Here is a 123,370-nt window from a genome sequence, read left to right as displayed (position 1 = left end):
AAAGGTATTTTAATAAATGACCCTTTGTATTATTTAACTTTCACTCGCACCAATCCCCGTTAATATTATTATTCAGGGTATTTTCATAAAACACCTATCTCCGATCCATCTTTTATGACTTCCTACTCTGCCAGTCACTTTCTTCAAAGTGCAATCTTCATGAATTTGATGAGCCGTGGATTCGTTTCGGTTTGGTAATGTTTCCAGAAAAAAAGAGACTGACAGAATAGATTGTACAGAGAAATGTAATCCTAAAGGAGATGGTATGCATTCCCATTCCCGCAGCCGAAAGACTCATCTGTTTGATTAAAGTGGCTTTATTAGATGACGGTCAGTTGGTCAGAATAACAGTCCTTCGACCTCTGTCGTCTGGTAGGCTGGCAAGGAGTGTCCATGTGAAGCCCACTGGCCGTGCCTTGGGGCTGGGGGAGATCATGGGTTGGGCCGGCTGGGCTTTACACCTATGATAAGGGGTTAGGCTCAGGCGAATTCATCAGTCAGCGATATGGGGCCGCCCCACATCACATTCCAATCGTATGTATTGGGAGCATCTGTCGATGATGTCTCATCATCTCCAGCCCGTATTTATCACCGAAAGATATTCTTAATACACGATTGGGATGAACTGTAGAGAATTATAAGTACTCTCTTGTATGGTGCTGATGTGAGTTCAGGTCCAGATCCTGAGTATAAAATATAAGCCCAGGCCCGAGCCTATCCGGACTTAATTCCAAGCCTATGGCATCTCATTAGTCATTATAAAACATTTAATATACAATAAAATAAATTTGTATATGTATAGTATAACATAAGATATACATAATTTATTATATATCATTATATTATAAAAAGTAATAATATTATATTATGGACCAGGCCCGGAATGATCAATCTCATACAACTGTGTGAATTTTATCTTGTGCCATTTTATTTTGGAGGGACGCCAAGTCACCGACTGACCGCATCTAGCATCTAAGGCTGTTCATAACAAGACCCAAACTATTCAAATCGATTAACCCAGTCCGATTCAATTCAAGTTGGCCAGTTTTTTTTAGTACCAGTCGGTTTCGGGTTACAAAAAAATATAAACTGATGGTTCGGTTCGATTTCGGTTTTCATGTGTGAAAACCGAAACCGAACGGACTTAGATATATATTATATATAATATATTTCAGATATTACATATATATGATATATTTCAGTTTTACTATATATATATATATATAATATTTCAGTTTTACTATATATATTTTAGCTTTATTTCAGAAATATGCATATTATATATAAAATATCAGTTTTAATCTAGCAAATCGTTTTTAATTTTCAGGCATCCAGCCTTTGCTTTCTTAGACTTGAATCCTTTACCGCTTATACAAGAGTATCATTCACAAAACCGACCCAAACTGATTCAAACCGATCAGGTCGGTTTTACTTAGTACTGGATCGGTTTCGATTTCATTTCTAGGTAAACTGATCAGATTGGGTCAATTGAAAAAACGCCAATAAACCAACCCAACCCAACCCATGAATAGCCCTACTAGCATCCACCTTTGTGGATCATTTATCAAAAAAAAAAAAGCTTTGATTGTTTGGAATAGACAGACTGTTTGGTAGCTTTACACTCAGTTCCCTGATTGTTTATTTGCCTAAATACGATTTTACCAAAGAGCAATGGTAAATGGTAATGTGTCATGTGCAGGAATCTCCCAACTATCCATGTGCTTTACTAATATGATACCAACAAGATGCCATACCTAAAACACTTTAACCATTAAAACCTCATGTCAATCTAAAAGAAAGTATCCGTTGATTGGTTATCAATTTGTTAGTTAGGTACCGTACCATATCAGAACTATTTTCCAAAGATATTTATTTAGAGGCTAGGGTTTTTACATATTTTTTCTTAAATATAGGATTATTATCTAAAACTTCCTCTCACATTTTTAACAATCTCTTAAAACTTTTATCCTTTCCGTTTCATACCTTTGAAGAACCCACTCCATCAAGGTTGCAAATGATATTTGAATTCAAAATTGAATGTGATGCCGTAAGGTGACCCATATTTGATATGTGTTTATAATTGAATAGAGTAGCATTCATACATACATACATACAAATAGATATATCTGATCCAATTCACATATCTTTTATCAAGTCAACTCCATTAATCATAGCAAAATTGATTTGTATATTTTTTAATGACAAACTAGTTTACCTTATTAACTAATTTTCATATATGATAAAAAGCACCCTTGGTTTATTTTCCCCTATTTTATTACCTGATTTATGCTCACTTGTATCACAATTCACTAAAATTCTATTTAACTGAATGGATGGATCTATTTTTAGAATTTTTATTCAAATAATAGAAATGGAGTTGAGTAGAGGGACATCATTATGATCTTGCAAGAACTGTTGTTTTTTATTCAAATGAGAAATATCAGAGAAGGGGTCCGTAGAGGTATAAAAAAAGTGAGTAAAGTTAAAAGAATTGGAGAGGTGTTTCAGAAAATAACCCTTTTATTTATTTTTGTTTTAAAATAATATTTAAAATGCTAAATTCAATGAATCTCACTGTCGGTATTTCAGTGAGGCAGACAAGTTCTTGAAAATATAGAATTTAGGGCATGGACATGGACAATCAGAGTACGAACATAATATACCAATAAATGTGCCAGTGCCACACTCGACTCGATCAGGTTAAAAAAGGTGCCTTGCACGAAAGGGTCTTCTTTTTTCATGGGGCAACAAGACGAAGACGGTGGGGTAATCCATCTACTCAAGGCCCAAACCCATTCCCTCCAACCCACGTGAATACCGTTTATGTATAAAATTATTTTGGTTCTTTTTAGTGTTTTTTTTTTTTAAGAAAAACACCCGAGTGAACTATTGACTATTGTTATTTTTTTTTAAGTTTAATACCTAATAGTAAACATTTATTTGCTTAACCAAACAAGACAAATGAAAAACCAATAAATATGATTTTCCAAAATATTACCATAATGAGTTGATAAACAATCCGCTCCCGGTGAAAGATGTATGCTTATTAAACTTGCATTTATAAAGAGAAAAAACAGTAAGAGGAGGAAAATGCAAAGAAAGACGGCAGATACATGTAAAACTCATAGAAAGGAACAACCGAGTCCGACATTCAACGAGATCAATTTTATGGTTGAAGAAGAGAGGAATGGGACACGTGGTTATATTTCCAAACATACAAAAAAAAAAATTCAAATATTATATCCAGACTCGAGATGCTGCATTGATTGGTTGGTATGGATTATGGATTATATCCAGAATCGTGATTCGTTCTTTCACACTGACCTCACACCATATCTCACCGGTTTAGTAGGAAGTAGGAACATCTTCACATAAGGCTCTATTTGGAAGGAATACAAATACAAATGTATAGAGAGTAAAACTTTATATTTTATATGTATTTATATTGTATATATTTGTATTTATAGTCTTTTAAAATTGAGCCTAAATAATAATAAATGGGGAAATCTTTCAATCAGTATTCTGTATTTTAGTTTAAGTGACAATTTAGTCCCTCAATTTTAAAATGTAACATTCCAATACCCGAATTTTTGAGATGTAACATTCGGTACCTGCCGTTAATAGACCGCCAATCAATGCATAAAATGATATAATTACCCATCATTGTTATAAATGATTCCTCTCTTTTTTTTTAATTAAAAAAAAAGAGAGATGAGACCACATGAAGGAAAACCAAACGAACGCTTGAAGACTATAGAGAAAAGGTGTGGCAATGCGATGCAAAGCTTCACGTTTCAGGCTGCTCGATGAGACCACGTGAAGGGAAAGCAGACAAATGCTTGTTGGCGGTGAAGACTAAAGAGAAAAGGTGTGGCAATGCAATGCGAAGCTTCATGCTTCAAGCTACTCGATGAGACCACATGAAGGGAAACCAGATGAACGCTTGTTATCGGTGAAGACTAAAGAGAAAAGGTGTGGCAATGCAATGCGAAGCTTAGCTTCAGGCTGCTCGATGAAACCACGTGAAACCCAACAACAAGCCATGTTTTGGACAATCTCAATGGTTGTTACTTGAACCGGAGAAGATGAATGCGTGTTGCCAGCGCCAGAGAAGGTGAATTCCAATCTCAACGGTTGAGTTCGCAAAGCGACTAATCGATCGAGATGATCGCCTCTCCATCACCATCTTGTGTATGGAGCCACCATCTTCTTGCGGTATTGACCCTTATGTTGAATCGCTTGCTGCCTCCACCCCCTAGTATCTGTTTCACTGCTCTACCTCAGGTCGGCCCACCGTCGCGAAAGTTTATATAAGTTCGGAAGGGTTCACATCTCTCTTCATTGAAAGTCACAAACCACACGCTAAGCACGCTCTCACCCAACTTATGTCGTCCAGTTCTGGTGTTGGCACGGTTCGAGTCGCTGGGTTGGTGATCAATTTCTTCTGCACCTCCATGATCGATGTGGTCAATATGCTCGGGAGGCACCAATTGCTGTAGTCTTGAATACTTGAAGAAGGATCCTCCCCTGGCTTTCTTCCATATTTTCAGATGGATGAGCATATATCTTGTATCCTCACAAACTAGTTACATTCAAGAAAGTTACTGGAGTCTTCACTTGCCTTATAACCTCTTCTGCAATTATATTCTTTTTTGGGTAGTCAGTCTGTTATTGAAATATTGTTGAGGGGTTGAGTAGCTTCCTTACAATGCCCCCCAGAATTTCATTGACCTCCCTTGTTAAGTAAATTCATTTTACTAAGCAACTAAAACACAAGACAAAAAAAAATAACAAATTTGTTTTCATAAAGTAGTGAGCTAACCTGGAATTGATGAGGGCGGATTTGGCCCTCCAATGACATTGTGACACATGGCATCTCAGAATAGCTAGATGATACCTAGGCACCACCTAAGTGATGATTTGGAGTCCCAGATCGCGGCTCGTCTTTACCTCGACCTTACGTCCTGCCTTTACCGCAAACCCGATGACCTGCCTTCACCGTTTACCTAGTAACCTGCCTTTACGCCGACCTAGCGACCTTAACCACAACTTAGGTCGGCTTGCAACACCTCATCCAGGGTTAGCCTGTAGCACCTCGTCACTAGCCGAAGTGACCTCAACACGATGAGCGACATCCCTCGAGGGCTTGCCAACTTGACTGGGGACCAGGCAGTGACCTGCGAGATGTTCTCACTGATAAATTCGGCATGCATATCCGAGACGCTCCCAGGTTTCTCAGAAGTTGGCCCACGTATCGAATATTCCAGATGATGGTCAATGTGCATGGTGGTTACCTCCAAGGATCTCAAACCGGTTAGGCATGACCTCTCGGAAATCTTAGATGCGGTGCGTGAGGCCCAAACCAAACAATGCCTATATAAAGGCACCAACCCCAATGACACAAGAGAGAGGCGAGTAAACACATTCTAGCTCTCATACTTTATGATTTTTTAGCTCGCAATCAACTACGAGAGTACTAACTTAATCATCAGAGCAACCTCGCCGGGTTACCTACCTCAGGTCCTCTAAAATTGATTCCTTGCAGGTTTCTCTAAAGAGCTACCCAGCTCACCAATCAACCCAGCTCGACATCCTAGTCCTCATCAGCAAAAATCCTCCACTTTGGCCTCTAAGTCATCGACCACTTGGAAATAGTCCGAACAACAAGGTGCCGCCAAAAAACCCTTCATCAAAGACTGAACTAGTCTAATTGTCATAGGGGAGTTCTCCAGGTTCATCACAGATGTTTTTGCCCCCTTGTAATTGGTATTCGTTCTGAGTATTGATGCTATTCAAAAGTGCCTTTGAGTTCATAAAAAATGGAAATTAGAAATTAAAAACTTTAATTTCTAAAAGGTGAGATCTTAGCTTTCTAGAAGATAAGGACTTAGTTTTTTAGAGGTGAGAACTTAGCTTCTTGTAGCGTATCCCACGGATGGCGCCAATTGATGAAGGGTTTTTGGCAGCACCTAGTTGTTCGAACTACTTCCAGGTGGCCAATGACTCAGAGGCCGAAGTGGAGGATTTTTGCTAGATGAGAACTTAGATGCCGAGCTACGAGTAAATTGGGTGCCAAGCTGGGTTGATTGCTGAGCTAAGTAGCTCTTCAAAGAAGCCTGCAAGGAATCAACATTAAAGGACCCAGCGTTGGTGCTTACTCGCCTCTTTAGAGCTAGAATGTGCTTACTCTCCTCTCTCTTGTGTCATTGGGGTTGGTGCATTTATATAGGCATTGTTTGGTTTGGGCCTCACGCACCGCATCCGAGATTTCTGAGAGGTCATGCCTAATCGGTCTGAGATCCTCGGAGGTAACCGCCATGCACGTTGACCATCCTCTAGAACATTCGACATGTGGGCCAACTTCTAAGAAACCTGAGAGCGTCGGGATATGCATGTCGAATTTGTCGTGAGCACATCTCGTAAGTCACCGCCTGGTCCCCAGTCGGGTCGGCAAGCCCTCGAGGGATGTCGCTCCTTGCTTCGAGGTCACTTCTGCCGGTGACGATGTGCTACAGGCTAACCCTAGACGAGGTGCTGCAAGCTAACCTAAGTTGTGGTCGAGGTCGCTAGGTCGGTGTAAAGGCAGGTTGCCAGGTCAACGGTGAAGGCAGGTCGCTAGGTCTACGATAAAGGCAGGTCGCCAGGTCGGGGTAAAGACGAGTCACAATCTGGGACTCCAAATCATCACTTAGGTGGTATCTAGGTGTCATCTAGTTATTCTAAAATGTCATGTATGACAATATCATTGGAGGGCCAAATCCACCCTCGTTAGAAATGTGATGAATATTGAAAGAAAACTTGGGTCTTGTATGGATTTAGATGCCTATCAACCCATGATGCCCATGTCATCAGAGCTCTTCTTAAATCAACAGAGACATCCAGATGGAGCTAAACTTGGTTACCCTCCTAGTAGTAGTTCACCGTGTTAATTGAAGTTTTGTTATAGCGTTCGTTGATAATTGACTAGATTCTTCAAATAGAAAGAGGGTAAAATTTAATAAATGAACACTCAAATACAAAACAATAACAAAATTAGAATTTGCAGCAAAAAAACGAAATTAGAATAAATACTTAACGAGATATAACGGTGACGGCTAGTGCCAACATTGGAGAATGGAGACTTGGAGAACAAATCTAGCTATTGGAAGGTATTTGGGACAACGTCGCAGAAACAGTTGGAGTTGAGATGGAAAAGAGCTAGATTCGTTAAGAGGCGAAGCTCAGGTGGGAGATACCTAACAATGCCAGCGTAGTTGAGATTGATGCTAGAGACTCAAAGACTACAACGTCATGGAGATCGGAGAAGCTTTGGGAATTTTTCTCTCAGTATGGCGAGCTCGAAGACTACAACGTCGTCATTGATAAAGCTATTGGTAAATCGAAAGGGTTATGGTTAATCCCCTCTGTGCGCTCAGCAATGGAGATCAAAGATTCTCCTTCGTCGGTCTTCCTACCCAGGATTGAAGACAACCTTTTTTTTATTATTTGTTTAAAGAAAAAGAGTAAAATGATTAAAAAATTATAAATAAGGGTAATTTTGACATTTTTAATTATTTAATAGTGTCACATGATGGCGTTGACGGCATTATCGCCTTTCGAAAATTCAGATATTAGATTATCACATTTTAAAATTTGAGATCAAAATATCACTCGAGGCAAAGTAGAGAATACTAACCGAGAATAAACCACGTGGCCTTATTAGCTAAGCCATGTACTTTTAACAATTGAGCTGTGTACTATATGTCTGTCAATATACAGATGAATAGCCAACAGGCCAAGTTTGACCGGTTAGCCGAACGAGTGGCTACCACACTTACAGATAGACAATGACTGAGACATTACTCCTATCCCTCTGAGTGTGTGTTATTTTTCCTATGAACCAGTGTACATTTGTGACCTAATAACTAATTAATCCATCTTTTTCGTCAATTGGAGACGGAGAGGCTCCGAAGTTCTAAATGCGTGGGATTTGAGGCCACTGGAGTTGTGCCCAAAAGGCACGCAAATGGGCAGGAGATCTGAACTCAGGCAAAACAACCTGTCATATTGTTTTCTTTTAATAATTAAGCAGTCATAATATTCGTATTCATGGGATGAACGGAAATTAGGACCGAATCTCCTGCTGTAAGGCTTTGTGCAACTTACTAAAATAACCATTGAAAACTATCAAAATTCACCGGTTTGATACCCAATCTAAACCAATCCATGAACAAATTATATTGAAAACAACTTTTATGAAACTTAAAAACAATGACTTTTTAGCAAAATTAGAACATCAAACCAAAATTTATTATAAAATAGAATATAAGGGTCCATTTGGATTTCTGGAATAGGGGCCTGGAATCGGAATTGGAATGGTCCATTTTGATTTCAATGATAGGAATAGAATTTTGATTTTTATTCTTGGGGGAATGGCAATTCCAGGCCCCTCTAAGAAATAGGGTTCTCATTCCAAAGTTTGTCAAGAAGTAAAAAACTCATAATAAAACCGCCTCAAACCCTAATATCAATAAAATATTATTAAATTCATAATAAGATAATAATAATAATAATATATGAATAAATTAATAATAATAAACAAATATATTAATTATTAAATATAATAATAAAATATTAATACAATAAATTTAAAGTAATAATAAAATGATAATGTTTAATTAATAATGACAAGTACCAAGATATTAGTTATTATATATTCATAAAATATTAATAAAGTGATAATAAAAAATAAATAAACTAATGCAAAATTGAAAATTTTCAGTTGATTCCGATTTCAAATCCAAATGAAGCAAACAACAGCAATTGGAATTTGATTCCAATTTCCAATGGAACCAAATAGACATCAGGAATAGGTAATTTCGACTTCGATCCTATTTGCAAACCAAATAGACCCTATATTTTAAATTATATATAACCATCTATATTTAAATCAAATAAAATAAATTGGATAGGGGTGGACCAAGTTGTGCTCCAAACCATTATACACCTCTGTGTATCGACAAAGGTGTATCAATACTTCAATTAAACCATATGCTTTTTATTTTTTATAGTTTTTAAATTTCAATTATATATTATTTAATAAAAAAATGGGTTCCCAAAAACATTTAAAAATAAGTGCATCAAGGACCCGAAATATGATACAATACACTTAATACGGGGTGTATCATATCGATACTTTGAACCTTGGGTCAAGTTTGAATTTGGATAAACATATAGCATTTGCATTCACACTGATAGTGGGTAGAGTTGTAAATGTCATCCATTTATCCAAATTCAAATTTGATATGGATCAAGGGTATTTGATATGATTCAATATAAATGCATATTCTTAAGCTTTGGTATATGATGGTAATACTACTTGTCATGCATGTCTAAACCATAAAATGTGAAATCATAATATTTTATGGGTTCGACTATGATATAGAAAAGATACAATATCCGAAAAACAACTTACCAATAAATTGGAATCATAAATGTGGTACTAAATAAGGTGCTATTTATCAAAATTCATGGGTGGATTTTGATTGGTCAAAACTCTTTCCATACCATATCTTTCCCCATCATAGATTTTCCCAATATTTTAATAGTATGATATAATGTTAATGCATAGTGTCCTAGCATATTAATCATTAAATATAACCAATGAGTTAGAATATCTAAAAAAGTGTAGATGTGCTTTCATCTTTTTACCCTTTTATCTGTATTTGCATTAGGTGCATTCACTGTCTAATTTGGAGAAGATCTCAAACCAAATCAAACCATTTTAATATAGAAATCAAAACAGACCAAACCAGACCATTTCTAAGTCTATACCAGACCAAACAAGCAATTTTAGTCTGGTTATGCTCAATTTGGCAGTCTGGAAAGTATAATGAACACCCTTACTTACATACATACTTAAACTTACATTCTATCTATTAGTAAAATGGGTTTAAATGTTGTAATTTTGCAAAACAATCATTGGTCCATGTTTTTTATTTTCAACATATTTTATTCGTGATACTTTATGGAATTATGTTTATGTAATTTTTAGTTCATTTTATTAATAATATTTGGTATCTTTTATAATTTTAATTTAATTTACTAATGTTATTCAACAATCTAAATTCCATTTTAATCTGATAGAAGTTTGATGGATAAGATTTCAATTTGAATCTGAAAAAATAAATGAGTCAGATTTGGATTTGCCTAAAATCTGACTCAACTTGATTTGTTTGCTGCCATTAGGGGGTGGTTTGTTTGTTAGAGAACAGTTCATTGGAGTGTTTAGATCATCGCTTTTTAAATCGAACCAGACAACAAGCCATTCAGGGGTTCGGTTGCCGGGTTTAACAGTCTGACCATTCAAATTAATCAGATGGCCTGTTCTGATAAAAAAATAAAAATAATTAAAAATGGCCAAAAACCATTGGGCAGTTTGACTGTTCGGGTCAGCGGTTTTCTGACCAAAACAACAGTTTTGGCCAAAAGACGGTTTATAAGGTATAACAGAACCTTCATGTGACTAGTTATTGGTTTTTCTAGACCGAGTAAAACAGAGCCTGTCAGGTGACTAATTCCAGTCCAACCATCTGGTTTGATCTGGTTTTACAAACATTGATTTAAATTAGAAGTAGTGACACTTAGACTCTTGAACTTTCATTTGTGATAAAGGTCCCTAAACTTTCATATATTCCAGCATTTTTACCCCCCTCCATTAGCATTCTAATAGTTACTTTGAAAAAGATTCTAATGTAAGTGTTATATGCTTGTTACTTCTAAGTTCTAAATCTGTAAACTATTCTTTACTTTATTACCAAAAATAAGAAATAAAAAAACTATTCTTTCCTTAATTTGTGAAACCATTTTGCCTCTTCTCTTATATACATATATAATAAACCTTTCACTTGTGTTTCCTTCTTTCTTCTTTTTCTCCCTTAGAATGGGCAATAATGAGATAATATGATTCCATTTTCAAACATTGGCGTTAGTCCATAAAAAGATTAAAGAAAATTAACTTCTTCATCAATTAGGGTTAATGGAAAGGAAGCAAAGTATTGGTATTTGAAGGGCTTTGTCACAAATAAAAGTTGGGGGTGCTAAGTATCACTGCAAACTGTAAAACCGATGGGCTTACACCGATGATAACACTCAACAACAGTCATAAAATATATGGGCCTACACCCATTTACCATCTATCTCACTCTTAACCTTATATATATTTTGGGATTTCATTTATCTCCACCTAATAAATTTTAATTTCACATACAAAGAGTGGGGATATTAAGGGGTGGGCAAAAAAACTGAAAAAGCAAATCCACCAAAAAAAATTGATCGGAACTGAATTGAAAAATTGATTAATCGAATCTATCGGTTTGATTTCGGTTCAGTATTTTTAAAAAATTGATAGTAGCAGTTCAGTTTCGATTAGCTAATACAAAAAACTGATGATTAATCAAACCGACCAGAATACATATATTTCTATATATTTTATATATATATATTTATAATATATGATATATTATTTATTATTTAAAATATAATATTATATATATTTTTTTATAATAAATATTATCAAAATTTAAAAAATTGACGAAGTAAACCGATCAACCGATTAACCGATAGATTTCAATTCGGTTTCATTACCAGTTTTCAAAAGCCGATAATATCGATTCGGTTACAAAATGAGCCCCAACCGAACCGTGAGTACCCCAGGGATATTAGTGTTTAAGTGAGGGTGTTCGAAATTTTGAATTATTATATATGTGCGATAGAATTAAAATTTTGGGTTTGAGTGAAAACTTCCCTAAATTTTGTCAAAATATATGTTAATGAGTGACATATGTCCATCGGTTAATCCAAAATGGTGTTTACTCGTAATATATATAATTCACCTCAAACATAAAATTGCAATTGGCTGCATTGAATGTTGAACAGAAAAGAACTGAAAGTAAGCTTATTTAAAAACTGAAAAGGGCTAACGTTGAAGTAAGTGCGCCTGGCGTTTGGGTCAGAAACACGCGGCTGTTAATAAAGCATTATGTTTGACAGGCTCCACCAGACACCAGCGCCGGCTGGTTTTTCTTTCTTTCCCTTTTTTTTTTTTTTTTTTTTTTATTTATATGTTTGGTTTCAATTTCCATCGTCATCCCTTGTTTAGGGAAGGCAACACAAATGCCATGTGCAATGATATTTGATTGACGGCTCATTTTTAATTTAAGTTTAAGATAGGTAGGTCATGGCCTCATTGGTGGTAGGTGCATTGAAAATAATAGAACAAAGGTATTGATTTTTGTTACATCCTTGTCTTCGCCATGGCCCATGTGTGACGAGACGACGACGGTGGCGGACTGACTTAAAACAACCTTTAATTTGTGCAGTAGCACAATTGGGTTTGAACTTTGTTTCTAACATCTTTTTTTGCCTTACCTCATTGAAAATGAAATGATTATCTCCATTTTATTAAACACTGAATTCAAATCAAAGGCCAAACAAAATTCGGTGGTGTATAATGTATGTATTACTGAATCCTGATAGGCTGATGCCTCTTCCCTCCTCATTCATTCGCCTCTCTCTATACTATACTCTCTAGTTTCCCCTGCGCAACTTAAGTTAGGCTTAGCACGATTATACGATAAACATAAGCTTTAAGCTTATTGGAATCGAAAACTACAGGGAGACACGTGACGTGTAGTGCAATTTGAGGGTGGTGATACGGGTATAATAGACCGCTCCACCAGCGGACGACATGTGGAATGTTTGAATGGCATTCTCGCCATTTTGGCTTCAATCAAGGGCATAATCATTAATTTAATATAGCGGTATTAATTGTGAATATTACGATCTCGGTCGAGCTCTTCCCATGCATTAATGGCAGGGTAATGCTAAGCAATGGGGTGCACTCTACTAATTGCCACAATCACGGCCCCTGATACCTCTCTTACGTGTATTAATTCACTATATTTGCTCTTGCTCTTTGTGACATCAGCCTTCTCAAACCCTCAACTAATCTAATTATCGGAATCCTCACCCTTAAGACCATATTTCGGGAACCATGACGCCTTTAGATTTCTTACACGTAGAACCCTCGATCTAATCACTTTGAAAATTACCTCGCTGCCTTCGATGCTAGATTTAGCGGCAACAGGTGGACTGGAGTCTGGAGATCCTAAGATCACCGCTCATAGCTCCCAATATTTATCGGATAGGAATGCGCATGCGCCTCTGCTTACTGCAAATAATAAACAGCCAGCTACTCTATGGGTCGGTCACGGTCACTCTCACCCACTAGGCCACTACAACTGTATGTTTTGGGTTGGATGAAAAAGAAAAACTGCTGTGTCCTACTCCAGCGTCCAGCCCCAAACCCAATACACAACTTGTTTCTTTTTATCTTTTATCAGTTTATTAACGCAAACAAAAAAGCAGAGAATAATGCTTAGATAGCACACTTTTTTCTGAAACGAATAATGGGGGTGTTAATAGAAAAAAACGAACCTATTGTTCCCCTCCCCGGAAAACGGACTCGGTTTGCTCGGCGGCAACCACATAACATGGGCACGAGAATTATTATTCCGAATGAATTCCCAAGACCAAGAAACGACGCAATTGGGGGAGACTGGAGAGCGACGCAGACACCAGACAGAGAATGAGGGAATCTCATCTCATCTATCTCATGTGACTCCTTATGGACCTTGTCTCAGGCCCAGAGTCTCCACTCTTTCTCCAACCCCGGTACACTTGACACGTTTGTCCGTAACTGCCAAATGCTCGACATGTGGCATCGCCTACCACCTTGATCACACTCTCAACTGGCAATGTACAGAAACGTACAGCACTACAATGTACACTGTTTTTTTTTTTCCTAAAATAAACGCACAGCTTAAAATACATATATTTCTCTCCCAATAAATAAGAAAACATAAATAAATAACATGTGGATTTTTTTTTTAACCGAGAGATAACATGGATAGTGAGACCGGATTCAGTCCTAAAAAAAAACTTTTGTCCTCACATAGTCGTCGCAATGGACGTTTATTGAAAAAATGTTACGGCATTAGCACGCGTTGTTATTTATTGTGCATGAATCCATTGTTTGATTTTAATATTTATCAAATAAGAAAATGTTTGGATTTATTTATATACAATATTGAGAAAAACTTTAAATTCTTGTTTCCTATTGCTTCATTATTTGTTGAAATAAAATGCGTATATTTTATAGGTATTAATATAATGTGAAAAATAATTTTATAATGTTGTGAAACCTTTATTAAACTTTCAACCAAATAACAAAAGTAATAAATGTTTAAAGTATTATGTTGGGGTCATGGTTGAGCTGGCCATGAGAGTCATGTGGCCGTCCAATTATCGACCAGCCACGTTGGCATAGCTACACCACGTCGACTCAGCCCGGCCAAACTATGTTATTATCGTGGCCCCCTGTCTCATCCCTCCAGTCATGTCAGCCACACGCCCCATGGATAATCTCAATCGCGGATAAGGGGTGGAAAAACAACTCTGCCAAGGAGTAGGACTCTACCCCGGTAACCTCGGCGGAGAGCTCCATCCCGATCTCCTCGGAAGCCTAATCCAACTAGGAGACGAAACCCTAGCTATAAAAAGGTGCTCCATGCTCAAGGTAAGGGATTCATACCTCTACCACTCACATTGTAATCTTGCTCAGACCAGCAACCTCATTGCTCGATTCGACCATTCACCGCCCTCTCACTGACTTGAGCGTCGGAGTGTCTACCTGGGGACAGCTCCTCGGTCCTCTGACCTCTTCTCTTGATCATAGGTTACATAGCGCGACACCGTTCTTGTAAGCTCGACACCACCCAGTCAACAAGGATCATCTGGTTGCTCCCCTCAGTTCGTGCACCACCTCGGATTGAGCAGCATCATATTGGTGCCATCAATGAGAACGCACAAAAAGCCTTCTCGAAAAAATCCTTCGTCGCACAGCCTCAAAACCAATCAAGATGCCTGAAAATCAATCCGAACAATCAGCAAGTCGTTCCTCATCTCGGGAGCCCCGACATCATAGCTCCTCGCATCAGGAAGCCCCGTAGCCCTCCGTCGCAATGGACCCAACGCAATTCCGAGCTATGCAAGAGAAGGTCAACAAGATCTTTGAGTTCATGCAGGTATTGGGGTCTGTCGTGCCGCCCAACTGGGCCGTCCCTCCTCACACCCCGACGTGCATGAAGGACGATCCTCAAACCAAGGACCCCAAAGTACGTCGACCGGATGTGAGGGGAGCACGGTCCGAGCGAGAGAAGCAGGACACAACCCGAAGGCCTGCCTCTACCACCAGCTCCCGTGAGTAGGATCACCACAACCAGACACACCAATAAGCTCGGATCCCCACCAGAGAAAGGCTCAACAAGAGGATGCTACGCTTTGTGGTCTCCTTTGCTAAGTCAAGCTCAGTAAAGGACCACCCTACACGACCTAAGAAGGAGAAGGCCACCCACACTACGGCCTCGGACGACAGAAACGTCGAGATCAAAAAGCTCTAGCAATGTTTAAAAGAACTAGAATGCACTCAGACCCACAAGAGCGTGACGCCCACCATGGACCAGCCAGCACAGGCTGCTGCACATTCCGTCAAGGAGCCGCCCTTCGCCCAGGAAATCATGGGCGAGATGCCCCCCGCTAGATGGCGAGCTCCCCAGTTCGACAAATACGACGAGAACACCAACCCTTTCAACCATGTTGCGGCACTCAAAGCTCAGATGATGTTGCATGGCATGTCGAAAGGGCTGATGTGCAAAGCCCTTGTAGCCACCCAACAAGGTCCAACTTTGGTAGTACTCCTCTCTGCCGTCGCGCTCCATAACGTCATGGGACCAAATCAAGACCCAATTTTATGGTGCAGTTCACTGCTAGCCAGAAGCATTGGAACACTTCGAACAGCCTCATGCAAATCCAACAAAGGAAGGCGGAGACCCTCAAAGATTACTTGGCGAGGTACAACAAGGAAGCACTCCAAGTCAGGGACTTGAACCAATCAGTCATAGTTACAGCCATACAACACGAGCTACGCCCTTCCTCGTTCAACTTCTCCATCTCCAAAAATCCTCCTTAGATGCTAGCCGCGCTAATGAGCCACGCGCAAAAGTATATAAACGCTAAATAGGCTCAGGCGCAACTCAGAGACGAAGATGAGAAGCCAACCCAAGAAGAGCGGAGAATGAATGAAGATCGACAACCGCCACCCCGAGGCCCCTCAGTCGACATTATCCATGTCATATCAAGAGGAACCACCACCGGAAGGGAGAGCAGCTTGGGTCGAAAGAAATATGCTCACTTGTGTGAGATCGATGACTGGGGCCACAAGAAGAAGCGCAAGCCATCTATAACCTTCACCGATGAGGACCTCTGAGGGGTCCAGACACCACACGATGACGCCTTGACAATCAAGGTCGAGGTGGATAACTTTGAGGTGCGGCGGATCCAAGTCAACACAGGGAGCTCTGCTAACGTAATGTTTGAAGTTGCATTTGAAAAGCTCGGCATCGACAGAGAGCGGCTCACATCGGTCAACACTCCCTTGATGGGATTCTTAGAAGAGCCCCTCCTGCCCTCTCGGAGAATAACTATTCCCCTCTTGATTGGGGACAACGACGTCACTGCAATGGCCATGGTAGACTTCATCATGGTACGTTGCCCCTCTTCTTACAACGTGATCCTCGGTAGGCCAACCCAAAGCGCCCTGCAGGCCACAATCTCGACATACCACCTCGCCATGAAATTTTTGACTAAATACAACATAGGAGTGGCACACAAAGACCAGAGAACAGCGTGACACTGCTATCAGCTCTCTTGCCGAGGACCACGTCCAACCGCCAAGACACTAATGGTGGAGGCCTGTGACTTACAAGAGGAAGTAAAGGAAGAGCGCGACCAACCTATGGAAGACCTCATCCAGGTCCCCCTCTCCAAAGAAGATCCCGAAAAGACAGTCCAAGTCGGCTCCCTACTAGACGACCACCTCCGAGAAGAACTTGTGCAACTACTGAGAAACAACACCGATGTGTTCGCTTGGTCGGCAACGGACATGCTCAGGATCGACCCTGAAGTTATCACACATTGGCTGAATGTCGACCCACACTACCGACCTATGAAGCAAAAAAAGAGGAACTTCATCACAAAGTGGTGGCAAGTGATCGTCGACGAAGTACAGAAATTGCTCGACGCTGGCTTTGCTTGGGAAGTCAAGTACCCCAATTGGTTGGTCAATGTAGTAATGGTGAAGCAGGCCAATGGAAATTGGAGGATCTACATCGACTTCACTGACCTAAATAAGGCCTGACCCAAAGACAGCTTCCCCTGCCAAGAATCGACCAACTTGTCGACACAATGGCAGGGCATGATCTATTGAGCTTCATGGATGCCTTCTTAGGTTACAACCAAATCTAGATGCACCCGGATGACTAGGAGCAGACAGCTTTTATCAATGACCTCAGCTTGTACTGCTACATAGTAATGCCCTTCGGCCTCAAGAACGCTGGCGCCACTTATCAATGGCTGGTGAATGAGGTATTCAAAGAATAGTTTGGCCAGAATGTAGAGGTGTATGTCGACGATATGCTCGTGAAGAGCAAGAAATCCGAGCATCACTTGGACGACCTTCGCAAGGTCTTCAACACCCTCAGAAAATACAAGATGAAGCTAAACCCAACCAAGTGCGCTTTTGGGGTTGACTCTGGCAAGTTCTTGGGGTTCATGGTGACACAAAGAGGGATCGAAGTGAATCCGCAGAAGATAAAGGCCATCCTTGACATGCCATCTCCTTGGACCATAAAGAGGTGCAGTGACTCACCGGAAGAACAGCCACCCTTATAAGATTTATGTCCAAATTTGTGGATCGTTGTCTCCCTTTCTTCAAAGCCCTTAAAGCGGCCAAAAGATTTCTGCTGGATCGAAGAATGTGAACAGTCTTTCCAAGAGTTGAAGTAGTACCTGAGCTCGTCCATCATAACAAAGCCGAACCCAGGGGACAAGCTATTGCTCTACCTCTCGGCTGGGGATGAGGTCATCAACTCGGTACTGATTAAGGAAGAAGATTGGGTACAAAAGTCGATCTACTACACAGGCAAAGTCCTCAACGACACAGAGACCCGGTACTCCAACTTGGAGAAGTTAGCCTTAGCTCTCGTCAAGTGGAGCGTGGAACTATAGAGGCTAGAAGTATGTAGCCGCCTAGTCAAGTGGAGCATGGAACTAAGTGAGTTCGACATCAATTGCACGACAACACCCTATACCAGCCCAGTACCTCGGTGACCCCCTCGCTCAAGGGGAACCTCAATCCCGCCTCCAAGCTATGCCCGTACACACATATCTCGCTAGGTTGAGCATCAATGGCCATTTCGCCAGGCTGCGGACACCTCATTTGGAACTCCGTGGGGATGACGTACATAGCTCAGATCCAAGCCATATCCCCAGGCGTTAAGACGCAGGGCATGGTGCCAAACCGTCGACCTACCCGTAGGGGAAATTCCTTTTGTCCTAGAAGGGCCAACCTCAGCCTCCTTAACTTTGGCGGCGACAAAATCCCTCAGCTTCGGCTCATAGTTGGAGCCATGGGAAGAGCTAGAACCAGAACCACTACTAGAGGACCTAGAAGAGGAAGAGGATTGGTAGGATAAGGAAGACATACCAAGCCGAGAAATGGAAAACCGTCGAGCAATCGCACCACACTCCGCCAATCAATGCAAGCTACCTTCCTCAAAAATGGCACAAAGGGGAAAGGGGGACCCCCCTTTCTTTTATAGCCACTAGGAGCACGGATCAAGGAGAGATCAATGGTATAGATGAAGCACCTCTGATAACGCCTCAGAAGACCAATCGACGAGACCAATGACGCATGCGCAAAGCATCAGAAACCAAAGTGACGGCCCCGACATGCAATGATTATGACCATTAATTACGTCGGTTCGAACCTCAGTATCGGTCCAACCACCGATGAGAATCCTCGGTGGGTTGCCCAGGAATGCCAGCCCAACCAGTGTGCTCAACACCAACCAAAGTCGAGCCCCGACGCTAGACAAGGCTACACGGCCGCGTAACAGTCCGACTGAGCATTCCCCCTCCTCGACAGCAAAATTGGGGGAGGGGTTCGGGAACCAAAATTTTGGTTATTGTTTAAGTTCTGCAGCCGGCAATTAGAGGATTCCTCGACAACAACCAACACTGTGGGGACCGTGAAGGAACCAATCAATAGCCTGGAAGTTCCTCAGCCGAGCAACGAACCAAGAGAACCTCATCCCTTGATTTTGGAACTGGAGGAGTGGTGTTGGGGCCATGGCTGAGCTAGCCTTGAGAGACACGTGGCCACCCAGTCATTGCCCAGCCATGTCGGCATAGCTCGGCCACGTCGGCTCAGCCCAACCAAGATATGTTATTATCGTGGCCCCATCTCATCCCTCTAACCACGTCAGCCACACACCACACGAATAAGCTCAACCGCGGATACGGGGTGGGAAGACAACTCCATCGAGGAGTAGGACTCTACCCTAGTAACCTCGGCAAAGCGCTCCATCCCAATATCCTCGGAAGCCTAATTCGACCAGGAGACGAAATCCCAATTATAAAAAGGTGCTCCATGCTCAAGGTAAGGGATTCGGACCTCTAGCACTCACATTGTTATCTTGCTCGGACCAACAACCTCATTACTCGGACCAACAACCTCATTACTCGGCCTGACCATTCACTGCCCTCTCACTAACTTGAGCGTCAGAGTTTCTACCTTGGGACAGCTCCTCGGGCCTTTGACCTCTTCTCTTGATCACAAGTTACATAGCGTGGCGCCGTTTGTAAGTTCGGCACTGCCTAGTTAGAAATGATCATTTGGTTGCTCCCCTTAGTTCGTGCACCACCTTGAATTGACCAGCATCATATCATTTTCACATAATTGTTTAAAGCAATAAACACCCCATACAACCAAACACGTACAATATTTACAACCGTATAATTGCAATATCTACATACACTTTTTTAACAAAATTTGTGAAAACTAAATCATTGTTGGTCATAAGATCTTTAATCTTAAAGTATAAAAATTATCCACTCCTTTTTTCAATAAATCAAGAAAAAAGCAAATGAAACCTTGAATTTATATCTATAAAAAGTCACTACCATTTCATCTAAATATTGATTCCAACCAGAAATCTATAAGGGTCTATTAGAGCAATCTATAGGATTTTAGTATTATATCCCGAAACCTAATTGGTTCATAAATAATTTAAATAAATAAAAAATGGTAGTTTGAGGATTTAAAAAAATTTAAACAAGTGAACGAAAGTCTTTTTTTGAAATTAACTATCCAAAACTTTAATAGGGGGAGTATTTGTTGCAAAGTGAGTTTTTTGGTAATTAGAGAAAGCTTTTGTTATCACCACCAAAAGAGAATACAAGAGTAGAGGAGTCAATGTTTAACTTCTGCAAAGCACGCTTGGCCAAACAATCGGTTGAGGAATTACATACTCTACGAACATGATATAAAATTGAAAAATCTCTAATGAGGATACAAAAAGCTTAATGTCCTTCTAGATTATGGCTCCATTTGGTGCATCTTTTCGTGTGGTCCTTCAGTTGTTTACAAGCCGAGCAGACCGCACTATGGTTGTTTTTCGTTTGGTTCATAATAGATCTAGCCGCCAAAAGCTGATGTGTTGAAAAGATGTCCAAATAGAGCTTTCGGCATCTTTCTCACTTTATTCTTGCACGAAAAGAGACGGAAAGATGTGCGGAAAGATGTGCGGTAGTGATGCAGTACAAGATTCATACCAACTGAGTAAATATTTACAAAATTGGTTTTTGAAGACCTATCTTAGCACATATAGGGGGAAGATGGTGCAGTATAGGAGGATAGGAGGAGGCAAATAAGTTCTATGCAAGTTGGGACTACTCCAAGAAACATAAAAAGCTTAGATGACATTACTAATCCATTCGAGTAATCAATTACCGAGTTAGCGCCAACATGAAACTTCTATCTTATTTCGAATTTACCAAGTTAGCGGTAGCATAGAATTTCTATCTTAGTTTGAATTACCATTAGGTCATGATTTCTAAATTTTTGTTCAATTAGGGCTTTCTTTTTGAAGAGTTTTAGTGGGATTTTATTATGGAGTGTTTTCATAGATTATGAAACTTTTTTATAGGAGTCATAAGGGTGTAAGCATATATAAAGAGTAGCTAGAGAAAGGCTAAGACAATTTTTTGATATTGAATTTTCTTTTAATTATTCAATGAAAAATTATTCCTGATAATTCGACTTTTTTCTTTTTTTTGAAACTTTTCTCAATGTGGTTTGTTTCCGTATTGTGCTAGGTAGCCAAGCTAGTTTCCGGGCTGCTCAGATATTCATGCAAAAGCTCAATGCATCTTTTGACTATCAGATCTATCAGAAGATCTTCCTAAAAAGACTTATCAAACGGCCCCTATATCAAGCGGGGAAAAGGAAGTCGATGAAGAAGAAGCAAGAGAAGCATAGATATCAAAAATTGCCTCCCTTGAGTCTCAGTTAAAAATCACCTTTGCCAAGCCAAAAGAAGAAGCTTCCTACACCCCAACCATAGAGACAAAGCTTCTACCATTTTCATCAAAGCACATAGGCATTTTGATACCCTCACAGTTAGGATATAGTCAGATGAGTCCCTTAAAATATAGACAAATGATGCATAGTAATTATTGGGGGAAAAGCTAGCGTCTACGTTCACCTTTAACTAGCCCAAGGGAGAAGGGGATCAATTTTGCTCCTACTCATGGGAGGCTAGTGGATATAAGTGCATATTGAGTGAAAATAGTAGATCTTACCTTTGAAAGGAATCTTAAGCATTTTGATTCTTCCAAATTTCCTAACAAAAAACCAAGAATACCTAAAGCCAATATGGGGGCCAGGCCACTCCGTGATCCTAGATTAGGAGATAGAGGTGTAAATCGGGTCGGGCCGGCCGTGTCCCGGCTCGACCCGACACGGAGGTTCATACCGTGCTAGGTTGGGGGTTCGGGGCCCATGCCGACACACGGGGCCTAACGACTATAAATAATCATATTAGGGGGGTATTTGTGTGTTTTGCTTATGTGGGGTTGAAAAAATGACATAAATGTCCCCAATAGCTATATAACAACTAGTTTAGCGAGAACTTTGGGTAAAGTGATAAGTAACTTTGCAATGACCAAAATACCCCTCCCAACAACTAAATAATAGTCATATTAGGGGGTATTTTGGGCATTTGAATTATGTTCAATTCCTATAAATAGCCCTATCCTCCACCATTCTCATCACACCAATTCAACAATCAACAACTCTCCTATTAAGTTATTCTCTTAATCTCTTCAGTCTTTCCTCTTTCAGTCTCTCATACATTTCTCTACCATCTAAGTGAACTCTGATAGTCTCATAGTCTGATTGGCTGATTGTCTGATTTTCCAAGTTAGCAATTTGAGAGGCTTGGAGTCTTGGATGTTGTCACGTTGAAAGGCTTTAACCGTTGAAATCAAGTTGGGATTTCAAACCGGTAATAAGGGATTCCAGGGTAAGTCCAATTAAATTAATTTTATTTTTTTAGAATTTGAAAAAAATGGCTAGCTATTCCCAAAACCCCAAATTTAGTAGCCTGATTTGGAGAATATTTAAAATAGAGGATGTTGAGGGGAAGGGGAAAAGAGCAGTTTGCCAAAAATGTAGAAAAGACTTTAGCTATTGTAGCAATGGTGGTACTGGCCATTTGACCAGACATTTTCTCACACATGAGAATGAAGAAGAAATAACCCACAATTTAAATGAATTTTTGAAATAATGGAAAATAAATTTTAAAAATATTGGGAGAAATCAAAGACTTGGAAAACATTTCTCATCGTCAATCCCACCATGGCATGTGATCCGTGATCTATTAACCCCTCCGGTGTCTACAGGCTATAGTTCCATTGGAGTATTGTTTAGTTGTTTTAGTGCAGGACCTGCAGGTACCACACTATGACACTACCACTATACCAACCTATCAGGATTGGCTAAATGTAGTTATGAATCATGATGCAGAATATAGATTATGAGACAAAGGAGGGCATGATACTACAGACTACTACATTATTGCATACATCGGATATTTAGTTTTTCACTTGAAGGAGATGATGAAAGTGTGTGTGAATGCTTTCATCATAATGTATATGTAATTTTTGTTTAAATTGTAAATTTTAACAAATAACCCACAATTTTTTATTTTGTCAAATTATTATAAATTTTATTTTAATTATTTGCTATTAATGTAATTTTGTATTTTCAATTTGTAACTATATAGTCTATAATTCTATGTTGCATTTTTTATATATTATTAATTTATTTCATTTTCATATTTCATTCATCCAACTATCCAAGTATGAAGTTTATGAAGTATCCAACCATTGTATATTTCATAATTTCAATATTTGTATAATTGTATGCCTTGTAATTTGTGTCATTATTCATTCAAATTTAAATGAAATAAAAATTTTAAATTCCTATTTGAATTGTTTTATACTTTTATTTATTCTTTGGGTTATTGGGTAATCATAAATTTGTTATTAATTTATTATTCATTTCCTATCCTGATTCTTAAATCCTGATCCAGTGATCTTGAATCCCTAATATGACATTTGATTTGGCAATAATCCATTCAGTGAGTCTATCCCGGTTCGGCCCAGGCCCAAGGCCCAAGGCCCGCCCTGTGGCCCATCTTGACATGACCCAAGCCTACGGCACGGCTTGCAGCTTGGCTTGGCCCAGACCCGCGTGTTGGCATAGCATGACGTGGGCCATTCTGGGCCGACCCCCAAAATTTCCACTAGGAAGGACGGCACGACCCACCTAAGCCCTGAATCTGATGAACTCCAAGAGCATTGGAGATAGTTCACCAAATGAAATTTTTGATCTTTGGAGAAGTTGGAATAGGCCAAACTTAAGTAAAAATTAAGGTATTTTAGCTCTATTTGGCATTCCTTTTTTTAAGGGTTTATCTTCTTTTTACAATTAAAAACTCAATGTCCATGGGGGCATTTCAACATAAAAAAGGTGAAAAGTCCTTAAAATAAGGAATGCCAAATTCAGCCTACTCCTTAAAATTTCAAGGGATAATTATAACTGACCCATATTAAAAATTAGATACGATGCCTTAATCATTTTTATTTTCAATAATAATAATAATAATAATAATAATAATAATAATAATAATAATAATAATAATAATAATAATCTTATCTTGAATTCAAATATGATATTGGAAAGGCATAATGTTGGGAGTGGTTAAAATTTTTCCTGTATTGTCTTCTTTTTATTTCAACATCACCAAGTTCACAATTAATTTTCAGGATGGCACTCCACGAATCTGACGTCCATTTTCTGACGATGAGAAAATATCTTAAAAATTCTGATCAATCAACTGGTACCATAAATGTGATAGCCAATATCATGTTTTCTCCGCATTATACAAGTTTAATTCAGAAAGTATGTGCCAAGTTGCTGATTGTTTCACCATTGGATGGGGATATGTGGTCATCAATTTGACAGACGTTGATCACGTTGAATTCAGCTTCAGTCAGTGCAAAACGGTTCGAGCACCCTTTACAGCTTTACATTGGGAATATCTTCGTATTTATGTACTTTATTTGATGAAACATATTCCCAATACAAGTTTAGAAGAAGATATTTGAACGGTATTAACATTGACTTGCACCAGCTGAAGCCAATCTTCATTATCTAATAATAACAATTCCTTGATCATGATGAGATTAGATCTGCTTCTCACATAAGGCATCTCACCTACCATGCATTGAGAACTATCTCCTGCACTTATAAGTTATTATTGATATTCCTAATATACGGTAGATGCGCATGTGTGAAGAGCTGATCCCGTTCCGATCATGATGCCAACAAAGTCTATTGACTCTATTCCTTTCTGAGTGCTCCTCACACGGGCTTAACAGCATGCATCAGTCGCACGTCAGGACCATTTCCTGTACTTATAATATGGGACCCTTATAATATTCCAAATACACAGTAGAAGATGCTCTCAACACACGATCGGATGCGGCTGTTAGGTCGGTGTAAAACCTCTTAAAATACGGGCATCCAAGCGTACATCGGGAATATATCTAATACATGCATGTTAATTGTTGGGGAGATATTCCCGATGTGCAGCGAGATGCCGTTCTCTCAGATACAGTGTTATAGGAGGAGTTTTAGGTCTTTTTCGCGCAGAACAGAAGTGAGACATCTCAGCGACGGAAGGGGCGAGAATAGAGAAGCCGAGCCGCAACTTGCACATTTACCTTATTTATTTCAAGTCAAATTTTCATTTTTCTTCCATTGGGGAAATAAAAAAAGAAATGGTTGTCTATGAGTACGTACTCATAAGTCATACGGCAGGAGGCTACGGAGAGGGGGGAAGAAAGAGAAGGAAAAATTGCAAAGAGATAAAATGGCATTTAAAAACAGGCAGAAAATTCAGGTTAAGGACTTAAAAAAGGAAGGAGGAGGAGGTGGCACGGTGGGGGTGGGGGGTTACAATGATATAAAAACAGGGATGAGAGCGAACATTAGAGAGATGGGACTGCGAGGAACCACCGCAAATACAACATCAGAGACGACGAGAAGCAGGCCAAGAAGAAAAAAGAAGAAATTTTACCTTCACTTTTAAGGGTTCCTTGACCGGTCCTTCTTTTTTATTTTTCCTCTTTAATCTAATAAAATTTACGTTTACATAAATTTCACACTGATGATGATCGAACATGATTTATAGATCGGATTCCCTGATCGCAAGCTTCACTGGTGCGTGCGTCTTGTTCTTGTAATCGGATTATTCTACATCCAATTCCTTTTCTGTCATTTTTTATTTTATTTTCTCTTTCTTTCTTCTCCTTCTCTTCATTCATGTGTTTCATTCACCGTTTTTTTTCCCCTTTATTAATTAATTTTTGGAGAAGAGGAGTTTGGTGGGCTTAAGAATTTAGATTTCGCATTTTTGATATTTGCCGACTCGCCTTTCTGAGTTTATGGATGTTTGGGTAGGTCGCGGTTAGGCTGTTGCGGTTTTGGTGTGGTTTCGAGGTAGATGCGAAAATAAGGTTGGGCTTTTTGGTGAATGTGTCCTTCTTTTGGGTGTTCTTTGTATTCGTTGATCGTTACAAGGAATCGGATTGCGTTCTGATTTTTTCCCTTCCCGTTCTATGTTGCATTTGATGCTGAAATGTTGATTTATAATCTTATTCAGATCGGTTGCTGGTTGGGCTGTATTATGTCTTTTTAACTCAGGCTTTGAATAGTTTATCTTTTCTGTTTCCATTTTTCTGAAACGAAAGAACTGGAGATAAACAGCTAAGAATTATAAAATATTTTTCGTTATCTCTCGATGATCTTTATTAATGCATCATAGCTGAACATTCGGTTTGTTTTTTTTTTTTTTTTTTTCCTTTAATTTTTCACATGTATTAATTGCATTTCTTATAATATTTTTCGTAAAGATTTCTAATAAAAATGTGATTAGCTATATCAACTAATAATTTTCATTTTAAAAGTTCGGTTGCATTTTTTGTGCTTTTAATCATTGAATATGAATAGTGGTTCATATTGGTAAATTAGCTCTTCATATCTTACGAATGCCTCAGTTGTACAAAAAAAATGATGAAATATGAAACACTGTCTTATGTTTCTTCATATCTGTAACTCAGAGGCCCTTGCAATTTATTGATTTACTTTTTATTCTGCAAATATCATTTCAGGCTTGTTATTTGGTTTCTCGTGCAACCATGAATCAGCCGTGCATCAGTGCTTGCTGGTATGGAGGCCAGAAGCTCTGTTCTTGCAGTTCCTTTTGGATTTTAACTCTCTGCTCGGGTTTCTTCCCACGGTTTTATAAAGGAATGGTAATTGAAATCATGTCACCTTTAGTAGATAGATAGCGGATAGCAGATAGCCGGCAACTCTTACAGTAGATTTGGGATTTGGTAGGATTTACTTCTTTTGATTGAAATTGTGGCAGAGTAATAGGGAAGATGTTGCTTGATCTTGTTATGTGGCTTTGATGGGGCTGGGATTCACTCTTCATCCAATATTTGTTAAGAGGAGGGCTAGAATGGATAATCAACGAGAATAGGAAAGTTGTTTTAAAGATAGACGCATTAGATCTTGAGAGGATTAAATAATTGTCACTGGCAGACTGGTTGAAAGTCCTAGTTATGGGCTTACCTCAAGTTTCTTCCGGCAAAATTGCTGATGAAGTTGCTGCATCCCTAAGCACGTTTGTGCAACATTCACCTCGGTTTACTAGTCTGAGTAGTTGTGATCTTGATGGAATGCATGGAGGAAGCACAGTTAATAAGGTTTCGGTGGATTTCTCTTGCTCTTCTCTTGGAGATTTCCAGAGGAAGACCTCCCTGGAGCTTCCAAAAGGCCCAGATGGGATTTTTAAGCATAAAAGCACCATTGATGGTGCATCCAATGCTCATACGTTTATGGTTGGTGCAAAGGAAAGAATTGGTTGGTTCGGTCCTAAAATTGGACGGAATATTCATATTCCTGTCTCAAGGATTGTGGGGTTTGAATCTGGTAGTCCGGATTCTTCTCGTAATACGTTTGAAGGAAGTTCACCAGATCAGCTTCCTTCTGCTGGTACCTCAATTGGTAATGAAACAGAATCACATGGGTCGCTAGTGAGGAAACGATTGTTATCTCCTTTGAATGGCATGCTTTGTCCAAATCAATTTGATGGTGATCCTCTAGACATTGATGGGGGCAATGTTTCTCCTTCCCCTAGAGGCACATATAGTGTTTTGGGGGTACAAGATCATAAGAAAGCTAATATTAGCCACACTGATTATCAGAGCACCCCAGTTTGGTCTGTATCTAGTTGTTCAAAATGGAAGAATATGCTAGGTAGTGGTATTAGAACAAGCTCTACACTTTTCACTGATGGTCCTTTGCTTGAGAACAATGAACCCCTCTCTCAAAGCCATTGCTTATCATCACCTGGACTTGATCCCAATGGGGAAGCAAGTAACATAAGAATTCGAACTGGGGCAATACCTATAACTCCGAGGAGTGCAATCTCGCCTCCTCTTTCTTTGTCTCCTCTTGGTCCAAAATTTTCTGAAAGAATGAAAACTGCAGGAGTACAAAATGATGTGAGGATGGAGATGCAAAGTAACTATTTGACCTTAAAGAATATCAAAAAGTCATTTGATGGATCTGGCCCTGGCATTTTGTTTGCAAAGGAGGAAGATGAGTTTAGAATGATGAGCAAGTCATTTCAAGACCGCGATATTTTGCAGAAAGATTTTGATCCATTTTCATGTGAAGGTACAACAGGTATGAATCAGCATTGGGGTCCTGATTCAGCCCCAACACCTCAATGCATCAAGTTGGTAAGGAGCTTGGGTGGACTTCCAGTCAGGAGGTCTTTGGTTGGTTCATTTGAAGAATCCTTATTGTCTGGTCGATTGTCATCTGGCAAAGTCAGTCAGGTTAATATCTATACTTGCAACTTAAGAGTTTGTATTATAACTGATTTTTAACCCGATATTTTCACTTTCTATTTTACGGAGACCTCATGTTACTCTATACTTGCATCCCCCCTTCTGCAGAGAATTGATGGTTTTCTAGCTGTTATGAATGTTACTGGGGGAAACTTCTCACCTCCATCACAGAAACTCCCATTTGCGGTAGCTAGTGTGGATGGAGATAGTTACTTACTGTACTATGCAACAATAGATCTTGCAGGACATTTTCCATCTAACAAATGCAGAGGCCCTAAAATGAAGAGGAGCCTTAGCATTGATGATTCACGAGCTGTCAAGAGCCGCCTGCGTATCCCTATGAAAGGGCGCATACAACTGGTACTAGGTTTCTTAGCCCTCAAATTTGGTTGTTCATCATGTAAGTTAGGTTCAATAGCTCTTTGATCTGGATTCCTATGAAAGAATATATTGAAATTTGTATCACTTACATTATGTTTTTCTTTGATCAGCGTATCATTTACATTATGTTGTATAAGTGCCATTGTAAAGCTGATGTGTCTGCTACTACCTGTACTTATTGTCATTTAAGATCTCTTGCTATATGTTTCTATAACCTCCTAGCCAACATGCTGGAGTGGTGCTGGGACTTCCTCCATTTTAGTTCAGCCATGGTTGAGAAATAACAGGTTATGGGTTTAACCAGAACACACATAGGCATGCTAACTTCTAAGTGCCAGTGGTACATCACCCTTGTTTTCAGCTTTAGTGTCTAAATTTAACTTTTATTTTACCTATTGTCGAATTTTTCTGTTTATTTTTTATATAAGATTCTCCATCCATGGTTTACTGGGAAGTGCCAATGTGCCATCAGATATTATTGATAATGGGCACTACTTTGAGTCTTCCTACTTGTTACAGTACCTTTGACTTTCCAATTGAACTGTCAAAGTGGTGTTTATACTTGGTTTTCACTTTATTTGATCAGTGATCCAGACAACAGTTTGTAGAGTTCACAACATATGCTGATAGATCTTTGTTGTTTTTATCTCATTCCTTTTTCTTGTGTGGTAATTCATAAGTGGTGTCTATACTTGGTTTTCACTTTATTTGATCAGTGATCCAGACAATAGTTTGTAGAGTTCACAATCATATGCTGATAGATCTTTGTTGTTTTTATCTCATTCCTTTTTCTTGTGTGGTAATTCATAAGACTATTTGTATACTTTGCCTAGAAGGTCCTAGATTGGCAGTATCAGTCTCATTTTTTTTCCTTCACATTACACCATTTTTCTACTGAGAGCATCTGCTAGATGTTTATTTCTTCACTTTCTAGCCTATATAGGTTTTGTAGGCTTGCTGATAGATCACAGTATTTATCTTTTTCCTTGAGCTTTAATAACCTAGACATTCTTTGGGTGTTTAAACGATTCATTTTGTGTTAAACTCATTTAGACCTGCATACTAAATAGTGAATGGTTAACATATGTGCTCCCTATATTCATGCGTCACATGAATTCTGGTTAGAATGCTTTTACTGTAAAACATTTAGGCTCCATTTTTTTTCAGTGCAAATTCATTTACACTAGTATGAATTTATAAGAGTGTAAATTCTGGTGTATTTTACTTCAGGCTTTACATCACTTTGTTTGCATTGCAAATGAACAAAACAAATTAAAGCCCAAAAGAAGAAGTAAGCTTTCAATTTGCACCAGTAAAATGAAATTCATTTACACTAGTATGAATTTATAAGAGTGTAAATTCTGGTGTATTTTACTTCAGGCTTTACATCACTTTGTTTGCATTGCAAATGAACAAAACAAATTAAAGCCCAAAAGAAAAAGTAAGCTTTCAATTTGCACCAGTAAAATGAAATTCCACTGCCAATGTAGTAACTGAAGGTTGCTGTGAGGATTTTCAGTGTTATTCAAGATACAATCCTTTCATTCTTGGGTTGCGCCATTGCACCTCTAAGATTTAGAGAAGGGCTTGAAAATCCTCTGAAATTATTCATTTAACTCGGTAAACATGTATTTCTTCTCTCATGTGTCTATTCTTATTGTGTTTTTGAATAAGTTCAATGCTGATAGGGTAATTGCCTAATAAATAACAGATTGAAAAATAGGGTAGTTGTCTATTCTCTCATGTGTCTATTCTTGTTTTCTAGTAGATCTGACTTAAGAAATAGCTTTCATCTACTGACATTCTAAATTGCTTATTTCAGGTTCTCAGCAACCCAGAAAAGACACCTCTACATACTTTCTTTTGCAATTATGATTTGAGCGATATGCCAGCAGGAACCAAGGTTCGTTGGACTAGAAATGTACTTAATTATCAATTTATTTTTAGGTTGGTAACTTGTGCAAAAAATTCTTCCTGTTTCTGGTGTTTTACTTTGATTTTTGGTATAATTAATATTGCAAGAAGACTTATCATATGTATCATGTATAGTTGTTCTTAATAATATCTTTTTCCCCTTTTTGGTGGTTCTCTTGCATATATTTTATTACTTACTACTTATTGATGTATTACTGGTTAATTGGAATCAGACATTCTTACGCCAAAAAGTAACTCTTGCTACTCCTGTTTCACTTTCAATCCCGGGGAAAGAAGGAAATAGAGATATTGACATGAAAAATGAGCCCAAGGCTACTACAGTCCCAGAGAGAAGTCATCCTGTACAGATTAGCAGAGAGTTTGCCAGTTCAAATGGAGTTAACATTGTACATACAATGAAACCTACAAGCCAGAATGCTGAAGTTATTGGGAATGAAGGTTCTAAATTTGTGGGTTGTGTATATACAAATGATGCTGAGCAGTATGACCTACCGAATCCATCCCAGAATAAGGGAGATACAAGTCCCCTGTTCTTTTCACCTGGGGACTGTCTTGAGCGGCCAAATGGTTTCAATCTTGTTGCTAGCCCAGAAAGTGAAAAATTTAGTAGCAGTGAGAAGAAACATGGGGAGGATAACTCCCTAGTGGATACATGCCATGAAACTGACAGGAAATCTGTACATAATTTTTCAAGGGTCAATGAGAATACATCTGGTGCTGGTGTTCTACGTTATGCTCTTCATCTCCGTTTTCTATGCCCTTCTCCCAAGAAATGTTCAAGATCATTCCAAAGATGCAAATCTGATCCTTTATCTGCTCCTGAAACAAATGCATTTGACATTGAAGGGGAACGACGCTTTTACCTCTACAATGATTTGAGAGTTGTGTTCCCTCAGCGCCATTCTGATGCTGATGAGGGCAAGGTATTGTGCTTGAGCATTTTTAACCAACCACACACATACACACACACACACACGCATATATATATATATATATATATATATATATATATATATATATTTCTGTGGATTTTCTGTTCCACTTTTGGCTTCGGGTTTTTCTCTTTCCATTCACCTTATAAAATATTTAACCAAATATATAATTGTTTTACACCATACCTTTGGATATTGGCTTGTGAGTTTTTCTCTTTCCATTTTATGTTTTATTTGATTCAAAGCAACGGAGATCTGTTCTTGAGATAAATAGGCTGTTATTAGTTATTCATAGTTTTATTGTTTGAGAATTTGAATTTAAATATAGATGTTATAGATTTTAAGAATATATCGTATGGCCCTTGGGGATTTATTTTTGGCTTTAACACGAGTAGACTTTGTTTTCCATTTTATGTTATATTTGATTCAAAACAATCAGGATTTGTTCTCAAGGTAAATGGGCTGTCCTTGGTTATTTGTAGTATTTATGGCTTGAAATTTGAGTTTCAATATAAATGCTGTGGTTTAAGAATATAAATTTATAATCTTTGGGAATTTGGCTTTAATGTGAAGACTCCGGCTTTAATGAATGCCATATTGTCATTTATGGTTCAGATCCAAATGGAAGGATCACATAAAATGTTTTTAACAAGTAGTTTCAGTCATGCAGAGAGTGATCATGGAATAAATATCAAGGATAGAGTGCATTTTGAATAAGGGTTTAAGGTTGGAGAGAACATTGGGGTGTAGTCAAGAATTTCTAGGCCATTCAACCAATGCTGGTCCTGGCTAGCCTGGGTCTTGGGAGGGGTGGACTGGATTTGGGCCTACCCTCCTACATTTTTAGCATGAAGTGGCTGCTCTGAGATCCAGACTGCTTTCTCAGGTTCGTCAGCCTGGGGTTTAACCAGTACACCAAGCAATGGTTCTAGGTATAGTTTCTATTCTTGGAGGCAAAAATTAATCTTCAGATTCTGGAAAATAAACACTAAAGTTCAAGTTCAAGAATATTCAGATCAGGGAAGAATGATAATGTCCTAGAATTAATGGTTAGAGCTTTTAGGTACAAGGTTTAACTAGAAGGGAGTACAAGAGGTGGCAGAAGGGGTGGATGTTTTTGGGTTCAGTCGAAAAACAGTCCTAGAAGTAGGGACTGTGTTTGAAACAAAGAAAACTAGCAAGAGAGGATTAGAGAAGAAGAGAGAGCTGCGGCAAGAAGGGTTAGAGGATGAGGAGTTTGAACTTAACCTCCCTCTAACTCTCTAATACACTTTTATTAAGTTAATCTTTTAGTAATTACAAGAGAGGTCCTTAGTTGGACATGAAATTACAAAAGAGGAACATAAAAGAATATGGGCCCAGAATAAGGCCCATTACAGAGAAGAACATAAAGATAATATACAGTAACAGCCTATGGGCCATTCGACCCATCTTCTCTACACTCCCCCTCAAGCTGAGCATAGATGTCAATCATGCCCAGCTTGCTAGTGTCATGATGAAGTCTTCCTTGGAGATGCCTTTGGTGAGAAAGTTTGCCAATTGTCCTTCAGAGGTAACGAATGGAAGGCACACTTCTCCGGAGGAGACTCTTTCTCGAATAAAATGTCTATCAACTTCAATATGTTTGGTTTGATCATGTTGTATCGGGTTGTGAGCAATGTTGATGGCAGCCTGATTATCACAGTACAACATCATGGGTCTGTTATGATCAATCCCAAGTTCTTCCATTAAGGACCTTAGCCACAACAATTCCGAGGCCCCATGTGCCATGGCCCTATACTCTGCTTCTGCAGAAGATCTGACCACAACAGATTGTTTCTTACTCCTCCAAGAGACAACATTACCAGCCACCAGACTGCAATATCCTGAAGTAGATATTCTGTCATCCATATTTCCAGCCCAATAAGCATCAGTATAGGCTTCAAGTTTCAAGTGGTCATGCTTGGTAAATAGGATTCCTTTCCCTGGAGAGCCTTTCAGATAGCACAAAATCCGTTCTGCTGCTGCCATATGAGTATCTCTAGGAGCATGCATGAATTGGCTAATGCAACTGACAGCATACGCAATATCTGGTCTAGTCATGCACAGGTATAGAAGCTTCCCAAGAAGTCTGAAAAACTCCTTTGTCTTCCAACAGAGTTCCATTTGTAGCTGAAAGTTTGTAACTCATATCAATGGGAGTTGTAGCTGGTCTTGCACCCAATTTTCCAGTTTCAGACAATAAATCAAGAACATATTTCTTTTGGGAAATAAGGTTCCCATCCTTGGATCTGGCAACTTCTATGCCAAGGAAGTATCTCAACTTCCCCCAGATCCTTAATCTCAAATTCTGTACGGAGGAAAGACTTAAGAGCCAGAATGCCTGAGGCATCATCACCAGTCACTATAATGTCATCAACATACACAATGAGATACACTGCCAAAGATCAACTTTTCTTTACAAACAGAGTATGATCCGACTGTGTTTAAACATAGCCGAATTTAACAAGTGCAGCTCTAAATCTCTCAAACCAGGCTCTAGGAGATTGTTTAAGACCATAAAGAGATTTCTTCAATCTGCATACCTTTCCTTGCATATCTTTCCCATACATCCCTGGGGGAAGACACATGTAGACTTCCTCATGTAAGTCACCATTCAGAAATGCATTCTTTACATCCAACTGATAGAGGCCAATCAAAGTGAGCTGTCAGAGATAAAAGAACCCTCACAGATGTCATCTTGGCAACAGGGGCAAAAGTCTCTAGGTAGTCAATCCCATATGTCTGTGTATAGACTTTTGCAACAAGCCTAGCCTTGTACCTCTCAATAGTTCCATCAGCCTTGTATTTAATGGTGAAAACCCACTTGCACCCAACCAGATCCTTCCCTTCAGGCAAATCCACCACCTCCCAAGTACCATTTGCATGTAGAGCATCCATTTCGGTTTCCATGGCATCTCTCCATTCTAGAATCCCAAGAACTTCTAAGACAGACCTAGGAATGGGGTTAGAAGCAACAGAAGAGAGATAGGCAAAGTATGAAGGAGAAAGCAGGTCATAAGAAAGGTGTTTGGAAATGCAGTGTGCAGTACATTTCCGCTTCCCTTTCCTAACAGCAATGGGGACATCACGGTCTGGAAAAGATGATTCCAAAGGAGTTGAAGCAATACCTGTTGTCTCATCTGTGATTGGGAATGCATGAGCTTCATCTGTTGTAAAGTAAACCACTTGCTTATTCCTGGATCTCTGCCTTTGATACACTTTGGGATTATGAATAGGTCGAGGGGGTAAAGAAATAGGGTCCTTGGGACAAGAGGTATGAAGTGATTGATCCTCCTTTGACTCATTTGGTGAGGATACAGGTTTGTCAAGAGGCTCAACTGGGACAGGAAGAGGAAGAGCAAAAACTTGTGACAGACTCTCCCCCTGTGGACAATGTCCATCCTGAGAGGAACCATAAAAAGGAGAAAGTTCATTAAAGGTAACATCCATAGAGACATGTCGGGTGCCAGTCTTTGGATCAAAACAACAATAATCCTTTTGTGTGGGGGAGTAACCAAGGAAGATACATTTGTGGGCTTTCGGTTCAAACTTGTGTCTTTGCACACTTGGAATGTGAACATAGCAGGTACAGCCAAACACACGAAGAGGAATTGAGAAGAGATCCTTGTCTGGATGAAGAAGGCTGAAGGGGGATTTAAACCGTAGTACCCTGGATGGCATACGGTTTATGAGATAGGTAGCAGTAAGTACAGCATCACCCCAAAATCTTGTGGGAACATGTGAGGCAAACAAAAGGCTCCTTGCAATTTCAGCAATATGTCTATTTTTTCTCTCAGCAACTCCATTTTGTTAAGGGGTTCTAACACAGGAGCTTTGATGAATAACCCCCATGTCTGAAAGATACAAGGATAAACTCTTCTCAAAATACTCTTTTGCATTGTCAGATCTGAAAACCTTAATTATGGTACCAAATTGAGTTAGAACAAACTCATGAAATTGCCTCACAAGTCTTGGGACTTCATCCCGGGATTTCATTAAGTATATCCAGGTGAATCTAGAGAAGTCATCAATAAACAAGATAAAATATCTGTAACCCCCCATAGAGGATAAATGGTATGGCCCCCACATATCAGAGTGCACAATATGAAAAAGAAAAGATGATCTTTTATTGCTCACAGGGTAATTTTTTCTACAATGCTTTGACAACTGACAGGACTCACAATTGAGACTGGACACACTGACTCCCTTAAACAGTTTTGGAAACAAATGGCTTAAAGCAGAAAAAGGTAAATGACCCAACCGACAATGACTCAACATAATTTGACTAACAGACTCTGAAAAAGTAGAACCAAAAGCAACACTCTTGGGATGATCAAAGCATTGGCCAGGGGTGTCGAGCAAGTATATTCCATTCGCTTCATGGCCACTCCCAATCACCTTCTGAGACTTCAGGTCCTGAAACACACAGTGAGAAGGGAAAAAGGTTACACAACAATTTAATGATTTGGTCAGGCTATTTACAGATAACAAATTGGTATTTAATTTAGGCACATTAAGAGTGGAAGATAAGAGTAAGGAGTCTGTAGCCTTGACAGTTCCCTTGCCGGAAATAGGGGCAAGAGAACCATCAGCTAAGGTGATTTTGTCAGGGCCAGGAAGTAAATCATATGAAACAAATAAAGTGGAAATGTTGGTCATGTGATCAGAAGCACCTGAGTCTATTATCCAAGGGGTTTTGTGTTTACCTGAGGTGGATGCATGGTTAGCAGAAGCCCTTATACCTGAGTGAGCAAATGCAATGGTGGTTGAACTTCCAGAAGGGATGGATGATGAAGATGCACTTTCAAGCTGACTGATCATCTTTCCAAACTTCTCATATTCAGCTTTCATGGCTGCCAACTGTGCACTGGTAGATTCAACCTCTGTATCTGTGCCTGTGGCTGCATGTGCACTTCCTGTCTTTCTACTATCATTCTTCTTCTGGAATCTGATAGGTACAAGATTGGGATGCAATTTCCAGCACTTGTCCTTTGAATGTTTCGGCTTCTTACAATATTCACACACCACTTCCTTCCTTCCTGTGCCACTGTGAGCTTCTGTAACCCCTTTGGGTTTAATTCCCATATTTGCAAAATGATCATTAATACCAACTCCTTGAACCTGCACTTGCCTTCTACTTTCTTCACTGCTGACCAGAGTATATGCTTGTGACAATGAAACATCTTCCTTGGACAAGATGTTTTGCTTTGTAATATCATATTCAGAATTCAGCCCTGTCAAGAACTCAAACACCCTATTCTGTTCAACCAATTTCCTATATGTTTCAGCATCCTTAGGGGTATCCCAAGTCACAGTCTCTATCAAATCAATCTCTTGCCATATAGATTTTAAGATTGAGAAGTATGCTGCAAGTGACTTCTCCCCCTGTCTTAGATTCTTCACATCACTTCTCAGTTTGGAAGCTCTAGCAACATTCAACTTCTGGGAATAAGTCTCTGCAACACTATCCCAGATCTCTTTAGCCCCATTCATCCACAGATAATGTTGACTGATCTGTGGCTGCATTGAGTTCACAAGCCACCCAATCATAGTGTAGTTTTCTTATACCCATCTCTCATAAGATGGATCATCCTCTGAAGGAGCTTTCTTGTTCCCAGAAATAAAGCCCCATTTTCCTTTGCTACAAATATGGATTTTCACTGATTGTGACCAAGCTAAGTAATTGGTCCCATCAAGCTTGACTGTAGTTACAACCATCATAGAATCGGTTGGGGTTCTTAAAATCTGCCCATATTCAGCATTATTCTTGTTTTCAAAGTTTGAGAAATCCATCATGCAGAGTTCGGCGGTAGTTCTTTCTTTACTGTTTCAGCCTTCAAAAAGACACCCAATAACTTCCAAACACAAGGTATTTTAGATTCTAACAGCCGATGTCCCCAATAGGAAGACAAAAGACCATAGTCCTTGAGTGACCTTTTGTCGAACACTCAGTGTGCAATACTTAACAACCCACTGTTTACTGTTTCAGCCTTCAAAGTATAGGCACTGTTTATTGTTTCAACCTTCAAGAAGGGGCTGGAATGAAGATGAGACCAGTATCACTTAGTTTTAAAACAGTCTCAGCAACTTCCCAACCCAATAATCAGCCGAATAGGACCTCCAAAGCAACCCAGAAATTTTTGAGTAGGAGCAGTCCAGCAACAGTGGCCGAATGAAGTAGTCTCAGCAGTAGTGATTCCAGAGGTATTTCGGTTACATGACAGTCCAGAAAAGAAATAAAAAATAACCCAGAAATCTCTGGATTAAATCAGACTAGAGGATAGCCGAATAGCTGTATTGTTTCCAAAAGGAAACTTTGGACCTTTTAACAGTCCAGAACAGTGAATGATTAACCCAGAAACAACTGAGCAAAGACTTGCAACAAGAGAGTCTTTGGTTTGAACAATAAACCAGGCCGAACACTTGTCCTCTAGGATGACTTTGAAAACCCTTTTCTTTGATTTTAAATCAGGCAAAGCAACTTGTTCTTTGATTCTTCCTGGTCACCGAACCCTTCTCCAAGTGTGTAGAAGCTTGGGAACCCTCCAATGACCTCCAAGAATCAGGCGGATGACTATAAACTCTCAGCCCTAGAACCTCCTCATGTAGTTGGCTGATCTAGAACCACATGAGGGACACGCCAAGCAGTGGCCTGCTCTGATACCAAGTTGAAAAACAGTCCTAGAAGTAGGGACTGTGTTTGAAACAAAGAAAAGAGAGGATTAGAGAAGAAGAGAGAGCTGCGGCAAGAAGGGTTAGAGGATGAGGAGTTTGAATTTAACCTCCCTCTAACTCTCTAAATACACTTTTATTAAGTTAATCTTTTAGTAATTACAAGAGAGGTCCTTAGTTGGACAGGATATTACAAAAGAGGAATATAAAAGAGTATGGGCCCAGAATAAGGCCCATTATAGAGAAGAATATAAAGATAATATACAGTAACATCCCATGGGCCATTCGGCCCATCTTCTCTACAGGTTCCTTGATGAAGGGGATGATGGGAGAACCAATGTTTTGATTGGAGGATTGTTAATCTTGTTCTCCTTAAATGAGAACAAGAAATGAAAAGGATTCAAGAAGCCCTATTAAAGCAGAACTTCATGATATTCAAAATAAACTTTATTTGACCAATTTGGCCTGTTAGGCTGTGTTTGGTTTGAAGGGAATGAGTTGAGCAAAGTGGAGAACCTTAAGATTTTAATAAGTACTTTTGAGAGGGTCTCCAACTTGAAGGTAAATTTTGATAAAAGTTGTGTGGCTGGATTTAACTTGGAGAATAGGGAGATTTAATCCATTGCAGAATGCTTAGGTTGCAATATTTCTTCTTGGCCTTTGACATACTTAGGGCTACCCTTAGGAGCCAACAACCCTAATGAAAGTAGTTTCTGGGCTCCTATTGTGGAGAAATTTGACAAGTGCTTCGCGGCTTGGAAAAAGAATTACATTTCAATAGGGGGTAGGATGACTTTAATTAAGGCTACACTTGCCAACCTTCCAACCTATTTCCTTTCAGTGTTCAAGATTCCTCCAAGGGAGGCTAAGAAACTGGAGAAGAGAATGAGGGACTTTCTATGGGAACCAGGAGAGGTGAAAAAGGATCACTTGATCAAATGGGAGATAGTTAACAAACCAAAGGAAGAAGGGGGTTTAGGGATAGGGAACATAGTGCTGAAGAATGTAGCCCTTCTAGGGAAGTGGCTATGGAGACGACCCAGAGAGAGAGAGAGAGAGAGAGAGAGAGAGAGAGAGAGAGAGAGAGAGATTATGGCATGAGGTGGTGGCAAGCATTCATGGTTGTGCAGGAAATGGTTGGGATTCTGGGATATCTCGCCCAACTACCCTTAATACAACTTGGAAGGCTATACATGGTATTCTCCCTCGCTTCCTCAGATTCATCAAGTATGATGCTTGTTCTGGTAATGCTATTTTGTTCTGGGAGGATATTTGGGTGGGTACTCAACCCCTCAAAGATTGTTTCCCCTCGCTCTATTCCATTTCCCTTCACAAACTTGAGCCAATTGCAACTTTTCTCTCGAGCCTGTTAAACCCCTTGTCTTTAAACTGGGACTTTGGGTTTCAGAGAGGGTTAAGGGATGGTGAGTCGAATTGTGTTATTGAGCTAATTCATTTACTAGAATTTGTTTGCTTGGACCCCACTTCTTCTGATCAAAGAGTTTGGACTCTTCTTCCAAAAGGTAATTTTAGTTGCTCTTCTTTTCTAAAATCCCTCAGTTCTAACCCATTTTCCCAAGGATTCCTTGTCAAAGAAGTTTGGGCACGACCTATTCTCCCAAAAATTGCTGTATTCTGCTGGGAAGTCTTCTATTGGAAAATCAATACTTTGGAAAACTTATAAAAAAGAGATCCTTGCTTTGTCTTTCCCCAAATTGGTGTTCCTTGTGTAAGGTTGAGAATGAGGACGGTGTCCATTTGCTGATCTCCTATTCCTTTGCTACAGCTATTTGGAGGTGGAGCCTTTGTTTATTTGGAGGTAGGTGGTCTATGCCTTCTGATTTAAGCTTGTTATTCAACCCATCTGTCTTTGTTTGACACACTAGAAGAGGTAAGGTCATGTGGAAATGTGTTAGGGCAGCCACTCTCTGGACTCTTTGGGAGGAAAGGAATGCAAGAATTTTCTTAGAGAAGGAAAGAGGGTTAGATGAAATGAAGGATTGTATCCTAACAAGAGTAATCCATTGACTGAAAACTGTGGACATCTTTGTTGACTTCTCCTTTAATGACTTGTGGAGGAATTGGCTAGTAATAGTTAACACTTCAACAAAGAAGGATAAAATTCTGTTAGAATGGATTCTGCCTTTAGAAGGTGTCATCAAGCTGAACTTTGATGGAAGCAGCTAAGGCAACCCAGGGCCTTCAAGTATAGGGGGTATCCTGAGAAATAAGGACAGCGACATAATTTCCCTATTCTCCGGACCGGTGGGAGTGGGGGATTCCACAAGGGCAGAAATCCTTGTTGCAGTACAAGGAATTCAAATCGCCAACCAGCTTGGGGTGGAGCATCTCCTAGTTGAAGGGGACTCTCAGGTGGTAACAAGGTGGCTCCTAAATTTGGATACCACCATTTGGGGCTACAAAGATCTCATAAAAAAAGTAAAGTGGTTAACCAACAATATGAGAGTTGAGGTAAAATGGGTTAGTAAGTCTGCTAATTCTTTGGCTGATGCTTTAGCCAAACAGGGGGTTTATAGGGATGATCTTTTTTGTGCTTCTAAGTTATTAATTTGGAAATCTGTACTTAACTAGCCCGGAGAGGTTGCAATTCGTGCCTTTCCTTGGGGACTTTGTACTATTGTCTATTGCTGATTAATAAAATTATTTCAATTATCAAAAAAAACAAAAAGAAAAGAAGAGAAAGGCCAATTTGGCCCTACCTTTTCTCTCAAACCAAACACAACATTAAATCTTAGCTTTCACTTTTTCTAGAAAAACTCTTGAGTGCTAGGAAATTACTTAAAGAAATTTCTAATTGGAGTAAATACGTGTAAAGGCCATCACAAAGTAGCACCTTTTCAGTTCTTTCTTGTATTATACGGTCATGGATAAGGACTACCTTTTAACCATGATGGAATAGGGAGTATAATGTGAGATCCATATGCATATGACCAGCTTTATTTCTAGGCAGGCCTTGCAAAATATTGTGAATATTGTCATGCTACTAACATAGTATCCTTCAGGAGTTAAAAGGCTAGTACGTTGGAGCTTCCCCAACACTTATGGAGATTCAAGACAAAAAAAAAGCTATGAAATTGCATTTGTTCACTCTCTAGCAGAGTAGCAGAGTAGTTCATATCCTTTTCATCTAGATGTTCATAGATGGAAGTTTTTAACTCTTCTAAGATATCTAGGGGTAGTTTTTTTTTTTTTGTTTGATCAATAACAGAAACTTTATTAATTAAGTGAAGATTTGTAAAGCTTTAGATACAATAAGGGGGAGATAAAATGTCTTAGCTCCCAATCAACAAAATACAATGAAAGGAGATTAAAATTAGCCCAAAAGGTAGACTCCCTATTCACCCCTTGCTTGGCCAACCCATCTACAAATGAATTAGTGGTCCTCTTCACCCAGCTGTACTGTATCTCAATGTCCCTACACAACCATAAGAATTTTTTCTTTTCATTGTTATAGCTCCATAAACCACTGTCCTCTTTCTTCAACCAACTAATCACCACCTTTGAATCACATTCCAGGATCAAATGACTGATATTTAGTTCCTTTGCTCTTTGAATTCCATCCAGAACTGCAAGGATCTCAGCCCTAAGTGAGTCTCTTCTCCAATAGGGCCTGAGAACAAAGCAATAACAATCCCTTCCTCATTCCTGAATACTTCCCAATTCCAGAGGGCCCTGGATTCCTTAAACTACTGCCATCAAAATTCAATTTTATAAATCTAGAGGGAGGAGGGGACCATGAGGGACTAAGAGTCCTTTTACACCGAGTAGAGGCTGCTATTTCTTTCCAGTTTCTTAACAGGTCAGCCATAGGAAAGTCTGAAAACAGTTCCATAGATTTTAGCCAGTGGGCAGCCCTTAAAAGTATTAGGTAGGGCTGTTCACGGGTAGGCAAAACCGACCTGGTCGGTTTGAGTTGGTTTGGGTCGTTTTGGTTTTGCTTCTGTACAAAAAGGACAGAGAAGCCTAGAACTAGAAGGAAATTCATTTGATCATCGTTTCAGCCATCTGAATTCAATTCAAAGTCCAAGATAAATTTTCATGTAAATCTGAATTAGTTGTTGTTCAAGAGTCCAAGATAAATCTGAATTCAATTCAGGTAAAGAATAAAATCAATAAATTCTTCATGTAAAAATAAGTGTCAAGTAAGACAAAAGTTATCAATAAAATAGAAAGTCAAACTGTTTTATAGAAAGAAGGCTGAAATATTTATATTTCAAGAAACTTTCTAAATTCTAATCTAAGTAAAAAATGACACCTAATTCTAATTGTAATTTCCTAATTAGTTGCCTATTTGGTGTAAAAGACTAGAGAAACTAGGATAGATACAATTTAGTTAAGTAGGAACTAGAACTCTAGAAGACTAGTTAAGTAGGAACTAGCTAGAAGACTAATTGGTTTGGTTCGGTTTGGGTCGGTTTATGAATTTGCCCAAACTGAAACCAATCGGTGCTGATGAAAACCCAACTGACTCGGGTTGGGTCGGTCCAGGTTGGTTGGTTGGGTCGGGTTGGGCCTTCTTATGAACAGCCCTAGTATTAGGTCTAATAGGTCCAGAGTTCTTTCCTTATCTGAAAAAAATTGTAAATTTCTTTCCTCCCACACTGACCAACACACGGCTGCCCTCTTCCACATCATCTTCCCTCGCTTCTTAAGCCATCTTAAAAACGAAGGGGAGAACAAACTTTGGACACTCTCGGGAGGATTTCAAGAACACCCGAAGTGGTAAAGTGCCCACTCTTATACAGTTTTAGTAACCTTACAAGAGACCATGAGGTGGTAACCGGATTCCCCATCAGCTTTACAAAGAACATCTATTAGGAAGTAAACAATAATTGGGTCTCTTTATAACATCTATTAAGAAGTAAACAATAATTGGGTCTCTTTAGAACATCTATTAGGGGTTAAGTTAAAATTTTGTCATTCTTTAGAAAAAGAAGAATAGAACCAAAATTAAAAGGAAAAACGTTATTTGAATGAAAATGTTTTCATTTGATTGTGGTGGTCCACAGGTTCTTGAGGCTGGCAGTAGAGGCCCCTGAATTTTAGGCATCATAGGTTGGACTCATGGTGGGCGATAATTGACAATATTCTTTTAAAAAACCGAGTGGTGGCCGGTTGGTACGTTAGCTGGGTAGTTCCAGTGGATATGTGGATTCAAGAGTCCTGCTATTACCACTTATCTCCGAGTGTTATTAAAGTGTTGTGGACCCTAGGGACTGCTTAAGACGCCTTGGAAATTGAATATCTGATCTCTCCACCTCAAAGAACTCTAGTGGTGTATCAAAGCTCCAGTACGATGTAGCCTTCTGAATTTATTTCTCTACTTGGAACATAGTTTTGTAATAGTAGTTCTTGCGAATGCGGATATCTTACTTACAGTTTGTAGTCCATCTTCTGAATCAAGTGTATGGAAGAGCCACGAGATGATTGTCTCAAGAGGGTAGCAATAAAGAGAAGTTATAGTGCTAATGAGTCCCGAGGTTTGTGCTACAGTGCTAGTCGATCCAAGATTTCTCTCTAGGTTTGAGTTACGTTGCTTCCTGCAGACCCATTTATATTATGCTTTTTAAGTGGTCGAGTTACCTTTCTCTGTCTTGGTGCTGAATTTTACAACTCTTGCTTATAGATGCATGACTTGACATCCTTGACCTTTCCAATTTCCTCTCCTTTTTTTTTTTAGAAAAAAAACCTTTTTTCACTAGTTTATCTAAAAGGAAGTTGTTGCTTTACGGTGCAGTTGCATGTGGAACACCACTTTCCAGAGAACCCAAAGTACTTCGATATCAGCGACTGATCTCATCCATCTTCTCGGAGCTGGGGTGCTAGGCTGCTAGCTATGTACATACCAACAAAACACCACTTTTAAGTTCTTTAGTCATTTCATCTCCGATGGGGCATGAGTCCCATTTTTCACCTGTACAGATAAACAGCTTCAATAATTTGTTTATTTTATCCGTAGTCTCCATCAACACCATTTACCTCAATGTTAACTGCCTTGATAAAAATTTTATCAGAACTTGGGTTTGGGGTCGGTGATGCTCTCCGGGATTATAGACTTTGCACTGTCAACCTCCTGGAAGTGGTCAATTTGTTTGTAGCCAAGAGCTACTACAGGCATTTCATCTCCTGGAAGTCGGTATCTAATTGTAAATTGTAATGTGCTAAACTGCTAATGTCTGTATACATATATCATAACTTGGGAAGATTGAGCTGAAGATTCAGCTAAGCTGGTTCAGCTGCTTTAAAGCGCTCTGGATATACAAAGAGGGTGAAGCAGATGACTGAATGCCCGTTCGGGAGGGCTGCGCTGAAGATTCAGCTTAAGCTGGTTCAGTTGCTCCGAAGCTCTGGATAAGATACTTAAAGTGGTTGATGCGGCCAATATGATTTTTGGAAATTTTACCAAACCTTGGCGTATTGGCTGTGTGTAGCCCACCTCAGAAAGCCATAACTCGCTGCATTTCAAACCCCCCCTAAATGGGAAATCAATGGCAAGATTAATATTTGGACTGATCATTGTTTTAAAGCTTGGCTTGTGAAATGTTCGATTCGGTTTGGTTTAAATTGAGCTTGAGCCTAATATAAATGCTTGTTTGTTAAATGAGCTGTGCTTGAGTCTATTGAAGCTTAGCTTGTGAAGTTCATGGGCCTAATTTAGCTTATGTTATATATATTTCTAATTTTTAAACTTGGTTCACTATTGAGCTTAAGCCGAGCTGAGGTTAAACATACGAACTTAGGGTATGTTTGGTTTGAAGGAAAATATAGGGAAATGAAAGGTAGGGAGACTTTTACAAATCTTGTATTTGATTTCCCTGCCTTTTTCTTCCTTTCCCTACCTTTTCCTTCAAACCAAACATAGCCCTAAGTCAAGTACAATTCAAGCTCACGTCTAATTTGAGCCAAGCTTCAGCCTGAATTTGAGCTTTATATATTTTTGCTGAGCCCGACTTGGTTCTAATTCATCCCTAGGTGAGGTGTATGGATTTTGCCTCAGGCTTAAGTCTCACATTTAGTTAGAATGAAGTGTAAGCCTTAAGCATAAAGTGTGAGGCGAGAAAAAGGTATAAGCCTCAAGTAACAATGATTATTTAAAAGTTAATAAAAAAATATATTTTATACATTTTTATAGTTTAAAATATATGTAAAAAAGCATTTTAATAATTATGGGCCAAATAAAAAGAATAAAAATGAAAAACCGATAGGGCAAATCAAGTTCTATTAGTTTTTCTTGGTGTTACAAAGAGGGTTTAATGCAAAAAAAGGCCAGTCAAGTTCTTAGTTTCTCTTGTGTTCTTAGTTTCTTTTAAATAAATCAAGTGAGATTTTTCTTTTTATTATTTCAAATTTAATATATCAAGTTTGTTATTATTTTCATTTTTTTCTAATTAATTTATTTTTTTCATTGATTTTTTTTTTGTATAGATCAAATCAATTAAGTTGTTTATTTTCTTTTAAACTATTGGCTGATCATAAATATAATAATATCAATTATATGTGTCATTCCTCGTGTTTCATTTCTTCTAATTTGGTCATTTAAATACTTTAAGAACTTTACGTCTTGAAACAATGAAATGTAAAATATTTATAATTATTAGTTGATTGATTATTATTTTATTTAATGCTTAAAAGTTAGAACTTATTGTATATGAACTTATATTTCATGAATGTTTGTACCTTTTATTGTATATGAACTTTACAGACGACCAATGGAGGTTGCCACCATGTTCTTATGAATATCAATGTGGAGAATTCACAGATGAACCTAGTTATGGAAACTACGGTGGACCACCACAGCAGTCTAGGCCTGACGGTAGCCAGATTGGTTCAGCCACGGTCCAATAGTGGAGAAACGAGATAGCGGTCTTATGAGTACAGATATGGAGAATTCAAAGATGAACCTGGTTATGGAATCCACATTGGAGAGAGGTGACAACCTGCAATAGCAACTCCTCGACCATTGCAGCAATTGAATCCCCAGTTGAAGGTAACAAATCGGACCGTAGACCCTCCCAATCTGTGTCAACATATCTGATTGTTCATCGCAGTAAATGGCAGTTAGGTAATTTTACCACCCACGGTAACATCGATTAACAGAGCTGGACTTGAGTATATATTTTTAAAAAATTCAGGGTACTTCAATGTCACACTTTAAAATATAGTGTAGTGTAACCATCCTGAAGTATGGGCCCTATCTCTAACTTACTCTTATTGTATTTATTTTCACAGAATCACAGCTAGCCTGCATCTTTTAATCATACCTTGATAAAATTACTGTCCTGTTACCCTCAACCTAATTTAAAAAGGTTTATTTATTAAAACACTCCCTATAATTTGCAATTGATTTATTTAATTGACCTTCTGTAAAGAATCATTTACTGTGCTGTCTGAAAATGGTAATTTGACCATTTACACTGAGTGAAAAATGTTAAAGGGCTAGGCTTATGGTATTTTATTCGGAAAGTATCCGTAGCACTTCATATCAAGCTTTTAAAATGAACCAATGTGATTTTCAGATTTGTTAAACAATGTTTGGTCTCAATAGAATGAAGAGGACAGGAGAACAATGGCATCCCTGGCTTCTTAGTTTGCAACGTGTTTTAGTTGATATGAGGACAAGAACCCAGGGTGGTTCTTGTCGTAGATTAAAACCATCATTTTCCACTTCCATCTTATGAAAGGTAAATAAACCATTTGAAAGCTGTAAGGGTGTTTTAATAAAACGCAAACTATAGGTAAGTTTTGGTAAATCCATTGAGATTTTTAGTAAATGATCCTAAAAATAAAAATAAAACAAAAGTTAAGCTGGTTGCCAATGGGTGTTAATTCCTGAGATCCAGGAATTCAGGCCCTCCGGTATGTTTACACCTCGTCACTTGCCAAATTATGAATACTCTTTCTCTAACAAATTAACCAGAATGCCCCTTTGCATTAACGCATTAGAATGATTTGACCCTCCAGGTCCAGGCTCCAGCTAAAAGCAACAAATTAGGATTTTCTCTACATAACCTACCATATTGCTGTGACTGGAGGGATAATGTGACCAATCAGCCATCCACCAAGTACAAGAGTCCGGAGTGTCCACTTATTCAATATTTTAATATTAGCCATTAAATCTTAATTAAAAAGAACGGGTCATTCGAGCTAAGCACCAAAGTATTTTTAGGCTCAAATTTGCCCCTTTAATACAGTACAGGGACAGCGATAGGAATTCTTGGTGCCATTTCGAGCCCTAAACCCAATTTACCAGTCATAGATTGATAAAATTATAATAGTGCATGAGGTGAAGAAGATGAAAAATGAAATTCACTAGTCATAGCTCAAATGTGGGAACCTCAGATATACAGCCATGGGTAGCTTGGTACAATAGCCTGGATAATAGATTCCTGTATGGATCTTTCTCTCTCTTCTCCTTCAAATAAGAAATGCATCTTTCAACTTCATATTTTACATCTAGATACAATTCGTGAGCTCGCTCCCTGTCTCTTAGTTCCAGTTTTCTCCCTTCAAACACAAAACAATGCAAATAAGGAATGACAGCTCTTTCACCTTATAAAAGTTATGGGATAGTAATAAAATTTACTCTGCTTTTTTATCTAGAGGAAAAATGGCAAGACAAAATCTAGGGGAATCAATTAGTATACTACAAATAAGATGGGCAAAGTTGTCCCTACAAAATACAGTTCTAGTTATTTTCCTCTTACCTTTTTTATTTAAGGTGTTCATTAAAATATGACAGCCATTCAGCTAATGTTATGTGTTATTAGGGGAACAGGTGGGGCAAGATCCTCTCTGCCTGGGACAATAATGACCATTTAAGGGGTATGTGCTGAGTAGCCCAGTTTAGAGAAAACCGTACGTTGTTTAATATTAATTTACTGGCCTGACCTGCTAACCAGCACGGTTTTCTCAGCTCAGCAAATTAATTGGCCTAGGTAGACCAATCAACTTATTATTGTTATATATTTTCCCCTTGAATCCAATTTAAACAATCATATCCACTTGAATTTGCAGAAGATAGGATAAAAGGTGTTTGATACTCATTCAGATAATGGGTGCATACCTTCTGTTTCAATTGGCTTTCCAAACAAGAAGTAAAAACGCCCTGGTAGTTTGGGATAAACTATTGGAAGATGAATGTCTTGGTTTGCAACCTCTCCCCTAACATCAGTCCTATTAACAAAATAAGTGGCAATAAGCTTTTCAGATCAAAATAATCAGAAATAGAGGATCGCTGCATTGATAAGAGTGTAACATAGAAACTCCCTACAATCTGAGACAAGCAAAGAGAGTACTAGATACTATAATCATGATATTGGTGTTGCTGACTAGTCCATACTGGTGGTTGAAAACTCATTTTTACCAATAATGACAAGATTAATAGACACAAAGAGCAATGCTGCACCTTCCAGTGCCAATATTGTACCAAGTTCCAAAAAAAATGAAAGCATTAATCAATTAATGAAAAAGAAAGGTGGCCTTACCACTTAAGAGCATAATTTATTTAATGTGTGTGTCTCTAGTTTTCACAATATTCTGAAATTTTAGTCCTTAATGTTTAATTTATCAATGACATTTGAAATGTTTGTGATGTGAAGGGAAAAATGATTCTTGAAATCTTTCATATTTCCCCTAGCAAAATTATTTAATTTTTCATAAATTTGTTAAAATAAAGGAAAGTAAGTCATTTATAAAACCTATAATAGGACACCTTTAAGATTAAAAATGAATTCTTATAAGGATTATCATCACACTACTGTTGAGTTCACTACAAGGATTATTAATCTGTTATAGATGTACTAAAAGCATTGCAAAAATATTTTCTGAATTTTACCCATTTCCAAGAAAGAGAATTACATTTGGAACCATCTTTTTTTTTTTTGAGGACATTTTACAGCAAAGGGGTGTAATAATTATGTTCAGAACAAATGTTTTAAAATGTTGTCATTTTCATGTTTTCACTGCTATCCTGAAAATTCAGCTCATAGACATGCCACAACAAAGGGGGCACTACTAAAGATATTCTTACTACTAAAAGCAAACTAACAACTCAGAACGTACTTGGATTGTAGTTGGATTTAATCTACATATAATATGAAAGCTTTGTTAAAAACCAAAATTAGGACTGCATGTCAAGAACAGTTACTCAAAATGACTCAGTGCTCTCACAAAATGAAAATGCAACTCTGAATTCCTGCTTCGACTTAAAGCTAATATACTAATTAATTTTTGTATTTTGATCTAAGATATTTTAGAGCACTCAGGACACAATTAAACAAAATATACCAAATTTAAACCACTCCTAAAATTTAAGTTAAAAAAAAGCAGAAAGTTAATGACTGAATCCAATGATAGCCCAAAGACCAAAAATAACAACTCTTGTCAGTTATCACCAACCTGTATGTTATCTGTACTTTGGCCATTGCTATCTCAAAGCACATGCTCTTTGGTTTTTCTGTTGGGCAGTGCCCCATTGGAGCCAATTCATTAATGGTAAAGTAATTAAACACTGTAGCTTCAAAAATTGTGGCCAAGAACAGTGTCAAACTGCTGGGTTGATCAGATTTCTCGATCTCTAATCCTGTAACTTAACATCTACGACAATTCTCCATGCCACTTGGATTCCTCTTGCTTAGGATATCCTGAATGTATGGGTGGAAAAGTTGTACTTCATTCTTCCTTTATTTATCAAAACAAAAAAAGTTGCACTTCACAAGGAGGAAGCTTCAGGTTAATTCATCTCCTCACCTCTCAAAACAAGTTATTAGTCTTGTTAATTCTTGCAATGATTGATTGGACCAATTCTTTCTAGCTATTTATCCACTGATTTATCAATGTGAATATGTATAGCCTACTTCGAGGAATTTACCTAATTATTCTAAAAAAGTTATTTTCTCGTGCTCAGTAATAGATTGCAGTATAAAGATTGATAAAAAAATATTGCAGTATAAAGTATCAGCATTAATGCCATGAATCTAGTAGTGAAGATTGGACAAGGCAAGCATTGTTATAAAGCGCCATGGCCTTGTCAGCTACTTTGTTATACTCGTCAATTATGATAAACTGCTATTTATAAATAGTAATATCATGAAACCCATAATTCAGTTGGAGCTCAGGAAGCCAATTCTAGATGATTTTAATTTTTTTTCCCAGGTTTTTGCAGGCACCCATGGAATGAATGAAAACCACGAATAGATAATACTGGAAAACCCATTAAAGGATGCATCATAAAGATCTACTTATGCCAGTAGAGTACATGGAAGGGAAAAACTCATTAGACTATGAAAAAATACCTCAACCTCACAGCATGCTTATTTAATTCTTCTATTTGGGCCTTAAAGTAAGGGATCTTCATGAGATCATCATAGTCGATAAATACCTGACAATTATAAACATTTACTTTAAAAGTCCAAATATGGATAAACCAAATTATTTTAAATGCAAACAAATCACAGGAAGTTAGCCATGTATATTACCTGGTAGAAAAATCATAAAAATGGAAAAGCATAGCATCTCTTTTCCCCCTTATTAGAAGGTAAAAATCAAGTTTCATATAAACATAAATGATCAATATCTTAGTCAAAATGAGCATCAATTCAACCAAACCCAATGAACATGAATCCTGAATCAATTTACATGGCTCTTAATAAAACACTGACAGTACATGGTTTGTGTAGTCCACCCTAAATAGTTGGGATTTGGCTGAATTGAGTTGAGTCATGATGAATAGTTGAGGTAACTGGGGTTGAACATAGTACCTTTTTCGATAAGAAACTGACAAGATGAAAGTATCTATATGTCACAACATTTCCTGAATTTATCCAAGTCCACAGGGGACATGCTACAGGATTCTTTATTGGTTCCATGGTGTTCTTTCAGTCCATCAACAACGATATTGATTATCTTACAGCAGAATCATATTTCAGTTAAACATATATGGCCCTTAACCATCTGATATGTACTTCCAAGAAAGATCTCTTTTGTTCACTTTGGGCTATCTTTGGATACTTTTTTAAGTACCACTTTCTAATATACAATTATAAATTTGCAAGAGGAATGAAAAAAAAAAAAATTCTGGGAAATGTGGGCCAAGTTGAGCCAGCATGGTCCACTTTGCTCGTGCAGCATGCCAGAGTGGGGAGGGGGGCCAGCATGGACCTGGGCCTGTGCTGGTTTGAATTTTTTTTTATTGAGGAAAATACACACACACACATGCACATATTATATACATATTATTAATGTGAGCCATGGTTGGCCTGGCCCATTTTACACCTCTATTGTCTTGCGGTGATAAAATAATAAGTTTTGTATGTAAGTTACATGAAGCGTCAAGAAATGAGATACAATTACAAGAGCAAGGAGTATGTATACTCAAAAAGTTGTACAAAGGACCTGACAGTCTGACAGAAGTGTATGTGTTTCGAGGACAAAAAAACAAATAAATATGATCATTACTAACCATTTATTTTTCTCATTAATGAGAGATCTCAAATTCTGATTGGCTCCATATTGCATAGTTTGAACAGTGTCTGACAACTGAGTATTTGGTATTTTAATATCTATTCCAATTTTCTTAGCTCTTCTTGTATAATTAATGGCTCTAAACCACTTTTTTTCCTTCTTAAACCATCTTATGTGATACCCATATTTTTTCATTAAATAACTCACTTTGTTTCACTCGTCTAAATTGCCATACTGTTTGTGCCTTTTTCTTACTTCTTTCACCAATAATAGTGAAATAAGGAAGTTCAATAGAAAAAGTAAACAAAGTAGGCTTGGAAAAACTGGAGCACCAGAAGTTGGAAGCTGTTGGGTTTTGACAATGAAGAATCCAAATATCACTTCCTAAGTACCTCCTACCATTTTACACGGGGAGGATGAAACAATGGTAAAACCAGGACCAAACTGGCAACTTGACCCAGAAAGCCAGAACCCAGCCATCAATCTGGTTTGCGTTGATTATTGGATTGTTAATGATTGAAAACTGATTTGACCTATACAACTTGTCCAGTTTTTCTACAATTTGTAACCTGTTTGGATTTTCTGTGACTCATACAAGCTTTGTTTTCCCTTTGAAGTTTGAAAACCAAATCATGTTATTGGAAAGGTTCAAAGCTTCTTTAAAAGCTTTAAGGACATGCTAAACAAGAACATAACCAACAAATATAAAATTTGCACTGTCAAAACTTAAAGATTTTTAATCACAAAAGACAATCATAAAAAAATAAATAAATAATGGAACCTGGCACAATGTTGTCAAAATCTGATTTCTGATACAATTCACACTTTGAACCATGAATTCCATGGGTTTTGATTTGAATCTTATGCCTGAATCATTTTATGCAAAAATAATATCCTATGATTTGATTTATGAATCTTATGATTTATATGATTCATGCAATTCAAATCAATTCAATTGAGGATTAATTCTCTACTTTGACATTCTTTATTTCTAAGTAGTTTTGTCAAGGGGGATTTTTTCAAGGCCCTTGCTAGAAAATAATTTATTTATGTTATTTAAGAACATTTAAAAATGATAATGAATTTATTTCCCATCATATGTAGGTTAATTGTATTTAAATTATTTTCCTTTCAAGTTAAACTTGACAATAACATCTTAGGTATTGCTAAAGTCTTGGCCGGTAGGTTGAAGACTGTACTACCCTATATTATCTCTCAGAACCAAGGAGCTTTTGTAGAGGGGAGACAAATTGTGGATCATATTTTAGTGTCAAATGAGTGTGTGGCAGCTAAGAGAAAACAAGGTGACAAAGGTTTGATTTGTAAATTGGACCTTGAAAAAGCTTATGATATGGTGGATTGGTCATTCTTGTTGAATTTAATGGAAAAGATGGGGCTAGGTGAAAGATGGAGGATGTAGATTAAAGAATGTATTACCTCAGCACGTTTTTCTATTTTGATGAATGGGGTAGCAATGGATTTCTTCCAGGCTAAAAGAGGACTAAGACAGGGTGACCCCTTATCTCCATTCTTATTCACCTTTGTGGCTGAGGTTTTGAGTAGACAAATCTCCAAAGCTGATCAAGAAAACCGGTTTAAAGGTTGGAGAATGGGTAGATTAGAAGTGGTGGTGTCTCATTTGCAATTTGCTGATGACATAATTATTTTTTGTGAAAGCTGTGATGAAGCCAATTTAAGGAATCTAAAAAGATTGGTGGATGAATTTCAGCAGGTCTCCAAATTGAATGTCAATTGGGGAAAAAACTGTGTATATCCGGAATCAATATTGAAGGGGGGGATATCCAAGCCATGGCAAATCTGCTAGGTTCTGAATCGAAAAATTGGTCTCTGGAATACTTAGGAATGCCCTTGGGTGGGAATCCAAAAGCTGCAAGCTTCTGGAAACCAGTGGTAGAGAGGTTCATGAAGAAGTTGACAATGTGGAAGAGAAATTATATTTCCTTGGGGGGAAGAATCACCTTGATAAAATCAACCCTTGCAAAACTTCCCACTTACTTCCTTTCCACCTTTAAGATCCCGGTGAAAATAGCTAGGGAACCGGAGAAGATTATGAGGGACTTTTTGTGGGAGCCAGGTGAAGAAAAGAAAGATCATTTAGTGAAATGGGAGCAAAGTTTGTTACCATAAGGACCGGGGTGGATTAGGTATAGGGAACCTAATAAAGAGAAACAAGGCCCTCCTAGGGAAATGGCTATGGAGATTCCCTTGTGAGGAAGAAAGGTTGTGGCACAGGGTCATTAAAAGCTTACATGGTGATGCGGATAGCGGCTGGGATGCAAAATTAGCCCCCAGTGCAGCTCCATCCTCTCCTTGGAAGGCAATCTTTGAGGTATATCCAACTTTTCTTCAATTTATCAGGTTTGATGTTGGTTTTGGCAACAATGTTTTATTTTGGGAGGACCTTTGGGTTGGGGATGTACCTCTCATGTTCAATTTCCCAGACCTCTACTCTTTATCAAACTATAAAAACAAACTTGTTGCTAGGTTTGGTGTGCTTTCAGAGTCAGGGATCTCTTGGGATTTTGGCTTTAGAAGAGGGTTGAGGGAAAACAAATGTGCGTCTCTAGTGCTGTTGATTTCAACACTTGAGAGGGTCTACTTGGACTAATCTATAGCTGATTGTAGAGTGTGCTCCCCAACTTCTGATGGTTTATTTTCCTGTGCTTCTTTCTTTGGTTTGCTCACTCATATTAACCCTATGGGGGTGAACTTCCCAGTGAGAGAAATTTGGACTAAACCGATCCATCCAAAAGTACAAGCTTTTTGTTGGGAGTGTTCCTAGGGAAGGTAAACACTTGTGATGTGCTAAAGAAAAAGAGGCCAAACAATTGCCTCTCTCCTCATGTGTGTGTCCTTTGTTTGGGATGTGGTGAAACTCTAACCCACTTACTATTATCCTGCTCTTTTGCTTCTAGTATTTGGAATGTTGTTTGTTCTCTCTTTGGATGCAGATGGGCTCCCCCACAGGATGTGGTAAATCTATTCAGCCCCTCTTTCCTGTATCAACAGAAGAAAAGGGGAAAATGTATATGGAAGGCAGTGAGAGCAGCTACAGTATGGACTATTTGGGAGGAAAGAAACCTAAGAATCTTTTCAGGAAAAAGTAAAACAATGGAGGAAGTTATTGAAGCCATAAAAATCAGAAATGCACATTGGGTGAAGACCATGGAGATTTTTAGAAACTACTCCACGAATGAGATACTAAGGAATTGGGCTGAAATAGCACAAACAGATGTACCCAAAGTTCTTGTAAGGATGGAATGGAAGCCATCAGCACGAAACAAACTAAAACTGAATTTCAATGGCAGCTCTCTTGGCAACCCTGGAAGGGCAGGCATAGGGGGTGTCTTTAGAAATTATTTGGGTGTGGTGGTGACACTCTACTTTGGAACAATAGGTTATGGTGACTCAATAAAGGTTGAATCTCTAGCCCTACTTCAATGTCTAAAGATGGCTGAGCAGATAGGAACAACAGACTTATAAATTGAAGGAGACTCTCTATTGGTCATCTCTTGGGCCAAAAACATCACATCAGCACCTTGGAAGTGCAAGTTTATTTTCAGAGAAATTAACACACTTGCAAGGAAGTTCAACTCTCAGTTTGGTTGGGTTAAAAGGGATGCAAATGGGATGGCGGATACCCTAGCAAAAGAAGGGGCAAATAGATCTTCATTGTATTGGGCAGAACTGTAACTGATTGCTGGAGATTGCAATTTCCTATGCAATCTTTATCTTGTATATTAATCTCTCTGTTATTAATGAAAGACTTTTACTGATAAAAAAAACATAGCATCTTAGGTATTTAGTGAACAAGTGGTAAACCCTATTGTTTTAGGTATATAAATGGTAGATATGGATTAAAAGATTAGAAGTAGGGTAAAATCGTTCTATGGCCCACTTACATAAGGACTTCTGCAGAGTGTGGCAAGTCAATGTTCTGAAAATTCTATGGCTCACTTATACACAAAATCAGATAATTAACAGCTGACAAGGGGAACCTAGAATTTTCATTACTTACTTCACAAACATCATCTTCTCCAACAACACCAAAAGGTACAATTTTGGCTCCAAATTTAGCAGCCATTCTAACAAACTCCGACTGGTCTGGCCAAAATAACTTGTATTCCTCGCCCTGAAAAGTTTGAGAAGCCAAGTATTAGAACTAATCTTGGCTAAACATAGTGTAATGATTATCAATGTCCAATTAAGGATCAGTTTGGGAAGAGTACAAATACAAATATGTACAGTGAAAATACAGGTTTTTCTTTTTTTGATCAATCAGTAGAAATACAGGTTTAGAAATACAAAATACAAGGTTTTGCACTGTACATATTTGTATTTGTACTCTTCCCAAGCTGAGCCTAAGTTACAAGAAGAATTGGGTACTCTCAGTAACAACCGATAGGAATGATACACCCACATGCACACCTTCATTTTGAAACATTTCCCCATACAATTTAGCCTAATGAACAAGAGAAAATGGTAGGATAAAGAAATTTCAATTTTTTGAAATCTTTGCTTAGAATTGTACCTTAAGTTCAGAAAGAAATAAAATAGTACATCAGCGATCTTAATGAAGCAGAAAGATGAATGAATAAAGTTTTTACCTTCCTATGAAGAGCCTCACGAACACCCCCTGGGTACAGTAGGACATGAGATTTTGTAGACAGAAGTTTATAGAAGTTTGTGGCTGAGACAGGAACTGCACCCATAATCCTGTATATGTCGTTTGCTGATGAATCGGGTAGGATTCCTTCAAAGGCCTTGCCAAACAACAAAGGATGTGCTATCCCTCGCACAAGAATGTTTCTTTCCATCAGCATCCTGGATATAATCGAACTCAATTCCCATCCCAGCAACATGTGATATCCGACAATGATAACTGGTCCTTTGCAAGGAATCCCTGCAAGACCCCTTACAATTTTCCCATTCTCCAAAGTTGAGAGCATCACAGGGCTAACAGCTATATCAAGCCATCTAGGATTCACCAAAATTGTGCAGTAGTGAGATCAACATGCAATCATTACAAAGTCCTGAAACAGGGAAATTCAAAGGTACATGTCTGGTAGAGTACAGGCAATAGTCTATTATTGACTGGGTAGTATATGTGTCCAAAAATGGGTCCATCCTGCTCCATCTTGCTGATCTGAGCATATAGAATTCTGACCAATTGAAACGATCCTGTCACTGTTTCCATCAGGATCCTTTTTTGTCCATTTTAGGACTTGCATAATCAGTTCAAGCTTTGGTTCCATGGCCTAGAAGAACTCTATAGTGGAACCCATCAAGTGGAAGTCCCACATCCATGCCTGTTTAGCACAATGAGTTGCTAGGCCAGACAGGTACCTCATATTTCTCTTGACTCAAATACTTAAGAACATAAATATTGTAAACTTAATTTTTCCCTTGAAATATCATATACCTGTATGATTCATATGCTTGTTTGAACTCAAAAGGAGTTGGTGGCACATAGTCTGAAACATAGTCAATGTGTCTTTTACGACGATAAAAACTAGCACCCTTGATGATAGTCACTAAATCAATACCATCCTCCTGTTTCAATATTGACAAATTCAGAGTATCAGTAATAAAGTTGCATGTAAGTTAATTGTATATATATCTACTTCTTAAAGCTGGTGTCTTGAGAGAACTGACAAAAACAAACTTCAAATCAAAGTTTCATTTTAACAAATCCATATTAGTCCTATATTCAGAAGGAAGAAACAAAGTTTATACAACTGAAGTCCATAAATTCAAGTGTTCTCTTTAACATAGAAAATGCCCAGGTAGTAGGCTTCAGAGTTTGGCAATATTTTGATTATTTCTAGGTACTTACAAGAATTTTGTGGTAGATTTGGAAGGTTAATATTAAATGAAGAAAATGTACACGGTAGATGATATAACATGTGTTGCATCACCTTCTTTCTACTCTATTCGTTGCACATATAACATTTACCACAAACTTTTTCTTCGTATTTTGCTAAAAGATGGACAACCCTGACTAATTGGATCTCATCATCTGGTTACTGGAAAATGGTAGATGATAACTAAATGAAACAATCATGTCAAGATTCTAATGCTGAAGCTCCATATGAAGATTCACTTTTATAATGTGATAATGAGTCAAACGACTATAGGAGAATGTGTTAGAGTTCAAGGCCACTCCTTTAGAAATTCAATGAAATTACCAAGGTACCATTAAAGGGCTCGCTCCGGTTGCTACATTTATCAAAATATGCAATCCATGCCTTGTGCATGTTTAACATGATCTATGTAGTATTGTAATCAAGACAATAGCCTCAGAGATATGAAGAGAAGGGCAAAAATGATTTGTGCTTTAAATACTAAAATGCTTAATAACTTTCACTAACCACCTTCAGGTTCTCATGGTTTCATATTCCCCTTTTTTTAAGACCTCTGAAACTAGAAATCTTTCATCCAAAGCAATTTGTAGGGCCACATGTAATTTCCCATGACAGAATTGTCATGTAAGCAGAGGCAGAAAAATCTTTGCCCTTAGCCCAGTTTCTCTGAAGTGGTAGTTGGCCTTATAGTCTCTGATACAAATTCCTATGGAACATGATTGTGTTCATTACTAGTACCAATTTTTACTGAAGAATAATATATATTTTCATCAGATTAATGTTTCACTGTGCATAAAGATGATCCCTATATTGGCATAAGAGAGATTTTTAAATGAGGTGGCAACAACTTTGTAAGAAACCCAAAAGAGATTGTATTAAATGTAATGTGTCTGCATGTGTCTGAGAGAGAGAGAGATGATTCTCCTTACCATGAAAAGGGAGTGACTGCTGTCACTGAAATTACGAAGTTTGCAATTTGGCAGTGCATGGTAAAGCCTTTCAGCCTCCTTCCCACTTGGTAGCAATTGATCCCTTCCACTAAAACATAAATAATAATGTCAATGTGATTATTTTATTTTGAAAAGAAATCACAAACCTTTACATAGGAAATTACATCAAGCAATATACATTTTAATCACAAACCTTTACCGAAAGAAAAAGATGCATTGCCTGTTCATTAAAATAGATGCTTTTGATAATAAAGCAAGTACCACATAAACACAAATCAAGAATATCAAGATGGAAACAAAAATAAATGTAAACACTAAAAATAATTACTTTGACCCATATTCACACCCTAAATAAATATTTTATCCTAAAAACATAACTTTGCTATCCAAAAGAAATTTAATGTAGGATTTTAAAATAGATCCCAAGGATTTTTTACAAAGATATAAGTTTGAGAGCTCAACCATGAAGCTTGAGTTATAAAATCCTTAACCACAGGTTTCTGCTTGAATAGTATCACAGGGACTGGGTACAAAGTTGATGACTTCATATTGTTGAGAATATGTATTGTGGGCAAGGGTATTTCAGTCATTTTATCTTATTTGTATTTGGGCGCTCATTCAAGGGCTTTTATGTAAATTTAATCTTTTAATACAAAAGGTTCTTGTGGGGTGTGAAAAGTAACTAGTCCCTTTCTCTTAAAATCCTCTTCTTCTTCCTCCCTCACTTCCTCATCTTACAACTTGGTATTAGAGCACTTCTGGGACCTTGGACGAGTTCCTTCTGCTGACTCCCAAACCCAGGAAGACCTATTGATGCCAGACCACCACTGGATGAAGTCAACAGTCTGTACAAGCGATGACAGAAACCATTGAAATTGATACAGTTTTGTGTGCCTTGATTTTAGGGAGATTTTTGTATGATTCTCACCTTCGTTGAAAGTTCCATGATTTTTCCCAGATTTTTCAATAAAAAATCACAGAAAAATACAGGTTTGATGTTTGGGATTTTCCCTTTGCATCTGAGATTGTTTCTTGCTTGAGACCTGTTTCCCTCAGGTAGTTTTGCTTTTTTGGAGTAATGGGAAATGATTTCACAATTTTTTGATCCTGGTTAGTTTTGAGGAGATTTTATTCTCTCCCTATATTGTTGTCAGTTGGTGTTTTGGCCTCCTATTGACTCTCAACCAAGTATTGACCTGTTTTGGTGGGTCTAGTGTGTGCCAGTTGGTTGTTGGAGCGTTGTAGGGTTGTCAAGAAGCTAGTCCAAGAAAAATGGAGTTGTCTAAGGAAGTACAGACTGTTTTTGGATGCTTCCGAGTAATGTTGATGCTTCTAGTGGTATGATAACCGTTGTAAAACTTGATGGGACCAACTTTCTAGATTGGTCCCAATCAGCGAATAGATGCATATTACGGGCAAGGAAGTGAAGCCAAAACCTGATGACAACAAATTTTCCAAACAGATGCATATTATGCATGGTTAATAGGTGTTAGTGGAAACAAAATCAGAAAATAGTGCCTCACATTAGGCAAGCAGGAATGATGGATCTTATTATGGGTTTGGGAATCTCTGTAATTATACTCTTTGGTTTGTATTAACTAATTAAACAAAAATAGTCAGGATGTGTCACAGTAGAAGATCTTATATGACACCGGAGAGGGTAAAGCTTTGGATGCATGGATAAAACCTTGTTCACTACATAGCAAGATCAGAAAAACCTTGAAACCTGGGGCAGAGTCTTGAGGAACTCTTGTATTCAGGGAGAGCTGCCTTTTTTAAATCATAAATGCTCTCTTTGCTTCTGTATGAACCCTCCCCTTTTGGCTAGGTTACCTTATTTTTCTTTTCTACAGTCTTTTCTGTTGCAAAATTTAGTGCTACCAATTAAGAAAATGGTTCAGGTACAGCTGTCATTATGTTGTCGGCAATGTCAACAAACTAAGAAAATGATTATCATTATGGTCTTTTGAGGAATGCTTACGAGTGGCCGCTGGCCTTCAGAACACAAAATACAAAATGAAAAGTATAGTTTTCAGAATGAGTCTCAATACCACAGTTCATATCTTGGTTAAGCAATGCTTTGCCACATGATTACTGATTTGGGAAAAGCTTACCAAATTGTGCACTAAACAACAACAAGAATGACAACAGTAGCAGCAACTTTTCCAAAATATATCATATATTTAGTTTGCCCAATACAACATACAAAAAAGACAAACAGAAATGCTAGAGCAAAGACCTGGCAAGGATCAGTGTTTGTGCTTTAACAGCATGGAGACGAGAATTAGCAAAAGAAGATGCTGATCTAAGCATCTCTAGCTTCCAGAGAAGTGATTCTATAGGTAAAATATCGCCCAATACCTGTGGGTTTAACAATGTAATTGCTTAATACGATATACAAAAACAACTGCATGCAGGTTGAAATATAATAAACTACTGATATAATTATTAGGATTGGTGGCACCACAAGAAAAGTGAAACATGAACTAAAGCAAAGATAAATAGTCAAGAAGCATCAAGGAGAAAGCAATTATCTCTACATGAATTCTTACAGAAGGCTATTACCCAATGTTGGTCCCAGATATCTGGGGCCTTGAGAGGGACAGGCAAGTTCAGATGACATATTAATTAAGAAAATGAAAAAAAAAAATGGAGAACAAAAATAAGGCCCATCGATCTCTTCAAATTTGCAACAGGCTTCTGTTTTGGTATATGTTCATATGAACCTGGTTAGAAACTTACAATTCATCTTGATGAGATGCCTATAGAGGTTTTCTGTTGGATGAATTGATAAATATTTCCAGAGGCATTTGTCATATACAGAAAAACCCATTCTCTTCTTAAGCCAAAGGCCGGTTAGCTTTTATTAGTTCACTTATGTATTTAGTTTCAGGAGTTAACTCTTACATGGAGGGAAGGTAGAAGTGCAGCAAGAGTTTCTGATAGTTCTCCAACCATTTGTTGAAGAGGAACCCCTTTTTCCACACTAGCCATAGCCATCCTCAAGGGATTACCTAAAAAGTAGTGTTAGAATTGCTGATATTGAGTGGGAAAATCACTTAATATTGCAACAAGTGCATAATAGTTAATTTTAAACCATACCTGGAAACATTAACAGCATAAAAAATTATCCAAGGACTTATAATTTGACAGAAAACATGGTTCTTTATAGAACACAATGGTGGGATAGGACTCATGTAGCTGGCCCCATATAAGTTAGGGTTAAGGTTGAGCTGAGTAGAGTTCAGTTGTAACTTCATCTAATCCTTCTAATTTTTGAGGTTTCCCTTAGAGGGATCATTTTCCAATACATAGAAGTATTCTGATCTGATGCATCCCTTAATCCATCTGCACCATTTTTTTCCATACCCTCTTAGGTGTAAGATATGAAAAAGAAAATTTGATCACCCCTTTCATAAGCTTTCCCCAAGTTAAGTTTGCAAATTACCCCCAGAATGTTTCTTCTCCTATACTCTTCAACATCTTCATTGCCACCTATAATTTAGTTTTTGTAGATCGATACATTCCCTTAATGTATCCCATTTTACTATAACAAGTATACTTTTTTAAAACCAACATGACACATCATCAAACTTATCCCCACAAAAATTACATAAAAGATCTCAATTCCAAGGTTTTCCAGTAAGACACTAAAACGGTGAGTAAAATGTCAGGGACTCTACAAGAGCAGAAATATTGGTGATTCTATAACGACTAAGGTTAATTAAGAGACTAACCATAAGAAAACTATAGATGGAAGGAGATTCTAAGGTGGTGACAGGGTGGCTAAAAAGGAACAGTCAAGGAACATAGAAGAACAGGCACAATTCAAGGGAAATAAGCATCTTGTGAGGGAACTGAAAGTATCAGTCAAATGGGTCACTATAGATGCAAATAGCTTAGCCGATGCATTTGCAAGACAAGGGGTAAACTAGGAACAGCTGTTTTGGAGGACTATAAGTGAAGCTTGTATCTAAATATGCTATAGAAAATCAAAGATAGGGGCTGGGCAGTATTCTATCCTAACAAACATGTAAATTATTGTACATACTTTTTCAGTTATAATTAATGAAGATTTACTATTATCCATAAAAAAAACAGCCAGTAAAATGTACATGCTGAGTTAGAGAACAATCAGGATTTCAGGAGTGAGAACTGCATACATGTGCCTATAGATTAAATCCAACTAGCCATTATACTGTTATCTTTAGACTTTTCTAAGTCTATGTAAGATAGTGGGAATCAGCCAATCAGAGCCCTTGAAAATAAAACTCCCAGGTGAAGCCCATGGAATGTTAATTCTGGATATTCAACTTATATAAGGAACTACACTACAAATATAATTTCCAGATAATGCATTTGCCTCACTATTTTTGTGAAATTTGTTGCCATGACAGTCCTTAGTTAAGTATTGTCTAATAATGATGACTATAATTTGCTCCAATCATGACCATCTAAATTCAAAATTGCAAGAGAAAGGAAAGTAAATAATGGATAACAAGATCTGCCTACAAAAATCTGAACAGGAGCTACCTAAGATAAACAGATAGGGACATGAATGACAAACCTGCGAACAAACTTAGTATATAAGGGAGGTTAACATGGAGTTGTCCAGGCATGACTTCCAAGAATGGAACTAGAAACTGGAGCTGTGACCTGCTGAATGATGTAGCTGCCAAAGAACATTAAAAGAAGAATGAATAGTGTGTAACTATTACGGTTCATCTGTTAAACAATGAAACTAAGATTTTATTTTGGTTTATTTTAGGAGAATATTAAGTTATTAATCTCATGCATGTATAGGCATCCTTGACAACTATGGTTTTGGTACTTGAATTTAATTCAACATCCATTAAGAAAGATGGAGAGAAAATGGAATGGAATAAAACTACATTGAAACATTCTTTCTGAACTGAAAACATTATAATGGAGAGAAGACAGATAGAATTGGATCAGAAAAATAAGAACTAACAAGTTGAACAAGAAAGAGGAACAATCAGATGGGACATTTAATATTGATAACAAGCTAGATTTTGAAGCTTGGCCTCTTCTTCCTTGGTTGCATCTACATTGCTAATGCCTTCTCTCAGGATTTGGAGTAAAAGGATGGGTCAATTGCTTTACTTTAAGCTGGTACAAGTGGGAAAGGAATAATTATCAGATCAAAGATAAGTAAGGACTGAGGAATGGGAAAGAATCAAGAGATTGGAGTTTGGGAGGTGCAGGCAGGAGATCTGATGAAGTCTGTAAAGACAAGGCACGGATAATGGGTGGTAAGGAAGTGCTCTATGCCCCTGCTTAGTCAGGACATTCTCATTTTTGGTTGCATTGGAAGGTTAGTGAAGGACGAGGCATGGAGGGGGCACTCATGGGTTCTTGGATTAAATGTGACTGCTTATTTGTTTGTTGGGCTTCATCTCTGGGATGCGTATATTGTTCATGTCTTTTCATATAGCTATCATCCATTCTTTTCCTTCTTACTGTATACTTCTATTATGCTTCTTTTCTTCTGTTTTCTTTCTCTGTCCAAATTCTGGTACACACTTTGTGGGGATGTCAATGAGGATGCTTGGTCAGGTTAAATGAAATATGTCAAACCTTACCTTACATCCCATTTGATCCTTAGATCTATTATCTGTGTATAGCAGGATAGGTAAGGCTGGGATTCACCATTTCCATAGAAATTTTAAATATTTAGTATGGACATGGAAAACATTCTGAAGTATTAGGATAACATAGTGATGTAGGACTGGCTGCTCTATGGAAAATAATGTAGGATTGCTTGCCTGGATACCAATTGATGTAGGACATGGAAAACATTCTGAAGTATTAGGATGGCATAGTGATGCAGGATTGGCTGTTCTATGCCAAGTAATGTAGGATTGCCTGCTTGGGTACCGATTGATGTAGGACATGGAAAACATTCTGAAGTATTAGGATGGCATAGTGATGCAGGACTGGCTGTTCTATGCCAAGTAATGTAGGATTGCCTGCTTGGGTACCGATTGATGTAAGACATGGAAAACATTCTGAAGTATTAGGATAACATAGTAATGTAGGACTGACTGCTCTATGCCAAGTAATGTGGATTGCCTGCTTGGATACCAATTGATGTAGGGCCTGTAGCTCTGATACCAACTGATATAGGAGTGGATGCTCCAATACCAATTGATGAAGAACTTGTATAGTGTAAGAGTTGAATGACTGATAGATGAGTCTAAGAGGTAATGATAGGCTAGAAATAGTTTAGGGATGTTGATTTCAGGATTTAAGATTGGTGATGTTAGGAAGGATGGCTCCAGGTCTTAACTGTAAGAATTGCAGATTTATTCCAAAATAGTGAAAAACTTTGAAATGAAGAAAACAAGTCTAGGATTAGATTTTTTCAAAGAAAAATTGAAGGTGTAGGGGGAGATAAAGTTTGATAGGGTTTAGAAAACGTAAAACAAATCAAACTGAAGGCTAGATCCCACAGACAACATATAAAATGGTTAAAATTTTAAAATACTCCTACTATCTAATGATGCCAGAGAAGATAGAAAGAGAGGAAGAAGAGAAAAACTTGGAATCATTATGGGGTGTCTAATCCTAATAGAACTAAGGAAAATGGAAATTATAAAATTGCCACTGTTGTAAGAAAATATTTCTAAACTACTTAGCCAATAACTATGAAATTTTGAACAGAAGTACATTATGGCTACAAAGACAAACAACTAAGACAGATCCAACTGACATTTTGTAAAATGACCAAAATAACCTTACTGTTCAAAAATAAAATGTACATAAAATTTTCAGCAATTTCCATATTTGACCAATTGCTTCCTGCATTAGATAGCCTCAACTTCCTTCTCCCTATGATGCCCAAATATACCAACAGAGACATGGATATGGGATGTGGATATACAACACCATTTCCTAATATCTAGGAAATAGATACTTGTAGGGGTATCCCATTTAATATGTGTATATCCCGCTTTTAGTATCTAGCCTTTGAAGCTATACTGTGTCTTGCAAATTTTAATTAAACTTCTAAGGTAAACAGACTTTTTTGTACTATGATTTGTTTTTTTCTTTGGTAAAAGCTACATTATGATTTGTTAGTACACCATTTTACATCTATTAAAGTGTGAATGCCATAAAATATACCCTATAAGTGTCCATGCATTATCCTGTGTCATATTGTATCCAACACTAATACACTAAGCATGTACAGGTATTTGGGTATCACAGCATTTTTCAACAACATAAGCTTCCCTTTTTGACATGTTGTGTAGGGATTAAAATATCACTGAGACTCAAAAGAGTTGATTCTTTTGATGTGAAGGAGTTAAATAAATACAAACCATATCCAGCATGTATACCATGCCCATGACAGTGGACCATACACTTTTTTGTGTATATATTGTACAGAATCTCATTATACAGAGGACCATATTCTTAAGGGAAATTACAATTGTGCCTCAACAGATTCTAAGGATCCAAATACCACTGCAAGCTATCACATGGTTAGACTTACTGTAGCATATTCTTAAGGGAAATGAAATTTCACCTGGGTTAGCCAAAATTAGAATAAGATCAATATCACGGTTAAGAGCTGCAACAGCTAGTGCAAGGCATGCTCCAAGAGAATCTCCAACAAGATATATAGGTCTATTAGGTGAACGAGAATTTTCTGATTTAACTGTCCTTTCAACAAGTTGGACCAGATCTGGATGCATGAAAAATTTTAAAATATTTGGTTAGGATAATATCATATTCAATTATTGAACATATACAATGATAATTAAATCGATGCTTAGGAAATATTAACACACACACACACACACACACACAGAGACCTGTAAATGGTGTCCGATCCATCCCAGGGATATGCAAGCACCATATATCAAATATCCTTCATCCAAAGAAAATCACAGATCAGACAACAATAAATATAATATGATATAGACCACTAAACCAGACATCAACACTATCACCATTCATTGGTTTAGATACATGCAGCTCTCAAGACACTTTCTCAGCCATTGATGATGATAGATGTGCTGCAGTACTGGGCACATGAATAAGGATATGATCAAACATTTGAATCTGAATAAAATTCTTAACTTTTACAACCCTTTCTAAGTATTTACCTGCCTAATCTCTGGTGATGCAAAATGAGTCCAAGTCCAACACCATCTATATCTGAAAAATAAAAGTAACCAAATAATAAGGGGTTATTTAAATGGAAAATTCATGTAATAGTTCAAAAACGAGTCTAAGTGAATCATATGCGGATTTTGAAATCTAAACATACAGAGAAGAATAATTATTTCTTCATAATGCAGAATATCAGCTAATCCAATAGAATTATTGAAAAATTAAAAAGAAACGTAAAAAAAATGCAAAATGTAGGAACAATTTATCAAGAAATTCAGTGGGTAAACTGGATATGCGTAAATTCGTACTGTAAATAGAATAAACATTATGAAATATTTAAAATTTTTCTTAACGATAGATTTCTCTTACAAAGGACATAGATCAGAATAAAAGAAACCAGACTTCTCAAAATACAAGGGCTAAAATTTAAATATGAAAATATGAAATATTTAAAATTTTTCTTAGTTAGTAATTTCTCGATTAAAATTAAAAGAGACAGAAAGTAAGAAACCAATATAAGAGCTGTTAATAGATCTAGGGAGAAAATGTTGCAAGAAGTTGAACAGGAATGCAAGAAATGAAGTAAACCGGTAGCCAACTAATTTGACTTCAAAACAAGTCGCTACAATACAACTTATTAATAGAAACGGCTAATCATCTTATTTTTTCCAAGACGGAGCGACAAACTAAAGAAGAAACAAAGGCCGTTTAAGTAACTTTCTGACAACCGCCGGGGGAGGAGAGTTGGTAAATAAATAAATAAGTAAAAGACATTACCGGGTAAGTACAGGAGAAGAGGGGAGTTCTCTAATCGAGAGGCGCACTCCAGAGGTGAAAACCAACGAGGAGGTCCGCCGTCCGGTTTGATTAGATCCTTGGAACATTCGAGGTAATCTTTGACGCTTAACCTTTCGAGCTCGACGTTGTCGAAAGCATTCGGAAGTATCTCAGTATCAAATTTCTTCTCGAAACTCCCATTTCCAGAGAGGACAGTTGGAGATTGTTCGGAGGATAGGACTGATCCTCGAGCTGAAATCCGGCTCTTATTGAATTTTCCGGCAGCTGATGAAATTTGGCGGCGGGAAACCGGCGAGAAAATGAGTGTTGAGAGAGTTGCTCCGATAGCCACCATGATAAATCAGGCCGAATAGCTAAAGAGTACTTCTTTTTTGGCTGAGATTCAGAAGATGAGGGGTCGAAAATGTCGCTCAGTTAGTACCACCCCACAGTTGATTCCTTTACTTGTTTAAGAAATTCAACTTTCGGAGTTCGGTATATTTGTCAGCAAGCAAGCACTTTTTTTTTCGCTATATCGATGGATTTTATGCTTTCGCACGAATATGAATATTCTTTCTTCGCTAGGCCAATTCAACCACGGAACTCTTGTTTTTTTTTTTGTCTGAGAGAGAAAAAGATGGATATCATGGAACCACGGAAATTTTCTTTCTTTTTTTATAGAAAACTTACAGAAATTTGATTCCAGAACCAGAAGTTAAAGAAATCTGAGATTTGCCTGTATTACTCTCACCAACAGAACGGTCAATTATCAACAAAAAGACAGAACGGTCTAAAATCTAACCTGTCAAATAAATCAGAATACAACTACCGAAAATCAACTCATGTAGTGTTTACCGGTAAACGCAGAGAGTGAATGATTCATTGCGATTTGCGACTATATACTGTCATCATTATCGTAGTGGGACTCTTCAATTGTTTAAACCATAAAAAAAAGGTTTGCAATTCTTTTATCGTTTAATTAAAAAATTGTTTTTGTAAAAAAAATTAGTCCCTCAAAAAAGTTAAAAAATTTAGAGTTCGAGACAGATGTTACGCCACTATTATATAGAAGCCCGGATCTCCTGTCCACGAAAAACCTGTCCACGTTTATGGCAGCCACACGTCGAGAACATCTCATGGAGATGTTCCCAATTCACAGGGCATGTCAACTTGTGAAACGTAGTATGGGGGGCAATTTTGCATATTATGGCTTTGGTAGGGCAGAACGGATATTAATAGGAATTTTTTATCACAGCTTTTTTTTTTTTTTATATGAAAACAGTTTCATTGATTAGAAAATAATTGTATATGATTGTGGGTAATACTCTTATCATAGTTGGAGTCGGGGACGGGGATTCAGGAATAGCCAGTATTAGCAATCCTAGAGGTGGGCTGGGCAGTTTGTGCGGTCTGGCACAAAGGTTTGTGCCATGTTGGGTTGGGGGTTGGAGGCCCGAAGTGGGTCGAGTACAGTTTGCCTGAAATAGTTTCCCCCCACCCACCCACCCCACAAAGAGGCCCAACGATTAGTTATAATTTTTTTTGTTTTTTTATGGAGGGGGGTTATAGAAATACCTTTCAAGAGTTATAAACAATATTAGGGGGGTATTTGTATATTTTGTTCATAGGGATTGAAAAAATGACATAAATGCCTCCCAATAGCTATATAACAACTAGTTTAGGGGGTGTTCTAAGTAAAGTTATAAATAATTTTATAATGACCAAAATACCCTCCCAACAACTAAATAACAATTAGTTTTTTCGGTATTTTGGGTAATTGAATTATGTTCAATTCCTACAAATAGCCCTATCTTCCACCATTCTCATAACACCAATTCAACAATTCTCTTATATATATATATATTCTCTCTCTCTCTCTCTCTCTCTCTCTCTCTCTCATACTCATAAATTCTCAATTCTTTGCAATTTAAGTAATTATAATTAGTTGATTGTCTGATTCTGCATTCTCCAATTTTTTCAAGTCTCAACTTTATTGAAGTTTCAACTTTCAACAAGAAGAAAGTTTGCTTAACCAGTTCAAATATCTCAATTTGGGAGGCTTAGACGTTGAAAAACTTCAACCGTTGAAATCAAGTTGGGATTTTGAACTTACAATCCAGGTAAGTCGAATTAGATTAATTTTTATATTTTTAGAATTAAAAAAAAAATAGTCGATTCTTCTGAAAATCGATTCCCCAACATGTTCACCATTGATGATATTCAATCGCATCATGATAGTGTTAGCACTAATGCGATTGATGTTAACGGAAGTTGAACTTTCACCTCCGGTACTGATACTAGGGGAAAAAGGAGGGCTTCTAAATTGAGTACCCCAGTTTGGAAAAAAATTCAAAATAGAGGATATTGAGGGGAAGGGGAAAATGGTCATTTGCCAAAAATGTAGGAAGGACTTTAGTTATTGTAGCAAGGGTGGTACTGGTCATTTGAGCAGACATCTACTCATACATAAGAAAGAAGAAGATGAAAGGAGAGAAATAACCCAAAAATAGATTGGGAGGGGGAATAGTTTTGGTACTTTCAAATATTCACAAGAAAAAGTGGTACAAGAACTTGCTAATTATATTGTACATGCAAAACAACCATTTATATTAGTTGAAGATCCAAAACTAGAAAAAATGGTTGCATAGTTCTGTAAACCCATAATATAAAAAAAAAAAAAATTCTAGGAATACTATAAGAATTGATGCTTTAAAAAATTTTTATTCATATAAACAAAATTTAATTTCTTTGTTAGCAAATTTTAATTCTAAAGTTGTAATTACTTCGGATGTTTGGACATCCAAATTTAATATTAGTTATATTTGTGTTATTGGCAATTTCATTATAAAAATTGGCTTTTGAATAAAAGAATTTTAAGTTTTACTAGGCTTGAATGGCAACATAGTGGCCTGGCTATTGCTTCAAGTATTTTTAAATACTTTGCATGCTTATGGAATAGAAAATAAATATTTTCTTTTAGTTTTGATAATGCCAGCAATAATGATTCTGCAATAAATATTTTAAAATCTCAATTAAGACTATGCTTAATTGGTAAATTATTTCATATTAGATGTGCATGTTACATCTTAAACTTATGTATTCAAGATGCCTTGAATATTATTTCTACTCATATTTCAAAAGTTAGAAATTGTATTATATATATACAAAGTTTATGGGCAAGAAAGTAAGAATTTAAATATTTATGTCAAAATTATGGTTTAAAATATAAACATTTTATATTAGATGTAAAGCATAGGTGGAATTCTACCTATGCTATGTTAGAAAGTTGTATATCTCATAAACAAATTCTTTCTATTTTTTATAATTTAAAAATGCCTAATGATATGATATTTGATGAAGATTAGGGAATGTCAGATTGTATAAGAGATTTTTTAAAACATTTTTATGATGCAACTAATGGATTATTTGGAATTTATTATCCAACTAGTTGTAATTTACCTTATCAATTAATGGTAATTAGTGATTGTTTTGAAAAATATAGAAATAATCCACAATTTCAATGTATTGTTGAAATAATGGAAAATAAATTTAAAAAATATTGGGAGAACTTTTATCCCCTTTATTTTTTAGCTACAATGTTAGACCCTAGGATTAGGAATGATGGTTTAGATATTTTACTTGAATCATATTGTGAAAATATGAATATTGATATAGGAAATAAAAAAGAAGAAATTAATAATTTAGTATTTGAGATGTACGGTTTGTATGAACTTGAGCCCAATAGTAGAAGAGAATTTTTTATTTAATAAGTAGAATGTAGAAATCTACTAGTTCTACAACAAGTTCATTTACTGAACTTAATTTTTATTTACAAGCAAATTTTTTCTAATTTAGGTGAATGATCAAATAATTTTGATATTTTAGCATGGTGGAGTGAACATTTGAAAAATTATCCAGTTCTCATTGCCATAGCACGGGATCTACTAACCCCTCTAGTGTCTATAGATCCATTGGAGTCTTGTTTTAGTGCAGGTACCAAGATGCTCGATGACAAAAGAAGCTACATGAACGATGAAAGCATAGAGATGTGCATTTGCTTTAAGGATTGGCTAGATGCAGAAGATAGATTACAAGACAAAGGAAGGCATGGTACTATACTGGATATTTCACTTGAAGCAGATGATGAAAGCCATGAATGATGATTCATGAATTTGACTACTTGTATAGAATTTTTTATTTTTTCAAATTATTGTAATTTTTTTTAGTTTTATTTAATTTATTTGATATATTTTTTTAATTTTTCAACAACGTAATTTTGTATTTTCAATTTGTAACCATATTGTGTTTTTTATATTTTATTAATTTATTCCATTTTCATATTTCATTCATCCAAGTATCCAATGATCCAATCATTGTACTTGTAATTTGTACCATTCAAATTTAAATGAAATAAAATTCATATTTTTCTTCCAATTTGTTACTCGATCATTCTTATTTCAATTTGGTTAAGTTTTTTTTTTTCATTTATATGTTAGATAACTTAGCTTTTTCATTTCTTAATTTTTTTAAATAGTTCCCAATTCCCAAAGTTCAAAGGAAAGTTAAATATTTAAGTTTTACAATTTTACTTAGAAAAGAAATCAAAATTTTCAAAAAAAAAAACAATGCAGCCCTGTTCGGCCCAGGCCCAAGTCTCGCCCTGTTGTCACGGGGGTAGTTTTACAGCGGAAGGACACGTGCGGCGTCCTGGCCAAGGCAGGCCAGAACAAGCCTTTGTAATGCATAGAGGCTAGGAGTTGCCCGATAGGATGGCTCCACCAAAGTCAGTAGCACTGGATCATGACCTCAAGTCCAATGGCCGGGGCACTCTCCTGGCTCAGACCGGTCCATGGGAGGCGCCGCTTACGTGCTAAAGGGGGACAACCATAATGGAAGGTGACCATGCGCCGATGGGGTGACTTGGCACCGATTTGATGGGTCTCCTGTGAGCCGATGATGATAGGCACGCCATGATGATAGGCAACCACTTGGGCCGGAACACACCCGTGCACCAAGGGCAATGGGGTAGCTTACTCAGCTTGGGCAAGGGACTGGCGTGGTGAAGGGACATGCTTGAGCCAAGCCCGCATGCCAAGCCTCCCTTGAGTATCGGCAGCGCAGTGCTGGTCCAACACTGTCCCCATGAGCAAGTGTGCGCCCATGAGGAACCCTGGTAGCCATGCTAGCCGTTAACCAGGGCCGCCCCGCAAGGGGATGATGGTTTAGGAGTGCCAAGGTTAGGCACCCAAGGAGGTCGACCACCCCTCCTCAAGGAGTACGTTAAGCTTTTGGTGGTCTGCCTAGATGACATCAATTCTCCCAAAAATCTTACAGGCGAAAATGATGGGCATGTCCCTAACGTAAGCCTGCCAAGCGTAGGCAAGGCTAAGCCTGTGTCATACTGTCACAGGCTCCCCCACTCAATCCATTGTTGACCTCGACAATGGTCTTCATGTGAATGCGCATCTGTGTCCTGCGCCATCCACTTCTCCACCAGTTCTTGGGCTCACCTGGTCAACCCGGGTCTTGCCTATGTTGGTGTCCATTTATGGGGACGGAACCATTTCACCATGTCGGCCTGCTTGGACTTCACCCCGGCGCAATGGCTATGTCGTTGATTTGTGAAAGAAGGGCCCTCGAAGAAATGCGTGTGGTGCTTCGCGGAGGTCCGCCCCATGTATCATCTTACCTCAAGGCTCAACTGTCTTCTTGGTAGCTTTTCAATGATGCTACCGAACACGCTGATAGGTCTATTCTTCCTATTAGCGATGACCTAGGTACCCTTTCACCATGCTGGCCTGCAGACTTCACCTCACCCTGTGCGGGTTACTCAAACCTAGCCATGGCTTATGTTCTCCTGGCCCTCGAAACTACGCTTCACCTCGCTGACTCGGGCTACATCTTCACTCCGAGGGGGCCCCACTGCTGCTGCCTCAAGGAGACTTGACCGCAATTTGTGTGAGTGTGGCAACTTTTACCCATGAGTTGCCGAACATGCACTCGCCTTGTGATGTACCTTCGCTGCTGCAAGTGATCCACCTGAAAACTGAGCATGTCCACCTGAAACATTGCCGGTGTAGGGCTACCATGCTCCAACGGCCAACGTAACCACATTCCTAACAAGGCCCACGCGTTTAGCCCCACATGAGGACAACATCCAATGCGTCTGCACCCGCAAGGGAAGCTGTTTTTGGGTCATTGGAATGGGAACACGAAACAAAGAATGGCCTCTTGCTAGGCCTGATAAGCAATCTACTTAGGCAATGTACCCACATTCCTATCAAGGCTCACGCGTCTGCCCCCGCATGAGGACAGCAACCAATGCGTCTGCAACCACAAGGGAAGCTGTTTTAGTGTCATTGGAATGGGGACACGAACTAAGAAATGGCCTCTTGCCAGGCCTGATTTGAAATCTGCTCGATCCTGGGTGGAAGTGCCTAGGGACCGCACCCCACAAAATGCTGCTTGTCGAAATGACCGCTTCAACTGGCTCTGGGCTAATCTGCTGAAAACCAACTGCGGCTGCAATTGGCCAACTTGCTCTGATACCAACTGTCACGGGGGTAGTTCTACAGCGGAAGGACCCGTGCGACGTCCTGGCCAAGGTAGGGCAGAACAAGCCTTTGTAATGCATAGAGGCTAGGAGTTGCCCGATGGGATGGCTCCACCAAAGTCAGTAGCACTGGATCATGACCTCAAGTCCAATGGTTGGGGCACTCTCCTGGCTCAGACTGGTCCATGGGAGGCGCCGCTTACGTGCTAAAGGGGGACAACCATAATGGAAGGCGACCATGCGTCGATGGGATGACTTGGCACCGATGTGATGGGTCTCCTGTGAGCCGATGATGACAGGCACCTGTGTGTCATGATGATAGGCAGCCGCTTGGGCCGGAACACACCCGTGCACCAAGGGCAACGGGGTAGCTCACTCAGCTTGGGCAAGGGATTGGCGTGGTGAAGGGACGTGCTTGAGCCAAGCCCGCATGCCAAGCCCGCATGCCAAGCCTCCCTTGAGTATCGGTAGCGCAGTGCTGGTCCAACACTGTCCCCATGAGCAAGTGTGCGCCCATGAGGAACCCTGGTAGCCATGCTAGCCGTTAACCAGGGCCGCCTCGCAAGGGGATGATGGTTTAGGAGTGCCAAGGTTAGGCACCCAAGGAGGTCGACCACCCCTCCTCAAGGAGTATGTTAAGCTTTTGGTGGTCTGCCTGAAGATGACATCAATTCTCCCAAAAATCTTACAGGCAAAAATGACGGGCATGTCCCTAACGTAAGCCTGCCAAGCGTAGGCAAGGCTAATCCTGTGTCAGACCGTCACACTGTGGCCCCGCTCGGCCCAGGCCTGCATCACAATACAACATGGCATGGGCCCGCTTAGGCCTGGGCCATGGGCCGTGCAGGGCCGACCCCCAAAATTTCCACCCGGGAGGAAGGCACAACCGGTGACGGCCTGCCTTAACAGGCTACCCATAGCCCGACACAACCCACTTTACACCATTGGTTATTTGTATAATGTGATGAAGTATGAGACTTAATTTTTTGAAAAAGTCAAAACTATCCTTTTTTATATTTTTTATATCATTTTACTCTTTTCTTTAAAATGTTAAAAGTTTGGGTTTTTTTCATATTTTCATTCAAGTTTGGACGTTGAATGAAGAGAACAGGAGTCCATATGTCCCAGGCTCCAGCTAGATATTAGATACATCTTTCATACATCTCCCGCAATTATAAAAATATTCGAGTTTGACTCACCCAAAATAGTACGACGTTCGAGCTTGGTTTGAGCTAGAACCTTGAGTTGAAGCTCGGCTTGAGTCAAAAGCTCGTAAGCTCAAGCTTGGCTCGGCTCAAGGTCAATTTGAGAAAAATGTTTTATAAAAATAAAAAATATATATGTACAATATTTTTTGTTTGATATTTAAAAAATTAAGAATTATAATATTTTATGTTATCTCCTATATTATTATTATTATTATTATTATTATTATTATTATTATTATTATTATTATGTAGCTATTTGGACTTGGCTTGCGAGCCTTATGAGCCGAGCTTTGTTAGGCTTGAGCTCGACTCAATTGAAACCGAACCGAGCCAAACTTTTCACGAGCCGAGCTCGAAAAGGTCAATGTGAAGAGTGCTTTATATTGAGCAAATCCCAATTCAAGATAATGCTATTGAGGGGTGTTCTTTTTTCAGATTTTGAGAGGGGGGAAAGTTGGTCAATGGGATTTTGGTTCCCATTGACCAAGAATCCCATGCATCTCTTAGGTGGGTAAATTAACTTTCCTACTGGGAAAAGTTGCCAACACTTGAATGAGACAAAAATGCCCTTTTTAATAATGGATTTTTATGATTAAAATGGTCATTACCTTATTTACATGAGAAATAAAAGAATATGGATAAGTGCACTTACCCGGATAAGTGTTTCCCAAGGAAAAACTTACCCAAGTAACTGTATTTACCCGGATAAATAAGTTACCAAAAAGAAAATGATGCCCGAAAGAAACAACTTCTTGACAAGTATATAAGAAAGCGATTGTTGTTTGGCCCATTTGGATGGAAACGAGAACAGAATTTTTGAAGGCAAATTCCTCGCAAACGTCCCTGTCTTGTGTTGAATAGAGCTCTTTGGAACTTTTTCTTCTGTTATTTGTTTTTATTTTTGTGTATTAATTCTACGTATTTATTTAATTTTGAGACTAGAACTGATGGGGGTGTTATTTTTATGATTTCAACCTTTTAATTAATTAAGTCAATCTGAAATCGAACTAAAATCCTAATTTTTAAAACAATATTAAGTATATAACAAATTTTGTAGACAAAAAAGCATCTAGCCCTAGGATTAAAAAGAAAAATATTCAATTTAACGAAGACCCCAAATGGTACAAATACTCGTGTGAATTCAGGAAAATAATTTAAAGAAGGGAAAGAAGAAACATGAAATTGCTAATAAAGAAAAAAGAAGTTGTTTGTTGTAAGTTTATTTGATTACCTTGTTCTTCCTCGCTACGGGGACTATTTGTGGTGAACAAGTTTGGGTCCTTATTAGAAGAACCTATACCCAATCCTAGGTCAAAGTTTCTTTTTACTACTTACTTCTGATGATGATGATTCATCATTGTTCACAGACACATTTGTATTGTGACTAGAGTTGATGGGTGTCATTTGATTTATTTTTATATATTACTATGAAATAATATGGTTTGGTTGAAATAAAATTAGATAAGATTTGAAGTGCATTTATGTCATTTAACATTATTTTGGACTAAACTGACAATTTTCTGGAGTTCAGGTACTGTAGTGGTATATTTTGAAGTTTGGATACTAAAGTGAGATTGGCCCCAAAGTATAGGGTACAAATATGCAATTTACTTATTTATTTATATTATGAATAAGATAATGCTAATTAATGGCTATTTATTTATAAATACAAATATTAAAAAATAATATTTTACTATGAATTTGATTAGGCTTGTAAACTATTTGAGATGGGTCAATTATTTGACTTACCCTACCTCAAGGTTCAAAATATCGATATGCTTGATACACCGGTAGGGGTGTATCGGGCAGTATTGGACTTTTTTTTTATTTTTTTCAAAACCGGTTTAGGGGGCCGGTTTAAGGCTCCTCCATCCCCTAAATCGGTCAGAACCCCGATATACCATCTATATGGGCATATTGGGGTGCTTCCAATACAATACGTATCGGCTGATATGGGCTATACGTGTTGATACGTTGAACCTTGTCCTACCTCACAAGCTTACAACCCATCACTCCCCAATGCACTCCCCAAATTTTCTTATAGTAAGATATTGTTGGTAAGCATGGATAGATATAGATTAAAATGTCTATTTTATCCTTTATTATTCTTCAAAATTTTAAAAGAAAATGAATTTTCTCCTATAGAGTGCATCTCACACCAACCTCAGGAGCTCATCACAATCGTGCATTAGATTGCATTTGGAATCAGTGTAAATCATCATTGGTGTACACTAAACCATAAAAGTGGCCATTGCTTTTTGAAAAACACAATGGGTGAAGAGTCTAAAGTTTTTTTATCGATAAAATCAATGTGATATTTACATCAATAATCGATGTAAAATTTTACATTTAATAGGTTTTACATTGATTATTGACGTAAAACTCTACTCCATCCAAACATACACAAAACTGAAATGAAGTGTAATTTTATGTCAATCATGATTACACTCTCCTTCCAAACACGGAAAAAATCGAATTAGTGTAAACTTTTACATCGATTCCAAATTCAGCTTTAAAAACATCTTCCGTAATTGTATGTTGCTATTCATGAAATGATATTCCAAACGGATGGCTGAATGTATTGTGAGGTTGGTGTGAGGTGTGTTATGTTTGGAGTAAGTACGGATTTATTCTTTTTAGGGTAATTACAAAGACCCCCTATACTTTGTTTTGTGACAAAGACCCCTTATACTATGACTGTGAGACAAAGATCCCCTTCCCTGTTAACTCGACTAACAGAAAATGTCATTTTACAAAAATACCCTCCATAACTCGAATTCACATTTTCAAAATATTGAAAATAGACATCTGGACCTCATGTAAAACTCTGCCCGAAACCCTAAACACTTCTTGAAACCCAATCGAAACCCTTCGTGGAACCCATCCCAGTGTCCTCTGTCAGAGATTGCACCAATGCCACACCGAATGTAGAGGAAAGTGATTGCCATTGTCGTCAGAAAAGATCTTGTTGCCATCGCCAGAGAAGAAGATTGCCGTTGCTGGAGAAGAAGACATGTTTTCGCCGTTGCCAGAGAAGAAGGCCTCTTTTCATTGTTGCAAAGGGAAAAATCTTATTTTTTCACTGTCTCTAGTCAATTGAAGGTTTATTGTATGTAAACCTTAGAGAAATCTTGAACTGAACATTAGATTCTTCGATTTTGAAGATCTAGGGTTTCATTTCAATTTTCCTCTTATGATTGGGTTCTCTCTCTCTCTCTCTCTCATCTGGTGATGATGCCACCCAAGAGAGAAAATGTTGAAAGCAAGAGCTAAAAGGGAATATTGACTTAAATTGTTTTTCAGCAACTCTAATATTTGAGCTTCTTCATCAGGTCTTTCTAAACCATCTCTTTGGATCAGTTTCACTGAAAGTCTTCCATTGCTTTATCAGTTTTCTTGATTTCCTCCGAGTCCACCATTACAGGGGGAAATAATAGCCTAGATCATCTCTTCCATTGACCAACAAGTTTTCAGAATTAAAATTAGAGAAATCTTTTAGCTCTTTGGTTATTAATGTTTAATGGTTTTCTGCAGACAATGATGCTGAATGACAGAATCCAGAACCTCAATACTCTCCAGTCTGTTTTGAGGAAGGCAAAGGAATATCTCTCCACAGTTGCTCCAGATATGCCATATTCAGAGAGTTTGATCACAAGTTCCAGGAGCTTGGTCTGGAGAAGGGGTGGGGTGACACTGCTGAACGTGTATTAAAGATGATAAGTCTTGTGTTGGGCCTTCTTGAGGCACCTGATCCATGTACCCTAAAGAAATTTCTTGAGAAAATCCCTGTGGTCTTCAATGCTGTTATCCTTTCACCCCATGGTTACTTTGCCAAGAATGTGGAGGCGAAGTATGTTCATATAAGAGAAACATAGTTCAGTCATTTGTTGCTTGTAGTTGCAGGTCTGAGTTAATAATCCTGCTTATTGAAATTCCTTTGCAGATTGTGTATATTTTGGATCAAGTTCGTGCCTTGGAGAGTGAGATGAAAACAGCAACGACTTGATATAATCCCTTGACTCTTAGAAAACGGTGATTCATTGCTCTTAAAACCAAGGGATAACCCCTGATATTGATCACTCATCGAAGTAGGAGCTTGCGACTGAAACTCGCAAGGAAGAAATCCCTTGATACTGTAATTTAGAGCTTGGTGATCAAGAAGAAGTTTGATCACGAAGGAGAAATCCCTTATTGGAAGGAGGTGAGGAAACATATAGCTCAAAGGAGGGTTAAAAGTGTCCGAAATGTTATTTTAAGGGTAGTATGGGAATTAAACAAAATTGCGATGATGGATTTTGATTAGAATGCTAACGTAAAGGGGTCTTTGTCTCACCGTCATAATATAAAGAGTCTTTATGGAAAAACAAAGTACAGGGGGTCTTTGTCACAGACCTCATGGTAATGGAGCGGTCTTTGTTATTTACCCTCTTTTTAAAACATTTATTGGCGCAAGTATCCCTCTTTCTCCTCGTTTGAATTAGATTAAACACAGGCTATAGGCAATTATCAATTCCATCCCACTAAGCCTTCTCTGCCCTCACCGGTAGTGTCTTGACTACCTTGTCTCTAGCCTTTACATCTGGACAGACAAGCCATTGATGACTCGATTCACCGTTATGGCTTATCTGTCTTTTAGATGGCTGCCAAGGTGGATTGCTACTTGCTTGTGCTATCCACGCTTCATTAGAAGATGAATCCCGTGATTTCATCTTTGCACCGGGAATTATGAGGCTTGTTTATATTATTTTATAAATATTTATATTCATACTCATCTTTCAAATAAGGTATATTAGGACCAATTTAAAAATATATAAATATAAATATGTACAATATAAATAATATATACAAAATATAAGATTTTATATTTTATATATTTATAATTGTACTCCTTTCAGAATGAGCCTTAGGCGCTCACCTCGTCTCCATCGTTGTCGACTGGATGTTTGTTCGATGTCTTCTGTTTTGGATACTGCTACGATGTTGCATGTTATCAATGAGGTTGAGCTTTTTAACCCATTCGAATACCAAATCAGCTTATGCGTGTACTGAAAATCAGCGAGGATATTGTGGAGGAATTTACATAGAGTTGCACATCCCAACAACATTATTATTGATGTGTCCGTCACTTGTGACAATTCCAATAGAAATTATGTGGTAAGTGGGTCAGGATGTAGTAGGCACGTTAGTTAAGTATGATGAGTGAGCATGTAATAACTGTGTGACATATGTTTAGTTAATGTGTTTTTCATACAAATGTTGTTATTTCGTTAGATAGAAATGATTTATTATTTTATTATTTTTGTCAAAATAATTAAAAAAAAAAAAAAACATAAATAAGTCCAAACTTCCAATAGGTTTAGGTTTTCCTTTTTCATTGTTTTTATTTTTAATTATTTTAACAAAAATAATAAAATAATAGATCATTTCTGTCTAACGAAATAAAAACGTTTGAATGAAAGACACATTAATTAAGACATGTGTCACACAGCTATTAGGTGCTCACTCATTATACTTGCCTAATGTGCCTATTACATCCGAACCCATGGTAAGCATATGAATATTACTAATAACAAAGAGAAGATTCAACAGCTTTGGTAGCTTCTAAGTAGGAGAGCAGAATATTCATTCTCATATAGTTGTATGTATTGAATCTCAAATGTCCTTTTCGGTATATATAGGCCCTTATGAGCAAAAGCAGACTAAATAAAGAAAGACATCTATCACCAAGTTTAAAATCAAAAGACACAATTCTAAACGAAGGATTGCTAATTTTGAAATGAAAAGTCACTAATTTAATAGACATGTCTAAAATACACTTTTAAATGAAGAATCACTTCAATAAAAGGTAACTAATTTAAATTAAAAGGCATATTTAAAGAAATTTTAAATGAAATGAAAAGTCATTTAAGTAAGAATAATCTCTTAACAATGAAAGGTTATTTAAAAACTAAATTTATATTAAACAAATTATTTAAAAGAAAATTGGATAAAGTACACGTGTTAGAATTTGTAAGAAATGCAACAAATTCGTGGGCAGTAGCATCATTGGTTTCATCTTCTCTGGAGTTTCTGCTCAAGAAGAGCAGAGCCCAAAAGCAGAAAATGCACTTGCCTTCTTTCAGTACTGGTTTTTCGGATGTGCTTAGTAGCCATCGTGAAACCTGTCTTCCCAGACCCAGAGCCAATTATATGAATATAGATGATAAATACTCCATTAGCATTCCTGAATAAGGCATCAAGGCTATAGAATCTGCCAAAGGTAAATGGCAATAAAACTCTTCGCTATAAAAAATACAACGAAGTCTATATGACAAAACTGCACTAGATAAGTGTTAAAGAAAGCGGTGCTTTAAACAATGTATTTTTATTTGGTATCGTTTTTTTAGAAAAAAATGTTACACTAAACCATACCATAGAAATCGAAAAAGTATGGTCTGGAGCAATACTAAATTCAATGTTTTCTGAAAAAACGGTGCATTACTGTCAATGGTGCAATGATGTGACATCATCTTAGACATTGGATAATATAAACCATGTTGAATCACTGGTATCAAACAAAACTAGTGTTGTTTTTAAAAAAGAGACTATGTGACAGCACAGGTTTCAAATAAAAAATAAATACCGTTTTCTCAGAAAAGGGTGCTTACAACTCCACATGCACAACACCTTTTTTTCTTAAAAAACGGCACAATGAAAAAAATAAAAATCATATTATTAAAGATAAGTATATAAGGACCAGAATGTTTTAAGATCAAAGAGGTTTAAAACTTTTTCTTTTATGGATAAACTAAACATTTTAATATTTTATTAACTATACCAGTCAGAATTTACAACTATTCAATACCGACCACGCCACCACATCCTGACGGAAAGAAAAAAAAAAACGCTTTCCGAGCAACTAATTAAGCTACCACATTTAAATATCTATTGAAATATAACATAATTTAGCCACAGAAAAAGGATATAACTTTGGCTGTTGCGGCTAACAGCATAGGCTGTTGAGAGCGTTTTTAGGCTGGATGCGTTCACTTATTTATGCACATGTCTTTCTTTTTGGTTAAAAATAAAATGAACAAGGTTTAGCTGAACGTTTTACCTGTTTTACACCGATATTTAAATATATAAAACCCATAAATTTATTATTAACGTGAAACCTCACCATTGATTACACAGTCCGCTGAACAGCTAAAACATTCAGTTAATAATAAAATAGGGAGCAATTACTAATTTACCCACACACAAGGTAAGGTGCCATTCCCAAAATCGCTCTCAACAGCCTATAGCCTATGCTGTTGGACCCCCAACAGCCACACAAAAAAGGACCAAACAGACTTAATATCATCCACAATAGCCAAATACTTGCACGGGATATTTATGGTGTCATCAGCTAAAGCTTTAGCCAACAGATGAGAATCAAACATAATTCGTAATTTCTGCCACCCTGTTCATAAGCGAAAAGAGTAGCTTTCAAAATAGCTGTCCACCCCGTCTCAAGACTAGTGCTGAACCACCACACTTTCACCTACGGCAGTAACAAGAATACTTGAATTAGTAACAGAAACAAAACCATATGCTCCCACATCATACTTTTCATACCATCGCCCTTATCCTCTGATTTGGAGCTGAATCTAGCAAACCTAACCCCATGGATTCTGCTACGATAGAATGCTCATTGACTGATTCAGCATGCATCCAGGATTCCTTACAAATACCCTGAACCACCACACTTTCACCTACGGCAGTAACAAGAATACTTGAATTAGTAACAGAAACAAAACCATATGCTCCCACATTATACTTTTCATACCATCGCCCTTATCCTCTGATTTGGAGCTGAATCTAGCAAACCAAACCCCATGGATTCTGCTATGATAGAATGCTCATTGACTGATTCAGCATGCATCCAGGATTCCTTACAAATACCCTGAATCAGGTAAAACTATGAGAAAAAACTCAATAAACTACCAAATCGATCCAAGAGTTGGTAAAAGTAATTAAATTAAAAACAAAAAACTACAATAAAAGCATAAAAAAACTACAGATTGAATGGATGACTTGTGTGCTCCCGAACCGCAAAGTTGACCTGATAAATTTTAACAGCCTTGTGGTGGTTCACTATGAATCAGCTAAAAACAAGGTGTGTACAACGGGTTATGAAACCCAATCATGTGGGATCCCAAACGCGTGTCGGATCAGAAAAAATTTGGCCCAACGTGACGAAAGAATGTGCCATTCGAAGTTCCAAGTGTCCACGAACAGACACATGTTGGAGATTTTACAAGGCCTGAAAATTCTCTCCTTGGGCTGATAGGATACCTGTCATAGACCAAATGGAAATGGAAGGACATTGACATCCATCTGGTTTCAGGGTTCACTGCACTGGAAAAAAGTGCTGCAGATCCAGACTCTGGTTTCAAGGTTCAACGGCATCCCTTTTATTCCTCCCCAAATCCCTTTCATGTTTTCTCGCTGTTCAAAAATTGACATCCATCTCAATGGAACTGCATCCTACTTCCTTCCTCTTCGCCTTATTTTCTTCAATTGACTGACTCAATCTCGCGACATTGCTCCACCTCCCGGCAAGAGTGTAAGTACTCAATAGAAGCATTGAATCCGTAGGATGTTCATTGTTGAACTTAAGCAACTCTCTCCTAACGGCTTCTCCCAATTCAACATTTCCATGGACCCTAGATGCTGCAAGTAATGCACGCCATGCAATAGAGTCCACCTGAATGGGCAACCTTTTGATTAGTTCATAGGCTTCATCTAGTAACCCTGCACGACCCAAGAGGTCAATCATACATCCATAGTGTTCGATAGAGGGTGAAAAGCCATATTTTTGAACCATCCTTTCAAAGCACTTCTTACCCTCCACCACCAAACCTCTATGGCTGCAAGCATTTAGCACTGCCAAGAAGGTGACTTCATTAGGCATTACCCCTTTCGCCTCCATCTCGTTTAAAAGCTGAACAGCATTTCTTCCTTGCCCATGAACACCATAACCAGCGATAAGAGTTGTCCAAGTTTTCACATCTTTAGTTTCCATCCTGTGAAAAATATTAATTGCCATTTGTAGGAATCCACACTTTGAGAACATGTCTATAAGAGCCGTTCCCAGAACAGCATCCAACTCTAGTTGCTCCTCTGTTATGTACTCATAGATGCATTCTCCTATGGCAAGAGATCCCCTGGAGGCACAAGCGACGAGCAATCCTGCCAATGTAGCTGAGTTGGGTACTATTCCCTCAACTTTCATCAACCGTAGAAGAGTTAATGATTCTTCCAAACGGCCACTTTTAGCATACCCGTCAATAATGCAGTTCCATGCAACAACATCTTTCTTAGGGAGTTCATCAAAGATGAGCCGTCCCGAATCCATGTGCCCAGTTTTGGCATACATGGAAATGATAGCGGTAGCCACATTCAGATCCGAACAAAAGCCTGTCTTGATGCAATGACCATGGAGAGATTCTGCTCCGTAGAAATTTCTCAAATCACTACAAGCTGATAAAGCACACACAATTGTGGTGGTGCTGACAACGAAACCACCCGTATGCACTTGTATGAACAAGTCCCTCACAACAGACGGTTGAGATGTATGGAGATAGTAACCCATCAAAGCATTCCAAGAAACCAAATCTCTTTGTTCAGGAAACTCATCAAACAACTGGTGCGCATCTTCAATCCGCCCACAAACACAATATAGGTGCAGGAGAGTATTTCTTACGTTGATTAGAAATCCGTATCCACACCTGGCCACAAGTGCATGAATCCCTTGGCCGGTCCGAATGGCTAATCCACGTGCACATGCTTTCAGTGCGGAGATGAAGGAGAACTGATCGAGCAAGATCGCCTGAGCCCGGATGGAATTGAAGAGCAAAAGGGCTTGCTTTGGATCTTCACTGATGGAATAAGCTCTTAGCATAGTATTAAACATAAACGGATTTGGGTTGCGGATTTGGTTGAAGATGGACGCAGCATAATCTATGTTGAATATGCAAGAGGCAAGAAGCTTGCTTACAGGAAAAGGGATGAGGTCCAGTCCGACCTTGATCATGCTGGCATGGATCTGAGAGATTTCCAAGGTTCGGTTGTAGCATTTCAGAAGAGAAATCAACTTTTGGTGCTCAGGGCACGTGGATAACTGCTTTTGGAACGGAATGAATGGCAGCCAAATATTGAGTTTGTGCTTCAGGGTCAAACCAAAATTAACCGTTGAGAGCTTCAAGACCATCAACGCAACAAAAGCAGATGTATACAGATAGATTCTTTATGCTGAAAATGGAGAAGAAGAGCTCCTTCCGTGAAAAAAACAAAGGAAAATTCACCGAATTTTAAAATTTTACAATTCAGTATCCAAACTTATCCATCGTTAATCAGCCATTAATTGTATTTAAAATAACATGAGGGTCATCTAATTCTCTTTATCAATCATTCAAAAAAATTAAAGAGTTAGTAAATGGGTATATTAAATTGATACGTTTTAAAAATTTGGGTATTGAGTTTTCCATTTTAAAATTCAAGAGTCAAAATGATATTAAGCTACCAATTGAGAATTTTTTTAAAATAAATGCACTAAATCAAAGCTATTCGTAACCGAGTGGGGATCGGCGGCATTTGTAGGCTCGGGATTTGCTACAAACAAAGCCATGTACAACAGACTACGTAACAGTGGAGTTGTTACTAAGGCTCTGTTTAGTGCAACTATGTACTGGGTTTAATTTTGCTAATGTTTGGTAAGAATACATTTATGCATTGACATTGACAAAATAAGACATAAAATAATATATATACATTTGCACTTAAAGTCGATTAAATGTTAAAAAGGCATATTTCTACTTTTAGATTTGTGTTTGCATCCATTACAACAAAAACTCATTTGACAAAAAAATAAATTTATGACTGCAAAACTAAATTAACTTTGCATTTTGTATATGGACTAGAATGTACTCTAGATATTTGCATTTGAACTCTAAGAGCCTAAAGTTGTCAACTTGCTTGTGGCGATCTAGGAGGCGGTAGGAATGATACTGTGGGGTCACACATAGGAGTTAGGCACCTTAATTTTTCAAGAACTTAGAAAAAAGAAATTAATAATATAAGATCTTTAAAAAATAAATTTAATTTAGAAAAGGAACTTTTGATCTAAATAAAACTTTATCTTAACAAAGGAAAGACATCAAATTTTCTCATCCCATTTGTTATTATTATTATTATTATTATATTTTTTAAGATATCATTTGTTAGGTTTTAGACCTATGGGAAGAGAAAGCTCCACATTGCACCATCAATTCCGATTTCTCACAAAATCCATCCTTACACCGTCCTCAAAGCCCTTGTAGCCATCATTGAAAATATCATTGTATCCGTGTCTTATTATTCATAGGAAATATTTCCAAAATCCGAATCCCCCTCCCGAGATCATACAACCTATGCCATATTTGTGAATTGTGAGAATGGATTTGAAATAAAAACCTACTCCAATGATCATTGATGCATGAATGAACTTACGAAATATGCATACGGAAAATTATTTGAGACAACACCATTACACATCAACATGATTTATGACAATAATTAATAATTTCTACTTTGAATTTTTGATTTGAGAAAAAAACAAAAAAAGAAACACACTGAGTCAATCTCCTTACTACCTTTTGGCTTTTTGCATTTTATATCACAAATGGTGGATTGACTTCTGTTATGCTCATTCATTATTCACCCCTGCTACAAAATGAAAATTTTCACTGCGAGGTATGGATTATACTTGGTCCCATTGCTGTTTCTGGTTGAAACGTTTTGGGTTGATTAATATAAAATGGCATATAACCGTTAATATTTATGGTTAAAACAAGCATATTTTGTATGTAAGAGAGGCTGTGTCTAATTCTTTTAACTAGAATGACTCTTACATGTAATGTGATTAGTGACAATACATATATCATTTATTGTTCCACTTAATTCTTATTATAGGTGAAAACAACAATGATACCAAACACGGCAATTGGCTTGGGCTGATTAAACATGGGAGTTTGATCAATGAAACAACAGCGCAGCAATCACGGTTGGAACTTAGGACGGGATTTTTCTCTGTTACAACCTTACTATCATCTAAAACAGCAAAGGTTCCGGCAATGTAGCTGGTGGGGTGTTATAGTCGACTCCGGATCTTTCCACAAGAATTCTATTCATGCCTACCCACAAAACACTTTCTTATATGTGGCTGCGATGTTATGTGGGTAGGTGTGTCTAGACTTAACGTGGGCAGGAAATCTAGGCTCCTTATAGTCATATTGGTTCATCTTCAATTAATTTAGTAAGTTATTGAAGAGGTTGTAAGCTGCTGGAAAGTTGACTGATTGCAGTTATCAAATATTTTATTCTTAAATTATTTTTATTTGCAAAAGTACAAGGCAATAAGTGATTTAGTTGAGTAGTTTCAGCTGTTATTAAATGACCCTTAGAATAGTTTTCAAAGCGCTAAGGCAAGGTTAGGCAAGGGGGGCGCTAGGCGTCGCTTAATCAATGGAATTTATTATGTAGAAAACATAGATTTTAGGGTACTTCTTTAAGTACCATAACCATATTTCTTTCATTATTATTCATAATTTTCATAAGAAAAAAAAGTACAAAGTTCATCTTAAAGTATAGAAAATCAATATATTAATGAAAAGAAAAAAAAGGAAAAGCAAATCTAAAAAAGGGCTGAATCCATTTTTGTTATAAGAAAAGAAAAAAAGAAAAAGTAGTAGTAGTAGAAGAAAATGTGTTGATTAGAGAAAATTTTAAATTCTTCCTTATTTATTGATTCAGGCTTTAAAGTCTTTGAGGGTTTTGATGAGGGCGGATTTGGCCCTCCAATGACATTGTGACACCTGACACCTCATCACAACTAGGTGCATCTCGTGACAATCAGGCAACTGGCCACAGGCAGCTCATCCTCATGTAGCCTGGCAACTTAGACAATTCGCCACCCAAATAGCTTAGCACTTACAGGAAGCTCGCCACTAGGCAACTCGCCACCATGCAACACTTACAGGCAGCTCACCACCATGCAGCCTGGCACCTTACAGACAGCTCGCTTCCTAGTCAGACTGACCACCGCATGACAACCCCAAGGAGCTCACCACCGTACCCCGCATTTTACAAGATTGTGACTTGTAACAACTATTAGCTCACCCGCTCCCCGATTCAGGCGGGAATGGGCAACCTCGCTAGTTGGTGGCATTATCCCCACCTAACACGAAAATAGGTCCCATCACAGCGGGAATCCAGGAGCTGCTCCACCAAACCTGCGAGGACTCCAGTATATAAAGACCTCACCCCCAGGGGCAAAGGTATAGAAAAAGAGGGGAAAAAAGGAAGGGAAATGATGCATAATCTCTACTATCAACTCTCCCATTCTCTAAATATCATTTTCAGCTCACTATTAAGTGCCGACTTAGCCATCGGAGTGACCTCACCGGGTAAACACCCCTGAGTTCTCTGATTTAGTTCTTGCAGATCAACCAGGTCTGTCGTCTACAAAGATGAGCATATCATCTCCTGCAGGGAGCAGCCGGGTTGCACTACATCAGGGAGCTCCGCTTCAGCCTCTGAGTCATCGGCCACTTGGGAGCAGATGGGATGACGAGGTACTTAGCCAAAAAAAAAATGATACGTGACTAGAAACGGTTACATCAATTGGCACTGTCTGTGGGAATACGCTACAAAAAGCTAGGTTCTCATTTTACAAAAGCTAAGCTCTCAGAAAATAAAACCTCATCAGTCCTCTTCGCTAGGTCCCCTCTACAAAGCCGAGCTCATCATGGCTTTTGCGGAAGTTGGCGGCCAACAGACTACATGGGCACCCTTGCTGGTCGAGCCTTCCAAGGCTCCCGTGCGAGCTGGCGACCTAAAGTCAACAGTGCTGGCCCCGTTGGTCGAGCTCCTAGCAGCTTCTTGTAGGAGTGGGTGACTCGGCGACTTGCGCGCGGCCTGGCACAGACGTCGACCTGGCAGCTTGGCATAGGCGCGACCTGGCGACCTAGCACATGCGCCGACCTGGCGACTTGCAAGACGTGCTCACCGACGAATTCGGCATGCATATCCAAACACTCCCACGATCCTTGAAAGTTGACCCACGTGCCAAGTGATCTGGAGGGTGGTCAACGTGCATGGCAGCTACCTCCAGGAATCTCGAACTACTTAGATGACCTCGCAGAGATCTCGGATATGGTGCGTAAACCCACGCCAAACAATGCCTGTATAAAGGCACCAACCCCAGAAGCAAGTAAGCAAGTTCTAGCTCTCAGACTGTGATTTTTAGCTCGTAGTCTACTATGAGAGTACTGACTTAAGCATCAGAGCGACCTCATCGGCCGTGTTCTCTGACATTTAGTTCCTTGCAGGTCTCTAAAGAGCAATGAATCTCATCAATCCAGCTCAACACCTAGGCTACCTGGCACCTCATAGGCAGCTTGACACCTGGTCAGCCCGACACCTCACAGGCAGCTCGGCACCTGGTCAGCCCGACACCTCACAAGCAGCTCAACACCGGGTCAACTCGGCACCTCACAAGTAGCTCGACACCGGGTCAGCCCGACACCTCACAGGCAGCTCGACACCTCAAAGGCAACTCGACACCTATAGGAAGCTCGGCACCTGGTCAGCCCGACACCTCACAGGCAGTCCAGCACCTGGTCAGCCCAGCACCTCATAGGCAGGTTGGCACCTGGTCAGCCTGGCACCTCATAGGCAGCTCTGCACTTCATAAATCCCATTCGCCTCTTCGGCATGAGCAAAGTTCAGGAGTGGACTATGAGTCGCTTCCAAAGCCTAAGGGCCACAATACTGCTTTAAGACCCAGTCGCCTCTTCGGCACGAACAAAGTTCAGGAGTAGACTATGAGTCGCTCCCAAATCCTAAGGGCCACAATACTGCTTAAGACCCAATTGCCTCTTCGGCATGGGCAAAGTTCAGGAGTGGATTATGAGTCGCTTCCAAAGCCTAAGGGCCACAACACTGCTTAAGACCCAGTCGCCTCTTCGGCATGGGCAAAGTTCAGGAGTGGACTATGAGTTGCTCCCCAAGCCTAAGGGCCACAATACTACTTAAGACCCAGTCGCCTCTTCGGCATGGGCGAGCTAGTCCCAGTCACCTCCTTGGCATGAGCACTTAAGGCACAATCGCCTCTTCGGCATGGACAACATCAACAAGAGTGGACTATAAATCGCTCCCAGAACCTAAGGGCTAAAGCATCGAACTGGTAGAGACCTTAGCACCACTTAAGACACAATCGCCTCTTTGGCATGGGCAAAATCCCGGAGTGGACTACGAGTCGCTCCCAGAGCCTAATAAACTGAATCAGCACTTACGAGTTCATTGAATTTCGGGCCAAAAGGAGAAATCTACTCCCTTCGCCGAGTTATCTTCAGCTCGGGAGTGGGGGGCAAATGATGAGGGCGGATTTGGCCCTCCAATGACATTATGACACCTGGCACCTCATGACAACTAGGTGCAACCTCATGACAACCAGGCAGCTCGCCACATGCAGCTCACCTTCATGTAGCCTGGCAACTTAGACAACTCACCACTCAAACAACTCAGGACTTACAGGCAGCTTGCCACCATGCAGCCTAGCACATTACAGATAGCTCGCTTCCTAGTCAGACTGACCACTGCATGACAACCCCGAGGAGTTCACCACCGTACTCCGCATTTTACGGGATTGTGACTTGTAACAGTTATATTAGCTCACCCACTCCCCGATTCAGGTGGGAATGGGCAACCTCACCAGTTGGTGGCATTATCCCCACCTAACACGAAAACAGGTCCCATCACAGTGGGAATTCAGGTGCTGCTCCACCAAACCTGCAAGGACTTCAATATATAAAGACCTCACCCCCCAGGGGCAAAGGTATGCAAAAAGAGGGGAAAAAAGGAGGGAAAATGATGTGTAATCTTTGCTCTCAGCTCTCCCATTTTCTAAATATCATTTTCAGCTCACTATTAAGTGTTGACTTAACCATCGGAGTGACCTCGCCGGGTAAACACCCCCGAGTTCTCTGATTCAGTTCTTGCAGATCAACCAGGTCCGTCGTCTACAAAGATGAGCAGATCATCTTCTATAGGGAGTAGCCGGGTTGTACTACATTAGGGAGCTCTGCTTCAGCCTCTGAGTCATCGGCCACCTGGGAGCAGACGGGATGACGAGGTACTTAGCAAAAAAAATGATACCTGACCAGAAACAATTACATTAGGTTCAATGCAGTATTTAGCAATGTTCGTATTAATTAAATCCTAACAAATAAGAAAATAATAAAAAGAAATTAGTATATAAACACACAATGAATATTTTAACTTAATAATGCCTATTTTATAATTATAATGTCAAAAATAAAGAATAAAAAAATATTTTATAATACATATTACAAAACTACTTGACGATTAAGGGAGGCGAGCCTCAAAGGGCAACTATGACCCTTAGTGTCCATTTGGGAGGTTTTTCAGGACATGGCATTCTGAACTGGGCTCCACAAGTAGTGGTGTAGTATGGAATTTTTTTTCTAGTTGGGTCATAAAATAACTTAAAAAATGAGACTAATTAGAGAGTAAAATCACATTTTTGGGTTTTTCTCCTTCTTCCTTTTCTCTTTTAGTTGCTATGTAATGGCGAAAGTGACCTTTATTCCTTTCATTCCTTTGGCATTTCAAAATGTTGAAAAGTATTCAACCGCCCAATTCATAACTCAATTAGTCTAAAAAGCCAATTAATCTAATAATCCAAATAAAATTAAATTGACCCCACCCTTTTATATTTTCTTTTAATCTTACATGGAAAAAATAGGCTGAAATAATAAATATAGTTACATGTTTTTTCTGAACTTGAGTGGGTCAACATGTAGCTCCACCCATGCCCACAAACTTTTTGATGAAATCCAGAAAGACGATCACTATGTTCCATACACTAGAAACGCAGCTGAAATAGGAAGTTACTCCAAGTAACTTCTGGCGCTCAACCATAAGAGTGAATGTATCGCTGCACCTTGTCTAAGTCCTTCTAAACGGTTTCTTAGGCTCAGTTTAGAATGAGTACAAATTAATCTATACAATACAAAACCTTGTATTTCATATTTTTAAATCTTGTATCAGGCTATCAGCATTGTACATGTTTATATTTGTATACTTTCCAAACTGAGCCTTAAAAACAAACTAACCTTTTTCCCTTCGGATTTGAATTATGAATGAAAATAATATCTCAGCCTATCTATCATCCATTAATTCTTCTCTTTTCCATGTTTAGCGACAAAAAAAAAAAAATCTCTTTTCTATGAAATGGGATACAAGTTTACAAATCGAGTCGGATTGCCTTGCTTTGAGGCCAAAATTTGTGGTGGATTGGCTCGGGTTGAGCCCAAAATTTGGGGTGGATTGGCTCGGGTGGGAATCAAACCTAGTCCAACCTGATATATCGATCCTCACCGTTACCCAACCCAATCATAATTCAAGTTGGAGGGATTGGGTTCAATTTGGAACCTTACCTATAAAACCTACAATTACAAAACACCAACTACCATACTTGGATTGGGTCGGGTTACCCGAGACATCAACTCTGACCGAACTAACTCTGTATCATAATGGCATTTTTAACCCTAGCCCTAACACAATCTTCAACGGTTCAAGCCAATCCAAGTTGGGTTGGGGTTGGTCTGTCCCAAGTTGAAGCCCATATATAAAAACCATCAAGGGATCCCCTTCCTACATACGCTTGTAGCCTTTGGCTTTGGGTTGCCTTCAATTTTCTCTGTCATCACTCAGTAGTTATCCCTACCCTGTAGAAATATTTTTCCATGGAGATCATCTACGAAACCAAAGCTCGCCTACAAGACCCTATTCATGGAAGACAAAAATGCTTCATCTCAGGGCAAGTTTTGCTCAGAAGCTTGGGTGTTGCAGCCGCAATGGTTGCGACATGGTTGATGGCCACGAGCAAGCAATCCACGGAATTCTTCGGCATTCAGATTAGAGCTGTATATAGTGATTCGCCGGATTTCAAGTAAGTGGAGCATTAGAAAATAAAATCAAACAGATTTCCATATTAATACTTAATTCTTTTTCCTTTTAAATTCAGAGCAAACATGACCAATTTGTTCTGCTCTTTTTCTTTTTGTCTCCCGCAGATTCTTTGTATGCAAACGGCATTGCATGTGTCTCCTCTCTGGTTTCCTTGTTGACTGTTTACGTCTTGTACCGTAAAGGATCAAACCCGAGTAACTATTTCTATGTATTTCTGCATGATCTGGTAAGCAGTGGGTCTTCATAGTTCTTCTAATTTCTTTCTTCTTTATTATATCTTTTTTACTGAGACTAATCAAATAAACATTTTAAACTAGAATTTGTGGATTGGATGATGGAGTTTAAAAATTTGTTGTCCATGTATTCCTTTGCAGATTATTATGGCATTGGTGATGGCGGCATCTGTGGTCGCATCAGCTATTGGCTATGTTGGTGCTTATGGAAATACTCATACCGGTGGGATGTCGATCTGTGACCAAGTAGACAAATTCTGTCACAGAGCCTCTGATTCTATCATCTTCTCTTATTTGGCTTTCTTTATCTACTTAATACTCAGTGTTATCTGCAAATGAGTCGCGGCAAATTCAAGTATGATGACGTTAAGTTACAGATGTGAAGAAGAAGATTAGGAGGAGAGCTGGAGAAGAATAGAAAAGGTTGGCTGCGTGGATGTCTATTCGATGTTAGTTTATTGAAATATAATAGCTTAGAAACCATATTCCTTTAATAAAATTAAGATATGCAGAATTTAAAGATATTGTTGCGTAGGTGATTCTTTTCCAATTTGGTCTTTTTTTTTTATCCTTGAAGATTCCTTAATGGTTTGAGAAGACAATTTAGATTAGCTGGATGCTATGGATTAATGGATGCCCCAGGCCAAGCCATAAATATGCTAAGGTAAAGATTAGCTAATCTTAAACGTGATAGTTGTGTAGAAGGATGTGGAACCAGTGACAACGCCCCACAGGCCCACACCAGTAATAAAATTCAAGATCATGGGATCCACAGTGAGAAGTTGAATAGTTATAGGCTCATATATTTTATGACTGGCGCGGAGTGTTATCATTGGCTTTACTTTTACTTGGAGATTTCCTCCAATCATAGCTTCGGAGACGGGAGACCTTTTCCAATTATATCTGACCACGCTAGTGTTTTGGACAAAACATGAGTTGGGTGTTTTATTTTTTTCTGCCAAACATTGGCGTGTTTACATTTTATTGGGACTTGGGAGGTCTCCGAACCCATCTCTCAATTTCCTAAACAAGTGCAAATGGTAGAAAGCATTAAAGCCTTTAGTCGAAGAGTGAAATGGTGGTAAGCCTTAAAGCCTGATGTGAATTCTAAACAAATGGTAGAAAGCATTAGTCGAAGAATAAAAATACAACACCCCATGTGAATTCTAAACAAGTGCAAATGGTAGAAAGCATTAAAGCCTTTAGTCAAAGAGTGAAATGAAGACATTGTAGAAGCCTTTGGCCGATGCGCTAAATCGGATGAATTAGTGTAAATGGGAAACCTGTCACAAACCGAATCAAAATTCAGGAGAGAAGTGCAGGACATCCAAATTCCTACGCATATCTAGCCTAGCGCTAAGATGTCATACTGCCCAAGTTGCTCCATTTAAGCTTCTGGTTCAAGGACACAGGTTTTACTCTTCGAAATCTCTAGGAGTGGACCGATATAACATGTTTGGTAACTATAAGTCTACAGCCATCCCAAAACACTGACTTTCAATTCAAACTTTAAAGGGCAGATAACTAATATTTCTTTCTTCCTTTTTTTTTTCTGGAAGTAGTACAAAATACAAATATGTACAGTATAAATATATACAAAATAACACAAAATACAAGATTTTGCACTCTTCTCCTTCCAAACTGAGCCTTAAGAATTCATAACTTCAAATTTTCTCATACATGTTTGATTAACAGTCAATTTATGGTTTGCCACTTCACTAGTGAGTTCAAACTTCAAAGTACTAAACCTCGATTAAAAAATAATTCCTCCAATTATTATGTAGTAATGTGGAGATGGTTCCAAGTAGATTAGTATGTAGTAATGTGATTCACTTGAAACCAGGATTAGATTCTGAATAAAGAATCAATTCAAAGTGAATCGATTCGTACTGCAGAACCAAGAAACCATGTGTTGGAGAACATCCAGGTCCAGGTGGCCCTTAACTCCACCATAAATGGCTTGGTAGAACAAGGAGATTAAGAGATACAATGAATAGAGAAATTACTAATAGATTCAAAAAATATAGAGAGATGCTTGTCAAGCTTTCAGATAAATATCCAAATTTGATTGGCACTTGGCAGGGTACTTGACTTATTTAGGAGTACAAGTTACCAGATATAACGGATAGGCTCCGTAATCTTGCCCACCTACTTACTACCATCCAGCTAGGCCCAGGCCAGAATTTGCATTACTCAGTGGGCCTATCATGAACAGCTTCAAGTAGGCCGACATGGGCATGGGCAGGACCAGGGCAGATCATTTTGTGAACCCTTAGTTAGGCCTCATTTCAATCAAACTTCAAACATATGCCCCCTTTCATTATGGCCCATAACTTTTCACACGGATTCTACATCAAATTGGAGTGGCCAAAGGAATAGATAATGCTTGATTTTTTTTTTCCAGTCACCACCTTAGGAGCAATAAATATCTACAGACCGAAGCATAGCTCATCCTCAAAACTGTTCAGCTGCTTGTTTCAGCATTGAGAGCTTCACTAGCCTTCACAAACCGGCCCTTCACACGCTTTCGGGCATCAGCCCTTGCCTTCCTTGATTCATACCGGATGTGCTTATCATATCTATTCATGGTTTAATGCCATTATTTAGAACAGTATTTGAGTTCAAAACATACAAAAGAAACAATGCTAAACGCCTAAACGTACATTCATGTAAGAATGCTAAGTTGTAATTAAACGTTATAGAGAAAGAAAGAAAAGGAAATGACAGAAGATCTTACCTTCGAGTTTTCTTTTTTTCCTTGTAACGTAGCATGGCATTTCCTCTGTTCTGTGCTAGCATCTCCATGTCAGCCTTGGTTGCTGCTCTTGCAGTTTCGCTGCTAACCAAGAGAGATTGTTTGAGGAAATGGGCATCTTTGCTGTTGCCACAGGCTTTAGGTTTAGCTAAAGTTGAACTCGAAGATGCCCTCAATACTGGTATATTATTGCTTTCAGAGGTCGTTGGCCCCTGGCTTGCAGCTAAGTTGTTTGAGTTGTTCTGCAAAATGCAAGCTAAAATGTTTAGCCAAACTGATTTTAAAAAGAAATATAAAAACAAGCACCAGGAGGGGTAAGGACTGTTACAACATGAATTGAGATCAGTCCACCCCTACCCAACCCACATTTTGCACAAATAGATCAGTATCAAGGATGGAATATGTTCACAAGTTCAAGTCAAATCAGGTCAAACTGAACCTAGCAGACCTCCGAGGCTAAGTGTAAGCAACAATGGTGCTTTTATAAAACAATATCCTTGAATTGCTGCCCCAATGATAAGAATCAACATTTTCCTGGGTTACCCTCAAATGCCAGGCTAATTACTGTACTTACATCTTTGAGTTCATTAGATTTTAGAAAGAAACTTGAAAGATATATTAATTAACACATAATGATCAAAAAACATATTAATTAGCACACTCACATATTACCAGACCACGAAAACCTTTTTCCTAATTTTTCTAAATACCTAATGGCTTTAGGCCCTTCAATGAGATTAAACCTGTTCTGGAAGTCAAGCACTGAAACTACTGAAAACAAAGTGATGGAGTTTCATGCAAAATTTCTTCCACGAAAGCACCTAGATAGGTTGTATAGATGACAACTTCACAAGTACATAATCTCTAGACCAGCCCTTCTATATAAAACATATATATTGAAAAATTAACTTCTTATACAAATTAGAAATGCTACACCTGCAAAACTCCTATTCATTTACAACCAATTTCTTCTGCCTTGTTATCAACAGGTATTGAATGAAGACTAGTTAAGTAAATATGCAGTTAGAATGGCTTACATTTTGTGATGAAATATCATGTGACATAAAACAGTTCATCTCATATATGTCATCCACCACTTTCTTAGCTGTTAAGCTAGTTCCCTTGATAAGGTCATTGTAACTCTTGATGATAAAACCGGCATTGCTTGAACCATATCTGACTTCTAATGGACCAGCCTCCTCATGATTCCTCGATTTACCTAAATTAAAATCCCAAATCTACAAGAGGACAGATAACTGTTGATCAGCAGAAAGAAAAGACAAAAGAGCATTCTTTCAGCAACTGAACATAATTTGTTTAGAAAGGGAATAAACCATAGAATTTAGTTGCTAAATAAATCAAGGAAATGGAAAGTCCTAGTTACAAAGTAGTACAAAATTTTCTCAACAAACAAGAATGGGAGAGTAGGCACTGAAGGAAACCTTATCAACAAAATATTAATATTCGTTCTAAATACTGTGATGGCAAAACTAAATGTCATGGATTAGTTGAATACTCTCAATAATAATCCTGAATGATTGTCAAGTTACTCCAGAACTCCTCAAATGATGAACCGACAGATAATTCTTCTCTTGTATTAGTAGACTCTAAAACTTCCACAAGTCAGACAGAAAGATTATGCTCTTTGCCTATACATCGCTTAGAATGGTATTTTTCTTCCCCTTTACCAGTTATTACTTCATGAAAATGTTTTCTTTCTAATAGGTCCTCTGAAATGAAACATGCACAGGAGTCTCAACTATGTCAACAATTCTCATATTATCATATGAAATAACTACCATGTCACAAATAAAGAAAGAGTCCTTAGACAATCACTTGGAGGTAGGACTAAGCATGCATCTAACGGTGACAAAGGAGCACTCTACTAAAAAGTACTTACCGTTGGCAACAAAGTTCCCTAAACATTTGAACCAGTTAAGGGTGATAAGGGAGAATTGGATATGTTGGCCTTACTGCCACATGGATATAATCACTCCAAGGTGAAATCAAAACGCAAGAACCCTTTAACCATGTAAACATGTTTGCAGACATCAAGAAACAGAAGGCTTTAAAATAGATGGCTGAAGTAAAATTGGTTTCGTCATAAACATCGCAGTCATTTATGAATCAAGAGCCAGAGCAAACTGTGACCATATTCCTAAAACAGACGGTAAATTGAAAATGGGAATTATCTTTCTAGGGATGCTTGTTTGGAGTTTCCAACTCCATCGAAGGGCAAACGGGAGAAGAAACGGCCACTAATATTAGAATAAGCAAAGCAGTTAAACCAAACAAGGCGAACAAGTATAGCAGGCAAAGCAGAAAAAAAAAAAAAAAAAATTGAAAGTGATGTACCAACAAAAGTCATAAAAAGGAAAAAGATGAGGAGTTAGGAAGAGTGAAGCAAGACCTGAGCGGCCTGGTCGGTGGGATTACAGTCCCACATAATATTGTCTTCAATGAGACGATTGCTCTCTCTTGGATCCAGACGAGCAGGCAACATAAGCAACGACGTAAATGGTGTTTGCTGCTGCAACAATTGATTGGTGTCTGCGACCACATCACCTCCATCAGGCAAATCAAGAGCTTCGATATTGCCTGGTTGCGTAGTCCTACCGGGTGTCCCAGGACCCAGCTCGTCCACAACTCCATCACTGCTGACCAGATCCCGCTTAAGCAGTTCCACTAACTGCTTGAATATAATTTGAGTTTGCTTCCCACAGTTGGAATTCTGCCGTTTGGACAGTGCTGGAATCTCGGCACTCGGAACACTGAGGTACAAGGGAGGGCCATTCTCATTGGGCGACATCAGATCATGCAAAGTCACAGGAGCATACTTGTAGACCCAAGAATCGACAGAGACAACGGAATCCAGGGCAGACCAACTTGGGAACATGTGATTATCCTGCGAAAGCTGGGATGGCGGGAGAGGCATCAGAGATTTCTTATCTCCAAGATCGAAACCCCAAACTGAAGCGAGTTCAGTCGCCGAAGGGCAACCAGAGAAGCTCTCAAGCGGATTGCGCTCGTGAGAGGCGGAAATAGAGCAGTTCCCGTGTGCGTCCCAGTCACACTCTTGGCATAGCACGAGATTATCGGTGGAACAGCGGATAGAGGCCGGTTCGGAGCTGCAATTGTCGCAGATCTGAGAACGCAGGTGTTTACGGGATAAGGCGTTGGCAGAGTGGACATGATGGTCACAGAATAAACAGAGCTTAGCAGAATCAGCTCTGCAGTAGAGAACAGCGATCTGTTCGTTGCAGAAATCGCAAGGAATGCCCTCACTATTTGTCAATCTAGGGTTCTTCTCCATATTAGAGAGTTGAGACAAACTCAACGAATCAAGTAGAAGGAAAGGAAAAAAAGAAAAGGATTGAAAGAATCAGAAGACAGAAATTGAAAATACGTGTAAATCCTATATCTATCTAAATACAGAAATCATATATACATGGCCAAAAAATAACAACAAGACCCTAGCAGTAGCAGGGTAGTCACAGAAGTGGCAAGCAATCTTTGCTCGCTGAGCCTGAAGAGCAAGAGAGCCGAGGGAAAGAGGGAAGAGCAAGCGAAACCCCTAAACAGAGTATCACAGAGAATTCCTTCTGTTAGCAGAGTGGATGGAGGAGGTGGAGGAGGACATACGGGCACTTTTTACTTAGAATTCCTTCTATTATTATATTATTAATAATATAATAATAATAATAAAATGTGAAGTGTCTAAGCACATGGGAAGCATGGGAAAGGGGGGAGAGAGAGAGAGAGAGCGGTCTGCCGCCCGTCTGGCGTCTGCACTCCAAACCACAGTCTGCAGGTTTGGTCAGAGAGAAGGGATGAGATGGGAAGGCAGGTGGGACCCATGTGTGAAAAATATCGGACTGACACTTTTTGCTGAACAGGCACGAAACTGGAATGCATCTTCCACGATTCACGATTCTGCATCTCTTGTCCACGTCTACTACATAACATCGCAGCTACATATAAAGAGCATCTCATCCTCCAAAAGAAATATTCCTAATTGACGGAGGTATGATGTAAATAAACGTGGGCAAAATTGTTGTGAACAGGTGATCCGGAGTCTCTTCGCACTTTCCGCAACCAAAAAAGTCGTCTAGACTGTTGAAGATTGAAATGGTCTCCAAAATTTACAAAAAAGAGCTGTATTCGTTCCTGTACTGTTTACCGTATGAGTTCATTTTTGGGATGGATCTCTCTCTCATGAAGTCATGAGTGATAAGTGATGGATTGGAATAGACACGTAGGTATAATCTACAGAGTGCAGTGTGGAGAGAGATATTTTGATATAGTAGGGTACTGAATGGTAAATTCAGACAACAAGAAGTTGTTACCCTTCATTGTCTGTAAAGAAAAAGTATGAGGTGTCGATGTCTCAATCTAGATTCATGAGAATGGAAAAGAATAATATATGATATAATGATAGTAACGTAGTCATCATGATTAAACATCCAATCCCCACTTGGCAGTTGGCACTGTATCAATGGCACTCACCAAACTGAAAACTGCGACCTATTAATGAATGCCATTGCCCAAAGGGGCCTTTTCTCAACTCCTCCTCTCCTTCTACTTCACCGTCACCGTCCACTGATAGGTGATAGCGTATTAAGTGCCGACTTTTTATTGGGATGCTGGATGGGATGGAATGGGACCCATTCGATTTCAATGGTGTTAGGGAATCGCCGACTCTCAACGAGTTCACGGGCCCGTGTATCCCGGTTTGACCAAATCAAACCACAGGCCACAGCGTTCTGTTCTGTTCTTTCACAATTAGGTATTACCATTTGCCAAAAAGAAAAGTTTCGGGTTCGTCAACCCAATTAAAACCCCAAGAATTAATTCGGATGAAAATTAGACTTGTTCCTTCATTGGTAACCAGAACTGCAGAGGTGATGTTGATGACGGTGGTGTATGTTATGTATAAAATGCATATATAATTGCGTATAATATAATCCCGATCCCTAGCTACAGGAAATAATGGGAGGAATCCCACGCATGAGACAAATAAAAAAGCACTTTTCGTATTTATTGCAATATATAATTTTTTAAAAGGAAAAAACGCCTTTTAATTTTAATAATTGCTGCCATGCCATTCACTGCCCTAATCGGCTAGTAACAGGCACGTTGTTGCTTTCCTCCTTAGACATTAAAGAGATAGACTGATAGATGCAGTTGTGGATCGCTGGAGTTGCTGCCTTACCGGTTATAGTAATATTATAATTTATAATTTATTGTTACTTGAATATAAAATAATTAGTATAGAAAAAGTGGTTGAGTGGGCGTTGGAGCGAGGTATATGTAAAATAAAGCTACAAATAGCCAAAGGAGGGTTTTCTTTATTTCTAATCTAATGGTAATTGACGTGGAAATCGTACTTATGCTAATATTAAAATGATTTAGCTCCCTAATAATTGCACTACTTTTTCCCCAATTGGAAGCCGTTTACATCACTTCACTCCTCTATCTTCAATTCGTCATGTTCAGCATTCCAACTTCCAAGATATTAGTAAAACTAAAGGCCCAATATCGTCTACCTTAATTAACTATATATATATATATATGTTCCCACACGAGGATGCTGATGATTTGTAGATTGAAAGTATCATTTTTTTAAAAAATAATGTCTTTTTTCTTTGAATTGTTATTGATGTTTCTTGAAATAATAATAACTTTTTTTTTTGTTTGGTACTTGTGTTATTCAATCCGAGGTGGTGTATAAATTGAGGAGATCTACTAGATAATTCTTCCTAATAAGGCAGAGCCGAGCTACAAGGACGATGCCGTGCTTCAAGACCTATAATCAAGGAAATAGAAATCAGAGGCCTGAGGAATTATCCCCGGGTAAGAATTCCGACGCTCAAATTAGTAGGAGGTGGTACGATGGTTGGGCCGAAATATAAGGATGTCGGTTTGAGTTAAATAACGGTATAGGTCTCAGAAGTTGGATTCCTTACCTCGAGTATGGAGTACTTTTTTTATAGCTGAAGATCCATGTCCTGATCGGATTGGACTTCTGGGGTTGTCGAGATGAGGTTACCTGCCGAGGAATTCGGGATAGAGTCTCGTTCCCCGTGGAGTCATCTTCCTACTTCCTCTTTATCCGTAGTTGTGCTCATCCATATGACATGTAGTTGACGTAGTTGGAAGGATAAGATGGGGGCCACAGTAATAGCGTAGCATGGCCGAGCTAGCCCGTCATGGCTGGGCTAGGCCAACATGGCCGAGTTAGGATGATGTGGCAGGATGATAGTTGGGCAGCCATGTATCTCGCAAGGCCAGCTCAGCCATGACCCAAACAGGTACTAATGCTCCAGAAAACATTTTCAATACCGATATCATTATCCTGTGCTACATGATTACCACCTCACTTTTTTTTTTTGACAACGAATTTCAGTTTCAAGAAATTCCAAATTCTATATTGCTTCAAACCATACCTTCTTGATTCTCAAGGCATGACTTAATTATCCCTTCACTCAGCGTCATTGACGGTGCCTTGTAAATTTTAAGGAATACTAGTTGGAACAATAAAATACATCTTTTAATTTTTTTTTTCTTTCTTTTATATATATAAGGAGTAGTAAACTAGTAATCTCTTGATAACGATCGATGATTATCTTGGGTTGGGGTTGTTATTACAAGTTTTTCATTTTAGATAAGCAAGCAAACGATGCTCCCATTGAATCAACCAATCAGCTGTATACGAGCAATTACTTATTTACATGGCCAAGGCACATAGATTATATTGCACACATCAGTAAGTTCTTGATAACGATGAGCGCCTTGGGGCTCTTTCTATAAGTTTGATTTAGCTAAATAACCAAAATCAAGTAGGTTGATACGCCCATTGACTCAGACAATCAGCTGTATACGAGCAATTACGTATTTACTAGGGGTATTAATGGTTCAATTAATTGAAAAGTTGGTTAACTTTTGAAATTAAATTAGGGTTATCAGTTTTTTAAAAACGGATAACCAAAATTAAACGGAAGCCAATCAATTGAAAGATTGACCAGTTTGATTAATCATTGGTTTAATTTATCGGTTTTTTAGTTTTTTATTATTTATAATATTTATTATAAAAAATATATAAATATATAATAAAATACTAGAAATATACATAATGCTATATTTTAAATAATAAATAATGTATTATATATCATAAATATATATTTATTAATTTATAATGTATAAAAATATAAAAAATATATAAATATATATATATATATACCGGTCGATTCGATTAATCATCAGTTTTCCATTTTGATTAACCGAAACTAAATCGATACTTTGGATTTTTTAAAATATTGAATCAAAACTAAACCGATTGATTTAATTAACCAAATTTTTAGTTCAATTTTTTCAATCGAATTGGTTTTTTGATTATTTTACTCACCCCTAGTATTTACTAGCCCAACGCACATGGATTATAGTGCACGTCATTACGTAAGCTCTTGATAACGATGAGAATAACTTTGGGGTTCTTATTATAAATTTGTTGACTTAGATAAGCAAAAGTCAGTTGATTGATACGCCCACTGAATCAAACAATCAGCTGTATACGAGCAATTACTTATTTACTGGTCCAAGGCATATGGGTTGCACATTAGAAAAAAGTAGTTATATGCTAATTTGAAGAAATGCATCTTTATGAATGATAAATTATAATGATGGTGTGAAAGTAGATGAGGAAAAAGTGAAAGCCATTAGGGAGTGGCCGACCTCATCCACTATCACAGATGTCAGGTGATTTCATGGGTTGGCAACCTTCTATAGGTGCTTTATTAAGAATTTTAGTAGTATTATGGCTCCCACTATTGAATGTTTGAAAAATGCTAAATTTCAATGGGGAGAAGAACAAGAGCAAAATTTTGCTCTCATAAAAGAAAAGTTATGTACTTCTCATGTTCTTGCCTTGCCAGACTTTAATAAATTACTTGAAGTTGAATGTGATGCTAGTGGAGTTGGCATAGGGGCTGTATTGTCCCAAGAAAAAGGATCCATTGCTTTCTTCAGTGAAAAACTGTGTGAAGCCAGGAGAAAATGGTATACTTATGACAAGGAGTTCTATGCTGTGGTTAAAGCTTTTAAGACATGGGAACACTATTTAATTGCAAAAGAATTTGTTCTCTATACTGACCACTAGGCCCTAAAATATCTTAGTGGGCAAAAACAATTAAGAAGTGATTTACATGCCAGATGATTTGCTTTCCTAGACAAGTTCCCATATAAAATTGTGTATAAGACAGGACAGCAAAATAAAGTGGCTGATGCACTTAGTAGGCATGTAGCTCTCATCAAGACCCTCAGTGTTGAGATTGTGGTTTTTGAGTGCCTAAAAGACTTATATGCCCAGGATGAAGACTTCCAACAGGTATGGGAGAAATGTGTGAATAAGCAGCCAACAGAAGACTTCTTTATTTATGATGGGTTCCTTATGAAAGGGGAACAACTGTGTATCCCTTGTACTTCCCTCCGCGAAAAGATCATCAAGGATTTGCATGGGGGTGGATTAGCAGGACACTTAGGAAGGGACAAAACAGTAGAAGCAGTTAAGGGGCGATATTACTAGCCAAAATTAAGAAGGGATGTGTCTACCATTGTAAGCAGGTGCTATGTTTGTCAGACAGCTAAGGGACAAACCCATAACGCAGGTCTCTACATGCCCCTACCCTTTCCTACTGCTATATGGGAAGACTTGTCCATGGATTTTGTGCTAGGCTTGCCAAAGACACAGAGGAACATGGACTTCGTCTTCGTGGTAGTTGACAGATTCTCAAAAATGGCTCACTTCCTCCCATGCAAAAAAACAACAGATGCATCCACAATAGCCAAATTGTTTTTCAGGGAGATTGTCTGTTTGCATAGGGTACCCAAGACCATCACTTCAGATCGTGACACACGGTTCCTCAATCACTTTTGGATGACCCTGTGGAGGTTGTTTGATTCATCACTTAATTTGAGTAGTACAGCCCATCCGCAGACAGATGGACAGATAGAAGTGGTAAACCGGACCTTAGGGAATTTAATCCGCAGCATATGCCGGGAGAGGCCAAAACAGTGGGACTTCACCATTGCCCAGGCTGAGTTCGCCTATAACAATGCAGTGCATAGTTCTACAGGCAGATCCCCATTCTCCATCGTATACATGAAGGTCCCTAACCATGCACTAGATTTAGTGAAGCTACCCAAAGTACCCAACGCTAGTATCTCAGCAGAGCAGATGGCAGAACAAATCCAGTCTGTCCAAGAGGCCGTGAAGCATAAGCTAGAGCAATCCAACCCCAAGTACAAGATGACCGCAGACAAGCACCGCCGACCTCAAGTGTTTGATGTAGGTGATGAGGTTATGGTCTTCTTAAGGAAGGAAAGGATTCCCGTAGGTACTTACAACAAGTTGAAGCCTCAAAAGTATGGCCCATACAAGATCGTGAAGAAGATTAATGACAATGCCTATGTAGTGGATTTACCAGATCATATGGGTATATCCAAGACCTTCAACGTTGCTGACCTTCATCGGTACCTGTCGGAAATAACACTTGCCTATCCTAGTCACTACTCGGGGTCGAGTTCTCTCCAAGTGGGGGAGAATGATGGAGGTCCATCACAAGGCTCATCTCACCCCTGGGGGTGGCAACTCCTAGGATAAGGTCAATTCAAGATAAGGTTAAGTCCAAGAATTCAAGATAAGCAAGAACTGATCCAAGATTAGCAAGATAAAGCAAGATTCTTCCAAAGATTAGCAAGATAAAACAAGACTCTTCCAAGACTCTTCCAAGATTATCAAGAAAGACTCCAAGAAGCATCAAGATTAGCAAGATAATCCAAGATTCATGCATCTAGGGAGATTGAACGGTGGAGATCAAACCAAGGAGAGTTCGATCCTATCAGATTAGATATTTGGATCTATCCTAGTTGTTGTTTCCTAGTTCTTTTACAATTTCCAAATGTATTATAAATACTGCTATTTTCCCAAAATTAAGAATCAACTCATACTTCATATTTTCAGAATTTCTTCGAGTTCTCTTCTTCCTATTTTCGCCACCTTTTCTCTCTCCTAGAGAATTTGGTGTTCTTTGCAGGAAGCTAGCGATCACCCGGTGCTTGCACAGCCAACTCCGGTTTTCATTGCTTCCACGCAGCATCAAATGTTTTCAAAAAGATATCCATATCATTTATACAGAATATTCAATGTATTTTTTTAAGAATGTCCATATGATGTTGCTCAATCTGAGGCGGTGCACGAATTGAGGAGAGCAAATAGATAGTCTTTGTCAATGGGGTGGTGCCGAGGTAGAAGGGCGATGCCGCGCTTCAAGACCTGTGATCAAGAGAGGGAAGTCAGAGGCCCGAGGAATTATCCTTGAGTAGACACTCTGACGCTCAAGTTAGTAGAAGGTAGTGGATGATCGGGCTGAGCAATGAGGGTGCTGGTCCGAATAGAGTAACAATATGGGTGATAGAGCATGGAAACCCTTACCTTGAGCGGGGAATACCTCTTTATAGCCGAAGGTCCGTGTATTAGTCAGATTGGGCTTCTAGAGTTGCCGGGATGAGGTTAATAGCCGAGGTCCTTGGGATAGAGTCCTATTCCCCAATGGAGTTGTCCTCCTCCCTCCTCCTATCCGTAATTGTGCTTATCCACGCGACGTGTAGTTGATGTGACTGAGAGGATAAGATGAGGGCTACAATAATAGCGTAGCATGGTTGAGGCCGCGGAGTCGGTGTATACTCCGGAATTGACTGGGGCCGGGATGACCAGGCAATGATTAGGCGGCCACGTATCTCTTAAGGCCAGTTCAGCCATGACCTGAACACCCATCGCAAAACATTTACTAGACACCACCCTAATTCATAACATGAAGGTTCTTGACTGAGATAAAAACATGATTGCAACTGGTGTACAAAAAGATACAAAATGTTGAATCAGGATTTGCTCCTTTCAGAGTGCACCCCATATCCATCTCACAGTTCCATCCCACTATGTATTAGAAATATCTCCTTATAAATAATAAGATAAAGTACAAGAGATGTTCTCTATGTACAATAGAACATGTTGTGAGGAACAGATCCATACTCCAAGAGGTTTACTTTTTGTGATGCATTAAAAATTATTTTAATTACTCAAGAAAAATAATAGGATAAATTATAAAGACCCCTCTTTTACTATCAAGTTAGTGACAAATACCTCCTGAACCGTCATTCGTGACAAAGGCCCTCTCACCATTAAATCAGGTGACAACAAACATTAAATTACCAAATTACCTACTTAAATTTTTTTTGTTTTCATTTTCCTCGCTCTTTTTTTTAAACCGTAATTGACTAAAAATACTTCTATTTTTTTTTTCAAACCAAATCAACTAAAATAATAAGAATCATTTAACTGTCATAGAAAAAGGATTTTTACCCTTAAATTAATTAACATTGTATCGATATTGACTAATTTTAGTAGAAAAATGAAACAAACATTATATGTAAAATTGGGCATAAATTGTTTCAAAAGAGGATTAAGTCTAAGAAAAAGAGCAGACCGAATCGGCTAAACGAGGATTTTAGAATTTACTTTTGGAAGAGTTTCTAAGGCTTCATTCTTTTCCCCCATAAAATGAATAAAATGGTTCAGATTAAAATATTTCAACTATTATTTCCACTTCTTTTATAGGGGCACTTTTGTTTTGCACTCTGTGATTTCTTTTGATTTAAATGGGTAGAAGAAAAATATGAACTCAATCTTCTGCCGAAAAGAGAAGATTATTTAGGCACTACATCATCTCAGATTTAGTGCGACTCACAAGTCACAACTAAGGGAGTTTTCCTTTTAAATCCACTTATTTCACAAATACTTCGAAACCTATGGCAAGGGAGGAATCTATCGGCATGGTGAGTTTCTTATGGTATCTTACATGGTGTCTGGAAGTATGGTTGCTTTTTGGAATCGATTTTTAAGAAAAAATGTTCATGCTTTTAAGACCTGTTTTTCACAAAATAAAAAAAAAAAAAAACGTTTCTGCCATGTAAGCAATGAGTAAGCTGATTTTCATGTATGTACTGAAAGGTAAGCACCACATAGAATATACATCAGTCAACTATTGGGGGAAACGATTCACAGATACATGAAACGTCAAATTTAACATTTTAAGCATCCGTGGAGTCTGGATTTTCAAGATATGCCCAATTTTTTAATAATTGGCTGAACCAAACAATAAAATACATAGACATTTGTTGAAACATCTATAAGCACCATTTTTTTTGAAAAATGGCCAAAATTCCAAACATCCCCTCTAATATTTACAAACAGATAAAAAATGAAAATGGGGAAACTTGGCTTTTTGGGAGCGTTAATTTTTGTGCACCTGATATGCCTGACATGCTTAGGAAGCTTCCAGATAAATCAGGCTGTTGTATCCAAACAACTAAATCTTTCTCTAGAAGTTGGTATTTGTATACTTGCTTCACAATGGTTGAAGATTCATCGAGGACAATTTTCTCGTGCTCAAATCCCAAGCTATGAGAAGTGAGATATCTTCATAATTGAGTACTGTTGCAAGCTTGTGATAATAGTGACAAGCTCGGGTGGGAAAATGAATCCGATAACAATAAGCGAATCAAAGACGAACTCAGGATCATCATGGTGAATGTTGCATATCCCTATTAAATTAGGCTTTATTCTGATTGATGGGAGGTCAGTTGGGTTGTTATTTTTGTCATTAACCACTTGCCCTCTACTGGATGTCTTCCTAACTCCCTCCCTCCTTATCCAATTCACAAGGGAATCAATATGCTTAGCTTAGGGTCATAAAACTATCAGGTGGACAGCTTCTGTTAATGGGCACCGCTAGTGACTTAACGGAAGGTAAGTTTCGATAAGAAAATTTCTCTTACAGAGGAATTTAGAGGCTTTATAAAGAAGGTGAGTTTAATGAGAATTGAAAAAAAAAAAAAAAGTGAGGAAGATTTTGAGATAAAATCTCGACTGCTTCAATGCGTTTCTCATTTGACTTTTTTCTCGCCGTTGTTGTTGTATCCATTGGGTAAAGGTTTGGAAGACGTAAAAAAAGTTTTCCTGTTGAAGTCTTTGCGTTGAATAATGCTTTATTTCTTTATTTTACCAAAACAAAGAAAAGGAACAAGGTATTTTTTTTTTCACTTTTTTGACCTTTCTCTTTCTGAAAAAGAGAAAGAGAAATTCCCCATCAGTATCTTGTATTTTGGGTCCATGGTTTTCAAATTATGACATCTAATTCGAATGTGACAATTTAAGATCCACTACACGTGGATCTTCTCAAAAAGCTAGTTGGTTTGTTTTTAGGAAAATTCCCCATCAGTACCTTGTATTTTGGCTCCATGGTTTTCAAATTTAAAAATGCCGTAATCTAATATTCGAATTTTCGAAATGTGACAATTTAATATTCGAATTTTCAAAATGTAACAATTCAGTGCATATTCCGTTAATTATCTATTAAGTGACATTTAAAAAAATAAAAATATAATTCGAATGTCATCTAATTCTCTTTATCAACCATTCAAATATTGACAAAAAATTGAACAGTCCCAAATTAATACTAGTCTCTTCTATATCAAGAAGGTTAGTGACTGTTTAGAAGAATCTAAAATTTGGGACTGTTCATTTTATTGTCAATGTTTAGATGGTTGATAAAGAGAATTAAATGGCATTCGAAGGGTATTCTTAGCTTTTGAATGTCACTTAACGGTTAATTAGCAGATTGGTTAATGACAAATGTTGGATTGTCACATTTAAAACTTCAGATACTGAATTATCATATTTTAAAAATTTAGATACTGAATTATGACATTTTAAAATTCAGAAACCAAACTATTTCTCGAGCCAAAATACAAGGTTCTACTCATCATAAATTTTCCCATGTTTTTAGTAAAATTCTTTGGGTATGGGGTAAAACAGTAATTACATTTAGTAGTCTTTGACAAAATCGACATGCAACAGATTCAATGGATTGGCGTATCATACCCAAAAACGTTCTAACACCCAAATTTTCTCGTATGAGTCATGAGTTCATGATGCCAAAGTTAGTTTTGTGGGTCCACTCACCATTTTCCAAAGGCCATAATCCATACATCTCTCAAAAAAGTGAATCGCATAAAATACAATTATAGGTCTTTTTCATGTATCGCATTTTATGGACCCTTCGGTCCATTTAGCTACGAATTTACGATCGGATTTTTCTAATTACATGAAGGACGAATATACACATTCAAGACCTTATTACTTGCGTGATCTTTGTCATCGCCAGTGCAGCATTTGATACTATCACCCCTAAACTTTGCCTCGTTACATCTAGGTGCCTCTCTCTCAATATATTGTTCAAAACTAAAAATCCTAGACCCGCCCAATTTAAGATGGCAGACTAATAGTAGTGAAGCAAAAATCATCAGCATGTGTATATTGGGTGAGACCCAATAGCACCCATCCTTTTATATAGGAAAGTCACAGATTTATATTGCTTGCTAATGTTAACTTCCCTTTAACAAAAGACTAAACGAAGAAATTGAAGGAATTGGCCTCAAACCAATTATTCGACTAGAGAAGTTCAATGCATTGTTGGAAGGGGTGTCAATTAGATTGGATTTGGTCCAATGTGATCCAGTCTAATGTTTTGGATTTGGTCTGTTATAAATGGACCAGGTTCAATCCAATCCAATGAATGTTTTGGATTAATTTGGATCGGTCTAATTCAATCGTCCAATCTATTCAAATTCATTATGATTTAAATTGGTTTCAACTCAATCTCGGTCCATTGACACATATATTCTTATCTTATATCAATGAACTAGATATTGGCTTAATCCAACCTATCCGATATAAATTTGTTATGGACGGATCAGGTCCAATCCAATCTAATAAATATTTTGGACTGGATTGGTCCAATCCAATATGTCTTGTTGGTCCATTCAATCCATCCAAATTGTTAAATTGGATGGGGTCGAATCCAAAACCGGTCCATTGACACCCTTAATTGTCAAAAGACATTCTTTTGATTAGTATAAAACCACTACCACAATTTTTAACCGTGTTCCCTCGTGAGAAAGATGAGAATTGGAAGAACATTCCATGGCTTTAGAGTCCAGTAGGATCGGACCTATATATATATAAGTATTTAGAGAAAGAACATAGATAACAACAATATAATAGAGAGTACCCAACTACCCATATGAGTAGAAGCATGTCTACAACATAACGAAGAAGAGAAGGAAGAAAATGCAGTTCTCCACACCATATCAACTACTCTCGAAGATGATGGTTTTTCTTTTGGAATTTGGTTTCTAAAAGTGAAGAAAACTCAATCTTTCTGTAGAGGAGTTGATCCCTCCATCCTCCAAGAATCTTTTTTGGTTGTGGTTTTCAGCTTTCCCCTCCTCCTCATGGAGACTTGTTTGCTACCCTAGTGGCAACGGTCAAGTTTAGCATTAAGGGATGTAGCTTTTTAGGTGAGTCACTCTTGTCACTTGTTTGAGTGGGGAAAGTGGGCAGCAACGGTGACAGGCAAGCACTCCCGGTATGAAGGTTGTTTGCAGCCAAATAGGGGGGAAAACAATCTGATTGCAGATCATGGTAGTGAAGAAACGAGGAGAAAAGATAAGAGGTGCAATGGTTTAAAACGGTGAGGTGTAAGCCTAAGGCATTGCAAGGCGTACGTATGCCTCAAAGCTTAAGAATAAAATTACCTTAAGTTTATAAATTGATGTAAATGAAATATAATATATCAAGTTAAAATGATAGAAGGCGTAAGTATCCATAAAATAAAAGTTTAAGCAATAAATTTTAGTATTTAAATAATAAACAAAATAATAACTAATCAACCAATAATTATAAGCATTTTACATTTCACGATTCAAAATGTAAAGTTCTCAAATAATTCAAATGACCAATTAAGAAGAAAGGAAATACATAAAGAATCGTTCATTTAATTGAATACTATTAAGGACCTGTGCGACGCACGGGATTTAAAAGGATAATTTACTAAAATACCTTTTATAGTTTCATGGATTTGCTAAAATTTTACCCTATAGTTAGTATTTTATAAAAACGCCGCTTATAATTTGCAATGGATTTAATCAATCTTCCATTAGATGACGGTGAAAAATGACAATGTTGACCTTAATGTTCATTTAAGAAAATTTAATCAAAAGAAAATAAAAATACAAATATCATTTTTGCCCTTAATAACACACATGCAACCACTCTATTGGCTATATTTGATCAATTTTGTTTTTTGTGCAAAAAAAGTGTTAAGGGTATTTTTGGAATAACAAATCATGGGCCTAATGGCAAAACAAACACTCTTTAATGAAAGGTTCATTAAGTAAATAAGTTGTAAAATATATGGGATGTTTTAGTAAAATGAAAACTATAAGGTAGGTTTAAGTAAATATGTAAAACTATAAGGTGTGTTTTAGTAAATGACCCTAATAGAAACACATAAGAGTATACAATTGTTTTATATTTTGAAGTTTTTAAATAATTAATAATTATTCATATTTTATTCATCAAACTGATGAACCGACCAACCTGATCAACTCGACTTGAGTTGGTCAGTTTTCTAGTATTTTAGGTCGGCTTTGATTAAAAAATTCTCAATTCAACCAAGTTAGATCATTTTCACTTTGGTCATTTGTAAATCGATCGAAATCAAATGACCTAACTATGGATATATAATATTTTATATTTTAAATATAATTTTTAAGATAAAAAAGTGGAAAGCTTCCCATATTTCTTAGTCTAAAATGTTTTATATCATAAATCTAATTTTTAAATAATTGCACTATAATTTTTAAAATTAAAATTTATTTTTAAGTTTAAATCTTTTGAACTGATTGACCAAACCAAAAATTAATAGTTATTAATAATAATTTTAAACTCTTAATCTATTTTTATTATATATTTATATATACTAAAATTAATATTTATGTTTTTTTCAGTAATTATTTATTGTTTTTTTATAAATGTATTTTCAATGATTATGTATAAATTTATTTTATTTTGTTTTTTTTATAGAAAACTTTCAATAATTATTGAAGATTAAACTATTGTTATTTAGTTTTGTGAAAACTAACCTTTTGTGAAAATCGACCCACTCAAGTTGTATTTGTCTGGGTCGAGTTTTTGGTTTGGTCAGTCAGTTCAAAAGATTTAAACTTAAAAATAAATTTTAATTTTAAAAATTATAGTGCAATTATTTAAAAATTAGATTTATGATATAAAACATTTTAGACTAAGAAATATGAGAAGCTTTCCACTTTTTTATCTTAAAAATTATATTTAAAATATAAAATATTATATATCCATAGTTAGGTCATTTGATTTCGATCGATTTACAAATGACCAAAGTGAAAATGATCTAACTTGGTTGAATTGAGAATTTTTTAATCAAAGCCGACCTAAAATACTAGAAAACTGACCAACTCAAGTCGAGTTGATCAGGTTGGTCGGTTCATCAGTTTGATGAATAAAATATGAATAATTATTAATTATTTAAAAACTTCAAAATATAAAACAATTGTATACTCTTATGTGTTTCTATTAGGGTCATTTACTAAAACACACCTTATAGTTTTACATATTTACTTAAACCTACCTTATAGTTTTCATTTTACTAAAACATCCCATATATTTTACAACTTATTTACTTAATGAACCTTTCATTAAAGAGTGTTTGTTTTGCCATTAGGCCCATGATTTGTTATTCCAAAAATACCCTTAACACTTTTTTTGTACAAAAAAACAAAATTGATCAAATATAGCCAATAGAGTGGTTGCATGTGTGTTATTAAGGGCAAAAATGATATTTGTATTTTTATTTTCTTTTGATTAAATTTTCTTAAATGAACATTAAGGTCAACATTGTCATTTTTCACCGTCATCTAATGGAAGATTGATTAAATCCATTGCAAATTATAAGCGGCGTTTTTGTAAAATACTAACTATAGGGTAAAATTTTAGCAAATCCATGAAACTATAAAAGGTATTTTAGTAAATTATCCTTTTAAATCCCGTGCGTCGCACAGGTCCTTAATAGTATTCAATTAAATGAACGATTCTTTATGTATTTCCTTTCTTCTTAATTGGTCATTTGAATTATTTGAGAACTTTACATTTTGAATCGTGAAATGTAAAATGTTTATAATTATTGGTTGATTAGTTATTATTTTGTTTATTATTTAAATACTAAAATTTATTGCTTAAATTTTTATTTTATGGATACTTATGCCTTCTATCATTTTAACTTGATATATTATATTTCATTTACATCAATTTATAAACTTAAGGTAATTTTATTCTTAAGCTTTGAGGCATACGTACGCCTTGCAATGCCTCAGGCTTACACCTCACCGTTTTAAACCATTGCACCTCTTATCTTTTCTCCTCGTTTCTTCACTACCATGATCTGCAATCAGATTGTTTTCCCCCCTATTATATATATATATATATATATATATATATATATATATATATATATATATATGGTCATTCCATTACTGAAAAAAAAAAGATTTATGGCCATTCAATAGTTTTAGAAGAAAGAAAATAACTTAGTTAATTTGATCTATGTAAAAAATCAATAAAAAGAAAATAAATCCATTATGGTCTGTTTTCCCCATTTTTGCATCCAGTGTCGAGAAATAATATGATCAAAATTCATTTTCCTGTGTTTATTTTTTAAGAAAATTTAACAGGAAACATATTAAACCAAGTTTGTCATCCTTTTTCACGTTCTTCAATGACATGGCATGGTCAACCACATGAATGCATATAAGATATTCCAATCACATTCGACAATGAGTTATTTCTAGAAATAGATCTATCATATCATATCTAACACTAGATTTGGAACAAAACAATCTGAAATAGATGTACAACAATATAGATATAGATGTACAACAGTATAGATATAGATATCAAGCATGAGCAAAGATCCATAACAGTATTTACCAAAGAAGCATCAGATACAGACCAGAGAGGCAGGGGAATAAGTACATCAAATATCCATAATAATAAATCTGGAAAAGAGAGGGAGCTCTTACCTTCCCACAGTTGAATGGAAATACTTGAACCCTACAGAAAAAAAAAAAAAAAAAAGGTGGATATGCATGCTAGATCAAGCTTGATACCGCAGAAATAATGGCGTTTAGTGGGCGAACGGACGTGTATTACAACCAACGGGAAAGAGATTGACAAAGCCAATTCATTGGCCCTTTTCACATTGAACTCTTGTAAAACACTAAGAGAAATTAATAGAACTTGATTTTTCCTATTGGTTTTTAATTTTTAATCTTTTTATTTATTTGATTCATAATTATTGAATTGCTTTTTTCAAATCTTTTGAATTATAGAAATGCATAATATATATATATATATATATATATATATATATATATATATATTTAAATTAAATCAATAAATAATCATTGATACTTGAGGCTTTTGTCTTTTTATGCCTCACATCTTGAGGCTTGAAGCTGATGCTTCATTCTAACAAAGGCTTAAGTTTCACACCAAAGTTGTGAGACAAAAGTGCTTTAAAGCTGTGACATCCTTTGTACAAGTAAAGGCACCGATGGTTAATTTGTCTTTGTTTGATTGACAAGCTATGAAGGTGAGTAAAAAGAAATAAACCAATCCAAAAAGGAAGAGAGGTCAGCAAGGTGACTCATAGTTGTCACCTTGGATCAATTTTGCAACCGATGTTATCCCTGTTGATTGTGCCCTATAGACAGACGGCCAGTAGTGGGAAGGGGAAGAGCTGATATGGAGAGGATAAATCACAGGAAGTGTATTTACTATTTTTGTTTTGTGGCATTTTTTCACAACCATGTTGCAATGAAACTCTAACGCCTCCTACTTTGCTCTCATGGCAAGTGAACTCTCTTTCTAGAAGGCCTTCATTGATTCCTCCATAGAAATCGCTCAATCGAGAGGAGGAGGGAAGACAGAGTGAGAGAGGGACGGGTGCATGGTTATGAGACTAGTGCTCTATTTGAACGGGGGGGGGGTGATGGTCCATTTTCGATTAATTGCAGTGTTAATAAATATGGTAGAATAAGGAGAGAGAGAGAGAGAGGGTTGCAGTAGTTTAAAGGCGACTGGAGGGGGAATAGTGGAGAGGAAAGAATAAGAAAGAGGAGATAAGAAGAAGAAGAAATGAGAGAAAGATAAAGAGAGGGCATGAGAGAAAGAGGAATAGGAGTGCTGGTGAAGCTTGCCACCAACTCTTACACTATACCCTATTATGCAGCATTAACTTGCACCTGTGCACAATACAGCTCTTACACTAGTATTCCTAAAACTTGTAATAAGGCTGTTCATTTAACAATGAAATTTAATTTTATTGTTACTATATTTAATCGATTGGAGCTGCCAAAAGAAAACATCAGCATCGAGCCCCACATTAGTAACAACAACTGAGGAATTGTACGGTCCAGAGATTACACATCTACCCTTTTTGAACTCTCATTTAAGTGGTGAGGTCAGATGATGACAACTAAGGCCCTATTTGGGACTTGGAAGTGCTTATCTTCAAAATAAGTCTTTAAAACAATTGCTTATTTGAATAAGTACTTATTTGTACTTGGCACCCAGTTTTTTCAAGTGCTTATTTTTATTTCATATTGGGCGTTTGGTGGTCTTTCTCTAATAAGTACTTTGAAAAGCAATTGTGAATCATTTGTCCTTCATTTTTTTTCAAATTTTCAATCCCAAGTGAATGAATAAAACTATAAAAGTACTTTGATAGAAGTGATTTTATAAAAGTATTTTTATAAAAGTGCTTTCATAAAAGTACTTCCATAAAAATGCTTTTATAAAAGTATTTTTTGTAAAAATGCTTTTATAAAAGTACTTCCATAAAAGTGCTTTTATAAAAGTACTTCCATAAAAGTGTTTTTGTAAAAGTATTTTTACTAAAGTGTTTTCGTAAAAGTACTTTTATAAAAATGCTTTCATAAAAGTGCTTTAATGTAAAAGTACTTTTATTAAAGTGTTTTCATAAAAGTACTTTTATAAAAATGCTTCTATAAATGTGCTTTCATAAAATGCTTTTGTAAAATGATATAATTAGTATTTTAAAAACTTGGTGTGATCCCCACTTAAATAAACACTTATTCCAAACATGGCCTAAAACTTTTAAAGGGAGAAAGTATAAAAAGGATTTACGTTAGGTATGTAAGTGGGACCATGCGATAATGGACATCGTCTTGAAAATACTTTTTGTAGTTGGAAAAAGTGTGACAGAAATTGTTCCGCATGAAAATTTGAGCAGGTATGACATTCGATTAAGTCCGAATAAAGGAAAAAATTGACTGAAAAGAGAGAAAAAGAGAGAGAAGATAAAAGGAGGAGAAGTAAATGTCATGTTATGAAAATTTAACAAATAGTCAAAGGTACTTTTGACTAGCAAAGGGTAAAATTCAAATTAAGAAATGGTTCAAATCATAAATAGACAACCTATTTTTGTCAAATGAAAAACCAACAAAGTATATTTGAATAGTTTTAAAAACTGTAAGGCTTATTTTAGTCTTTATTTGGCAAGTCTTTTTCATAATATCTGTTATAAGATTTGATGGTTAAAAGACGGGGTGAGCTTTTGCAAATAGATCTCGGAAGACCAAATAGTGTTTGATTAAAATATTTTATATAGATCTCACAAAGACCATAAAAGCTAGAAGATCGTTTGGTAATGTGATAAAAATATGTTTGTTATGTATATATGAATGTCTTGTGTGAGCCCCACATACAATTGGTGGACATGTATGTAGGGTTCATGTGTGGAGATGTATGTGGGGCTCACATACATTTTGCAAGGTGGGCCCCACATACAATTAGTGGACATATATGTGGGGTCTACATACATTTTGCAAGGTGGGCCACACATACCATTGGTGGACATGCATGTAAGGTCCATGTGTGGACATGTATGTGGGGCCCACATACATTTTGCAAGGTGGGCCTCACATACCATTGGTGGACATGCATGTAAAGTCCATGTGTGGACATGTATATGGGGCCCACATACATTTTACAAAGTGGGGCTCACATGCCATTAGCAGACATGCATGTGGGTCCGTGTGTGGATATGTATGTGGGGCCCAAATACATTTTACAATGTGGGCCCCACATGCCATTGGTGGACATGTATGTGGGGCCTACATACATTTTACAAGGTAGGCCCCACATGCCATTGGTGGACATCATATAGGTCCATGTATGGATATGTATGTGGGGCCCACATACATTTTACAAGGTGGACCTCACATGCCATTGGTGGACATGCATGTGGGTTCATGTGTGGCCATGTATGTGGGGCACACATACATTTTACAATGTGAGTTCCACATAATACCTAATGTAGGCCCCACATACCATTGGTAGGTCCCACTTACACATTCAAATAGTTTTTTGTGGAAAGATGATTCATTTTCTACCAAGTGTGTGCATCATACCACACGTTAGAAGAAGACGGGGCATTAAAAGAGTGTAAAAGCTTCATTTGAAGCTTCTTGGAAAAGTCCAAATTCGGGTTTCTAGCATCTTTTATGGGCCGGAGCTAACCTCGACCCCTGTTAGAGATAAAAGTTTTCCTCCATCCCAAATTCTCAATGGAGACATCTTTACAAGGGCCCAAATTTCTAAAAATTTTTAATCAATAGTATTTTTTAAATAGAGGAAAATTTTCAAATATAAATAATATTTTAAATATATTTTGATATATATAATATTTAATATATATCATTGGGGTCAGGGCGGGGTAGGGCGGAGACTTCAATCTCCATCCCCAATCCCGACCCCAGTCAAGGATCCCTATTAATCCCCATCCTTGACCTAAGGTTGAGTACCCAATAAGGATGGAGAAATTTGCCATCCCTATACTCGAATTATGCACAACATCACTGGAGGGAAGGACATAATTAACCTTGCATAAAGTAATGTTTTTAGTGAATTCAGTTGAGTCAATTTGAACTTACATTTTTTTTTTAATCTCATAGACTTTTTTTTTTATTTTTACATTTTATTTAATATTTCATTTTATTTACTTATTGTTCAAAAGAATCCTTTTCCTTCAATTTTGTTTAACAATTCCCATGCATCGCACATCATGGCTTGAGCTTTCCTTCTCCCTCTCTCATTTTGACATCTCAGGCCGGGCCCTATCCCTCTTTCCTATATGTTTATCCCTTTGGATATCCATTCCTAAAACTATTCCTAAAATCTCTCCCTACCAAAATATAATCTAATCTAGCCAAGTGACACCACTATCCCCCACTCTCTCCTAAATTATCTATAATTCCTATTTACCTCCTAAATTATATATAAGTCCTAATTATCTCTAATTTAGTAAAGAGTTTCTCTCCTAAATTATTTCCAATTCCTATTTATCCTATTCCCCACTTTTCATCTATATCTATCAAAAGAAAGTTTGAATTAAAAAAAATCTTAAGAATCATTTAAATATTATAATGAAATTATGTAATAACTTTAAAATATTTATTAAAAATACAAAAAAACATAGATTTAATAATATCTATATTATTAATAATTTATACTTTTATAAAATTCATAATAGAATTATGTATTAACAATATAAATTTTAATTTTATGAATTATTCAAATAACAAAAATAAAAAATAAAAAATTGAAAATTCAATAACTAAATATGATAAATAAAAATATAAAATAGATAAATATTATATAAAAAATATTTAATATTAGACAATAACTTTAAAACAAATAAAATTTAAATAATTACAAATTTTAAATATTTTACATTTTATTTAAATATGTAAGCAATGAAATATTTAACATCATTAAATTTTAAATAGTTAAAATCATGAAATTATGTAATAAACTTAAAAAATTTATTAAAAGTAAAAAATCATTATTATAGATTTCATAATATTTTAATTAATAATAATTTTATATTTTACAAAATTAAATTATGTAATAATAGTATAACTTATAATTTTTTGGATTATGAAATTCTATAAATAAGTAATATCGAAATAACTAAAAGTGATATTATTTTAATATATAAATAAAATTGTAAGTAACTAATTTTAAATATTAAAAAATAATAACTAAATAATATTTTAAATATTATTTAAAAAACAAATAAAATAAATAAAATAAATAAATTACATAATAACCTTAAAAGTTTATCAAAAACACAAAATTAATTATAATATTTTAAATATTATTTAAAAAACAAATAAAATAAATAAAATAAATAAATTACATAATAACCTTAAAAGTTTATCAAAAACACAAAATTAATTATAAAGATTTAATAATAATTTATAATAAGAATATATCTCGATTTACAAATGGCCAAACCAAAATTGACCTGACCTAGTTAAGTTGGGAAATTGCTGAACCAAACCCCACCAAAAATACTAGGAAACCAACCAACTCGAGTTGATTCGGGTCGTGTTGGTCGGGTTCACCGATTTGATAAGCAACCTAGCTGAAATTAATTATTGTTATTTTGTGTTGTAAGAAATTATTGAAAGGTGTATATAAAATATAACTAATTATTAATTATTTAAAAGGTCAAAATATAAAACAATTGTTTACTCTTGTGTGCTTTTATTGATTAGCTTTTGCTTAACAAAGCATGTGCATCACATGGATCCCTGCTAGGTGCAACTTGAATGGGTTGGGTTGGGATGCAAACGGATCGGGGTATATCTGAATATGATCCAACACTATTCATGTTGGATCTGATCTGATCCGAAGATCCGATCAGATTTGATAAGACTCGATTTGAATTTGTATCCTATTGGTAAGTTGGCCCTTCGAATCTGGTCCGAGACTTGTTTTCTTTAAAAGTTAATAAATTATTAAAAGAAAAATATAATATAAAAATATATTTATAAATAAATAAATAACATATATGTATTATATATATTTTTATTTATAAATATATAATATATATGGAATCAGATAAGGGGTGATTTGAATTCGACCATATTGGGTTGGATCTCGGATGATCCAATCCATTTCGCACCCTTATGGTCAATCCAATCCTAAGGCTCAAAATTCAAGCTCAAGCTTAAGATTGGTCCAATTCAAGGTTAAGCCTAAGTTTACCAACCTACACCCAACTCAACCTTAACTAAGCTTTTCGGACTTAGGATGACAATTTCTACCCTACCCAGTGGGTATCCACCCTAACCCACCTTGACGGGGTAGGTTTTTTTGTTTGAAGGATAGGTTTTGGGGTTCTACAACCTGTACGTTACGGGTAGGGTACGGTATTAGGCTAAACCTGATGCCCTCAACCTTTACATTGTTGAAAAGCATATAAACTTTTATGTATTGAGTGTTGAATTTGATAATATTTTGAATTAGATGTAAAGGATAATTGATAGTTGATGTGTTCTTTTGCATCTTAATCAAATAATTGGAAAATGTGTTGTTTATTTTTTGTTTTTATATAACAAGAAATAATAGGAAATTAGATGCGGGTTTTAAACTCAACCCACCCTTACCCTTGAATATAGGGAGGGTTTTGCATTTTCATGTGCAGGGAGGGTTTGGATTCTCAAAATCCAACCCGCTTGGTGGATAGAGTCTAGAATTTACAAAGCCCTCCCTAAACCCACTACGTTGCCATCCCTGCTCAGGCTAGGCTTGGGCTTGGGCATATTGAGCTTTGTAGCTCAATTTCTAGATAGAATAGGTTGATAATATATATATATACACACACACACACTAGTAATTAAGCAAGATTTTTTTGGAAAAGTACGGACAGACCCATTGCAGAATTATAATTTCCATTGCAAATCTACAACATTTCAAAAGGTCAATTACCCCCACCCTATGCACGCCCATGAATTAGCATCAATTCCAAACAGGCACCTACCCCAACTGTACTTTGTGCCTATGAATTCTGACATTGGGCTGAACGGTCATTCTCCTTCATATTAATTACTTGATTTTTAGATATATCATAGTTAAGATAGAAATTTTTCTTCATATTAAGGCGATGAAGTCATGTGAGAAACTCTTGCTTGTGAAATTTACACCAACTCGATAGAAATTTATAACTTGATTGTACAAGCGGGTTGTCCCTTTAGTTTTTTATATAGTTTGATTAATATTGTATAAATTTGTAAGAAAAATTAAAAAAAAAAAAAGAATGAGAAATGGAGATATTGATAGAGAGAGAGAGAGAGAGAGAGAAGGTTTTGATTTCGTATAGGCTTTTTGTTGTGCCTAACATGGATTAAAAGTCCATGTTGACAACAACCACATAAGCCTCCAATGACAAGGTAAGGGTTTTTATAATTTGAAATGTAGAGCCGGTTGTCAAAATTTTCTTGGTTTTGGGGCCAACAACCTAATTTTAAATGTACAATCAACTTTGAATATAATTTTCCCTTTAAACTATATATTTTATTTACATTATATAAATACCTTTTGCTTATCACACTTAATTTTTGTTTGTCTATGATATAATTTGACCCAAACCACTAACCCAACACCCAAAAAGAAAAATAATTTGATTTCTAAGTTGACATTAAATTTTGTATTACATTTCCATCATTAATAAAATTATTTCTTATGTATAAATGTATAACATTAAATATGTGCCCAAAATTTTCTCTATCTTTTTATTTTTTATTTTTGTGATTCTTTGTATTTTCTATTTTTTAAAATTTTATTATTTGACTATGACATCATTTCATTTCTAGATAGATTTTAAATTTAGCCTTCCATTTTCATCATTAATAAAAAATACTTCTTACATTTCATACTTATTTATTTTAATTTTTGATTATTTAATTATGGTATATTTATTAATCCATTTGACCCCAAATGGTTGAATTCCTTGCTCACCATCAAGAGGGAAGAAAATGG

General features: G+C 37.4%; 5 protein-coding genes and 2 long non-coding RNA genes across 22 annotated transcripts; 4 read left to right on the top strand and 3 right to left on the bottom strand.

Annotated features, from left to right (window-relative positions):
- The first annotated feature begins 3,910 nt into the window (after positions 1 to 3,910).
- LOC148853426 (UDP-glycosyltransferase 71K2-like) lies at positions 3,911 to 4,699 on the top strand. Its single transcript, XM_088983261.1, has 3 exons — positions 3,911 to 3,972; positions 4,133 to 4,237; positions 4,268 to 4,699. Exons 1-3 carry the CDS (start codon positions 3,911 to 3,913, stop codon positions 4,497 to 4,499), a joined length of 399 nt encoding a protein of 132 aa, XP_088839387.1. The 3' UTR covers positions 4,500 to 4,699.
- A 20,768-nt stretch (positions 4,700 to 25,467) lies between these two features.
- Positions 25,468 to 44,422, top strand: LOC148853424 (uncharacterized). 10 transcript variants are annotated; one of them, XM_088982222.1, is made up of 7 exons: positions 25,468 to 25,789; positions 26,740 to 26,883; positions 27,000 to 28,479; positions 28,600 to 28,851; positions 30,695 to 30,775; positions 31,020 to 31,730; positions 44,191 to 44,422. In XM_088982222.1, the coding sequence occupies exons 3-7, from the start codon at positions 27,196 to 27,198 to the stop codon at positions 44,245 to 44,247; spliced, it is 2,385 nt and encodes a 794-aa protein (XP_088838348.1). In that variant the 5' UTR covers positions 25,468 to 25,789; positions 26,740 to 26,883; positions 27,000 to 27,195; the 3' UTR covers positions 44,248 to 44,422. The 10 variants fall into 10 exon arrangements, with proteins under 10 accessions (XP_088838348.1, XP_088838347.1, XP_088838353.1 ...); XM_088982227.1 differs by having other exon boundaries at positions 25,510 to 25,808; XM_088982229.1 differs by lacking the exon at positions 44,191 to 44,422 and adding an exon at positions 43,463 to 44,130 and having other exon boundaries at positions 25,510 to 25,789.
- LOC148853425 (uncharacterized) lies at positions 43,607 to 44,031 on the top strand. Of its 2 annotated transcripts, none has more exons than XR_016112262.1 (2): positions 43,607 to 43,744; positions 43,858 to 44,031. It is a non-coding gene; the product is annotated as an uncharacterized LOC148853425 (long non-coding RNA). The 2 variants fall into 2 exon arrangements; XR_016112261.1 differs by having other exon boundaries at positions 43,637 to 43,751.
- Positions 44,423 to 47,686: 3,264 nt separating the features above from the next.
- LOC148853423 (phytyl ester synthase 2, chloroplastic-like) lies at positions 47,687 to 68,785 on the bottom strand. Of its 2 annotated transcripts, XM_088982220.1 has the most exons (15): positions 68,521 to 68,591; positions 67,666 to 68,287; positions 66,882 to 66,933; positions 66,588 to 66,643; positions 66,299 to 66,457; positions 63,317 to 63,421; positions 61,657 to 61,763; positions 60,989 to 61,110; positions 58,729 to 58,837; positions 57,358 to 57,488; positions 56,543 to 56,912; positions 55,954 to 56,067; positions 50,747 to 50,832; positions 48,517 to 48,626; positions 47,687 to 47,957 (listed from the first exon to the last, which is right to left on the bottom strand). In XM_088982220.1, exons 2-15 carry the CDS (start codon positions 68,018 to 68,020, stop codon positions 47,767 to 47,769), a joined length of 2,067 nt encoding a protein of 688 aa, XP_088838346.1. In that variant the 5' UTR covers positions 68,021 to 68,287; positions 68,521 to 68,591; the 3' UTR covers positions 47,687 to 47,766. The 2 variants fall into 2 exon arrangements, with proteins under 2 accessions (XP_088838346.1, XP_088838345.1); XM_088982219.1 differs by having other exon boundaries at positions 67,666 to 68,785.
- A 13,748-nt stretch (positions 68,786 to 82,533) lies between these two features.
- On the bottom strand, positions 82,534 to 85,971 carry LOC148853422 (Pentatricopeptide repeat (PPR) superfamily protein). 5 transcript variants are annotated; one of them, XM_088982535.1, is made up of 3 exons: positions 83,234 to 85,971; positions 83,023 to 83,159; positions 82,534 to 82,948 (listed from the first exon to the last, which is right to left on the bottom strand). In XM_088982535.1, the coding sequence occupies exon 1, from the start codon at positions 85,658 to 85,660 to the stop codon at positions 83,900 to 83,902; it is 1,761 nt and encodes a 586-aa protein (XP_088838661.1). In that variant the 5' UTR covers positions 85,661 to 85,971; the 3' UTR covers positions 82,534 to 82,948; positions 83,023 to 83,159; positions 83,234 to 83,899. The 5 variants fall into 5 exon arrangements, with proteins under 5 accessions (XP_088838661.1, XP_088838663.1, XP_088838660.1 ...); XM_088982537.1 differs by having other exon boundaries at positions 82,534 to 83,159; positions 83,234 to 83,350; positions 83,510 to 85,910; XM_088982534.1 differs by having other exon boundaries at positions 83,023 to 85,971.
- Positions 85,972 to 93,169: 7,198 nt separating this feature from the next.
- On the top strand, positions 93,170 to 94,248 carry LOC148853421 (uncharacterized). Its single transcript, XR_016112582.1, has 3 exons — positions 93,170 to 93,463; positions 93,588 to 93,709; positions 93,858 to 94,248. It is a non-coding gene; the product is annotated as an uncharacterized LOC148853421 (long non-coding RNA).
- A 1,453-nt stretch (positions 94,249 to 95,701) lies between these two features.
- On the bottom strand, positions 95,702 to 100,596 carry LOC148853420 (zinc finger protein CONSTANS-LIKE 14-like). Its single transcript, XM_088940953.1, has 4 exons — positions 98,882 to 100,596; positions 97,509 to 97,709; positions 96,454 to 96,713; positions 95,702 to 96,295 (listed from the first exon to the last, which is right to left on the bottom strand). Exons 1-4 carry the CDS (start codon positions 99,782 to 99,784, stop codon positions 96,181 to 96,183), a joined length of 1,479 nt encoding a protein of 492 aa, XP_088797079.1. The 5' UTR covers positions 99,785 to 100,596; the 3' UTR covers positions 95,702 to 96,180.
- Between the last annotated feature and the right edge of the window lie 22,774 nt (positions 100,597 to 123,370).

This window comes from Nelumbo lutea, chromosome 4 (genome assembly GCF_056320005.1).
Source record: "Nelumbo lutea isolate HS-2025 chromosome 4, American lotus-T2T, whole genome shotgun sequence".
Lineage (NCBI taxonomy): Eukaryota > Viridiplantae > Streptophyta > Magnoliopsida > Proteales > Nelumbonaceae > Nelumbo > Nelumbo lutea.
The sequence above is the reverse complement of the archived record's forward strand: the minus strand, read 5'-3'. Positions and strand labels throughout refer to the sequence as shown.

Excerpts from the sequence above, each read along its gene's own strand:
- LOC148853420 (XM_088940953.1), bottom strand. The coding sequence starts at position 99,784 with ATGGAGAAGAACCCTAGATTGACAAATAGTGAGGGCATTCCTTGCGAT. Across the intron at positions 97,710-98,881 it reads CCACCGACCAGGCCGCTCAG|ATTTGGGATTTTAATTTAGG; the intron begins GTCTTGCTTCAC and ends GTCCTCTTGTAG. Across the intron at positions 96,714-97,508 it reads ATGATATTTCATCACAAAAT|AACAACTCAAACAACTTAGC; the intron begins GTAAGCCATTCT and ends TGCATTTTGCAG.
- LOC148853422 (XM_088982534.1), bottom strand. The coding sequence starts at position 85,660 with ATGGTCTTGAAGCTCTCAACGGTTAATTTTGGTTTGACCCTGAAGCAC.
- LOC148853426 (XM_088983261.1), top strand. The coding sequence starts at position 3,911 with ATGAGACCACATGAAGGGAAACCAGATGAACGCTTGTTATCGGTGAAG. Across the intron at positions 3,973-4,132 it reads GTGAAGACTAAAGAGAAAAG|GGTTGAGTTCGCAAAGCGAC; the intron begins GTGTGGCAATGC and ends TCCAATCTCAAC. Across the intron at positions 4,238-4,267 it reads ATTGACCCTTATGTTGAATC|TCACTGCTCTACCTCAGGTC; the intron begins GCTTGCTGCCTC and ends CTAGTATCTGTT.
- LOC148853424 (XM_088982222.1), top strand. The coding sequence starts at position 27,196 with ATGGGCTTACCTCAAGTTTCTTCCGGCAAAATTGCTGATGAAGTTGCT. Across the intron at positions 28,480-28,599 it reads CATCTGGCAAAGTCAGTCAG|AGAATTGATGGTTTTCTAGC; the intron begins GTTAATATCTAT and ends CCCCTTCTGCAG. Across the intron at positions 31,731-44,190 it reads CTGATGCTGATGAGGGCAAG|TTGCATGTGGAACACCACTT; the intron begins GTATTGTGCTTG and ends TTTACGGTGCAG.
- LOC148853423 (XM_088982219.1), bottom strand. The coding sequence starts at position 68,020 with ATGGTGGCTATCGGAGCAACTCTCTCAACACTCATTTTCTCGCCGGTT. Across the intron at positions 56,913-57,357 it reads CAAGCATATGAATCATACAG|ATGGCTTGATATAGCTGTTA; the intron begins GTATATGATATT and ends GGTGAATCCTAG. Across the intron at positions 50,833-55,953 it reads GAGAAGATGATGTTTGTGAA|GTATTTATCGACTATGATGA; the intron begins GTAAGTAATGAA and ends TATAATTGTCAG.